At 25.8% G+C, this 144,179-nt stretch overlaps 2 protein-coding genes and 1 long non-coding RNA gene across 5 annotated transcripts; 2 read left to right on the top strand and 1 right to left on the bottom strand.

Moving 5' to 3' along the window:
• Nucleotides 1-27,400: 27,400 nt before the first annotated feature.
• On the top strand, nucleotides 27,401-63,631 carry LOC145836205 (uncharacterized). Its single transcript, XM_082944023.1, has 60 exons — nucleotides 27,401-27,668; nucleotides 29,196-29,327; nucleotides 29,652-29,800; nucleotides 30,366-30,524; nucleotides 31,069-31,243; nucleotides 31,575-31,772; nucleotides 34,637-34,770; nucleotides 35,457-35,537; nucleotides 35,912-36,077; nucleotides 36,318-36,471; nucleotides 36,723-36,833; nucleotides 37,066-37,205; nucleotides 37,520-37,659; nucleotides 37,983-38,136; nucleotides 38,562-38,702; nucleotides 39,036-39,125; nucleotides 40,338-40,394; nucleotides 40,716-40,849; nucleotides 41,121-41,201; nucleotides 41,813-41,978; nucleotides 43,323-43,476; nucleotides 44,094-44,314; nucleotides 44,592-44,678; nucleotides 44,894-45,007; nucleotides 45,362-45,559; nucleotides 45,907-45,993; nucleotides 46,141-46,395; nucleotides 46,534-46,617; nucleotides 47,040-47,294; nucleotides 47,742-47,828; nucleotides 48,553-48,807; nucleotides 49,390-49,476; nucleotides 49,964-50,218; nucleotides 50,740-50,826; nucleotides 51,166-51,420; nucleotides 51,954-52,040; nucleotides 52,313-52,472; nucleotides 53,120-53,236; nucleotides 53,509-53,625; nucleotides 53,927-54,043; nucleotides 54,280-54,396; nucleotides 54,610-54,726; nucleotides 54,991-55,107; nucleotides 55,286-55,402; nucleotides 55,538-55,761; nucleotides 56,076-56,177; nucleotides 56,541-56,692; nucleotides 56,878-56,984; nucleotides 57,412-57,575; nucleotides 57,928-58,097; nucleotides 58,335-58,554; nucleotides 58,862-59,054; nucleotides 59,436-59,613; nucleotides 59,736-59,958; nucleotides 60,131-60,308; nucleotides 60,562-60,658; nucleotides 61,150-61,274; nucleotides 61,527-61,666; nucleotides 62,290-62,408; nucleotides 63,481-63,631. The coding sequence occupies exons 1-60, from the start codon at nucleotides 27,452-27,454 to the stop codon at nucleotides 63,538-63,540; spliced, it is 8,778 nt and encodes a 2,925-aa protein (XP_082800149.1). The 5' UTR covers nucleotides 27,401-27,451; the 3' UTR covers nucleotides 63,541-63,631.
• Nucleotides 63,632-68,026: 4,395 nt separating this feature from the next.
• LOC145835939 (poly(A)-specific ribonuclease PARN-like) lies at nucleotides 68,027-78,832 on the top strand. 3 transcript variants are annotated; one of them, XM_082943710.1, is made up of 12 exons: nucleotides 68,027-68,232; nucleotides 69,605-69,710; nucleotides 70,605-70,792; nucleotides 71,823-71,946; nucleotides 72,413-72,598; nucleotides 73,250-73,442; nucleotides 73,622-73,784; nucleotides 74,083-74,222; nucleotides 75,839-76,042; nucleotides 76,382-76,555; nucleotides 77,371-77,664; nucleotides 78,480-78,832. In XM_082943710.1, exons 1-12 carry the CDS (start codon nucleotides 68,034-68,036, stop codon nucleotides 78,597-78,599), a joined length of 2,091 nt encoding a protein of 696 aa, XP_082799836.1. In that variant the 5' UTR covers nucleotides 68,027-68,033; the 3' UTR covers nucleotides 78,600-78,832. The 3 variants fall into 3 exon arrangements, with proteins under 3 accessions (XP_082799836.1, XP_082799837.1, XP_082799835.1); XM_082943711.1 differs by having other exon boundaries at nucleotides 72,398-72,598; nucleotides 77,491-77,664; XM_082943709.1 differs by having other exon boundaries at nucleotides 72,398-72,598.
• Nucleotides 78,833-102,997: 24,165 nt separating this feature from the next.
• On the bottom strand, nucleotides 102,998-105,784 carry LOC145837272 (uncharacterized). Its single transcript, XR_014369936.1, has 3 exons — nucleotides 105,714-105,784; nucleotides 105,411-105,567; nucleotides 102,998-103,030 (listed from the first exon to the last, which is right to left on the bottom strand). It is a non-coding gene; the product is annotated as an uncharacterized LOC145837272 (long non-coding RNA).
• Nucleotides 105,785-144,179: the final 38,395 nt, after the last annotated feature.

Genomic DNA, 144,179 nt, shown 5'->3' with positions numbered 1-144,179 from the left:
TAACCGCTGGCTTAGTTAAACTATAATCTAGGTTTTATATTTTCATTCATATCCATTAGTAGTAATCTCAATAATAATTAGCATAATTAAAGTAATTTTGTATGAAAAATTCTTTTAAAATTTATTTTTAAAATATATAGACAAACTCTTTTTTTAACTTTTCAATTTACCATTTTAGTCGTGTTATCTAATTAAACTAAGTTAACTTTTACTTAAAAAAAAGTACATACTTGAAGATTTTTTAAACTGTTTTAACCGTTAAATAACAAGTCACCACTTTTAAAGAATTTTCTTTTTCATTATATGACTGAATAGTAAGTTTAATATTAGACTGTTAATTTTTTTATGAATTGTTTAATGTTTGATACTACAATAAAAAAGTAATTTTTAATGAGGTCTTAAACTATAAAACGCAATCTTAAGCGTAAATATAAGATTAAATTACCTTTGTTAATTCGAAAATAAAAAATGTTAATTTTTGAGATCTTGAGATCTTAAATTGATAATTTTCAATGTACAAAGCTTAAATGTTTTACTGTTCGTAAACATTTAAAGTTTGTCTTTTATTTCATAACCGTAATGTTATACTGAACTAGGTTTTTATATCGTTTTCAATTTCAAAAATAAATTTTAACAAAACAAAAAGAAATTGTTATCTATTAGGTTATAAATTTTTTATATCTTTACTTTCAATGATAAATCTTTAAAATTTTATTACAATACAATGTTTCACTCGTTTAAAAAAAACGAGATCTTCAGTTGTTTAAAATCTGTAAAAATTTATGTGATAACAAGTAGTAAGACGTTAGGCTAAACTTGAAATAAAAGAAGTTAAAAAGAAAAAATGTATAACAAAAAACTAAGTAAAATCTAATTAAAACCTATAGTTTAAAGTTACTAGCGTATGATGATTTTAATGTTGCTAGGCTAAATTTAGGAAAATGCACGTTACTTAATAATTATACAATCTGAAAACTTAAACAAAATAAAATATACAATAAAAAATAATTTTACTGACATTTAGTGGCCTTGTGAAATCTTTAGATAACTAATAAAGAAAAACATCTCTTTAACTAAACCTTTAAGTTAAGTTTACTCGTTTAAAAAAAAGTTTGGCTATTGTATTATGACGTAATTATATATTGGTTTAAGTACTTGTACAAATTAAAATAGATATTTTTTTATCGAAACGCTCTTAAGTTTTGAAATAAAGCTTCTTAAAGTGTATACAAGAGCATATTAACTCGTTCCTTTTATTTAATGATGTTTCCCCGTCAGCGTTCGCTATTTCCATTTTTTCATAGGAGCAGGTCCTGCAGATTCTCTGCGGTATCCTTATGTGTCCGATGTGGTGTAAAATTTCCCATTTGATGTTGTAGTTAGTGTTGTTGCGTTTTAGCTTCGAAATATATTTTGATAGTTCGGTTCCGTTCTCCTTGTAAATTTTTATATCTCTACTATTTAATATCTTTACTTTAACTAGTTTATAGTAATTTTTTAACTACCGTTACCACAAAACTAATACAATAAAAAGAGCTAAACAACACGAAAATTTAGTTTGTGTTGCAGAAATAAAAATAACTTATAAAAATGCATGTGTTAGCGATTAATTATTTTAAATTTATTAGATATTATTCAAATTGAAGTTTAGGAACTATGCTGTACTAAAAAATTCATTTACTTAAGTTAATTAATGAACCACAAAAAACACGCAAAAAATAATAGGTCATATTAAATAGTGCATGACGAACTTTCGGTTATTTAGTTGCACACCACAGATATATTTTAACGTCTTGTCAAGGATATTGAAGTATTAGCTGTAATATACGTTATAAATTTATCTTATAGCCTTAGCATCTTTTACAAATTTGCTATTTTTTTTATTATAACAAATTACTCTTGTTATCATCACAAACAAATGTGAATCTCAGATCTAATTTTGTTTTGTAACAATAGTATACTGTGTTTTCAACAGTTTCAAAATAAAGGCACGGAATATTAACAAAATGTTATTTACTCATTCATTTTTGAACTTGTATTTTTATTTAATGTTTGTGTTAATATTGTTTATGTCGTTAAGATGAAAACAAAATCGATTGAAAAACAATATGTATAATTGAAATTTATCATTAATGATTTTAATCAATATGTTTTTTTTTCTACTTTGTTATAAAAAACAAAGAAGTAATTAGTTAGTTTTTTATTGATTTTAAACATAAAAAAACTTTTATACATTGTAACTTTTGTTAGGTTTATAATATATATTCAGTAACTAAACTTAGAAATAATGTTGAAAAACATTTGACATTAGAAGCGTATCAAACTTAACTTTAAATAGATTAAGTTTCAATGTACAAATCTTATAACTGTTGATGTAAAGATAATAATAATGAGTAGCATAACAAATAGTTTTAAATTAAGCTTAACGTAAAATGTTTTTATTCTTTTTATTTTATACAAAAACAGTTTGTTTTCTAGTCGTTTTTTATACTTTTTTACATTTAACAATATAAACTATTTGCAATCGGAATTGTTTACAAAGTTTCCAGCTATGGACAATACTATCATCGTATTTCTGTTGATATTTTCTAAATTTTTTTTCCCAAACTAAAAATAAAAGGAAACGTGCCAAAGTGTATTATCTTGTAAAACAGTAAGAACAGTCGTAGTAGTTAAAAATGCGATAACAAAAGTGATGCTTATATGCAATATATAGAAAAAGAAAATACTTAATCAATTTCTAACTAGAATTTACTCATAATTTAAATTTTTTTTTATTTAACTTTTTAAACAAACACATATTACTGTCAGCTCTGTAGTACTAAAATAAAATAAAAGAAAATATTGTAGGACAAAATTTAGTTTTAAAGGTTTGTTTTATAGTTGATATAACTCACTTTAAACTAGTAATTGTTAAGCACCATTTACGATTAATAGAAACTTTATTTTTTAACTAACACAGTTCAGCATTTTAAGTATTTATTCACTATTGTTAGTATATATAATGAGTTTTTAACAAATTTGAAATATACCACGACTTGACTATATAATTAAGTACTCATAATTTTTTATATAAATACAATAGTCTAAAATGATTAGAAATAACAAAAGCTTAACTTTCTTATTTTTTCTTAATAAATAATAAAACACTTTTATCAATACAAACTTGAAGTCAGTTTATTTTTATCCTATATAAACTAAGCTAACTTTTTTATTTCTTCTTAGTTGGTCGCTTTGTAGCGACTTAAAACTGAGTCATAATATCAGAATTAATATCTTACAGCTACCAGTAAATAAATATGTTTTTAATATATTAAGTGCAGTTTTAATTGCTTAGTGACGTCAGTAATGTAATTAAGTTATAATTCAACTTTTATTTTTGAGCTTTTTTTTCTAACTATTTTTCAATTTTGTTTTTTTATTAAGACATTTTTGTTATTAAAAAAATTATGACGGAAATGCATAATTTGAATATAATTAATTCTTGTTAACTAGTTAGTCATAGATTTAATTTTCTAAATTAACAATATTAATAAAATAAGAGGATTCATACCACAAAATACGACGGTCGCCTAATTAAAACAAAATTTTAATTTTAATCTTTAATTTAACATTTTAACTGTTTTGTTAAATTTGTTTGAATACGTTTTGTAAATTGTTTTCTTTCGACAATAAAGTTAAATAAACTTGAGTTAGAAAAAAAATATATCAGCGTTAAAGCTAATATTTAAGGTTCAAACTAAAAAAATACTAAATACCTTGAACTTAATTTTATCAACCTTCTATTCATTCTTAATGTTTCAAATAACTACTCACATAATTTTTTTTTAAACAAGCTATCTAAATAGTCTAAATAACTTTACTACAACTTAATTATCTTGGTTATAGTTTAACTACCTTAATTATAATACAACATATACTAATATTTTAGTTGCTACCAGAAAATGTAGTTTAGGGGAAATACATTAATCCGCTTAGTGGGGTACCGAATTTTTTAAATACAAAAATCGTGATTTTGAAATTTTTTGTTGTAAAATAATTTAATTACTATACATTATTCTAACGTATAATAAAAAAATTATATTAGTTGTTCGTTAATTATCTCAGATTTTTTACTTTCTGTAATGTTTAAGCTAAAATATAACATTTCTACCAAAACAGCTTGTGAAGTAAATTCAACAAAATGTTTGAGACAAATGAAAAACTTTGTTTTATAACAGTAAGTTTAGTAGTAAGAATAAGATTTATTTTATGATAATAAGTATACTGTGTTTACAAAATTTTAAAATCTAATTCTCAAAATAAAATTTGAACTACTCAAAAGGTTTGAGCTTGACGTTTATGTGAATTTTGATTAAGTTTCAAACAATTTTAAGTTTCCTAAAACAAACTCTTATTACTTTGGTAAGTCATATTTATTTTTTATGCTTAATTTTAAAGTTAAATATTCGTTTGAAATCAAATTTGTCATTGTATAAAACTAAAATTGAATAGCATTGTATGTTGTATAAAAAGTATAAATACTCTGTCAGTATTACCTGGTCCATTTGTGAATAAATTTTCTTTAGGAGTTTTACTTTGAAATAAACTATTGATAAAATCCTTATTGACTTAGGCTTACTTTAAAAACGAATACAAAACGTGGTGTAAAACTAAACATGTTAAAAATATAAGTTTAGTGTTTATTATTAAGTTCTAAATTTAAACAAGTAGTATCTATATATGATACTAAGTTACTGCAAAATCAATTTAATTAATTTAAGATTGTTTTTTTTTAATAAGTAACAACACATGTGTAAAATTAAAAAAATGTATAGATTAGATTAGATTGTTTTTATAAATGTCAGTTTAATAGTTTTATGATATTGATAGAACTTCAAGTTAATAAAAATTTAACGGAGAAGAACATTTTACAGCAATAGTTATAAACATCAACTATTTAAATAGCTTGCACTTTTAAACTTTACTTTATTTTTACTTCTGATTTTACAATGATATAGTGTGTTTAAAACTTAATGTTGTAATTAATGTTTAATTTGAATAGTTGAATATAAGTTTTTTTAATTGTTGGCCTCCATTTTATGTTTTATATCAAATTTAGTTTTTAAATTTTCTTCATTTTTTAATAGTTATAATTTCAACGAAATTTCTGAACAATGATATTTTACTTATAATGAATATATATATACCATATTACATGTAAATTTTTTTACTCTGGTCGACAAAATTTAAGTTTTTTTTTCCTGCTTTTCAGTGAAACCACAACTTTACTTTTTTACTTACAACTTGATGTTATAATTTGTTTAGATTCAAATAGATTTTGTCCTTAATACTAGTATTTTCAATATATAAAATACTAAATAATTTTAAAAGTTTATTGTAAAAAAGAGTCAACAGTTTCATATAAGATGATCAAAAAACTGCTAATCTAACGTCGTTTAATTTAATGTTTACTTTAGTCTTTACAGTTTACAATAATATAAGATCTATGTAAACTATAAAACTATTCTTTAAAAATATTAAAAAAATATAAATAAAATGCTTTTTTCAAATCATCCCAAAAAAAACCACAAATTAAATTAACTTAAAACAACTTTAAAATCTATTATTACTATTCTATCATACTATTTTACAAATCGACTACTTATTCATTATGAAACTCAAATTACAAACACTTTTATAACTTCAAAATCATAACTTGACTTAAACTTATAAACCTGCTTAGACTATAATAAATTAAAAGTATCGATTCAACTGTAGTTACTTTAATATATTTTACAACTTAACCTACGACTCATTAGTAAATATCACTACAAATATATTTGTTTTTACATTTCATTACTTTATAATCAATTATTTTAAGCTATTTATAGCCTATAATATTGCTTGTTCAGCTACTCAATTTATTATCTAAAAGCAATTATAAATTAAAACTAAATACTCACAACATTACAAACTAATTATAGATAAATGATAGTATACTATAAAAAAATTATAACTTTTTTCTGCAATTTATTAGCAATTTCTAAAATTAATTTGCTATTTTTAATCAGAGACTGTACAATAAAAAATATGTTATTATACAATTATCATATGATTTTTTATAAAAAGTAATTAGTTAGTTATTAAAAAATTTATTTATAAATACATAGGTTAATATTTTTATAAACTGCTGATTTATATTTAGCGATTCATTGTCCATTGATAACTTCCTACGTTTAATTTTTGTGCTTTTTCAATTGTTTTAAACAATGATATTACAATTTAAAGCTTCGTTCGAGCTTAAATTGTTTTTAAATCATTTTTCTATACTTAGTTTGTAACTGAAATAAAATAATTTAAACTATAATAAACTAACGACATTTCTTATCATAACATATTTTTTCTTCAAATTTGTCGCATAGTAAATATCTACATAATTAAGCACCTTATCAAAATTAAGCTAAAAAAACATTTGTAAGTTTGAACAGAAAAACATAGTGAATTGTTTAAATTTATTTCTACTAACTTTTTAACGACGTCATTGAATTTTTGTCATAAAACTATCTTTATTACAAAAGTATTAAAAAAATTTAGTCAAGATATATAAGCTTCGCACTAACTTGAAAATTTTAAGTCGCAACAAAGCGGCCAAATTAACATTTATATTTTCTTTTAGAATTAGTTTAAATGTTAAAAATGAGCTGTTAAATATTCTTTTTAAACAAATTTGTTAAAGCTTTCCAAAAAACAAAAACTTGATAACTAACAACCTTACTGTAAACAAAATAACTATTTCAGTAACAATTGATTTAAATTAAAACATAGTATGGTTTGAAATAAACTTAAAATATAAAAACTCAAAATAAGTACAAACTACTTAACTTAGTTACAATAGTTAAAAACATGACTTTTAATAGTTTGAATCTAACTTTTAAAGTTTTTTTATATTTGTTTCATTATTTGTGCTGATAAAGTAATTTATTATAATTATCTTGTTTATTACTAAGATATTTGATATGTACCAAAAGATTTACTTAAACTAGGAATAAACTAATTCAGATACACTTCCTCTGTTTCTTTCTGTAACATTCAAGTATTATTTATTAGAAAATGTGTACTGCGTTTCCTACAGTTTTAAATTCCCACAACCAGACTTCCTCACCTTGTTGTAGTCTATTATATTTTTATACTTATTTTTGAAGTCAATACCAGTGTGGAAGTCATTTGTGTCAATAATTAAAAAAATAGTTAAACAGAGTTACAAACTGTATTTTTTTTCAGTATTTCGTTACTACCACCTAGTCTATTATTAAAAGTAAAATAAGCTGCTAACATGTTTACAAGTTACATTCTTTTGTTTTTATATAATATAAACTATTCAATGATTCTATGTTTGTCTAGAAACTACAGTTTTGCAGTGGTATTACTACCAGTGGTCTTCAGTCAAAACGAGCATGCAAAATTTATACACGTTGCTATATTGAAGTTAAAAATTAAAACTAATTAGCTGTTTAACTATTTTCAAGTAAAGTTAATTAGTTTGCTTTTGCTTAACTGTGTAACAATAAAAATAAAAATAGTAGATTTCGTAAACAAAGTTTCAAATTATAAATAGTGTATGAAAACTTTAACGGAAAAGACATTATAAAATAAGAAAAGAAGATTTCGCCACAAATACATAAAAATAAGTACAACAGACGTTAAAACTTAAATAGAGCACTTTGCTTATGTCTTTTTCCAGTTTTTAAGCTCGTATTTTGCATTATGTGTACTTGTGTTTAGGAGTTCGGTTCTTTTGATATTACTTCTCCTCTGAAATTGTTAGGGGCTCTGTTCTACATAGTTTTAATGTGTCTTTTTCTTGTCTGTTCTTTGATTTGTTTGATTATTCCCCAAAGACTCTTATATATTTTTTTTTTTTAATTAATGGATTTCATTAGATACATCGGTTGAGTTTTTAGATTGTAAGGAAAATTAAACTAAATATATTTTTTGTTATTTTTATTTTTAAGTTTCTGACAACTTAAAATTCTCTTTAACGTAACATCTTACTCGTATATTAAGTTTTATAATTAAAAAGATCACAGGGTATCTAAATACAATGAAATTTTAGAACAAAAAAGATTTATTATTATTTCAAAAAAAACTTTTAATAAAAAGATTTCATACGTAAATTTGTTAACATATACATTATACTTAGAAACTTAATTGTGTTTTTTTCTACTCAAGTTAACTTAAATCATAATATTTGTACAGTGAGCTAATAGTTCATTTTTTTATAAGAAAATTAAAAAAAAAGTTTTAATTCTTAGCTTAAAAAAATAGCTTTTCAAATTACATAATAGTTAAATTTGGTTACACAACTTTCAGAAAATGTGATTAAACAAATAAATTTAGGTGAAAAGTTTTGTAAAGTTTCTCTAAAATGTTTACTTTTGAAAATATATATAACTAAAATATTTCAAATTAAAAGGTAATCTAACCTAAATATGCATTTCTCAATTGCCATGTTAATTTTTAACTTTACTCACAAACGGTTGCTTCAATGCTTTGTACTTAAGCCCGCTTGGTAAGATCTTAGCAGCAGAATTTTGCGACTATGACTGACTGATGAGTCCTAATAAGGACGAAACCGGTCTCAGTCTACCGAAACTTGTGGTCTGATGATCGAATTGGCATGATCAACCCTTTTGTTAAATTTGAGCTTGTCTCACGGCAAACGAAAGTCCGGACTTGTTCTGCAGACTTTCGCCGATTTTGTTGATTGTTAGAGAAGAAAGTTTTAAAATATTTTATGCTACAAATGTTAACATAATTGTTGTTTCGGTAAAACATAATCATAAAACGTAATCAAGTCTATCTATGTTTATCGAAACTTAATTTTCCTAAACAATCTCTGGTTTCCTTTTTTTGATATAATTTAATCTGTTGTTCATAAGAAATTAAATTTAGTTTTAAACTTTTATGGTAATAATTGTTGTTCTTAATGTTATAAAAAAAAACCTAAACGCATAGAGATTAACCTATAAACATTTAAATGACATTTATTTCTTATGATGTCACCAAGTGTTTAAGACAAATGTAATGTTTATAAAATTTAAAATTATCTAACATTTGAAATGGCTTAGAATCGCTCCTTTTTTTGTTTTTTTAAGCTGTACTAAAGTGGCCAATAAATTAAAGAAAAAAAAATTGTAATTTTTTTATATACTTTAATTTTAAAATGTTATCAATAGGTAAGGATTTAGGTCTTTGGAGCAGACAAAGTATTTTACTAAGAGCTGCAAAGATCTTGTGGTTGTTAAGAATCATATGTGATTAGTAAAGTTTTAAACAAAATTCAGAACGAACCATTATTTAGACCGAAACAACACACGCTACCATGGCTTTTTGAAGTACATGCCTGGTAAAACCAATTTAGCTGTAGATGCTGCATCACGTTATTCTGTCTTGTCAAGTGAAATTTACTTGCATGATGGTAAATTAACTATTGAACCATCTCCTATTGCTTCAATAAGTAATGAAGTACGCCGTTCAACCGCAATCACTTGGTAAAGAAATTATAGAACTAAATACAATAAACTAAACTGTAGTTAAATCAATAAAAAAACTACGTTTGCTTAGTACAGGGGTCGGCAAACTGCGGCCCGCGGGCCAATTGTGGCCCTAGAAGGGTCAATCTGCGGCCCGCGACTACGTTATTTTTTTGAACGGAATGCGGCCCGCGAAAGAAATTTTTGTGGCCCGCGAGCATGTTAATGTGGCCCGCTAAACAAAAATTTGTTTTAAGTTATATATTTTGGTAATTTGGTTTTATTTGATTTAGTTTTAAAGTCATGTATAACATCTTTAAATAATAATAAGACTTTACTGTTTTAGCTTAAAAATGTGAAAAAGACAGATTAACTTTCTAACAGGGTATTTTCTCATTTTCATAATAGCTTTCTTCTCACAACAATAAGTAATTATTTGACAAAAGAGTGTAAAGAGTGCTTAAATTTAGTAAGTCAGTTATATAATAGCTACTTAGTAAATAAACCAAATGCAAATGTTTTTCATTTTGCACAACAGTAATGCACAGTAATTAAATAACATAGCATTTCTTTACAGTTCAGGTATTTATTTTAAATGTTTTCTATACCTAAGTTTCTTTCATAGATGTATTATTACTAGATATTATATTTGAGTGTACACAAAACATTTAATTTAACATAATAATAAGAAATAAGGTTTATTTGATTTTGGTTTTAACATGTTTCAATTTTTAAGTAGAATTTTTGCATTTAAAATTAAATCCAATACACAAGTCTACAAAGATTCTCATTTTTTAAAACACTTTTTATTTACTGCTTAACTTACATAAAGTTTAGTTTATGCATAACTTTCTAACATTATTGTATCTATACGTAATTTATAAATGTGTTCAGAAACATTTAAAAAAAAATATAAATGACATAAATTAAAATATTTTTTGTTATGTACATAAATTTTTTCTTTGAAACAATGGTTTTTGGTAAATTAAGTTAGTTTTTATGCGTTGCATACTAATACAAACAATTGCTGCTTTTTGAAACTACCAGTTAAATACAAACTAGATTTAAGGATGGTATATTTATTAAGTTTGTACATTGTGAATCAAATTAGTTCAAATTCAATTAAATAAACAACTAAACATTGCTAAAAATTCAGACTATAACCATTTAAAGACTTTAAATCTCAGGTCACTTTAGTCTTTTTTGCAGTTATTGAGTTCAATGGCTTTTTGTACATGAAAATATCATGGTAGTTTTTTGTCACTAAAGCTGACTTTTATTCTTTAAAGAGTGGCAAATTAAATTTATAATGTATGTTTTGGTCAATACACAGTGTTGGTTTGAATCATAATATATGTTAAATTTTAAACCTTGCAGTTGATATAATTTGAAATACTATTTATACTACTGTAAATAAGTGTGAATAATCAGTGTTGCCAAAAAGCTTGAGTCCCGGTAAATCTTGGAATCTGACAATTTATACTGAAATAACCTGGGAAAAGTTTAAACTTGAGAATTTTTGAAAAAACCTGGAATTTCAAACAATTTTTAGATGTAAAGTATTGAAATTTTGATTTGAAACAAAAAATGTACCATATAAATATTTTTATTGAAAACACATTTAAAGTAGCTTAAGAGAAAATTTAAAAAAATGATATTATGTTTAAAAGAGTTTTATTACCTTTAGTTTAAATTTTTACTGAAAATAGAAGAAAAAATTTGAATTTTCACAAACTTTATATTGGTGCATTGAACATTTGCTTTTAATATCCATTTACCTATTACTGTGCTTTGCATCGGAACATAACCTAGAAATTCTTCTAAAATGTCAAAATTATTAAAACACCTCAAATAAAAATTCTTAGATAACAATATTTGTTGTATCAGTGCTCACATCTTAAGACACTGATGAAAATCCTAATTTGATTTATGTGGATTTATATCTCTAGGTATTTCTTAAACACGACTTTTTGTAAAGAAATAAACAAAAATCTTATACTACCGCCAACGTGAATTCTTTATAAATCTTATTTTTAGTAAATAATTTTGCTACGTTATAACTTGTCTTAACTTTTTCTTCGATCAGTCTGTAGGTACTGAAAATAATCATGTGCTTTGTTGGAACTGACTTAAGCAATTTGTTTTTTTTTCGTTTCTCAAAAAAATCCTAAATAATGTTATTCAATGCTTATAGCTCGTCTTATACTTCACATTTACTCTTTTCAAATGCAAGCGTTTATTGCATATAAAGAATTGCTATAATGCTTAATAAAAATTAGTGTTTCTTCTTCATCAAAGGTATAATAAGCTTTTATACTTTTGTTAAAAATGTTTAATAAACCTTAACTGTCCATTGAAACTGACTTATAACACTTTTCTTTGCTATATATTTAGTTCACTGTTAATAAAGGGTTGCCAAACAAATAGGCTAGTTTAAAAGTTGGAAGAATCCAGACTATATTATACCAGTTTAAGATTTTTTTAAGACTCAGGTGTGTGTGAAACTTCTATTTTTAACACTTAAAATAAATTTCCGAATTCTCAGAATAGTTTTTACGCTGTAATGTAGTTTATTGATTAAATTTTTCTTTCTTGTTTTCTTACATATTGTGTACTTTTTTATAATAATGATATTTCAATTAGATATTTAAGCTTGATTAAGACGAAGTTAACTTTTAATAAACTTGACTGGTTAGATATAACTTAGACATTTTGCTTTCAAAGTGGCAACCATGTAAATTACTAAATAATTACAATTGAGTTGTTTTATTAGGTATTCGAGAGTAAATATTGTTAAAAAATGGTTTCAATTTTCTACAATACAAATAGGTAATCGATTTATTTAGTTAATTAATTTCTGAATTTTTTAAAGAGAGTAAACTATTTAGACGCAAAAATTATTTTTAAAAGTAAATATCTTTAGAAACAAGAAAAAAGGGTTAACAGTACAAAAAATGCATATAAGTGACCCCTAAAACATTTTTAAGCTCGGTTTTTATAGAGAGTTAGGTTATAAGTAAAATGACAAAAATATTGAGTTTAACTCGTAAGTTTTTAGGGAAGGTCATATTTTATTAAGACTTATGTACATTAGTTAATGTAAATTTTATTCTAATAAGTATCTATGATTTTAATTCACATTCTATGTATATCTAAAAGTAACTTGAAATATAAAAGTGAATAAAAGTAAAACTTTCTATAGTAAAACTAATAGCAAAATATTAATCAAATGTCACTAAAACTAAAACTGCGGCCCGCGAAGACTTTGGAAACTTTAAATTTGGCCCGCGAGCACAAACTGCCTGCCGACCACTGGTATAAACATTACGTGTTTCACTTTATTTTATGAAGTCACGATCAAAAATTCCTGCGGCCTTTGTTTTTAAAATTAATCAATGTGATTGTTGCTGATTCTACAAAACCGGTTAGAAGACAGGAAACCGAAAATTTCCTAGAAAAACAAGATAGTTGTCCATACCAATGAAGATTGAAGTTTCACAACAAATCGTTCCCTCCTTTATTAACCATCGTGTCATTTTGTCGCTGTGCTAAAGTGACCCTCCGTGTCGTTTTGTCGCTGTGCCAAAGTGACCCTCCGTGGCAAAGTGATGCACCGTGTCATTTTGTCGCTGTGCCAAAATGACCCTCTGTGCCAAAGTGACGCACCGTGTCGTTTTGTCGCTGTGCCAAAGTGACCCTCCGTGCCAAAGTGACGCACCGTGTCGTTTTGTCGCTGTGCCAAAATGACCCTCTGTGCCAAAGTGACACACCGTGTCATTTTGTCGCCGTGCCAAAGTGACCCTCTGTGCCGAAGTGATGCACCGTGTCATTTTGTCGCCGTGCCAAAGTGACCCTCCGTGCCAAACTGACGCACCGTGCCAAGGTGACGCACCGTGTCATTTTGTCGCTGTGTCAAAGTGACGCACCGTGTCAATTTGTCGCCGTGTCAAAGTTACCCTCTGTGCCAAAGTGACGCACCGTGTCATTTTGTCGCCGTGCCAAAGTGACCCTCCGTGCCAAACTGACGCACCGTGCCAAGGTGACGCACCGTGTCATTTTGTCGCTGTGTCATTCTGACCCGCTCCCGTTTTTTAAGCTTAGCTCTACCAAAAAAGTTGATAGGTAACAGTATAAGTTTTGAAGTATTTTATAATTAAAACAACTTGTACAAAAAATTGTTTAATTTAATCCTCGTTAATTTAAAAACATGCTTTCAATATTTTTCATAAAGCTCATAATGTCACTAAAAGCTCCGTTTAGAGTTTACATTTATTTATCCATTTTACGTTTTTGTTAATAAACCTACTAAACTATGAAGGCTCGTAAAATTCCATTAAAGTTAATAAAAAGTATAATGTAATGTTTAAACACCTGCATGTTTCTTGTTAAAAGTAGCCAGTTCTGTTGTAAGCTTGTTTAAAAATAAAAAAAATAATTTAATTTTACTTTAAGCTTTTCTTAACTTTAATAAAAATATAAAACTGACTTTAAATGTTTTAATTATATGACACTTTATAAGTGAATTAAACAAATGATATCCAATGCTCAGTAGTTTTTCTAACTAAATAGCTATTTTTATCCTAAAATGTCATTGTGTTCATTTTATGAGCAAGTTTAATCTGGTAATGTATAAGATTGTTGTGGTTGTTTATTGAGTTCAAATCCCCGATAGAAATGTCACCAACTCAATAGTTTAATGTCACATCAAACATATAGGAAGTTGTTAGTTTATATTACCAATTAGTAATGTTTGAAGACTTTTTATCAAACATTAAATTTTACCTAAAAGTTTACAAACTTTTCTAAAGCTTAAACTAAACTGTGGTTTAAATTTTTTTTTTCATTATCGAAATTATGAACCACATCTAATTTCTCAAGCATAAATTTTTTTGCTAGTTTTTTTAAAGTAATAACATTCAAATTTAAATTCAGTGTAGTAAGTACTTGCTTACTAATATTTATGAGTTCAAATTTCTTATAGAAAAACAAAAAACTCAATATTAACATTGTTATATTAAGTTTAAAGGAAGTTATTTTTATGTTATTGTTAAGTATAACATTTAAGTTTTTTTTAGAAAACAGTTACTTATAAACTCAGTTTAACAACTTTTTAAAACACATGACTATTATGCTTTTGTATCTGATATAAATTTTTAATTTAGTGATTATAAGATAATTAAACCTTGTTTAGAAGAAATAAACTGTAAAAAATACTGTTTAAATTTAAAAACATCGCTTCTCTAAAACTTTTTCCTATTGCCGAAATAGGGATTTTTCAATTTTATATTGTCGATATTAAAAGGTGAAAACTAGGTTTAAGAGGTAGTCATGTTCAAATAACACTAAATGTTACGCAAATATAGCGGGAAATTTTGTAGAGTAGGGAAAATTATATTGACCCTTTTAATTACGTATAACACCTTTTAATTGATTGCCACAAGTAATGTAGATTATTTGAAAAAAAAACAGTATAAATTTAAACCATAGGATTTTAATAACAAAATTATTATATTGTCTATCTTAAACAGGACAGTAAAAGATATTTTATATTGTTTAACACATTTGACTTTTAAGTGATATTATTTCACCTTAAAATATTATAAAAGTTTTCTAATTATGTTGGAAATAAGTTTAAGTTTTAAACATATATTAAACATTTTTAATATTATAATAATGTATTAATAGTAAATTAAAACAACATTAATATTTTACTTTATTAATAAATAACACCATAACTTTAAAGAAATGCACAACGATAATATATAACATGAATAAAACTATTAAAACTTCCAATTGCAATACAAATGCACATTTTATTCGGTTTTTAAATTCTAAGTCAAAGTTAAAGACAAATTATAAACAGTTTCCCATCAAAGGTGGTACAACATTAAATAATTAAAGTAATGTTAGACATACTTAATGCTAATGAATATGAACAGCAGAAAAATATTTTTGAATAAAAATAAATTTTTTAAAACAATCGATAAATCATACTTATAGTTAATAAATAAGCATAGTTTTCTTATTTTTGTACATTTCTCATTTCAAAATTTAAAATAAAAATAATAAACTATTTTTAGTAACAATTTCGTAAACATTTTAATTATTAAACGTATTACAAACAGTTCAGTAAACTTTAAAAGCTGCCATCATAAAGAAAAGTAAATACAATTTTTCAAAACAAAAACAAATTTCAACATATAAAAGTCGACGTACATTTCTCTGTGTAAGATTAATGAAACAGCTCCTCAAAATTCATAAAAATAAGTGTTTCAAAGGGATAATAATAAAAAAGATTTAGTGTGTTATCTAAATACAAACCATAGTCGTAAGTAAACAAATAAAAAACTAGCAAAAGCCAAAATATATAATAACCAATAGATACATGATTAATAAGCTTATAAAACATTATATAACAACTAAACAGCTTTTGACTTTAACTTTTATATTTCATGCAACCGTTTACTAGTTTAGCACAAAACAACGTGCGTCAGTGTTTTAAAGCTAGTACGTTTGTTTTTGTAATATTCCATGAAATTTGCTACGTTCGGAGCTCTTTTAAGAGATAAAAAAAAATTAAACATTTGGAAGTAAAAAAATATGAATTTTGATCAGCACAAAATTGATAAAACTAATTTTATTTAAAACTAGGAAGTTTAGTTAAAAAAAATATTTTCATATCATTTGCAATTAACAGTTCTCACATTGTGTTTGTTTCGGTGTACGTTTGCTCGTTACTTGGTAAAAAGTTAAAGTTAGTAAAAAAATGATCTAGTGTATATTGGTTTCTATGAGAACCATTAGAAAGCGAATACAAGTCTTTTGATTGGTATTTGAACGCATCATCGTTTCTTTTCGTCGTCGTGTGACTTAAAAACGGACCATTGATTTGCTGGTTCGGTACGTAAGTTTGTAATGAAATTTCAGGTTTAAATTGATGACGTAAACTTGTTGGCATTTCCCCAAATTTTTCAAAGCTCTCAAACTTTACTTCTTTCTTGTTTTTATAGTGGATTTTCATGTGAGATTTTAAGTTGTCCTTTCTGACGGACTTGTATTCACAATGGGGACATTTGTGGTTCTTTTTGCCCAAATGGATGCGCATGTGACGGTGAAAATGGTATAATCTGATATAATTTTTGTTATTTAATTTTTGTTTGATTTGAAAATATGTATGTTTGTGCAAAAAAAAATTAAGTTTTGGCGTTTTTCGAATATTAAATACATCTAATTAAAACACATTTTCTAAATGTTTTATTATTAATAGAAATAATTAGAAAAAAATTTTCTATTGAAATGCATAATCCTAAAGAATGATAATATAGAATTAACTGAAAACTATTAGACATACCTTTTGGAAAGTTTTAATAAAATGTTTAAAACATAAGTCTATTACCTCTTTATCTTCTTGTTGCAGAGAGGACATTCTATATACAAATTATCAGGATCTTTTCCTCTAACTTGCTCCTTGATCTGACTTTTTATTATTTTTGCTTCTTCTTCTGTGATCTCCAAGTTGTGGCTTGTATAACCTCTATTCTTAGCGTTTACTTTATGTAGTTTACCGTAAGAAGAAGTAATTAGGCTTAAATTTTGGCATTCAGAAATTGAATCAAAATGTTTTTTGGGACCTGATAGATTTTTTATAAAACAGTTTATTCTTTATTTATGACACATAAAAATCATTTAAAACTAATATTTATTTTTTTATTTTCTAAAATGCATGTTAAGTTTGAAATACTCACTTAAAGATAATTCGGAGCTTTTTGTTGTACTTTCTTCATTTTTTAAGTTGACTTCTTTTTGCTTGTAGGCATCAAAAAACATGTATTGTTGTTGCAATCGTTTCTTATTTTCATAAGTACTTGAGAGTATTTTTTTCATGTTTTGTAAGAATCTTTGCTGGTAAAAGTTATTCAAACCAGTCCACATAACTTTGTTTATAAAGTTGAAGTGCAAAAAACAGCTAATCGGTGATAAGGGATCGACCAACGAAAATCTGCCGTTTGGCATGCTAGAACAGCTTTCTGCAGAATTATATTTTTGCTTTTCGTTAAACAAAAACATTTATTTATCTGAATTAAGTATTTTTTAGAGCTTAGACTTCAAATAACGATTTATTAGTTAAATTAAAACATCAGCTAATCTTTGAAAAACAAAATTTTTGTATTTAGACATATATAACCTAAAATTAAACTATAGTAAGTTTTACAAAGCAATCATTATGGACTTGAAGTCCAACAAAAAATAAATTGCTAAACTTTTAAGTATTTGTTCATCAACATAACAAAAAAACTAACCTTTTAAGTTAAACGGATTATATTTTTCATTTATTAGTGTTTTGAATTTTCTATCTATATCCTGATTTATTGAGCTTAACTGAAAATGTTTAATAGCAGTTTAAATTTTACGAAAAAATATATCTTCTAAGACTTACCAAAAACTTTTGAAAAGGTAGAATGATTTTAAACTTCTAAGTAATTATAATGATGAAGCTATATGCTTCAATAATTTCTAATTCAAAACTTAATTAAAGTAGTAGAACATAAATATACCATTATATCGTAAGTAGTAGAATATAATATATTTATAATCGTATGATCAAGCGACAAAAAATCTTATCAGTTTTAAAAAACTATCGCTATATTTTCCTTGCAAATACAGTTTCAACATACTTATAAGTTCTTAATAATGTATCTTATTAAACAAGCCTAATCTACAAAGTTTTTTTTAATAAAATCGAAAATGATATTTTTACTTTTAATATACATTCAATTGCGAAATGTAGTTTTGAAGTGTAAATTAGAATGTACCTTTGTTTCGTTCTTCTTTTTTCTGACAACGTTGTTATGTCTTGCATTTTTCTGATTTTTCAACAAACCCTCTGTTTTATTCTGCTTTTCTGACAAAGTTTCTGCAACAAACTTATACTTTAATTAGGTATTTGTTGTATCTAGTTTGAAAATATGAAGTTGTAGAATATTTATATTAAATTTAGCATACAATCAGTTTTATAGTTACATGGAGCATTTCGGTTAGATCTGACTTTAACTATGAGACTTTTGATTGAGTTTTACTTTTGAAAAAAAATAGCTTTACAACTTGTTAAGTAAAAGTAATACTTACCTTGTTTATAAACGTCATACGATTTACAAGTTTTATCATACATTTCTAGTGTATCCGATTGCTTAAAATGTCTTGGATTGTTTTGTTTGAGTCTAGGCATTTTTTAACACTAAAACTATCCAAAAGCTTAAAGTTATATAAAGCATTACATACAAATGAAACATGCAAAATGTTTTATAAAAAATGCAATTTATTACATAATATGTAAAGTTGTATAAATGAATTGTTTTAGACAGCAGCAGTTTGAGTAACTTAAAGTAAAATCTACTGATATAAACATTGTCTATCTTTTTTTTAAACTACAAGTGAAAATCTTACTAAATTTTATTGACACGCTAGTATTACTACCTGTCTTCTCTGATGACACAAATGTGCCGCTTAACAACTTGAAATTAATTCAACTCTATTACACTAATAAAGTGGCACAAGCAGTTAAAAGAGAATTTTTTTTAACTAAAGCAATTCTTCAAATACATACTACTTTAGTAGGGCCATAGAGTTCAAATTTTCTTGTATTTCTAAATTGTTAAGTTATAAACTATCTAATTTAAACTTTTTCTTAAAACTAGTCTATTAAAGTTTGTATCTACTTTACTTTATTTATTTTAGTTTACATTCTAACGTTTCTGATCATAATAAATCTGCCTACTATTTTTATTGTTAAAAACTATAAAAAGTTTTTATAGTTGTTCATTGTTAATTATTTTTCAACAATTAAAAACAAGTTTTTATTAATTTTAATCACACTAATCAACAAACTAATAAAAACAATCCTACTTTTTTTTTAATTTTTAAGTTAATATTGTTTAACTTTGTTTAGTAAACAAAAAAATTCTTAGTGAATTAGATGAAAAACAGTATTATAAACTTAAATATAATTTTAGTTACCATCAAAAATTAAATCGACAGTTTATTAACTATCTATAAAAAAAACTATAATTTTTTTTTACATTTTCTAAACCTTATTTTAACTTAATTTTCGTTTATTCAAAATTTCTGACCACTACTAATACTAAATGTTATCGAAATAAAATACTTTTGTACTTTATTGTTTTTAGAATGACTTACTAATGCAACTAAATGTTATTATATTAAACTTATTTTTAATTAAAAGTTTGCCTTGAACGCTATTTCCGTTTTCCCTATTTGGAACGTAAACAAAAATAGTTTAATTACGTGATAAATAAATTAACTGTTTAAGTTTTAAAGTTTAGTTTATATTTTATATTTCTACTAAAAGTTATAAAGTATTTTGATGTAATTTGAAAAAAAAAATACAAACATTTTTTCATACTGTTTAGTCTTGAATACACTTTAAAAATGATAAACTTTTAGAATATAAGTATTTTTAAAACATTTAAGTTTATATAAGTTTTTATGATTCAAGCATGGGAAAAAATTATAGTTTTGTTAAAATCGCATTATGCTAGAAATAAAACAAAATGGTTTTTATTATTATTTTATTTTATTTAGAAGTAAAAATCTTCTCGCCGTACAAATACATTGCTCAGTTAAAAGCTGATTTTTAACTAAGTCTATTTTATATTTTTTACAATTTTTCATTAGTATAAAATAGAAAACTTTAATTCCTAAATGAGGTAAGTTTAAAACAAACAATATTAAAAAGTTTCTTACTTACTATAAAATAAAGCTTTTTTTCATAAGCAACTAGATATGTTTTAAGGTTGTTTAACTCAAAAGAAACATAAAGTAAACCTATACTCAAATAAATTCTAAAAGTTAATATAAAAGTCATAAACAGCTTTCAGTTTGTTTTAAAACTATTTAAGGTTTTTGTATGTATTTAATAGTAAACTAAGGAATTCCTTATGATCTTTTTTTATCAACTTAATTCTCTATATAGAGTGGCATAAACTTCAATTAGACCATGTAATATCAAATAAAAAAATATATTTTATTTTTTTATAAAACCATTTCGATGTTTTGTTTTATATCCTTAATTTGTTTACATACTGTAAGGCTTTACACTTTAGTCATCTGATTTAAGTAGAAAAAGTCTGATTAAAGTTTGAAAACAGTTTAGATTTAGCTGTTCTAAAACTTTTCTTCGTTTTTTCGTTTAATTGTTTTTACTATTTATAAATAAAGCTTTTTGTTTGCATCTCAAAAAAGAAACGGTGAAAACTTGTCACTGTAATACTAATGTTTTAAATCATCATAGATTACGCAAATATTACGGGAAATTTACAAAAGTAGGGAAAATTTTGTTGACCTTTTTAATCATGGATATCACCTTGTTTAATAGCACATTTGCTGTAGATTATTATGCGATAAAGTAAGTTTCATCCAAGGTAAAAGTTGTTATTAAAAGAACAAACCTTTGATTTTGCAAAAAAATAAATTTCTTAAAATGACAAATATTAACGAGAAGTACAAACGCTTTACGGAAGTAAGCATTACAAACTGTTATTTTCAGTTGTCTAATTGTATACATATTGCTAAATAATTTTGGATCAAATAACCAAAAAAGCAGGCAAGTATAGAGAAACTATCATTTAACAACTTAATGGCTAAACACCTCTTCAAAACAACTTTAAATAACCTAGAAAATATAGAATGCTCATAACCACCAATGGTTTAAAAATAACTCAGTTAACTTAAGGCTTGACTCAATTATATAGTTTGTTTGAACTGAACAGAGTAAATTGTATTTTTGGTTGTACACAACCTCAAGTAGTTAATAGATCTTTTACGTGTTAACTATGGTGTTATCCACACTGGCTTCTTCAGCGCATTTTTCGCTTAGTTTGAACTTATTATTGGATAATAATTAACAATATTTTTTGGTTTACTTATTGTTTTTTTTTGCTTTTTTTTTTTTGCGATCACAGTAAATTGCATTAAGTTTATTAACTAAAAATATAAACAGTTGAGTTCTAACCTTTATTAAAAACGTTTATTGCGTTTCGTTTATTTCTATTTCTTTAAAAGGTGGCGAATATCGTTTTTGCATTAGGATTTTGGTTGATTACTTCAAAAATCAGATGTTTATAAAAAGTTTTAACTACTTTAAAGCAAAAAAAATTGATTGTTAACCAGATAACTTTAATATTTTTTTCAACTAAAATTATCAATTTTTTTATTTTGTTTTAAATTTATTAAGTCGGTAACAAATTGTGAGATGAACTTAAAACATGAATAAGAAAAACTATTTTGTTTTATACTTTTTGAAACAATTGTAAGTTTTGCATTAAAAATACTAAGTTTTGAATGAGTGAAGGTAATTGTTGTTAAGAAAATTTTGAATTAGTCATTCAATGTAAGTAGAACTGTATTTCTTAGGAAACTTAGAAATAAAACAAAAACTAAAGTTAAAAATACTTAAAGCTTGGAAATTTAAAATAACTTTTTGATATACTGAGGTATACTTTGTTGTCTAAAGTAGTTTAAATTATCCAACAAAACTACAGTCATATACATCTGTAAATATTAAAGTTCATTTAAAATTAACTAATATTTTGTCAGACCATTATGCTTTTTTGGTTTGTATCAGTATTTCTATCAAAAACTATCAACAAAATTTATAAAAAGTTTGCTTGTGCAAGTTATAACCTACTTATATCAATAAATTTTTCAATCTTTAATATATCTTTGTTTATAAAATTAATATTTTTAATTTATATAATAAAAAATTCAACAAAATTGTTTTGATTTCTTATAAAAAAATACAGTTCCTGTGGTGAAATTTTTTTCTTAAATATTTATTTAAAATATGATTTATTAATTTTTTTTACTGAAATTAGAATTAATAAATACTTAAAAGTATATACAATACGTTTTCAGACTCTTTATTAATTACTTTAAGTATTTTTTCATTGATTATGGATATTTGTGAAAAACTTTCGTTTAACTTTACTTGTTTTTAAAGAAAACAACCATTAATTTTATTAAATTACAAAGCAATAACATGTTTCACTCCAAAACAAAAAATGCTTAAGCAATCTGTTTTCACTTGTGCGAAAGTATTTTATCTAGCAACGTTATTTTAATATACTTATTTTATAGTACATAAGTATATTCATTTAAAAAATTTTCTTCGTAATACGTTTACTAAAAAGTTAAGCTAGTTGTAAAAATAATATAATTGAAAACTTATAATATTATTGGTTACTATACTATTGCTTATTTCATGTTAGATTTTTCACTCTTAATCTACTGAATGTTAAGGTAAAGTTTCAACTATTTAGTAAAAATGTTAAAAGGTTTCACATTGACACATTGAGGTCTTTTTTTACATTAAGCTAACGTTTTTTTTTTAATCGTGAATAACTTTTTTGTAAAATATAGGTAAAGGGATTTTACGCGACTTTGCTTAAAATTCGATTATACTTAAATTATAAACAAGAAAAGAAAATTAACTTAGATATCTACTAAAAGATTCATTAAAAAACTAAGCCTATTTGATTAGTATTACATACTATTTAGTACTTAACTATTAAATTTAAAAAAAAAAAATTTAGTTTATGCTGAGGTAAACGGCTTAATTTAGTTATAAAAGTATATTTAAATAAATTAATGAATAATATTTATCATATATTTACATTTTTTAATTGTGTGAATTATATTTTCAAAAGTTAGTAGTAATACTTTTTTAAAGAATGGAAAACAGAAATGTAAGATGTATATTAATATTTAAGACTTAGTGTCTTATTTCGTATTTTGATGTGGATTATACAAAACTTATTGATACAAGTGAAAATTAATTTAGCGAGTTCTACGTTAATTTAAAAAAATAAAATCAAAAATGTTGCTGTTTGCTACCAGTACTTTTAAAATTAGATAAAAAAAGTTGTTGCTAATGATAGAATTATTTAACATAAATTAAAAAACCGAACATGTTTTTTTATTCACATAAACTATTGCGATTTTAATATTAATCTGTCATGTGGTGTAATTTAAAAAATATTAGGAAAAGACAAAACTGGTTTTATACAACAATTTTAAAAAAATTGCATAAGCAGGTTTTTTTTGACACACTTTTAGCTTTCGAATGTGATTAAGAAAACTTTTGTTACAATCAGTTTTACTTAACAAAAAGTAATAATAAGAGAATGATTTATTTGCGGTTTCCATGACATGTAAAAACAATTACCACATAAACAAAATGTTATACTATACATAGGTTAAAAGTCCAACTTTTTTATGTTTATTCGATTGCGATTACGTAAAACCTCATGAAAGTTTAAACAAGTTTTAAAAGTGGAAATTTTGTTTTTGCAGATTTTCAAGCAACCTAACTGAGAATTTAGAGTATTATTAATAACTATTACAGTTTAGTGTCAAACATACATCTGAGTGTTATTTGTATATGTAATCTATGCTGTAGGCAAAAAACGTTACCTTAATACGTAGAAAACTTAAAAGGGAGAAATTTTTATTTTGTATATAAAAAAATCTGTAAAACCAAAATTCCTTACCTATTTCTCATTTTTGAAAAAATTAACAGTTTTTGATCTATAAGGAAAAAAAAGTCATTAAACGAGTAAAGGAACAAAAAAATACCAATCTTAAAAGTATCATACTTTTGAAATTTTTTACACAAACGTTCAAAAAAATTCACATGCATTTAAAACTTGAGTAACTAGTTTATGGAAGTTTTTAAAACAGACTTACTAGACTTATGAAAATATTATTAGTTGAACTTTTTTAAACTGTGTAAAACTATATTGTGAATAAACTTAATAAATGATCATTAATAATTTTAATACTAAGCCAAGGCTTTAAATTCGGATTACACATTTGTATAGACTTTAGAGCAATTTTAAACCAGTTAAAAGTTATACTAGAAATTTCAAAAAAGTTAAAATACATTTTAAGCTCCATGATAAAACTTAAACATTTTTTCTGTATATTATGAAATCACATTCTCATTCACTGTAATAATTTAACCATTAGCATTTACCTTTTTACATATTTTCTACATGATAGTAAATACATAGACGAATACTTGAATACTTCTTCCTGGCTTGTGAGTGAAAATTTGCAAAACTTTTGACGTTTTAGACGTGATAGAGTGAACTACAAAATCGTGAACCCAATTTTTCGTCTAGATACGAGTCTATTAGCTTGTTATTTTGAGTTTGTAGTAACTTAAGTTTTGAATTAATTTTAGTAGTCAGAATGTTCATTTGCAAGTTTTTTTGTTTTTAACCTTGTTAAGTATCATTAAAACTTTATAAATTGAATAAATTTCTCCAATTTGCTTTTTTTTAGGTTTTTGTTTTACTGTAGCCAAAACCAAAGTTAAAAGTTCGATTTTTGAATGGTTTTATAAAGTTTGTCTTAAAATCTAAACTTTATTTCTGTTTATTTTAAACTAGTTTTTTTATTCAATGTAAAGTATTTTACCTTAGTTAAAGTTTAAACTTATTCATTTTTTGTTATGATGTTTAAACAAAGTATTTTTTTTATTTTAATTATTTTGAACAAACTTTATATTAAACACCAAGTGTAGTTTTAAATTTTACTACAATATTGATTTGTTTTCTTAAATTGAACAACTAAACGTTCTCAACTTATACACAAATAAGGAGACAATTACAGAGAAACCAAAGTGAAACATTGTTTTGTTTTAACAATCTCTTAAACAAAGTTTTGATTGATCTTTAATTTCCAATATGTTTTGTAAACTTGTCAAAAAACTATACTTTCACGTCGCAAAATACCGTTTTCAAACAAACAAAATGACCTTTTCACTCACAACAAACTTGCTTGGTATGAAACATTGCTCACATGTAGCGCGAAAATGTTCAGTGACATCCCACACACAGAAATTAGTACGACCCGAGGGCAATTACGACGGGGAATTAGTATTTAGCTTCGTATTTAGCACTTGCTGTTGAGATGTGTTAAGAACGTTGTCAGGGCTGTGAACACAACGTTAGTGTGAATGTTTACTTTTGCAATCTTTGAAACTTTGTTTGAGACAGTTTTTTTACCAGATAAACAAGGTGTATATTTTAAAATATTTGTTGCTCCATATTTGTTTAATAATGTAAAGTAATAGTATTAAGCTGTTAGTTGACCACGTTAACGTGTTTTGTGCACTACAGGGCTGTAGACATCATTTAAATGTTTGTACTACACTATTTGTTAATATTGTCAGTTTCATTTATAAAGATTTGGTTTGCATATTTTTATATTTATTTTTATAAAGATATAAGACTACTATATTTTTTTACTAGTGTTTTTCTTTTTGTTTGTTACTAATGCTAAAAAAAATAGAAGACTGTTTTAAGAAAATATATTTAAAGTTTAGTTGTTTTTTTTAATGCTTGAGGTATTTTATACTTGAGGTATTTTATAATATTAAAGTGTTAAACTTAATGTGAAACTTTTAAACTTATAGTAAACATGCTGTATACTTAGAAAAATTAAAGTCTTTTTTTCTCGTACTATAACTCAAAGTATGTCTCAAAAATAAATAAATACCTTTTAGAAAGAATTTGACTTTTTTTTTGAAATAAGACTAGCATAAAATTTCCTTTTTAAGCTAAAAAAATATTCTTATTAGAATTAAAAATTAAGTGCGTTAAAATTTATTCATTTCAACTTTTGCAAAAACAGTACATAAATGTAAAACAGATGTTTTATTTTTTGTAATTAAGTGTATTTATAAATTAAGACAACGAAATTTTTATTTTAATATCAACACCTAGTTTTACTTTAATAACTATAAAAAGACAGGTATGCTGTAATTATAAACTACCTCAAGTGACTGTACTTCGAATAAACGTGAGAATTTTACTTTGATCAAGAACATTTTATAATACCGCTCATATTTAAGTGACAGTAAAAGTTATTAAATATTAAATTAGAACATAAAAGTTGATATGTTTAAAAAGTTCAAAATTTAATATTTACAAGAATAAAACTTGTTAAAACATAATTTGGTTAGTAGGTTGAAAGTAAAACCTACATTTGATCTTACAAAATACAAGTAAAAATAACCATAAGGACATATAAACACTTATTTATTAGACAAACCTTAAAAAACGGTAAAGAATATCATAAAATTTAAAATTTCATGCAATGCGGTCAAATACACTATAAACCGCAAATTCGTTGCTAAATCGAAATTTTTGTTTTCAAAACCTGTGTTTACAGAGACGTGTTATGCGCACGACTACTGAACTCGAATTGACAGTTTACACATCCCAGCACTTTGCTTGAATTTGCTGGTTAATTAGACGACCATCAGAAGCAAAAGCGATTTTGTGTTTGAAGCTTGCTAGAGGTTTTTTTACGCCCTTGAGGAAAATATTTACAAAAATTACTGGAAATTTCACGCGGTTTTACCTGTTAAAAGTGTTATTTTAGATCGTTGCTATTTTTGTTTAAAAGTTAAAACTATGAAACGAAAAAACATGGAGAGAAAAAAGTTTTTAAGTAAGAAGCAAAGTTTATAAAAACTTTCTAAGTTAAAATTTTTGTAAATTTTACCACTGTAAAATTTATACACTACAAATGATTAAATAAAAAAACTTGACAGTTAACAAACATTTCTAAACATATTTTTTTGTTGAAAAGCAACAATGAGAATTTTTGAAAAGTTTTTATCCAAACATCATAAGTTGCAATTTGTCTGGAGTGCTGTTTGTGCATTTTGAAGAAACATAGCAGTTACAAAAATATTTTGTCGATTTTCGGTATATTGTTTATAATTTTATAGTGACTTCTAGTGTGTGTGTATTTTTTAATGTGAGCTTTTACTAACGTGGTATTTAAAAACAGCAATTTAAAACAAAACAAACAAACAATTTTCGAAACAAGAAATAACTTCTGAAAGCATGAGATTTCTGCTACACCTGATAGGAGTTTTGCACGTTTTAAGTTCCATTACAAATTGTGAAGGAAAATATGATATTCAAAAACTAGTAGAAAAAGTGCCGACGCAAGGACCTCTAACGGAGCAAGAGTTAATAGATGCTGAACTAAAACCAAGAGTTATAACTGAAACTTTTACCACTGAAGATATCGAACAACCTTGGGTTCCTATAATAACCCGTAAGTTTTTGTTAAAAAATAGGATTAGTTGTACTGAATTTTTTTGGATTGATTTTCATTATGTATTAGCTTGATATATTTGTTTTGAAATTATGCTGGATGTGTTTATTTTTCTTATATTTTTAACGAACTGTTCAATTCGAAATGCAGTCATTTGATATACGCAGTTTTTTACGAAATTTATAGCAAAAAGTATCTATAGAATTATATTGTTATGTAATTTTATAAATATTATAGCAAGCGCTTTTAAAACGATATTTCTGTGAAATAACATAATTCAGTCTATTTCTTTAAAATGACGTAGTTAATATTTAAGTTTTGCAGTTTTAAGATATATTAAAACTGCTAAATGTTGATAATTTATGAGAAAAAGGTCAAAGTGGTAATTTTAGAAGTATATTTTTACAGTATAAATGGAAATATTTACGTCAAACTCAGATAAAATTTATCATTATATTTAGTCCTTGATATCTAAAAACAAATTAGTCACTTGCTTTATTACCACTTTTATATGCCTTATATTTTTGTCACAAAGATAATCTCAAATCAAGTTAATCTGGAACAAAATGTAATTTTTATTACTTTGTGGTTCATCAAAATTATATCACTTTCTCGTACTAGGTAGGACTAATTGCTGATGTGATTAAAGTAGTTTATCAACAAAAAAACTTTAAAGTATAAACTAACCTGCTTTGTCTAGAAATATTTGGTGTTTTTCTTTAATTGTTGGTTTTAACAATGTATAGTTTATAGTTTTATTTTATTTAAACTTTATACATATATTTAAACAAAATATTTTTAGACATTTATAACACTAGCCACTCAAGCTATAGTTTTTACACTTAATATATTTTAAGTTCATATGTTTTTTACAAAGATGAGTTCGAAGCTACTTTATTTACATTATAAAATAAATTTTAAGATATTTTTATGTGGTCCATCAAAATAGTATTTATTTTGTACATAGCAAAAGTAATTACTACTGAGATTAAAGTAATTAAGCATAAATAAAAACGCGTCAAAATATAAATAAATTCGCTTTGTCTGGAAATATTTGGTGTTTTTCCTTAATTAAAGGTTCTAACCAAATAAAGTGTTACATTTTTTAAGCTTTGTTGTATAACTAAATAAAATAAACTGAGCTACGAAAAATTGTTTTAATGACTTATATTTAATAACAAATTATTGTTTACCAACAAAATATACTTAGTAAGTAAATACATTTTTTTTATTCTAAAACCGGATTAAGTTTAAAAGTTTAAGAAGTAAAGACAAAAATTTGTTATTTAAACGAGTACATATAATTATTTAATTAGTTAAAACTAAAACATATTGTTTCTAATCAGATGCTACAACATTCGGTGGCTTAGTAAATTGTTTTTTATCGAAATTCCAAATATACACTGATCCACAGATTAAGTTAAAAATCAAAAAGGTAAAAGTTAAAACTAAATTAAAACAATGGGGATGTAAACATATGATATTACTTAAAATAACGACAATTGTAACATTCTTTTTTCACATCAGATGCCATAACGTCGGTGGACCTCATGTTCCTGATTGACGGTTCAGGATCAGTCAAATTCAAACACCCAATTAACTTCAGGAGGATCCAGCAATGGATCAAAAGAGTCACCTCAGCTTTCGACCTCACTTCTAGTTTGTTTGCAAAATTTTCTTAAGACTTTAACTGTTTTTCAAAATACTATACCAGATAATGGAATTTGATTTCAAGTATAAATTTAGAATCAACAGCTTATATTTTAAAAATAAATTAATTAACACTTTGTAAACAACTTCGATTTTTCAGCTCATCTAAAAAATATATTTGAAAAATTGATTTTGTGATTGAAAAATTTAACAAGAAAATTAATAAGCTAAAACTTTTAAAACCCAGAAAATGTACTCTATTCACTATGCTACGTCAGCTATGTTGTATTCAATGTATTTTTCACAAGTTTATAAAATTTTTTTTTCAAACAGCAATGATGAGAGCTGGTGTTATTCAGTATTCGCATTACTACAAGGACATATCAATGAAACTGCAGAGGTACATAAAAACCGAGCTTAAGTTGGGTGAACACAGAACCAAGAGGGATTTCGACCGAGCAATCGACAATATGGAGTACATGGTTGGATTCTAAATGATTTCAATCGTTTGCTTTCTTAATAAGAAAATAAAAACTTAGTAGAAAAAAATTGAAACCCTTTAAGAAACCAAATGTTATAAAAAAAAGATATCTTACTTAAAGTACGTAGACATTCAAAAATACCGCAATTGAGGTTATCTAAAATAGTTTAGCACATTAAATTAGTGTTGCTAGATTAGTAATTAGTAATTAGAACCATTTGTTGGGTCAAATGGGTTTGTTACACTAACAAAAACGGTTTAACAATATTCGGTCGTTTGACTACTATGCTTAGTTTTCCGGTTGTCTAAGCTCAATTAAATGCCAATAAAGTGTTAATTTGTCACTTAGTTCATGAATTACTGTCAATTACGTCATAAAGTGTTTACTTTAAAAAAAAACATATCAAATGTTTTTTCTTATTATAACTTACTGTTTATAACACTAAAGCTTATGTGTTTATTAGACAATAACTGTTTTTAAGTCTTAACTCCACCAACTATTTTATCAAACATTAACTTCTTATCGCGTCACGTTTATTACGTCACAACTGATTATTACGTCACAGGGATTCACCACTTACACGGGTAAGGCGATAGAGAAGGCGATCACGTACGACATGGCGAAGAGTGACAGTGAGGACAACACGTTGAAGATAATCGTGCTACTTACTGACGGAAAGTCCAATGATAACGTTGAGGAGATCTCACGAGAAGCAAGGCACAATGTTCGTTGTTTACAACAATATAAAAAATGACAATTAGTTTAGCTTAATGTGAACTTTACTTCGTTTAATTAATTATTCATCTAAATTTTACAAAGAAAAATGCCAACCCAGTATGAAGTATCTTTGTTAGTTATTATTTATTTTTTTCAACGTTAATGTTTTAACTATTTTTACATTAACCAACAAAAAGACAATTTTAACAAGCTAACTAATTTGAGTTCCAAAATTCAAAGTTTATGTTGGTAGGTTTTTGGTTTTTCTATTTAGGCTTAGTAGCTGGCACAAGATAATTTTTAAAAACTAACATAAGATAAACTATCCCTTTTTAATTTTTTATATGCTACGAAACAGTTATTAAAATAAATGAAACTATCATTTGCATTAGTATTAGTTTCTATTAATACGTTTATATGGGTGAACTTGGTGTAGTTAAAACGTTGTTGTGTTTATAGAAATATTATAAATCATACTATAGTTTTACTTTCTCACAACTATTTGTTAGTTTATTATAAATCAAAACTTTATTTTAATATATTATTTGCAGGGATTCAAGTTTGTGGTGATTGGGGTTGACGGATACGACCGAGACGAGTTACGGACCATAGCGAACGGAGACGTTGAAAATGGGGACAACGTATTAGAATTAGACAACTTCTCACGGCTGCCGTCTAGTGTTGACACCGTGCAACGAATGATTACAAGGATATTCTCCGATCCAAGTTAGCTTTTATGTAAGGGAAAACTAAAACTCTTCATACAACAAAAAATTAAAACACTTTTTTTATTGGCAGAAAAATATTGTAACACATTTTACCACAGTTTCATGAAACATTGGAGTTTTTTTTTTTCCTCTTTAGCATCAAAACAATTTAAGTTTATAGATTTTTGATAGCGTCTTAACATTCGGCAAAACTTGACTTAAAGTTTATAAAAACTAGCGTTACTTTTCTTTTTAAATTTGTTGCTTGCAGTTTAACATTACCTTGTAGTGTTACTACTTATATTATTATTTTAATAGAAATTCATTTACGATAACCAAACTCTGAACAGCCTGCACCCCACTAATTTCGCCTTTGATGGGCAACCTGTCGTGCACCGACGCCAACAAAATATCGTCCACTTGCACTTACGATTGCGGGAACTCCCCCGATGACGTCATGTACACGCTTGAGGGACCGAGGGAGGTCACGTGCATGAAAGACGACTTCATGGGGGCTTCGTGGAGCGACGTGCCTAGTATTTGCGGAGGTTTGTTTGTTCTAAGTTGTTGAGTTTTGAAAAGAATTAACAAATAGTTTATTTACTTTTATACTTTTCATATTAACAAACTAAAGTTTGTGTTGTTCATTTGTGTAACAGATCAATTTTGCTTTAACAAAAAAGTTTAGTTCGAAGTTAATTATGAAAATAGCTTTTATTAAGCTAAAGGTTATTATCATTATGATTTGAATTTTCTAAATGCTTACTGTTTTAACCACAGATTTTGATGTATTAAATTGAACATTTTTTTTTTACATTGTTTGTGCTTAAATAATTACAAAGAAAAGTCTTATGACTAGCATTTAATTGTACTTTGTAATCTTAATTTTTTGCTATTTACCAAGTATTTTTGTTTTTACAAAACATTATTTTTCTGAACTATTTACATAACCTATATCAAAATGTAAAAACAACTGGAAAAAAACAATTCATTACAATTAGCATTAGTTTTGATTTATAAACTATTCTTTATGCTAGCTCTACACTTCAAATACTTTTATTAAAAAATCTTGTAATCAATTTAGTTCTTAACAATGAAATATACTATGAATCAGGGGCGTAGCGTGGGGAGGGACACTGGCGCATGCGTGCCACCCAAAAAAAAAAAGAAATTAAAAAATACAATGTAATATCTTTATCTTTTATTGTTTATTTTTTATACTTAATATGCCTTTTTTTAACTATGTTTATCTAGTATTCGAAAAGTTAAACTAAATTTTAAATACCAATTATTGACAAGTTTGGGAAATTACTCAATATACAAATTCGGTGCGCAAGCGAAAAGGTGCACCGATATTGATGAAAAACTCTATAAGGAAAATATTTATAACTTTATGAATTTCATAAGAATTTAGACTTAAAAAGCACGCAATTAATGTAGTGCACCGCAAGAGTATAACTTTATGGCAGATTTTTCTACAAAAAGTTTACAAAAATACGTCACGCTTAAAGGAAAATTAAACATTTTTACAAGTTTTTTTAATGTTACAACAAATGTTAAGACTACTGCTAGTTTTCTGATCTTTATTTTTGTAAACTTACAATAAAAAGCGTGTCGGCAATAAGAAATAAACTTTGTTTGTGATTTTCATTTTAAACAATTATAATCAGATAAATTAAATATAAAAAGCATAATTTTAACTTAAAAACTTTAAAGTAACAAAGAGTTGCTTGGAACTTATTTCACTTAATGAATTTATTTCAATTATATTAATAATAAAAAGATCTTTTCATAGCTAATTACAAAAGTTTTAGTTTAGGGGATTTTTTGAGAAAAAAATTTGCACAGCCCCTGACCAAAATACCACGCTACGCCACTGCTATGAATCAATAAAAAATATTTAGTTTCAATTTTTTTAGTTAAATCATATTTATAATAAGAAAAGAATTTAAACAATCTATAATGTTTTATTTGATTTATCGTTTTATTTCCTAAAAATAAACTTCAAAACTTTTAGAATATATCAAAAAATTTTGTTTTATAATTCTGCTTCTAAAAACAAAAGTTTTTTTTTGATTGTATTAATAGTTTTTACCGTTATTTTTATGCTGTCAAAACTTTGATTTATTGTTGAAACACGTCGATTGTTTTTACACTTTCATAATACTTAATTTCTAAGGTGTTTCGTGTACAAACGCAATGTTGTGCCGTTAGGGGCTTAACTACTTACAACTTTTTACAAGTACATATTGCACGATTGTGGTTTAAACTAGACAAGTTTAACATCTAACCTACAGATCTGCTTTTTTTTAACTGAACTAAAGTGATACACTCTTTTTTTTTTTTGATTTTTTTTAAACTATAAACAATAATTTAAAAACTTATTTATTGTTTAAAATTAATAGAACAACTTTAGTATAACCTTTGTACATTATTTTAAATTTATTTTTATTAGTTTTAAATCGTGGAAAAGCATTTTCGTCGTTGACTTTTTTGCTTATTTTTTTTCGTACAAAAATTTTATTTTATTTTTAAAAAGGTGTTTTTGCAGTTTACTCTAAAGAAAAAGACTATATAACACCTAATACTGTATAGTACACAAAACTAGTTTAAAATATTAGCAGAGAAAAACTAGTTTTTGTGACATAAAGTTCCACAAAAACATTCCAAACAATTATTTTACGTTACAAAAGTGGCAAATCTAATTTAGGTGATATCGCTTAGTAACCCAGTATTTCAACTAATAACTTGATTTCACATTAAAAACGTTATCTACAAAATTGTTTCAAATTCCTTATTTAGTCACTTTATAGCATTCCAAGTTTTTTTATTAATATATAAAAAGTTCACTAACATTGTGGTTTAAAAGCTCGTTTGTTTTATCTAAACCTATACATAAAGAAGTTGTTTTTTATTTTTGTTACTAGTTTAAACTCAAGCAAAATGAAAACAATCCCAAGTCATTGTTTCAATAAACCTATGGCATGCAAAACTTTATTTATACCGCTAAAAAAATTTATTGATAATATATTTTTTTAGACAAGGTTTAATACGTTTCAAAATATAATAACATTGGGAATTTAATTTTTTATTTAATTACGTTAAACTAAGAAGATCGTTGAAATTTTAAAAACAGGATCAACTATAATAACACCGTTTGAAAAAAACGGATCGAGAATTTCAAAACAACAAGAAATAATAAATTTTCACCTTTTTATAGAGTTTTATAAGACTCCACTAGTTAGAGAAGTAGATTATAAGTTGAGTGATACCAATAAGCCTTCTTTAAATTACAGTATTTTTTTTTAAAGATACTTTAAGGTTTGTAAAACAAAACAGTTTGTAATATTTTCTTTAACCTTAACAAGTAATATACAATAAATAATGTTTATTAAAACAAATATTTTTACAGTATGCAGAGCCATGTTCGACATGAACATCATCTTGGACTCTTCGTCCTCGATCGGAGCCAAGGACTTTCTCATCATGAAGAACTTTCTCCTCAGGTTGATCGACACGTACAGGATCTCCCCCGGTGACGTGCAGGTATGACGTCACTTTTACGTACTGTTACGTAACTTTTATTCGGTTATTGAAGTAATTTGGTGAATCAATTTATACTGTTTAAGTGTGTTTTAGTTTATTGTATTTAATACAGATGCTTAAAAAATTATTCAATTTAATGAAACTGGTAAACAAGTTTAAAAAATAAGCAAATATAATTACACATACCTTGTGTTTCTTAAAATTTAAGGCAACAAAATTTTAGTTGGTTTAATTAGACTTATTTGTAGTATCTTGTTCGTTTCTCAAAATATAGAGTATACGTTTTAGAAAATTGCTGTATAAAAGTTATCCATAAAATACAGTTTAGTGTGGTAATTTTTGCGGTTTTTAAAAGAGATCATTAAAGTGTTACACAAAACAAATATGTATAAATGTATTAAACTGTCTCCTTGATGAGTGATTACAGTGTAATTATAGTGTTACAAGGCAACCATGTATTAAACTCAAAAATTCTTAAGCAAGCCTATTTTTATTGTCAAGTTGACCGAACAAAAAACCAAAAAATTTCTAGTTTTTTTGTTAAAACATTTTTAAGTGGTTTAAACAGCTAAATGGTTTTGTCTATCAGACACTTGCTTAATAACTTTATTTGTATATAAAACACACATCGCTAATGTTATCATGTGTGTTTTTTTTAGATTTTATGTAACTATGTTGAATAACAGATCTCGCTGATGAGGTACAACAAGCACGTTTACGATTTGTGGGATTATTCAACATTCAACAACAAAGAGGGACTCGTGCAGGTAAATTTAAAATAAATTTCAAAGTGTGAGCTTTATGAGTTGGAAAGTCTATAATACGTTTCAGCTTCTGATTACTTTAGTATACAAGTAGTTCTCTCAAATCTGTTTGAAAACAATTTGTATTTTATCAAAAGCAATTTCTGTAATTTATTTTAGCACAGTATCAATTTGAATTTTTACTTTCAACAAAAAAGTCTCTTTTAATTCACTTTCGTCCTATAATAACTTCATCGTTTTAACCAGACCTAAACTACTTAGTAACCGATTTTTTAAATCTTGAAACAGAAAGACGCCAACTAATAAAATGCAAATATACATAAGGACACAAATAAATTTTGAATTTAATTTTAGTTTAAAAATTTTCTTTAAAACAGGCGATCCTGGATATAGATTACAACGGGGGAGGAACCCACACAGCATCAGCCATTCAGTACGCGCTTGAGAACAAGTTCAAACCTGAAACTGGGTACAGGAACCGGGTTCCCCACATCACCATGGTGATCACTGACGGGGAGACGGCTGATTCGCACATGCTGCAAAGTATGACGTCATAATACTTTGTATTTTAAGTATTGGAATTTACTTTAAAATAATTTTACTTCGTATTTAAAAATTAATTTTTACCCACTAGTTATAACACAGCAAAAAAAACTGAAAATTTAGTTTGTGTTTATTTTCAGACTTAAACATATGAAAAAAAAAAAAAAAGTAGTTTAGCTACAACTCCAAATAAAAAAGGAATGGTTGACTCTCTGAATTTATATTAACTTTTACCACTAGGTGTTGTCGATGAGCTCCATCTTAAGAGTCACGTGATCGCAATCGGAATCATCGATGCCAACTTGGAAGAAATAAACCTGATCGCGTCTAAACCTGAAGAAGAACACGCTTTCAATGTTAAGAACTCATTCACTGAGCTCCTCGACATCACACAGTTTGTTTGATTACAAACTTTAAAGATATAAACAAGTATAAGATTAAAAATTAAGTATAACTAACTAAGACTGTATTTTATTAAAAACAGCTCCTAATATAATATATTATCATATGAAATCAAATACGTTGCTCGATGTCAAACAGTTTGCACAGTCTGTATCAAATTTTACAAACTCAAACAACCAAGCAAATGGTCAGTAGAGTAATATACAATCTATTAGTAGTGCTTAACACATTAAATTAAAAAAGAGCACTGGCAAAGACGATCTGCAAGGCGCAGGACTACGTTGAAGAGATCAGATGCGATGCAGCAAACATGATGAACCCTCAGAACTGCTACGAGATGCTCTGCGATAACAAGTTCGAAAACTCCTACATTTGATGTTATATATATATTAATACAAGTTTATATACATTAACATAATTGTGTTAGGTTCGAGAACCCCTACATAAACAACAATTTTCAGAATCTCTTAAATTACTTATATAAACATATCATTTATCTCAAAATTTAGCATTCAAAATAATTAGTACTATTATAATTGTTTCATAGAAGTTAAAAACATGTTTTACATTAATGCTTTTGTTTTAGGTTCGAGAACCCTTACATGAAGCACGGTATAGGAACATCATGCGTGGCCAGGTGCTGCCCTGGGTTCGTGTTAGTAGGAAATGATACAGTGACTTGTCAATACGATGGAAAGTGGTCGCAACCCGAGTACGAGTGCGTCGGTAAGTTGCACGTAGCTAGATGCAATGCTGCAAATCTGTAAAAATATAACTTTCAAAGTCAACTATTGTTTTGTACTTAACTTTCAATAAGGTTGAAATTATAGTTGCTTTAAATTTGAGATTTTTCTATATCTAAAACAGACTTGACACTTAAATAGATTTTTATGTGTTATTAACTGAATTAGAAACAAATAAATGAACTACTTGCTTAATTAAAAACTTGCTTAGCTGATAAAGAAAAAAGCAAAAATAAAACTTATGAAGCCATAAAAACACCCAATATACCTATAGTTATTAAAAATGTGATTTCACAGAGCAAGTGTGTCCGGAGATCCAGCAGCACAAGGGGTTGGTGTTGGACTGCACGGAGCACAACAAGCCCGGAAGCAAATGTCAGATGTCTTGCGAGAAGGGTTTCGAGATGAGGGTTCCTCAAGACACCTCCGCCTGCGCTGTTAGTCGTAATTATACATGTTTAAAATATGAGGGTTCCACAAGATACCTATGCCTACAATTTTAGTAGTAATTTTATATGTTTCAAATATGAGGGTACTACAAGATAAGCCTTACTAGTAGTAATTTGCTTAGTATGTTTGTATAGGAGTTTAGACAAAAAAAATTTTACAATCATACTCAGCAAACACTACGATTTTAAACAAACAAACTAAATAAACTGGACATTATTTGAACTTGTAAACAGTTTAAGCCATTACTAAAAAACTAGCTACTTATAAACATGTCACCACAATAAAATAATCCAAACAATTAAACCTGCAGTTCAACGTGGACGGAACGATAAGGTCTTGTTCTACGATGTGCAAGAGCAGCTATCTCCTTCCGGGCTGGACTCACCCGACCGTGCAGTGTTTGGGAGCGACCGCTTGCGAGAGCGAACCTTGCCTACAGGGCGCCAGGTGCACCAATTTGCCAGGTTTGAATGAGAATAAAGTGTAAATACAAAATTTTCTGACGTCCTTATTTTATACTTAACAAGGTGATTTAAAATAGAACATTTTTTGGCTTTAGTTTAATATACTGTAGCTTTTGCTAACATAAATAAACAAGTTTAATGACGGTTAAAAAACGAATCACCCTATATAAATGCATAGAACATACATGTGCTTATTAAATAAAAGCTTATGGTAGTGTAATGAATATACAAAAAAAAAACACAGCTTTGCTGCCTAGTCATGAAAACAGTCTAAACTTATTTCGAATTTTAAAAATGTACCAGTTTTAAGTACTAAAAACTTAAAGACTTCACGTGCCAAAAAACTTAAAACAGACAGCTAGCTTTTTTTACTTTGGCACCGCTTAAATTTCTTTTGTTATACAATTTTGCAATTCAACACACAGGAGATTTCATGTGCGATTGTCCTACCGGGTTCTACGGTAAACAGTGCGAGTTAGATGTGGATGATTGCTACAATAATGAGTGTGTGAATGGTGCAAGGTGTTTGGATGGTCCCAACGAGTATTTCTGTGATTGTCAACCTGGTAAGAGAATATTTTATAATGTTTTAACAACAACAAGATGTTTTTTAAATTATGTTGCTTTAAAATAAATACAAATAAGAAATAAATAACTTAAATTTGCTATAGTATTAGTCTTTCCCTCACCACGTATTTATACTAAACATTCAGTTTGTAAGAGTTTATAAACAATGTTGAAAAAAACTAATTACTTTATGAAACTAGTCTTAAAAGCATAGTAGTCAAAAAGGTCACACATAAAAAAATAAATACCAATTTGTTTTACAAATATTTTTTCTATATTTATCAAAAATAATTACAAAATTTAAATCTAAACAGTTTTAATAATCTAACCAGGTTACGAGGGAAGATTTTGTGAAACAATTATTGACAACTGCAAACCTAATCCTTGCAAATATGGTGCAGAATGCATTAACTCTGAAAATGGTTTGTTATTTAAAATCTTTATTAAATGTAAAACATTAATATTACTGTCAACATTATTGTAGAGAATTTTTTTGTTTTTCGGCTTTGTATTGGTATAAAAAGGTTTTGGTTTTAATTGTTATATAATAAATTTGAAAATTTATGTATGTTTTTCTTTACTTAATAAATACATTTACAACAAGTAATATTTTGAGTAATAATATTTAAGCACAAACTGCTTCATCTTTTCTAGAAAAAAGGTTTAGTAAACTTAAAACATTTACCAAATGCATACAAAAAACACCCATAAAATCAAACGTGTTAGCTTTTAAAAAGCTTAGATAAATTAGCAAGTTGAATAAATACAAGTATAAGACGCATAATACTTGAACAAATTAAATGTCTATCAACTTTAAGTTATGTAATACTCTGTTAACTAATTTCACGCATTATTTTGCTACATACGTAAAAAACAATTCACAAAAAACGTTTAAGTGCAATCCGAAACAAAAAATTGCAATTAACGTGACTATTATCGAGATTAAGATGCTATTTAGCAGGTATTTAAAATATAAAACAAATCTTATGTCGGAAATTGTGTTGGAAGTTTTCATGTTTCTTTATTTTGGGCGTATAGAGTGTTGTTTGTGTTGTAAACAACACACTAAGCACATGTCAATCACTTGACATGTAAAAGTCATTCTGCGGTTTATTTTGTTGTAATTTCATGGCAACTTTGACACAGGATTAGATGGGTTCTGTTTACTGTGTTTTTTACCAAAACAAAAATTTCCAATTTGTGCGTAAATCTTTGTAAATAAGTGTGAAATGTTTACTATAAATTTTTGGAATGTATTGAATTGGGTTTTAAAAATTCTTCTTTAAGTTTTAAGAAATAGAATGAAATTTTTTTTTTATTCTTGGAATGTATTACATAAAAACGCAAATTTTAAAAACAGTTTTACTTAAATAACATTTTAAAGTTTAAAATATTTTGTCAAAGTAAGCCTATGATATAATTTAAAAATCTAACCAAAGTTTTTTTTTTGTTAAAATAATATTAAAGTTTTACTCATAATAAACTAAAAGTAGTTTAAGTCGAAATTAACACAAATAACGCTTTCTAAATAACATTATTAAGCTCTATTAAGCATTATTAAAAGCAGTTTGTACTAATCGTTATGTAAATGCATCATGTTTTAAGTTAAAAAAATGTATGTTTTATCTTTCCAGACTATAGATGCGAATGTGTTGATGGTTTTGAAGGAAAAGATTGTGATTCTCCGCAAGGTAATAATTAAAAGTAGTATTAAAGTATACATTTCAAATCATATCAACTTAAACTTTTGGGCTTTGTCTTTGTTAGAATATAACATTATATGTTTTAATGTTCCAAAAAAGACATTTAAACTTTATCCAACTACTTGGCTTTCACAAAAACAAATAATTCTATAAGAAAATCGTATTTTAACTTTAAACATAATTAAACTTTCAAAATTCGAAATTATCATTTTTAACAAAGATCTCTCAACAGCCCATAACAGCTTTAGAAACTTGAAACAATTTCACATACTAAAAAACAAAATAAACTTCATAACAATTTTAAAACAGTATGCAAGGACCAATTCGACGTATTGTTTATAATGGACTCTTCGTCATCAATGGGCCATGACAAGTTCGGCCTGGTCCGTAACTTCGTAAAAGCCATGACCACTTCTCTCGAAATCGGGCCCAAAAAGATACAGGTATGAATAAATGAGACAGAAATTACACACAATAAGTTTTGAGTGAAATAAGTCTGTGTACAACTTATTTAAACAAAATTATGACTAGCTTAATAAACAAATGTATTTTGTATAATTAAATACGAAATTGTATCCAACTCACCTATTTGATCGTTTTTAATTTAAACCCGTTGACTTGTGTTTTGACTGCCTCATTAAAGTTTTAATTAACCTGTCAGATTAGGATTTGTTAAAAAATCAATGTTTATTGTATTCCTTTATCACAAAACAGGTAGCTCTGATGAAGTATTCGAGTGAGCCGGAAGCTGTTTGGAATTATAATACTTATGAAACGTCTAAAGACATGTTTGCTGTAAGTTTCAATAAAAACATATAAATAATGAATATAATAAAATTAGAATTCGACACTTACAAAGCATCTAAAGACATGTTTGCTGTTAGTTTTAGTTCAAATATACAATTGAAAATATAAAATTGAAATTATCAAGTTTACAAAACCTCTATAGACATGTTTGCTGGTATGTTTAATCTTTAATTTAATGTAGATAACTGTCAACTGAAAATTGTATATAAAATTATTATAACTAGAATTTAGTTTGCAGCTCTTTTTATTATAAGTACATTATCTAAAACGTTTTGTTAAACAAAATCAGTTAAAAAACTACTTTTATAAATTAGAATAACTAAAAAGAGTAAAAAAGTTGTTAATATTTGTTGTTAAAAACTAAAAATTAAAAACGAGTTTTTTACACTATAAAATAGTTAAACTATCAAAAAAGATTTTTTTTTGGTATAAAAATAATAATGTTAAATTTCAATTTTTTCTTTAAACAAAACTCATAACAGAAATTGTATCTAACATTTTTAACTTGAGGTAGGTTTTTTTTTATCTTTTTAGCTATTTAAAGCTTTTAAACAAAAATCTGAAAAACATGGCTGATAAAAAATTTTTCTCTCCACAAGGCGGCGACACGTGTGCAGTACGAGGGACTTGGTACACGAACTGGGGCTGCACTCGAGTACGGTTTGAACTGGTTCGTCACGGATGAAGGAGCAAGGGGGAGGAGAAAGGGACTTCCACACATAACAATATTGCTGACAGACGGCATTGCTCATGATAAAACTAGAGGTTTGAATATTCTTTGTTGAACATTACATAGATAAAAATATATTTGCAATAACTTTAAAACATTTATAACTTTCCGCTCGTGATAATACAAAGTTACCATGTGAATATCAAAATCAATCAAAACAATATGTATTTGTATTATAATATATAGCTGTGTTCAGAGATGTTAAAATGCTAAAAGTTAATATGGTAATTCAGCAATGAAGTGTTTTATTTTTGGTTTGTTTTAAGTTAGTAATTTCACGCTTGAGTAAACAAAGCAGAGCTTTTTAACATGTCTGGCTGTGTTGTCGACAGACGGTATTGCTCATTTTAAAACTAAAGGTTATTTACATTTGTTTAGATATTTTCTCGACTTGATTTATTTTACCTGTTATGAAAGCAGCGTCATATTTAATTTTTATTACTATTAAGTTTTTTTTATTTCAATTTAAATTTCATTATTAAACAAACATTGATTTAAAACTACTTGTAAGTAACTGTTCATCTAGGCCAAAACTAGTGTTATAGCATTTATTAAAAATGTTTTCTAAACAGTTTTAAACTTAATTAAGGGCTTCTATGTAACAAAATATATACTTTTGATCAGCTGAAAAAATTGTCTTTTAAAACTTCTGTTTTTAACGAACTCAAAATCTGATTTACCCACACTTTATTGCTATAAAATAATGAGTTTCAAGTATAAATTGTTAGTTTGTCTATGTTGTAGTAATTACTACGTTATGAACAAGTTTTAAATTTTTTGAAACTCGTTTTTAAAGCTATCGAATTTCTTTAAGTCCTTTTGAACCATACAAGCTGTTTCAAGTTGTAGTTGTAAAGTTATGTTTAAACGACCAAAACTATTGGATTAATGTAATTAACATAAAAGTTTTTTTGAGAAGCAATTAAACGTTTAACCGAAAATTGACCAATAACTGTCTAAACTTAATTTCTAAAAACATTAAATTTTGTCTGTTATTACACATTAAAGATATTGAAAGAAATCTGTTTAATAAGTGAATTTTTTAATCAACCACAATTTGTATTAAAAACTTTGTTTTAATTTTAAAGCAATGTGTTAAAAAATAACTTATTGTACCTTTCTATAACTGATATATTCAATAATTAAGGCTAAAAAAACCTAATAAAAAGTATGCTTGTTGAAAATCAGATTTATACTAAATTAATGATGTTAGTTACGTTCGAATAAATATATTAAAACATTCGTTGTAAAATTAAATAATAATATACAAACATGTTTCTTTCTAATAACAACAAACTTTCAGATAGTATTTCAAAGTAGTTATCATGGAGACGTTTCATTTTATTCTTAATTTTTACAACTCAATTATTCCCAATCAGAGGTAGCAGCAACGCTCCGAAAGCACTCAAAAGTGATGGTGTTGGCAGTTGGAGATGCAGATGAAGCGGAAGAGATTAAGAAGATCGCATCCAAACCAACTGAGTTGTACGGAAAGCATCTCGAGAGCTTCAGGGATCTGCAAGACCTTCAAATGTTTGTTTTACCTGTTTTATTTTTTATTACAAAAACTTTTTTTTAGTTAGTTATCAAAAATACTAAAATAAATCTAAGTATTTATATTTTAACCTAAGACTCGTTTATGTAACACTTATTAAGGTATCCAAGTTCTTAGGTAAGTATAAACATTGAAACAAAAAAAGTAAGATAATCAATCACCTAAAATCGCTTTAAAATTTTTAACATCAGAAAGTACTACAAAAATTTATGTTGTTTTCTGTACTAATAAACACAAATAACAATACAATTGTTGAGTAATTAAACAAGTATCTTTTTTTCTAATTGACTTCTTTTTCTGAAAAATCATTTTTAAATATTTAATTCTTCTTAAACCATACTTTCAACATATTTAGTTGAAGTTAGCTACTGGAAATTCTTTAACAACTTTTTTCTGGCTCACTTATATTTGTTTATAATTAGATTTAAAACGTTACAACTACAGTTGTTGTAAGTTCAACAAGTAAGAAAACTTACGTTACAACAAAAAGAATATCAATAAATAAAATTCAAAAAAATTTCAATAAAAGTTAATGTTGTCGTCTATACTAACAGATACAAATAATAATACAATTGTTAAGTAAGTATCTCCGCAGGTTGATGGGTAACAAGCTGTGTGATGCGAAATACGACGTGGACGCCACGGTGTGCCGACCGGTGCTTCCCCAGTTCTCGTGCGAGCAGGTCATGTGCACCGACGACAACAACCTGGGCGGCAACTGCACCAAGTTCTGCTGCAACGGCATGAAGGTGCCCGGGGACGAGATTGCCACGTGCTACTACGACGGGTCCTGGTCCGCGCAACTCGAGTGTGTCGGTTAGTTGTTAGGGGATTTTTTGATGAAGGTAGAATGTTAGTAGATTTTATTATTATTAGTAGTTGACATATTTTACTATAAAAAAACTGTTGCAGTAATTGATCATATTTTTGTACTAGATTCATAAAAACATTTTTAGTTATTATTTAGGTTTTAAAATAAGTTATGATTTTAATTTTTTATAGTAAATTGCAAGTAATACTCATATTAACAATATAATTGTTTGTTTTCAAATTACTTAAAAATTAACTTTTAGTAATGAAAAAAATTATTTAGACATTGACGAGTGTGAATCAAACCCTTGTCAAAACGGAGCCGAATGCATTAATGGAGATAACGAGTATTCCTGTGAATGTGTGAAAGGTTTGTTTTATTCTATTTTAGAACTAAAATTTCAAACTTTTTAAAGCTCAGTTAATGTTTCAAATTTTTTAGAATAACTTTTGTAAGTAAAGCTGGTTGAACGTAGGCACTTTTAACAAGTCTTCTTTTTCACGTGAACAGAATAACGTATGGTATAATATAGACTTTCTTAGTTTTTTCATTTAACGTTAAATAGCTTACTAAAAATTTAACAGGATTCGAGGGAGATCACTGCGAGATTAACATTGATGATTGCGCGGTAAATTATTGTTTTAATGGTGGGGAATGTTTGGATAGAGTTGATTCGTTTGTTTGTGAATGCTTGCCAGGTTATTATGTAATTGTTTCTAAAAAACTTATTTTCAAAATAATTATGTTTCATATCGTCCAAAGCATATATTTAACAGTTATCGTTAAAAACGGAAAAATATGATTAATATTTATCTTGAAATAAAAAAATAGTAAGTTATAACTACATAGATATTTACTTAACAAAATTTATTAAATTTTACCACAAAACTATAAGCTTTATTGTTCATGTATACAGGAAAATATATTTAAGTAAATGAAATTTAAATTTAAGTTTTTGTTCGATAAAAAATTATTGTAGTCACCTTGTGCGTAAAGCTTTAAACCAGATATCAAAATTATTAAAAAACAAATAAAACATTTTCTCCCTACAGGATTCGCGGGAACCCTGTGTGACGTCAACATCGACGACTGCTACCCGAACCCGTGCTTGAACGGGGGCAAGTGCACTGACGGCATCGGATCGTACACCTGCGACTGCCCGCCCGGTTACCAGGGGCAGCACTGTGACGTCATGATGTGCACCAGCGATTACTGCCAAAATGGGGGCAGGTGCGTCAACGAAGAAAATTGTGGGTTTTTGTTGTTTTAAAAAATAAGCAATTTATTTTTATTTGCTTTTTAAAAAAACTTAAGAAACAATTAAGAACCATCTATGTGAAACATGGTTAAATGTTGCTTTAAAAGTAATGGTTGTATTGATAGTTCTTAACTGTTATTTAGTTATTTAATAGTTTTTGTTTTCGCTATTTTAACGTTATTGAAATAAAAATTTAGTAATGCGTTTTTATTGATTCAAAAAAAAATTATAAAACGTACTTACAATAAAATAATGTTTTTTTATTAGTTGTATAAAAATAGTTATAATTATCGGTAAATACACTGATTATATTTTAAATTTCATTTATAATCTTTACAGCATTATCCTGTATATGTCCAGACGGTTATATTGGAGAAAAATGTGAACAATACATCGATTTCTGCCGGACTAATCCTTGTAAAAATGGTAAGAAAAATGAATACTTTTAGTTCAGTTTGCAAGTAAATAGCAACAAAACGCTAAATATTAGACTGAAATAGAAATAATTTTTGTATTTAACTAATTGAACTAATATGATTTAATAATATTTAAACTAATATTTAAATAATTCAGGAAAGTGCGTCAACAAGAAAAACGGAAATTTTGCTTTCACGTGCGAGTGTTACGCAGGTTACACTGGTTACACTTGCAATGACAACACCAACGATTGCAATGCTGATAGTTGCCATGGTAACGGAGATTGTATTGATGGTTTGAACACATTCACTTGTCAGTGTTACCATGGTTACACTGGTGATAATTGTGAACAAAGAGTTTGTACTGAAGATTACTGCCAAAATGGGGGAACTTGTTCAGTTATTGAGAACGGTTTGTTTTGCTTAAAATTTAAATGAAGCATTAAAGATTAGTTGTTTAGTTTAATTTTTCAAATTTAAACTTTCTTTTTAATATCCTAAGTTATTTTGTGTTACTACAGCCAAATTTTACCTCTTCTTTAAAAAACAGAGTTGTACTGCTTATGTCCACCGCAATACACTGGTAACAAGTGTGAAACAGTCGATCACTGCTTCAACGAGCCTTGTCTTAACGGTAAGAGTTACGAAACAACTAGATAGAGTAACTGATAAAAGCTTTTTCAAACTAAATCAAAAGGTTGCTGAATGATGGCCTGCTGTTGTAAAGTCACAACTGATTAGCATTTAAAAAATCTAAGCTTTTATTAAAAGTAAAAGGGTAATAAGTTCCTTTTGATTAAAATTTGAACAAAGATAAATTAATAAAAAAGTTAAGACGCTAAAAATAAATTTTAATTTTTTTTTAACTAGGTTAATCTTTAAAATATTTACAAAACGTATAGTAATAAACAACAATAAAATAAATAAAAATATAAATGAATAACGTATATTTATAACGTTTATAACGTTATAATTCTAGATACCAAAGGCGAATATTTAAGATATTTTTGTTTAAGTAAATCTTTTAATAGTCTGCATAAAGTGAATTTTTATCAGGAGAATGCATCAACAAGCCAAACGGTGAGTTCGGGTTCACCTGTGAGTGCTTCGAAGGTTACGAGGGGAACTTCTGCCTCGAAAACACCAATGACTGCACCCCTGACAGTTGCCATGGTAACGGGGATTGTGTTGACGGGGTCAACACGTTCACTTGTCAGTGTTACCATGGTTACACTGGTGATACTTGTCAAGAAAGAGTTTGTACTGATGATTATTGTCAGAATGGGGGCACTTGTACTAAACTAGGAAATGGTAAATTATTTTTTAATCACCTTTAATTTTATGTAATAAAAATCTTCTCAATTTAAATGGTACTTGGTTAAAAGTTGTTGTAGTAATTCGTCTTCTTAATATCTTACACAGTACTATATAACTTATTACTTTGAAATTTACAGTGTTTAAGTAATGTGTTCTTTTATTTAACATTTCGAAACTAGCTTAAACTTGACCTAATTGTTTGTTTTTATTAAATTGAGAATTGAAGTACGAACATAAATCAAACATTGTATAAGTACATAGCTATTAATTATGCAACTCTCCTAACCAGTTAATTTTTATACCATTAGGAAAGTTCAAATTTCGAATAGTTTGAGATTCATTTAGTTACTAATAAACTTAAACCAATTCTTTGTAATTCATTACTCATATGTGTTAAAATTTTACTATGTTATGCAATATTAAACTAATAATTTGTTATAGACCTCTTCTGCATGTGTCCTCCTCGTACTACCGGGATGAAATGTGAAAATCTTATTGACTACTGCGCTCCAAATCCCTGCGTAAATGGTAAATTTGGCTTTGATAAGAGAATATTTATGTATTTCTGATAACAATTTTACGAGGCTAAAGTTAAGCAACAAAATTAAAACAAAAGTTGTGTGTATTTAGTTAAAAGCTATTCATAAAGTTTTCAAATATTTTAACTTTTTTAAAACAAATGTAAGTATTAAGGAAGCATAATAAAAGAAATACTAAATCAAGAACATTTTAAACACTAATAAGGGTGTAAACTTCAGTAACATACAATTTAATACTTAGCATACATAACGGTGCAAATATTATAGTTTATCCTATGTTAGCTTATTTTATTTGAGTTTATAATCTAATTTATCAAAAATATTTGTACAGCTAGTAACAGTTTAATAGTTATATAATTTTTTAAATGTTAAAATGTACAAAATGTGTTTTAAAAAGTAAAATTTTAGTAGATATATATACAAAGCAGTATAAAATATTTGTTAATTAGCTGTACTTTAGTTAAATTCTGTTTTATTTCAAGATTATTTTAACAACATTGTGAAAAGTATATATTATGTAACAAGTTTTTAACTTAGATTTACATAGACAAATTATGTATTGTTATTGAGTTTTTAAATTTTTATTGATTTTTTTACATATTAGGTTTCTAAAACTATTCAAAAATAATTCAAAATCAAGTGTCTTCATTGACTTACAACGTCATTATACTCACAAACTTAATGACTTTTGCATCAAGACTATTTTTATACAGGAAAGTGCATCAACAAGCAAGGTCTTGTACTACCGTACACATGTGAATGTAATGAAGGTTACCAAGGTGATCTATGTGAAACTAACATTGACGACTGCACCCCTGACAGTTGCCATGGTAACGGGGATTGTATTGATAGGGTGAACACGTTCACTTGCCAGTGTTACCATGGTTACGCTGGTGATAGTTGTCAAGAAAGAGTTTGCACTGAAGGTCACTGTCAGAATGGGGGAACATGCGTCGAAATTGAAAACGGTTAGTAAAAAAATAAGTGAAAGTTCATAATTTTAATTTAAATGAATATATTTTTTTAAAGTATGTTTTGATATTATGTAATTATCCTTTTAATTTTTGGTATTTTCGTTAAAAGTTAATAAATATTTTTACCTATTCATAAGTAAAAAATTCATAAAATAAAATCAAATAGTCAGTTACTTGAAAGTATCTCAATCAACTTCTTACACATTAAACTTTTGTTGTGTTTCATATATAGTTTTTTTCATATTACGCTCTGTAAGTGTTAGTGCTTTTTTATATAATTTGTTATACCTAAATTATTTTATAACTAATAAAATTTAATCAACTTTAAACACATTTTATTTATTAAAATTTTAGTATTATTTTGTTTATTGAATGGCAAATAAAAACGCTCAAAACATTTGGTCTTAGAACATGGAGCACGAAAAACCTGTCGGTTATCGAATAGCGCACCAGTATTAAAGTAGTAGAGATAAATTATTAATAAAAAATAATAACATGTACTTATTTCGTACATTTTTATATCAGTTTAGCAAAACTTTAACCGTTTTTTTTTAACTTGTACAATTTCACCGACAGATCTTCTCTGCATATGTCCTCAAGAAACAACCGGATCGAGGTGTGAAGAGCTCATTGATTTCTGTGATTTCCTTCCTTGCAACAACGGTACAGTTTTGATATATTTGTAAAAATAATCTTAATCTTAAAAAATAAGTTAAGCTTGGATTAAGCAGCTTTACAGCAGTTTTTAGGAGCTGCTTAATAAAATTAAGTTTACCGGTAAAACAAAATTAAAACAGTTTGCTAAAATTGTTTTATTTATAAGAACTTTCTTTCAAAAGTTTAATACCATTGTAGTATTATTTTTTGATTAAAAGACAAAAACTAATATGCTTCAATGTTTTATCAATGTGAAAAATCAGTTTCAAAAATAAAGAGTAACAGAGTGTAAAAAAAAGCGAAAGTTAGCACATGTCAAAATAGTATACAAAATCAGGATAAATGCTTTACTTATAAAAACTTATTTTACTTAAACTTAACACTTTTAACTTTTTTACTGTACTTTAGGAAGATTTTTCTACTATCTCCAACTAAAAGCTCAACTAAAATAGATAACTTAACACTAACTTTACAAATCCAAAACCGTTTCCAGGAAAATGCATCAACAAACCGAGTGGTGTGAAGACATTCACTTGCGAGTGTAACGAGGGTTTTGAAGGCGAACTCTGTGAAATAAACATAAATGATTGCAAACCTGATAGTTGTTATAATAAGGGGGACTGTATTGACGGGGTCAACACATTCACATGTGAGTGTTACCATGGTTACACTGGTGATAATTGTGAAGAAAGGGTTTGCACTGAAGACTATTGCCAAAATGGTGGAACTTGTACTAAACTAGGAAATGGTAAGGATTTTCATTTGTTATTAACTTTTATTGTTATTATACTTTTCAACTTCTTTTTAAGTTTTTGATAAAAATTCTAGTTTAAACTAGAAATAATATAATGACTTTTAAATCAAAAAGTACAAAAGCTTAAATTTAATTTTCTCAGAACTAAAATGATATATATTTAATTGTTTTTAGTTAGTTACCTTTGCAAAACTGGCTTAGCTATAACTAACAGTTTTTATAATAAAATATAGAAACAGTACTACTAACATTATTCATATACTATTTGTATATAATTTTTATTTATATACAACTATTATTTATATGTTAATATTATTTACATCTCTGAAACTTTAAGCTAATTTTATGTGATGTCAACTGTACTTTTACTATAAAAAAAACTAAATTTTGCAAGTTTGTACTTGTTGTTAAACTAAACTTTGTAGCTTTACTATCAACTACTTACTTTTTCTACTTGAAACAATGATATAGTTCGTATCAATTACAAACTTGTTTTTAATAATTATATATTACAGATTTATTTTGCATGTGTCCTCCACGCACTACTGGGATGAAATGCGAAAATTTTATTGACTTCTGCGCTCCAAACCCCTGCATAAATGGTATGTTTGTTATCTAAATAGAATACAACAGTATAAAACTTAAAATATTTTATAGAATTTGATATCAATTAAACAATCAAGTAATATAGTTGTCCGTTTTAAGCTAAAGTTCTATTTTAATAAATTTGCTTTTACTTTTATTGTAAAGAAAATTTTAAGTATTTTGAAATCGAAACTTTTCAATTTGAATTTTATTTTATTCTTGTGAGCTCACAAAAATACTTGTTTCCACTGACTACATATTTTAGAATATTAAACTTTTACAATGAAAAAACTTTTATTGTCTGTTGCTTATGATATTCACAAAATCTCCAAGTTTATTTGCATCATTTTACACAGGAAAGTGCATCAACAAGCAAGGTCTTGTTCTACCGTACACATGTGAATGTAATGAAGGTTACCAAGGTGATCTATGTGAAATTAACATCAATGACTGCACCCCTGACAGCTGTAATGGTAACGGGGATTGTATTGATGGGGTGAACTCATTCACATGCCAGTGTTACCATGATTACACTGGTGACAGTTGTCAAGAAAGAGTTTGCACAGAAGATTACTGTCAAAATGGAGGAACATGTACTAAACTAGGAAATGGTGAGGATTTGGAACTTCTTTAGAAATAAAAAGAGTTTAATGAACAATAAAAAGAGTTAAATTAATAATTAAAATCGTTTTTTTTTTTTTTTAATTTCTTAAAGTAGTGTTATTTTATACTACTTGTAAAAACACAAAAACTAGATTTTATAAAATTAAAAGACAGTTTTTACAAAGAACAAATAGTAAATTTGAAAATGTTTATATTCTATAACTGTTTTCTTTCAGTTTAAGTTAGGGGTGGGTAACGTATCGCTTGCTCAGCAGAAATCTTAGGACTGTGATGTAGATTTTAGCGTGATAAGAACTTGTAAATATTGAGTTTTTGTTAAAGTTTTGCTTATACAGAAGCTGTAGTAAGTTTTGCATAGTACAGTTTTTAGTCAAAGTATGCAAAGACTGTTTTTTAATAAGCCCAGATTTGAAAGTTTTTCTAGTTAAACAGCTCTGCAGATAAGAAAAGCCATCCATCCCTTGTTTAAATTCTGTTGCTAAAAAGCAAACCACTTTTCAGTTTATATATATTTTAACAGACTTGTTTTGTACCTGCCCACTGCCTTATGAAGGAGCTAAATGTGAAGCGTTGGTTGATTTCTGCAAAGTACCCAGCTGCCAAAATGGTGAGGTTTTATAAGAATAAAATACCTTTTCAGAAAATTATTTATCAAACAGTTCAAGCAATAATACGTCATATAAGTGTAAAAGCTAAGAAATTCGCCTAATAGACACCACTTTGTACTTTAAAGTTTTTTTTTTTAGTTTTTTATCTACCATAAAACTAAAAAAGTTATTAGTTAAAAATCCAGTAAAATTTGTTTTAGGAAAAATTATATCATTAAATTTAACTGTTCTTCCTACTTGGAAAAGTTGAACATTCCATTTAACTGTTTAGGAGGAAAATGCGTGAATTCATACGAAACTATGCCTTACTTCAAATGCGAGTGCCTTGTTGGGTACGACGGCATGTTTTGCGAGAATGACGTCAATGAGTGTTCGTCACAACCTTGCAAGAACAATGCAGAGTGCATTCAAGCATCTCCCGGATATTACAAGTTTGTTGTATTATGTATATATATATATATATATATATATTTATATATAAGCGTTCAAACATCCCCTGGACCTTACAAGTTTGTTGTATTTTAGTATTATATATTTATGTTTGGTAATGTAGTATGAACAGTGGACACTGCAATTTTGCTGTACTTTTTAAATTTGATATGAAAGGATAGCTTGTTAATGCACTCTAGCTTTTACAATGTTGTCATAATTTAGTACTGTAAACAAGCTAAGTTTACTTAACATTGTTTGTCTAAAGTATTTAAATTTTTTACTAAGTAAGCCCTAATTAAACGAGAAAGAAATGTATAATTGATTTAAGAAAGGAAAGCTATAGGTTTTATAAATTGTAACAGTTTACCTTGATGATGCGTACAATTTGACTTATTTTAAATTAGGAAAAATTAACAGTTTATTACATCACTTTATAATTTATAGAGTACAGCAGTAGAAAAATTAACTATGGTTATAGTTTTTGTTTTTTATACTTAATTAAACATAAAAAGTACTCGTGCTATTTATTTAAAATGTAAATGTAAAGTCGGGTATTTAGTTTATGTCAACTACCATTGTATAACTTGTCCTGATAAAATTACTACTTAAATTTTAAAAGTTTATTTTATTGGTGAATATTTTTCAGGTGCAAATGCGCAATTGGTTTCGAAGGTGACCACTGTGAAATCATGACGGACATATGCATTGAAGAACCGTGCAGAAATGGGGGCATATGTACACAGAACGGTCCTGGAAAACTTGTGTTAGTTTGCTAGTAAAAAAGTGTACATTTACTTGGCATTTAAACTAACTTGTAACTAGATCTAGTCTTACTATTTTTGATCAAGTTTTAAAATATCAAATGTTTTTTTTACAATAAGTTTTTACTGAAACGTAAAAAAAAGTCAGTTGTTGATTTGTAAACACATTTTTTACTTCAATCCATTAAAGTAAAATTTTTATTTGTAACGGTCACATTTGGAATAGTTTGGTTACTTGAAAACGACTTGTTTAAATATTTTAAATACTTAACAGCTGTAGCTGCCTACCCGGTTATTCAGGATTGTTGTGCGAAAATGATGTAAATGAATGCGATCCCAACCCTTGTCAAAATGGAGCCGCTTGCATAGAAGGAATTCCGCCAATTTTTAGGTTGATAAATTTTTTATTTCATAGAACTTGTATGCAATTTAAACTATGTAGTCTTTAAAATATTGAAAAAGAACTCTAACATAGTAATACGTACATAGTTTTTTATATTCGATTCGTTTGTATTTCTTACAAAAATCTTACATTTAGTTTTATGTGTGATGAACTTTATAAAACAATTAGTTTTCCATACATTTTTACAAGAATTTGAGTTTCACTCGCGACAGCAAACGCTTTAAAACGCCACTCCTAAAACCAATTTGTTATACGCGGAATATATTTAATGAACTTTCTTTATTTACAGATGCAAGTGTCCTGTAGGGTTTAGAGGATTTTTTTGCGAAGAAGACATAAATGAATGCGATTCTAGCCCTTGTAAAAACGGAGCGGTCTGCACACAAGGTGATCCTGGAAAGTTCAGGTTCGTAATATAAAACTTTCATGTTGGAATGAAGTGTTGTGTTTATTAAGAAATTTTTTAAAATAAACAGTAAAGCAAAACCGTTCTTTAACTAAAATTGTGATAAATTTTCAATGAAAATCTATAATTTGTCATTTCTTAGTACAACAGAAACAGTTACTAATATTTAGTTATAATATAAACCATGTGTAAAAGTAAATACATTAATAAAACTTAACCTCAGTTTTAATCTACAGTTGCGAATGTCCACTCGGGTTCAAAGGTACTTTATGTGATGAAGATATTAACGAATGCGATTCGAATCCTTGTAGAAATGGAGCGATCTGCACACAAGGCATTCCTGGTACATACAGGTTTGACAACATATTACTTTCAATTTAGCTATGTACTAATGCATATTACGTTTTCTGAAATAAAAAACTATGTTTCTCTTTTATGTTTATGTATGTGTTGCTGATCTTGCGATAAAGTTCATTAGTTATTATCCTTTATGTCGATAACACAATTTTTTGTTTACCAAGTGATTTAAACAATTGGTCTTTTTTTAATAATTTCACTCTTTTCAGTTGCAATTGCTTACCTGGATTCAAAGGTAAAACATGCGATGAAGATGTAAACGAATGTGATCCGAACCCTTGTCTGAACGGAGCAATCTGTGTTCAAGGTGCTCCTGGAAAATACAGGTTTTTTTATTAAAACTTTGAATAGGTAAAGTTTAAAAACGTTCTTCTATCTAAATATTAATCATTACTATTTTTATCAAAAAAAAATTTTCGAAACTAGTCTAAGAAACTTAACTACTAATCCATTTCTTTTATAGATATTTTTTTTTTGTTTTTTCTTATCATATTTTAAAACTATCTGTATATAAAAAAAAAGCATTAAAACTTCATAAAACCAATATCCAGATTTTAAAATACTATTATGAAGTATTCATTTTTATTCAGTTGCCAATGCTTGCCCGGATACAATGGAGCGCTGTGTTCTAATGATATAAACGAGTGCGGTTCGAATCCTTGCAAGAACGGGGCGGCCTGCACTCAAGGCGAACCGGGAACATACAGGTTCATTAAAAAAATTAAACGTGTTTTAATTTAAATTTGTAAAATTATTTTCAATACGTAAAAAACAACGAAATAATTTTGAATTTTTTCATAAACTGAAGTACAATATTTTAAATTAACATGTGTTCTAAAGTTTGTTAACTGGTCTTTCGGATCTTAAAACATACTTTTCTTACAGTTGCAAGTGCCCATTAGGATTCAAAGGTGAAGTATGCGATGAAGATGTTAACGAATGCGATCCAAATCCTTGTTTTAACGGAGCAACATGTGTTCAAGGAGCTCCTGGAAAGTTTAGGTAGGTGAAAAAAGTTCACATTATTATGAACAATTTAAGTTTTTTTTTTAAATTGTATGTTTAATACTTTAAAAATTTTTATACATAAATGATTAAATTTATTTTACTAAACTCACTAAACATTTCTCAACACAGTTGCGAGTGCCCGCTAGGGTTCGAGGGAGACAGGTGCCAGACCGTGACAGACTGGTGCTCGTTGCTAGGCGACGACCCGTGCGGTGGCAACGGGGTGTGCTTCAACCTGCCCGACACCCACAAGTGCACGTGCAACAGGGGGTGGGGAGGCCAGGACTGCTCCCTGGACGTGGATGAGTGCGCAAGCAAGCTGGACGACTGCAACCAGAACCAGATATGCATCAGTTTGTTTTTGTTGAAAAATAGTTGTGACGTTTTGTTATGTGAAATTATTGAACACTTTTAACAAGTGTATTGGAAATGTTTAAAAATGTTTGTTTATGTTTTTACAAAATTTTAATATTTTTCGCACGTTTAATCATCCATTTTATCCACATTCTAGTGAAGCAAGTCCTTTTTTTATTTTAACTGTTATACTTATTATCAGCATTAAATTTTCTTTTTATCAACTTTTTTACTTTCAACCCGTTTATTTTTACAAAAACATTAGTTTGGATCTAACATGTAAACAGAAAGATATTTAATATTTACACTGCAGACACCCAAAGAAGTTTTGAATGCAAATGCAAAGACGGATACGAAGGTGAAGATTGTTCAGTTAATACTGATGACTGCGCTCCCAATCCCTGCCAAAACGGAGGTATTGTATTGTTGTTTATTACATGTGTACAGGTTTTAAATCAACACGTGATTATTGATAGTTTAAATGTTAATAAACGTTTTTAGTTTTAGTATTAGCAGGTAAACTTTAATGAAGTTAAATTTAGTTAAATTTTTTTGTACTATAATTTATTGTTTAATAATAACATGCAAATTAGTATAAGTAAAATTAATTTTTATTATGTATATAACATTTTTAAAATAATTGTAAAGATGTCTTAAGACCGAATATACTTTTATGATGTTAAAGATTCAAACAACTTTCATTACTGTTCATTACTGTACAATATTTTGCTATTTAAATTATTTTAAAGCTTCACGCAAATGTATTTTAATTTCTCAGCGTTGTGCGAGGACAAGTTGGCTAGTTTCAACTGCATATGTCCCCAAGGATTCAAAGGAGACTTGTGCGAGATCAACATTGACGAGTGTGCCACTATTGAATGTCAGAACGATGCAATATGTGTTGATAAAGTCAACGGATTCACCTGCATTGTTGGTTTTGTTGCTATTTTTCTTACTATAAATTAGTATCTGAAAGATGCATTTTTGTTTTCTAAAAACTTTTCGCCCTAAAACCATTTATGCTTGGCATAGTAGATACTGAATTTAAGTTTCAAAACTTTAAGTTTTATAAATATTATTTACTTTTGAATAAAACTGAACAAATGTTCTCACAGTGTCCTGCCGGTTTCGACGGAATATTGTGCGAAATGAACATAAACGAATGTGAATCGGATCCGTGCTTGAACCAGGGACAATGCATTGACGGTATCGACTCATTCAAGTTGGTATAATCACAATATTGAGGATTATTACGTTTACTGAAGGCTTTGTTCAATTTTACTTCTTTATATTACCTTTTGAATTATTCTATAATAGTAATGTTATATAATAATATTATGTGATAGTAGTATACCTTTGCATTACCTTTAAAAGTTTTATATGCTTATTCAAACGTGCTTATAACGTGAACTTAAAAACCTGCCTTTAACAATAATATATTTTATTTAATAATATGTAGACTTTTGTAGAACTATACAGAAAAAAACTCAAAAGCAATCACACTAATCTCAAAGTTCAGAGCTAGACTTTAAACTTCAAAAAAAAAAGTTAACATTACCATCACATAATAAAATAAATCAAGTTGAACATGCTTTAAGTTTTACAAAATTGTTACTATTTTTGAAAAAACAAAAATCAATTACAAACAGATGCATATGCGGTGAGTTTTACACGGGATCAATGTGCGAGACTTCGGTGTCGATATGCGAGAAGGAGAAGCCGTGCTTCAACAATGCCGACTGTATTGACTTGTCGTTTGGCGGGTTCAAGTGCCAGTGTTCCGAGGGCTTCACTGGCATGTTCTGCGAGAAAGGTATGTGGAGTTTTGTGATAAGTAGTGGCTTTGTTGAAAAGAAAAACTCTTAACTTTATTTCGTAATTAAACAACTTTTTTTTTGAGTAATGAAGTTTTTGAATAGATTTTATGTAAACTGTACTAAACTTGAAGATGGCAGTTTCGCCATACTAATAATTCATAATTTAAACTTGTTTAATCATCATTTTTGCCTTACAATTTTAACTAAAACTGTACAAAATTTTAAGACGTTTCTCTTTTTTTTTTTTGTTATTAGCAACATTATCTATAAACGTGTCTAAAATAAATAAATAGTTTACTAATAGCAACAACTGCATATTCGGTCAACCAAGTTTTATCTTCTCAACAGCCTCGTGCCCACGCGACAACTCCCCGTACTCGTTGTGCGACGGTGACGGAGTGTCGGAAGGAGTCACGTGTTCGCTCAACTGTCCCGAGGGCATGCTTCCCGCCATGCTGGTGCAAACGCTTCCCAAGTCGCTGTCGCTGCAGGATCTCGTAGCTGATGAGCACGCTAATGTGAGATTTTTATTGTTAATGTTGCTCGTCGATGCTTTCGATTGTTGTTAATAATACATTTGTTTTTTTGGTTATATGCAAACTTTGCAATGCATTAAAATTTTCAATGTTTGAACAGCTCGCTCGATATATTGTTAAAAATTGTAGTAATCTTAAATATAAACTTAGTCAAACTGCTACTAAATACTTTCATTTTTTCCAAGTCTAAATTATTAACAAGTTTTATTACTTTGACAGACTCGCATGGGCCAGGTACTTTCCCTGCAGCGAACCTGCCTCCCAACATCGAAGTGGTCCGGACCCACAGACGACCAGTTCACGTGCGTACGAGTGCCCCAAACACCCAAAAACTGTCCCCCAATCAGGCAGACCCCGTTGGAAGCAGTGGCCGACGTGGACGGTTTCGACCTTAACGTGATCAGAAGCGTGGACTTGGTGGATAGTTTCGCATTCGGGGGTTTTTTGAAATTTTGCTTGGTCGTTTTCAAAATTGACGTCATTATATACAAATAAAATTTTAACAATATTTCTATATAAACGTCTCTATTTTTTGTAGGAATTTTTTAAAATAAGATTTTGATTTTTATCTAATCATGTTTTTTTAACTTATTTTACTACAAACTTTCTTCAAGTCAACTAGTAAAAAAATATTTTATATTTAAAACAGGCATCTAAACATTTTTCTTAACCTTTGATATCATATAACTATACTTTTTCTTTTGTTTCTTTTAAAACTTTTTGTTAGATAGAATATTTTTTTAAAGGAGCTTTCGACCTGCTGGGCGCGCAGACGACGCTCGCCCCTACCACCACCACAACCACCACGACCCAGAAACCCTTCGAGTTGCCAAGCAGCACGGGACCCCAGAAGGTTCAGTGCACGAACGGGGACAACACCGGGTCGGTTTGCACCCACAGTTGCGAACAAGGCTACTCGCTGATGGGCACCGCATCAAGGTATGACGTCATAAATCGAACTTGACGATATTTTTTTTTAAAGCTGATGTAATATAAAATTTAAACTTGTAATTTTTTTTTTGTACAAATTTTCAATAAAACAGCATATTTTTTTTAGTTCATTTCTTTATACAACATCTACGTTAAAGCAGTTTGTTTTAAATGTTTTAAATTTAGTTTAAGTAATAGCTGTTTTGTTTCAAAATTTACCCGATAGTAATAGAAAACTTAAAAAAACGTAAAGCAATACAAGATACGATTTCACGATATCCCACATTTCAGTTGTTCATTCAAACTTCTTATAGACAAAATTTTCAACATACTTTCAAAGAAAATCTCACTCACTTTTTATTGAACCTCAACACCAACACCAACCAACAGAAAGTGCGAACCGAGTGGTAAATGGAGCGGAACGGATGCGAGGTGCATGAGGTCATCGTGCGGTGAGAGTTCTCCCCTGCAAACGAGTCAGGTCATATGCACGAACAACAACAACCCAGGTTCCTTCTGCTACATTTCCTGCCCGCCCGGGCTGACAATGTTCGGTTCTCCTTACAAGGTAGCTCACTCGAGTCTAAACTATTTATAATTATCCATAACAACTTAACATTGTTCTACTGCATTAACACATAAATACATGTAAGTTTTAGCAAAACTAATTTTATTTGATCAATCATACAGCAATGTGGGTTCGATTTCAAATGGTACCCTTCGACTGCTTGGGGCTGCGCGAAGACGCAATGCAGCGACGTTTCAAACATCAAGGTGGAAAACGGCCGTGTGTCGTGTAACAACGGCAACAACGCCAAGTCGGTGTGCCAAGTCAAGTGCAACGTGGGGTACGCGTTGCTTGGCAACAGCAGGTTTGAGTGCCAGTACAAGGGGCTCGATCTAAAATGGACAGGTTAGATTATGATTATTATTGTTTGTTTTATTTAAATATAACGTTACTTTTTGTTTAACCTTAAGTTAATACTTATTAAACTCGAAAACTATCAATAACAAACATGAAAATTGTATAAAGTTGTTAAACTTGTAAAATGTTTCAATCAAAAACTCAATTCTTTTCACAACAGGCAGCCTCGACTTCAAGTGCCTGAAAGTTCCTTGCGAGAAGACGTTAGACCTGAGAACAGGCAGGATGATGGGATTCACGTCTTCGCAATTTCCCGCCTTCTTGCAAAGATCCTACTTCCAACAAGTCTTCCCTCAATCGCATATGGACTACGCCACAGTGGCACTCTACCCTTACAGGTATTAAGTCTATGACATTTACAATACCGTAATATTATATTGTACCCGTACAGGTGTTATTTAAAAGTTTAGAAAACTGAAGACTTTTTTTGAAATTAAGCTTTTTTGATAAACTTAAAGATAGAAACAAGTTGGTACTGGATAATAAAAAACTAAATTTTTACTGTGCTATTACTCCTAAACGAATATTTTTTAATATTTCGAGTTTTAACTTATTAACATAGACTTTATACTTAATACTCCACATGTACAGAAACAGACAAGACGGTATGTGGGACCCGTGGATGCAGGCAGCAAGCTGTAACATGAAATCGGTTCTCGCTATCAAGAAAGCAGCTCCGGGTAAGAAGGTAAGCTAATTAATTTAAGTTTTTGAACAAAAATTATTGATTTTATCTATGACAATTCAATAAACAGTACTAGAATATGAAACATGTATTCTGGATAAAGTTATATCAAGTGAAGATGTATTTTTATATTTTTCCTTGTAAGCTGGTATTAGTTTATTCAATGCATACAAGCTACTTACTTTATACTTAAATTTGTAATTTAGAAATAAAAACTGTTACGTACTACTTAAACTAATATAATAGTGAAGTGTATGTTGATTTACTTTTTATCTTTAATTTTGAAAGGTTTATTCTGAGCATGCTATTAACAAAGTAAACGGATTAAAACTTAAATAAAAGTTAATTATGACAGTCTCTAAGCACGAACTAAAATACAATCTAACAATTTTATTTGTTAAACTGTATTATTTTAAGAGCCCATCAAAAGCTGGGTTGCTGTTTTGATGACCTTAACAAGTAAATTAAAAAAAAATAAATAATATACTTTAAAGGTGAAAATAGACATATGGAACGACAACTTTCCCTCATTGTATCACTTTGACGTGGCAGCGCACGCCTCCCAATCCTTCTCCTTCTCTCCTGATCGGATACTGGGGGTCTCTGATCAACTTCTCACGTTAGTTACATATTATATTAGTTGTATTGTACTGACATCTAAAAATCATTACTACTTCAATGAATTACTTAGTTACAAACAACTTAAGATTTGAAGTTTACGTTAACTGACAAAGTTAATAAACATTTTAATTCAAATAACTGTTTATGTACATTAATTTTTCGTAAATGTTTCTAAACATCAATAAAATCTATAATCGAAACTGAAGTGAATTTTGCTTGTGTAATAAATTAAAAAGAAAACGTTACACAGAAACGTGAAGATGCAAAAGTCAACGAACCCGTTCACGGCGCTGAACATCAGATCTTACCACTCGATAATCCAGGTTGACTCCTCAGCCAATCAGCTGTCAGGATTCTTTCAACCTGCTGGCCACTCCACCTTCATATTTGGTTGGTTTTAACTTTTATCAATATAATTTACAACAGAATAGTAATATATAAACTTAAGCTGATATAACCTAAGTATGACATTATTATTTACAGAATATTTACAAATAGATAACTTATTTTTGGGTTAGGTCTATGTTAAAACTAGTATTTAAACTTTTTAAAAGTATTTTGAAACATTTTTTTAGACAAAGAAAGTTTTTGTCAAGTGCATTAAAGGTGTTAAAATTTTTAACAGAAATATTTATAAATTATAAAACAAATTAGTATACAAAATTTCCTTATAATCTCATAAGCTTACATATTCGGTTTTGTTAAAAAAGCTAACTAATAGAAAACTCTTACTTTTCTCACAAAGTGTCTTTGCTTAATTGGAAGCATAATAAGGGATAGTGCAGTACAATCTTTAAGTGTTACTTCAACTTTCTAGGTAACAAATAAATACTCTATTAACTTTAAAAAACTCTGAAGTCTATCATCGACTTACTACAATGACAAAACATTATTTTTTTAAATCATGTCAAGTAGGTCATTCGATCACTTTAAAAGTCTAAGTAAATGATGGTGTGATAAAATTAAACTTTAGTCTTACTCGGATAATTGGATAACACATAATATTCAATTAGGTGATAACGAGGTATCTTATTCGGATAACCGAGGAACTCACGACGGAATCATAGGTCCATCAGAGTTATTAGGAAATGTTAAAGACGATACCGTGGTGTACATTGGACTCAACAGAATGGTTTTTTGAATTTTATTTTTACATGACGTAGTATAAATATTGTACGCAGTAATACACAGCGACACCTATGTGAGTAAATAAGACTTGTTCGAAGTTTTTTGGATACTAAAGTTAGCATATTTACTTTCATGTAAATATAGAAAAATAGCTGATGTATGCCTTATTAGAGAACGTGCTTATTTTCGTAAGATTAGCTACATTTGTTGACTTAGAAAGTTATTGTTTATTAATTATTTTCATTTCCTATAGTTAAATGTTAATTTTTAACTTCTTTAAACGACCGAATTGCATTAATTAAGTTATGTAACATATGAATAAATAGGTTATCGACAAAAGCTTGGAAAAATAAACTTGAAAATTAAAAACAGCTAGTTTTATTTTTATTAGTTTATTAAAAATCCTTAAAAACTTACAGATAAGCTTAGTTTTACTTGTTATTTTATATATCTAATATTATTAATAAAATTAAACTAATACATAGCTTGCTAAAGTAAATATTTACAAAAATTTTTAAAAATTTTAAAAATATATATTAAGTTATTAATGTAAAAAAACCAATATTTGTAAATGTAATTTATTAGCTCTATTTTTTTATTATATTTGTTTTCAAGTTTTATACAACTGTTTTAAAATTACAAATTAAACTTTTATGTTACAAAACGTTGTATATTGTTTATTTATACAGTTGATATGACTTTAGTCTACTTAAGTCTTTATCACGTAAATATACTTCGTAAAAATATGTATTCTATATAAAGAGCTAAAAGTTTAATTAACTTTTATTACATGTAACTAGTAAGAGGATAAAATTTTTTTTGAGAAAGTTTAAAACTTTAAGTTAATAAATCAAAACTAGATTTCAGTATAACAAAACTAATGCAACATAAAGTTTTTTTTGTTTTTTATGTTTTCTATATAGAAAGTGAAGTACTTTTAAGCAACTGCAAACAACAAACGTTAAAAACTTGATAACAAATACAGTGTTTGTTAACTTCCAACATTAAGCTTATTTTTTCTTATGTTCATAATAAAAATAATAATAAATAATAATTTAATATATGTTTATCAACAGGTAAACGCCTTTTACAAAGTGGGGACCGGAGCCTGCCTGGTCTGCATCAACCAAATATAAACTGCCCTTTTTATTTTCATTCCTTATTTGCTGTGCTCTTTCTTTATACTGCTGTTTTCTCTACTTTAGATAAATAAACTAATTAGACTTATTTTAATTGTTTTTTATGTGCTTGTATTTATTTGCTTATGTTTAAGTTGCACAGCTAAAAGATTAGGCTAATTTTAATTTTCTTAAAATCACTACTTACCATACGATAAACTGATCATAAAAAATAGTTGTTATGTAAAAAAATGTATTTTTAAATAAATTTAGTAACTTTTAAGATATCAACTTTTTAATTTTTTTTTTACGCACCTTAAGAGCTACTATTTTTTTAGTACATAGGTTTCAATAAGTCATTTATTATAATACGATAATAGTTACTAGTAAATTGCTACACAGCTAATCAAAAATGATATTTTAAGTTTAAAATCAAACCAACGTTTATTCAATATTTAGAACTTTTATTTTCTGCCAAATCTGCCATAAATAGTTTAATTTTTTGAGATCCTTTAATAAGAACATTATGAATAAGTTTGTTTCTATCCATCATGAATAAAATATTAGTTTTTACGATCAAGGCCGAATAATTTATTTATATAAGTTATTTTTAGTTGTAAAACTTTTAATCTTTATATCTATTAAATAGAAAAATAGTTGTTTCTTAAACAGATAACTACAATCTATACATAAAAAATAATTTTAAAGATTTAGGTTACTTAAAATTGTTTAATGAAAAATCAAACTTTAAGAGGACTTTAAATATTTTTGTAATAATTAACTGTAAAAAGTTAATGGCAGTAAACAATGTGTATTTGTTTGATATAATTTTATTTTATCGACAATGATTTTTTGTTTAAAAAAAATATTATTCACTTAAATTTTGAAACGATAAAGTACACTTTTTAGAAGCTTGTTTAAATAGGCTAACTATAAGAATTAAATATACAAAAATTATTTTGTTTGATATAGACTCTTTATATAAACATATGTTAAAGTTTTTAATAATTTAACTTTTTATTAACCTTTTTTTTAAACTGTGCATACAGACTTATCATAAACTAATCGATGTAGTTTAATTTTAACTACTAACATTTATCTTTATAAATTTTTTAAAAAATACTAAAATTCTAAATTTAAAACTTTATTTAAAGGTTCCAAATTATTTTTCATTTTACCAGATCCTTTTATTTTTATAAGTAAGAGTTTCAGACTTCAAAAATCATTAATTTACTCAGTTTGTGTTAATAATAAACTTTTTTATTTCTTAAAAATAAAGTGAGTTGCTATCTATTGATATTTTTCTGTTAAATTGAATAATTTGTAATTTTTTTTTGTTTTACCAAGGTACTTTATTTTCTTTGACTTAGTTGTCAGTAATAGCTATGAGCTTTAAGCCTATTTTGAATGTTGATTATTTTAAATTAAAAGATCATTCAAGCGATTAGAAACTAATTTCATTTGAAGAAACTTTCAACAACTCAAGGCACTCAAAATAAATTTGTGAAATAAATGAAATGTCATAAATACATGACAATCATCATGTCAATGTAAGAAATCTTCTATTATGATTCAAATGGAAAATTATGGAGGGTTTTTATAGTATTTATATGTTAATGGTGACCAAAAGTTAAGTGATTAACTAAAGTCATTGAATAAAAATACGTAAATAGTAAAATTTTAACTTTTTTATGAATTAAGTAACATAAAAGAATATTCTCAGTGTATTAAAAACTAATACTTCTAGACCTTTAATTTAACATAGAAATAAATAAGTATTATGTTTTCAAATAAGTATTCTGTATATAGGTAACTAAGTAAGTTAAAAATTATTTCTTTTTGAAGGACACATCTTATTTGTCTGATTAACAAGCTTATGTTTATTAAGGTACAATGCATATCAGTTTAAGATGTTATACAGTTCTTAATGAACCTAAAAACTTAAAAAATAATTACTAGTTCACTCAGATTTAATCTCCTTAAGCATTTATTTTACAAGTTTGACAGTTACACACAACTGAGTTTGCTGTTGAACAGTTTTATATGTTCTTGATGTAGGAATATTAAAACCTAAAGCAACAGTACTTATAAAAAATTCGAAAATAACTTATCATAATTTTGTTTATATTCAAATAAGGCATTTTAGATCATTGCTGAAATTGCATTCATTAAGTTTATCAGGGATGCCAAAAAGCATGGTAAAAGCGTATACAGAGTTTGAAAATTTAGTTAAAAAAACTATAATTTGAAAAATTTTGAGTAAAAACGTGAAAAACCTGGAATTAAAAAAATCATTAATAAACTTTGATGCTGTTAAAAATTTTCCATTTAATTAAATACAAAAAATCTCTATCATATGAAAATTTTAAATATCATTTAGAATTATTAAAAAACACATTAAAGCAGCTTTACAGTATTTTTTCAATGTTGACAGTTTATACTGTTTATGACAGTTTTTTACCTTGGGTACAATTTTATACTAAAAAAGACCAAATTTACAATGAAAATGGAACAAAAAACTTGTTCTTTGGAAAAGCAGGAAGAATTTTTAAAAATCCTGAAGCAACCCATTTTAATCAGATAACAATTATATATTCTTAATTCATATATTAATAAAATTAATTTCAATGCTTTGCAAAAAAAGCTTGAAGTTTCCTGTGAAATTTATAGTATTAAGGTTTTTCTTTTATACATTTGTTTTCATTTAGTGTTATGTTGGTTTATTTAGTCATTAAACTTGAAAATTTAAATATTTTTACAATACTTAACTTAAAATAGTAAAATTTAGGTTAAACAAGAATAAAGTTTTCAAAAAGTTACATATTATTCAGTATTTTTTTTTTTACAAGACACATTTAAAGTGGCATTGCAGCATTTTTAAGTAGTTTTATACTATTTAAATGTTTTTTACCACAAATTTTATTTTCTTCTTAAGAGGGACTATAAAACTTCCTTTTTATTCTAACTTAAAGTATTTTAAAAATTCATTAGGGGTCTTGATTTTAGCTATTTAGATTAGAAAAATTTTAAAAGGTATTTAATGTAGAAAGCATTTTTTCAATGTTAACCTAAAATTAAATTTAAACATTTTGTTGTTTACAATAAATTTTATTTTATTTGGATAGCTTTTTTGTTCAAGAAAAAAGTGTTAAGTTTTATGAAATAAATTTTAAATTAATATCAGGCTTACCAAAAAATCTGGAAAAATTTGGAATTTGACAATTTTGGCTAAAAAACCTGGAATTTGAGAAATTTTGAAAAAAAAGAAGGAATTTTGTACAAAAACCAGTAAAAAACTTCAATTCTCAGCCAAAATCAGTAAAAAACCTAGAAAAACCCAGAATTTTAAATTTTACATTTCAAGTAATAAAATCTGAATTTGACACAAAAAATCTACCATATAGATAAATAAATTTTGTTAGCATCAACATTTTTTTTAAGAAACACATTTAAAGTAGCTTTACAGTATCTTTTCAATGTTTTTATACTACTTTGCACAGTTTTTAACATTAAACTTGGGTTTCAACTAAAAATAGACTTAAAAACGTGTACTCATGAAATTTTGGAAAAAGTTCAAAAAATCTTGAGTTAATTTTTGAAAAAAAAAGGCAACCTTGTAATATTTATTATTGTTAAACACACCTAATGATATACCAATTTATAGTTTGCTACTATATTAAAATTAAGATACTGATTTTGATTTAAACAAAACTTATTATAAATATATATAGAAACAAGTTTTAGTTTTAGAGCATTCAAAATAAAAACAAATATTAATAATATTGGTCAGTATTTAGTAGTTTTTAGCATAATAATAGAATACTTTAAAACTATATAAAATTTACTTTAAAATGTTTTTTTTGTATTATATTCTGTTGTATTGTATAAAATACCATTTTAGTTGTATGTATCAAGTATAGTACTGTAATTACTAATTCTTATTGTTTTGTATATTTAGTATGTGTAATTATTTGTATATACACTTTTTTTTTTTTAAATAATATGTATTCTTATTTTTAACTAGCTAATGAAGTGCTTTTTTTTACTTACAAGTTTTGATAAGTTGTAGATGATTTTTTATCTTAAATTAATTAAAAATAATTAACTGTGTTAAAACTTAATACATTACTATTTAGTTGTGTGGTAAGATTTATAATAAGAGTTGAAAGATCTAAAAAACCATTATATCTTAGAATTTACTAGTGCTCTAAAGACAATTTTAAAATCCTGAAATGTAGATAATCTGTACTTGTAGGGTTGCCACTAAACTGAAAAACTCTGAAAAAGTAAAAGCTTTTGATCAACTTTTAATTGTTTCTTCAAAAAGAAATCCGCCAAGTGTGTCCATTATTTCCGTTAAAACCTATTAAATAAAATACTTTTGCTATAAATAATAGAAGTAAATGTTATATATTATTGTTTTATATTAAAAATATTTATTTGGTGTAACTTTATTAAAAGCAGAATCTAGATCAGAATAAATATTTTACAGATTTTAATTTTCTAAAACTATGGAAATCACCAAAGATAACTTCAAGGAAAAACTGCCAGTAGTGAAGAAGGCAATTGAAGAATGTCACTTCATGAGCATAGACGCAGAATTCACTGGTCTGAACAACAGAAGCACCAGGACAGTTTACTTTGACTCAGCTGAAGAAAGGTACAATAAACTCATGAGAAACGGAAAAGACTTTATAATACTTCAATTTGGTTTTTAATTTTATTACTTAAATAACTAAAGCTATAACTGTTTGGTTCTGCAACTCAATCAACTTAAAAAACTCTTAACTTTTTGTATTTGATTAATAAAATGAATATTTTAAAGTTTTTTACACTATTACGAAATTGATTAACTTTTAACTATGTTTACCTAAGTGTTTGTTTAGCTATAAAGACTGAGATATAATTTAAAGACAATATACTTTAAACTGTTTAGGTACCTTTAAGTATAAAAACAACAATATCTTTAGTTTAGAAGTAATAGTTTTTACTTTTTATTTCAAACTAGTTACACTCATTATAAATGTTTATATCAGTTATTTAATATTTAAGGCCATAGGGGGGGTCCAACATTTTTTTTTACAAAAATTAACTTTGGCCTCTATATAAAAGCTTTAAATACAAACTACAAGCTAGTTCTTATAGAATTCAAAAATATCATTTAACTTTTAAGATATTTAATTTTTTGTAAAAATTTTCCCATATAAACGTTTGGACCGCAAATTTTTTGGGGTCAATTTTCTTGGAAATTATAAAATTCACTAAAAAATCTATCTCCTCCTTAATTTTTCAAGCAATCTTCTACAAATTTTCAGGAAACGTTCCTTATAACAAAAGGAAAAAAGATACTTTAGAATTTTATAAATTTAAGAAAATAAAATTTTTATCACAAAAATTAAAAAAAAAAGTGTTTGATTTGCAAAAAAATATATTTAAAAAAAAATTTAATTCCAAAGTAATATTTTTTTGTTATTGTATAAAGATTAGACTGTAAAAGTTTGAAAAAGATTTCTTGAAAAATGTAGGAGGAGATAGATTTTAAATGAAATAGTCTTTTTTCGCTGTTTTAGTTTACCCTTCTCATAGGGAACCTATTATGTGGCCCAACTTTGACTGGTTATATCTCAAAAAATAACTTGAATTTTTTTAAAACAATAAAAAGTATCTTGAAGCTTGAAAAAACTCTATAAAATAAGATCAACTTGTAAAAAACAAGGTTTACCCCCTCCCCCCTATGGCCTTAAAAGCATAATTATATACCATTTTTTTATTTTAACTTTAAGCTAAAATATACATGTTTGTATTAATATCAACCCCAATATAAATTTTAATAATAGTCTATTTTTAACAGTTGTGGGCTTGTAAAATATTTTTTTAAATTAGTATAATTTTGAATAAAAAATCAGGTAGTAAACTTATAGATCTTAGTTTTTTTAAGTAACAAGAATAAAATATACTATTTTTGAATGAATATAAAGTTAGAATGAAAAAACGCTATAAAAATAAAATAAAAACCTTAGCTAAAAAGTTATTATAGATTTTTTCTACACACTAATGCAAACTTTTTATCTTTTTATTTCAGGTCTCTGTACATTTCATTACAACACAGAAGATAAGCAGTATACGACAAAAGCCTTTAACTTTTACATATTTCCATTTGTTTCACAAGATGTAAGAGTCCCAGACAGGTATTTTCTTTTGTTTCTAATCCAGTCAAAATTCTTTAAGTAATACAGGGTTGCCAAAAAACCTTGAAACCTGGAAAAACCTAGAATTTGAGAAATTTTGAAAAGAAACCTAAAAAACCTAGAACTTTTAACAATTTTAACATATTATTAAGTAGTAAAATTTTGATTTTACTCAGAAAATCTATGATATAGAAAAAAATTGTCATCATCAACATATTTTTATTAAAAATCATATTTAAAGTAACTTTAGAGCAGCAGTTCTTAATCTTTTTTTAGTTTTTTACCATTTTTTGGAAATTATTACCAAATTTACCCCCAATATACAAAATAGTATTTGATTTGAGGAAAAATAATATATTTTTTGAACTTTAAGCTTACCAAATCTAAAAATACTAAAATTTTAAGACTTTATTTAACTTTAAAAAAATTACATTTAAATAATAACATATAAATAAAAATAACAATTAGAAAAATTGATTTAAATAACTTGTAATAAAGAAAATTTACCCCCTAAAACAAGGTAATTTACCCCAGTTTAAGAATTGCTGCATTAGAGTATCTTTTCAATGTTTTTGTACTACTTAACACAGTTTCTTACTTTAAACTTAACTGTAAACTAGATACTTTAAAAACCTGGAGAAAATTTTCCAAAAACTTTTGGCAACCTTGGTAATAAAACCATGTCATATAAATAAAAGAAAAAAAATGATCATAGATAAAATCTTTAACAATTTTAATAAAAAACTTCAGTTGTTTTAAACTAATAGATTTTCTTGTATTTTCTGTTTAAGTCTCTTTTTTAAATCTGTTCAAGTTAATTTTGTCAATATTCACAATCAAAAAGCAAAAATTTAATCTTTATGTAAAAACAACACACTCAATATTTTGTTGCAGAATATTCCAAATGCAGAGCAGCAGCATTGATTTCCTCTGCTCGCAGGGGTTTGACTTCAACAAAGCGTTTAGCAAGGGAATCCCCTTTTTAAAGAGGAGAGAGGCGGAGAGACTGTGCAAGACGCTGACAGACAAGAAAACAAGAATGGATGAGGAAGCCAAAAATAGTGGGAAATCACCTGACAAAAGTTAGCATATTTATATGATTTTTTTTTATATTCAGAACTCTTTAAGTTACCTAACAGTAGTATGTTTCTTAAAATATTTGAAAGTTGAAGTATTTAGTCTTACTTGCGACTTGTATTCAGAATTTTTGAAAGATTTAAACTGAAGTTTCCAAAGTGGGCAAGGGAGTGAAGTTGAGGCAACAAAAAAGTATATGGTAATGCAATAACAATAAAGTGGGGTATTTTTTATAAGTTTCCGCCAAGAGGGGGGGTGAAAATGAGTTTAGTGGTTACATGACAGTTCAGATTAAGACATATAAAATTCTCTTATATTTAAAAGAGGATATTTAAAAACGTATTATGTATTTGAAAAAAAGTGAAAAATGCATTTGTAAATGTTAATAATTTTGACAAGTAATTTTTTATTCTTGCAAAATTCTAAGTATTTTTTGAGATATGGCTAAAATAAATTTAAAAAAATACTTTCAAGTATCTCAAAAAAATTTAAATTAGTAAAAAACAAAAAGTGGTTTGTAGATTTTATTGATATCTTCATATGTATATTTTATCTTTTTCAGATATACATTACTTTTAGAGTTGTAGCTTTTTAAACAGTTTTTTAAGAGTTTGAATTGTCCAAATTTGAACAGCTGTACACCCTAGTTTGGTGAACCCTGCTTGGTTTTGTTTATTTAAAACTAGAAAAAAAAATACAGCAAAAAATGTATTCAAAAATGTGTTCTTAAAACTTAGCAATGATTAAATCACTTCATATCATCAACTTAAATAACATTTTAAAATTAATTATAAATACACCACATAAAGGAAAAGAAGGCTAACAATTAGGTTTTATTTCTCAGGTTTTTAATTAAGCTACTCAGTTGTTTACTTACTATAGCTATTAACAACTAAAAATAATTTATAGATTTTGCCAACTTCTGGTTACTTTTTAGCTAAGATTTTGTAGTATTTTGTTTTAATTTCACATATAGCTTGTTTTTGTCAAGATTTATACAAGAAAATATTTATCTGATTTAATTAAATATTACAGTAAAGATTGACCTGAAAGGCAAATTGAAGAACTACATTGAAAACCAAATCGCCCAGGTGAAGAAGTTTATCAGCAAAGAAGATCAAACTGAATACGTGTTCAAAGGAGCCAGCAGTTTTTGGAGGTGAGCAATTTAAAACTTTAATTATAATATTTGATCATGATTAAGTAGTTGTCCTTGCTTGGTATATTAATGAAAAGTTCTATTTTCCTTAAATTTGTTTGAATTTTTAGATCATTTCTGATTTTGAATTATGGTGGTCTTACTACCAAACCTCTTGTTAAAGTTTAAGTAGACATTCTCAAAATTTATAATAATTGAAATGTAGTTTACGAGTTATTATAAAAGCATTTGTAAAATAAAGTTTTTATAAGCTACTACTTATAAATTTTGTTTTATCAATAAGGTCTACAGAAAACTAAATACAAGTAATATGTCAATACACCTTACATAGTTTTTATGAAAAAATTGTACAGTGAAAAAAAGCTAGATATCGAAAACTAAACTTCTTGTGGTTTCGACTCTTTTATTTAACAGTAAAAGCTAGTAATCAAAGCTCGTTTTATATTATAAGGATGTTTACGCACAGAAAAGCGCTTCACGAGCAAATCCCGTCGAATTTCGAGGGCCAAGTGTATCTTGAATCGAGGAAAGTCAACGGCAGAGTTTGTTTGGTTTGCTTGAAGGGAAATAAGAAGGACAACTTGAAGGAGAGAAATGAGGAAACTCACAAGAAGGACATGGAAGCGTTTGACACCGCCACTGGCTTCTCAAAGTGAGAATTTGTTTAGTTAAAATTATTTTGGCTTGATTTACTGTACAAAATTGTAATAAGTTATCTTCTATCACTCAACCTGAAAAATGAAGTGATAGTTGTTTATTTTTATTGAGTGCATTATTATACGCATTTTCCAATCAATATCATTCTTGTTTATATGACTTAATCAAATATATTCTTAGTGTGCATCAAAGTTTCTTTATTCTTAAGTTTGTTAAAAGTTGTGTACATGTTATTTAGTGATAATTTATCATTTGACTCTTTAATTTTGTATCTGGATCTGTCTTGTATAGATTGATATAATACATAATCTAAAAAAATTAAATATAGTAACATATAAATTAAATAGAACTAAATATAAAGATAATGTTTTACAAAGTAATTAGCATGGTTGGTTTTCAAAACAAGGTAGTGATTGTAAAATGAGTGGCTTATGTTTAAATTTTTCAATTAAAATAGTGATAATATAATAGTTTAAAGTGTATATTACTAACAGAGTAATGCCAATGATGAAAGTCGTTGTAACGTAATAAGATAATGTAATAGAATAATAAAATAAAATATCAACAGAGTGATGAAATCACCACAAGCTAAAGCAGTTTAAGTTAGTGAAAAAAATAGTTTTAAAATATTATTTATCAACAACAGAGTGATACAGATGATCACCGATCAAGGCAAGTTAGTTGTAGGCCACAACATGATGCTTGATGTTTTGTACACAACAAGGCAGTTTGTGCAAGATCTTCCTGAACAACTGATCGAGTTTAAAGAACTTTTCAAGCAAGTGTTTACAGGTGGCTGCATTGATACCAAGCTCATGTCATCTCTATTTCCGTTCAAAGTTGGTTTTATCCGTAAATTTAATTTATTATTAGCCTTTTAAAAATAAAAAGACAATTTAAATTAGATAAAAAAAAAATTAAAACATCATAGTCACATTAACACATCAACTATATCTCGGACCCATAGAATAAAATTTATGTTATTAAGTTCTATTAATATAGTAATTTAAATCCACAGGATATGATAGACTACAACGCTCTGTCTGATATGTACGCCACACTGAAGAAACCTGGTAAATTCACACAAATAAGTTTAGTGGAACCTGTGGAATACAAACAAATAGATAACGTTCAGCATGAGCAAAACCTTCATCAGGCAGCATACGATGCTTACATTACAGGTTTGTTGTATTCAATATGTTATGTTATAGATTATTTAGACTAAAATTAATATTAATCAAAAATATGTTTTCTGAATGACTCAGGTTAAATATGATACTTACATTACTTTATTTTGTTGCAATATGTTGTTTTAACTTTAGGATATGGTAGTGTTTGTTAGATTTTATTTTTGTGAGCGACCCATATGTTACTCACCGCCGAAAGTTTTCAAAATTTTCTGTTTGTAATAAATTTAAATTATATTTTTTATAATGTGGATACAATTATAGCACAACAATCAGTACTACATTCAAACAGGATACTCCTTCTTGATAATGTACCGCCATTTAAACGGACTGGCGCATTCAAATAACGAGGTGAACCCGGAAGGCGTCATTCCTAATGAGAGCAACATTGTCAGCAACGAAGTGCCCATTCTCAAGCCCTATGTCAACCTTGTAAGTGTTTGTTGCATTAATGCTGTTGAAGTAAAGTTATTTAATTGCACACATTATCATGTAAGTTTGCTTATAAGGTTTTGTTGTTGACAAAACTACTAAAAATTGCTCTAAAATGTATTATTTTAAAGCTAGGTTAGTATCAGTGTTAAGGCCATAGGGAAGTTGCTTGGAGTAAAAGAGTTATTTTGGTTTTATACTTTATATAAAAAACTAAACTATAAGCTGAATTTTAACTTTTTAAAAAGCTTAAAGTAACTTTTGAAATATAAGCAATTAATGTTTTGAAGTTTCATATTCTCTTATGAAAGTTGCAAACTAAAAAGGTTAAAATCACCAATAATAATTTTTTTCTTAATTTTTTGGTAACCTCTTTTAAAAGCTTTCTCAGTATAATCTTTATATAACTTAAAAAATTCTGTCAGAATAAATTTTTAAACTTTTAAAACTTTTTTTTTTAAGAAAATAAATCATAACTTTTTTTTAATTTTTGAATACAAAAGTTTTCAATTTTGGAGAAATTATTTCTATCTAAAACTTACTAAATATTCCAAGTAACATTTGATGATAATATATGCTGCGCAAAAAGTAAAAAAAGAAGATAGGTATTCAAGCGATTGTTAAACTTAAAAAAGTGACAATTTAAGTATTTAAGTGATGGTTGTATCACAAACTTTTTACAGACATGACTGTATCTTTAAAATTATTAAAAATATATATGTTTATTAAAAACTGACATAAAGTTCATACCTTGGAGTTTAAATTAGGAACTTAAGTTAATTTTATAATAAAAATGTTGGACCCTCCCTATGGCCTTAAAGATTAGCTCAATCCAACTAAATTTATAAATAAAGAAAAGTAGTGTACACTAAACTTGTTTTTTGTACTTTCTTTATATCAGATTGCTGCTAGAGATTTTGCCGAAGGGATAGACCTAGGACAAACAGAAACTGATGTAAGAATTACTTGTTATATTTTCGAAATTAAGAAACCAGGTGTTAGAAAAAGGGTGGGCAACTGTTTCAGACGGCGGCCCCAGTTTCCAGGAAAAGTCTTTTGCGAGCCGCCTAATTTAAAAAAGACATACAATTTTAGAATAGTAGTAAAAGCAAAAATATAATGTAATAGTCATTTTATAAGCACAAGTAATTGCTGATCTTCACATTGTCAGCCCGTATCCAAATTTCTTTCACGAAAAAGCTCAACCCTGTTCACAATAAATACGTCGTCAGATATTTATGCTCGGCTCGCTACCGATCCGTAGGTTGCCCACATTTCGGGTTTTAACATTCTGATAAAATTCTTTTACTCAATTGTGTCAAATATGCCCGCTTTCCTTCAACTTGAATCTAAGCAAGAACAACTGAGCATCCTTTTTGCAGAGGAAATTTTTTTATGATTCTGGGCATTTTAAAACTATACTGACATATCATTTGCGCACAAAAACATGCCACAATCGTTTTATAGCTCACTGTTCAATATCCATTATTATTTAATTGATAGTATATAATGATAATAATAAATCAGTAACATCAAATGTATATTGAAATATGAATAGTTAAGTTTAAAACTTTAACATATCATTTATATCATTATTTAGTATCAATTATTCCCAGATCAACTTGTCCCACTGTTACGAGATACCATATTTGGACATGCACAAACCCGAAACGGAAGTGAGCTATGATGACGTCATAGTTGCCAGGTTTCCGTCCGAGTGGAACACCAAGCAGGTTTCGCAGCAGTTTTCTCCTTACCTGGTGCACGTCAACTGGATAGACGACTCCAGCGCCTACGTCAGGTTCCAAGATAAAGAAAAAGTCGGTTTTTTGTAATTGTTGAGGTTAAATAAAAATATAAAGGTATTTTATATATGTATTAGTAAATGTTTTAAAACATACTCCAGGATAGATATCTTAAATCAACTCTTACTTTATTCTAATGTTTGGAGTATGTTATTTTGATAAGACACATTTAAATCGCATGTTTTGAGAGTTTAAGGTTCTATAGTAGTGCTTCTAACAATAACATTAAATAATGTTTACAAATATTTCAGCAGCTATTTCTTAGGACATACACATTTTGCCTAATAAAGTCTTCATAGTTTTGTCCTATTATATATATATATTTCATTTAGTAATGTATCTATTTCAAAACAGGCGAAAAAAGCCAGGGAAGTGAGCTTCGCAAAGAACAGTGACGTCACCAACAAATGCAAAGTGATGTCGGTTGAAAGCCACCGGTGCGCGCAAAAATACGGAGGTAATGACGTCACAACACAGGGAAGGAAGAGATCCGCTGACGGCGACGCTGCTGGCGGGGAAGCTAAAAAGGTTTAGAAAAATTACAGATTAACAAAATATTTTGATAAAAGTTTCAATGTTTGTTTTAATAAGGTATAAGATGATTTAACAGAAAAAAAGCTTAAAGCTAGTGATCTACTGAACCCGAAAATTGGCGATCTGTTCAGTTCCGGATTTTTTAAATCTTCTTTACTATCCACCTAATGTATATGTATTTGTATACATTCAGTAAAAATAAAATACAGTGTGTGAAAATCCTAGTGTTTTGGTATTATTGTGTGTTTAAAAGAACTTTTTCATTAAAATTAAATGTGGTTGATTTATTTTTTAATGTAGACGTTCTGTTTCTTTACAAGATAAATAACTGTCTTAATTATTTTGATTCCAATCTTTCTTTAAATTATAATCTGGTCAGATCCGGATCTTTTTAAAAGTAACTCCTGAATTCAGTAGATTACTACTAATAACTGATCAATATAAAATTTTTAATAAATAAATGTTTATACTAAGTTTTTGATTACTTGCCTGCCATGTACTATTTTTTTTTGTTGACATATATGTTTGAACATATATACTCAAATATGTTTGCTAAGATACTTGATCTTAAAACACAAAACAAAATTGTGCAGTTTTTTTATGCTCTAAAATTTTTGAAGGAATAAAAATAAAACCTTCAGTTTTGTTTTTGTCCTTGTAAAATATAAATAAAAATACAGTTAAAAGTTAAAATCTTTTTTATTTTACACAACTCTTGTTTTTACCACTTTTCGTTTTTAACTTGAAAAAGTAATGTTTTCTTGTAAAAATCAATAAGAAACTATTTCAAAATAAAAACAAATATTTAGGTAAAAACTGAACCGGAAACAAAACTAGAAAATGGGGATGCAAAACCGACTGAAAAAACTTCAGAAGAAAAAAAGTCTGAAGATAAAAATGAATTTAGTAATGTATCTATTTCAAAACAGGCGAAAAAAGCCAGGGAAGTGAGCTTCGCAAAGAACAGTGACGTCACCAACAAATGCAAAGTGATGTCGGTTGAAAGCCACCGGTGCGCGCAAAAATACGGAGGTAATGACGTCACAACACAGGGAAGGAAGAGATCCGCTGACGGCGACGCTGCTGGCGGGGAAGCTAAAAAGGTTTAGAAAAATTACAGATTAACAAAATATTTTGATAAAAGTTTCAATGTTTGTTTTAATAAGGTATAAGATGATTTAACAGAAAAAAAGCTTAAAGCTAGTGATCTACTGAACCCGAAAATTGGCGATCTGTTCAGTTCCGGATTTTTTAAATCTTCTTTACTATCCACCTAATGTATATGTATTTGTATACATTCAGTAAAAATAAAATACAGTGTGTGAAAATCCTAGTGTTTTGGTATTATTGTGTGTTTAAAAGAACTTTTTCATTAAAATTAAATGTGGTTGATTTATTTTTTAATGTAGACGTTCTGTTTCTTTACAAGATAAATAACTGTCTTAATTATTTTGATTCCAATCTTTCTTTAAATTATAATCTGGTCAGATCCGGATCTTTTTAAAAGTAACTCCTGAATTCAGTAGATTACTACTAATAACTGATCAATATAAAATTTTTAATAAATAAATGTTTATACTAAGTTTTTGATTACTTGCCTGCCATGTACTATTTTTTTTTGTTGACATATATGTTTGAACATATATACTCAAATATGTTTGCTAAGATACTTGATCTTAAAACACAAAACAAAATTGTGCAGTTTTTTTATGCTCTAAAATTTTTGAAGGAATAAAAATAAAACCTTCAGTTTTGTTTTTGTCCTTGTAAAATATAAATAAAAATACAGTTAAAAGTTAAAATCTTTTTTATTTTACACAACTCTTGTTTTTACCACTTTTCGTTTTTAACTTGAAAAAGTAATGTTTTCTTGTAAAAATCAATAAGAAACTATTTCAAAATAAAAACAAATATTTAGGTAAAAACTGAACCGGAAACAAAACTAGAAAATGGGGATGCAAAACCGACTGAAAAAACTTCAGAAGAAAAAAAGTCTGAAGATAAAAATGAATTTGAAGTATCAAGTAGCTGGGAATAAATATATATTTCAAGCTTTAAGAGAAAAATATTTACGCACAAATTAGTAAAACAATTAGGACTATTGCTTATTGAAACCAAATTTTTCAACTTAAATTATAAAAATTATTACTTTTGGTATAAAATGTTATTTTAGATAAAGTCGTTTGTCGATTCATAAATTTTAAAGCAAGTTAAAGCATGTGTTTTTTTAAGTTTTATTGGGTTTTTCTTTGCTTTTTCAAAATACATTAGCAAAATACTTTTAGAATAATTACTATTTGAACTATTTCAAAGTGTTTTTATGCCTTGTTATTTTAGCTTTATAGTTGTCAAATTTTTAATAAAATATGATTAATGTATTCGTTTTTATATATTTTAAATTTAATAATTAAGATGTTATTGTTTGCAATACAATTTAAACGAGTTTTTTGTATTTGTATTTATTTACAAGTAAACTGTTTGTGGTACTTTTTAATTAAGCTATAATTTTAATTTAGTTTTTACATAAACGTATATCCATTAATTTTTCAGAAAAGTATATTTTAAATAAGGCATCAAGTGTAAAATAAAACTTGTATGGAACCCTTTTGTTGCTGTTTTTAATATATTCTTTTTCCAAAAATCCATTTTTTAGCAATATCCTTAAGAATTCCTAATTATAACCCTGGTTTAAAATTCTGATTCCTGTTTTTTATAAATAAAAACTTGTTTGGATAAGTTAAAAGGTTTTGAAAGGGTAAGTGGTGGGATTTTTAAAGGGGCGACTAATTACGGTGGGTAACAACTAATAAACATGCGATAATTAAGTTTTTGGTAAACTTTGAATTTTTTTTTCCAGGTTTAAATTTTAGCGTTTTTTACCATTAGACAAGATTTAAACCAAGGTTTTACAAATAAAACGATATAAGGGGGCAAAAAGTAATCAAGTGATTAACTAGTATGTAGGGCGATTTCTTTTTGAACTTTTGCCAACAGGGTGAGTATGAAAAAGCGTTTGGGAAATTATGGTCTTAAATTTTCTGCTTTCTAAATTAAAGCACTGTAATTTTTTCCTAATAAATTATTTTGTACTTCACGCTACGAGTAACTGTTGTGAGAAATAACAATGTTATCATAAATTTAACAACAACGAAAAACAATCTGTATACCTCCTGTAGTCTGCCACCTGAATTGGCAACTAAAGTACGGTTTAAAAGTGTGAACGCCACAAAGTTCTGATTTATATAACATATTAAACTAGAATATGTACAATCAGTTTTAGTTCGTTGGAAGACTTTATTTTGTAAGTTTTGCTTTTTGACTCTCATTAACTCTAATTAGAAAAGATATTAATAGTTAAATACAGAAAATCTATAACATATAATTAAATTTATAAAACTAAAGACTGTTATCTCTGTCTAGCTTTAATGTAACCTGGATGAAAAGACAACGCTTTTTAGTTTTTCGAATCTAAATTTCTACTAGTACTAAAAAAAGGCAGCCGGTCAAAAAGACAACTACTCTATAACGTTTTCTAGCATGCAGTACTAGAAAACTAAAATTTAAATTTTGGTTGCGTAAGTTTATAAAAAAGTTAAAGTAAACTTAACAACGCATAAAAATGTGTTTAGATGTTTTAAAAACCTAAAATAAATATCAAAACAATGACTACTTCGTTATTTGATTATATTTATCAAATGTTTTTTTTAAGTCATTAAATTATCAACGTACTTATGTTCAATAAACGATTCTAAAAAATATTTTAAGGTATAATTTTGTGGTAATTAATTTTGGATGACTTTAGACTTTTTTAAGTTGTACTTAGGTTTACACGGTTGAAAGAGAAGTATTTATAGTTTGATTTTATTAAAATGTTTAAAAAATTCAACTTACAAAAGATATGTATTTTTGGAATCAGATGTTTATGATATCGGATCTTTACCACCTGGTATTGTTAGTGGTTTTGACTATTGGATTCGCTGCGAAATAATTTGAACAGATCAACTGTTTTAACTTTTCTCTTTAAATTTCAGAACTTTTGATTATTAAGGGGAGTTATAAAATCACTATATAAATATCAGGTACTAATATTTTTCTATATTAATATTAATAAAAAATTATTTCAATGATACTTAACAGTCATGTTGTACATAAACTTGTCTATTTTAGTTGGCTATTTTAAAAAAGAAAAATACTTTGTAATAAAGCAAAATCTATTTTAATAATTTTTTCGTAGTAAGCGTTACTTGTATTAATTATTTTTAGCATTTTGTATTGTATTATATCTAAAGTATAACCATGAAGTTTAAACCTTATGAAATATTGGTAATTATGCTCCTTTTTAAATCAAAGAACGTTTTAAGTTTTAAACAACAGTTTTAGTTTAACTTTTAAACAAAAATAAATTTTATAACTTAATTTCAGCGTATACTACAATACTTCAAAAAGTTATTCGGTTATAAAACACATCACTTCCTATAAATCTGATGTGATATTATGTCATTGAAGTTTATGACATTTCTATAAAAGATTTGAAGTCATTAATAAACCACAAAAGTCTGATAAGTTGCCTACTTTAAATTACTATTTAGTCAAATAGAACATCGCTTAAAAACTGTTGATAAACTTTAGTTTATGTTGTTTATTAAATTTGTCATGGGGCACTAGAATTGTTGCTTAAAAAATATTTATCGGTGATATTCGCATAACAATACTTTGTTTGTTTGATTTCTATTTTAATTCCCATATCTTTATGGCAGAACTATTAAAGAAGCTTCTTATTTTATTTTATCCTTTATTGTATTTGATGGTGAAATAGTAAGTGGGTTTCTTACAAAAATTTATATACAATAAAACTTCATAAATTTTTTTTTTATCATTTTATTCAAAAAGCTGTTGAAACCAGCTAATTGTTAAGTTATAAATTATTTCAAATGACTATATACGTAATGTTTTTTTTTAACAAATTAGATGCAATTACAATTACTACGTGAGAGAAAAGACTGTCTGAACAAATTAAGTTTGTTAGGCTATTAGAGTATAACAAATAAAAAGTATTCAAATTCTTTTAAAGTTTAACTAATCTAGATGAAAAAAATTTAAAAAAATAATAAAACTAAATAAAAGCTTTTGATGAAAACTTAAATCATTCAAACTTTTTGGATTTCAGTATAATAAAAAAGATAATTTAAATTTAAGCAATATAAATAAGACAGAATTTTTTCAGAACAAAATATATTCCATGCTTCTTTCGTCAGTTGTATACTAAGCAATAAAAAATTAATTTTAAATCTAGCTTTTATAGTGAAAATGCAATGAACGTAAATCAAAGAGTTATTAACAATACATAAGTACTTCTAGTTACAATGCAACTAAATATTAATAAAACAGAGCAACAACTTATAAAACAATTTAAGAAAACAACGAAATAGTATAATCAAAAATCTTTATGTTTACACAACTCAGGTTTTCTGTTCAGCAATAGCAGATCTTTTTGAAGAATTTATTACTCTAATAGATTTAGTTTTCTTATTACTCATACAAAGGTTATCGATACTTTATACATTTATATGTACTTAGTATACAGCTGACGAAAGAAGCATGAAATATATTTTGTTCTGAAAGAATTGAGTCTTATTTATATTGTTTGAAAGAGTTTATTATAGTGTCAAAAATGATTAATTTAAATTTAGATTATCTAAAACCAAAGAATATCATTGTAATTAGCAGCTTTAACAAAAAATATTGTTTACTTACCACTTGTTTGTATTCTGAATCTAAAAAACACTTTTTATAAAGAAAAGTAATTAATAACTAGTTAGATACTAAAATTTATTTAACGTTTTTGTACACGTAGTTTAAACAATAAGTGACATTACAAAAGTGTTACCATACCAGTATATAATAAAGATCAATAAATTATTTCTTTATTACCAAAATTCCCTCAACTTATTAGGAAAATTAGATGTATTTGAAACAGGACACACAAAACTATAAAAGTTTTAATTTTTTTTTCTGCAAATAAAACCTATAAAAAATGAGTGTTTTTTTTTTAAGTTAGGGATGTAGAAAGTTATTGCTTGAAAAATAAAATTAAGTTTTTATAATTTTCTTGCTCTTTAAAATGATTTAATTAGTCTTTGTAATCAGTGTTACTAACAAACTCATAGCTTAAAATACCTAAGTGTAAACATTAACTAGTAATAGATAAACATTTAAGTAAATGTTACACTGTAAATAGATAATCGTATAAGTAAATGTTACACTGTAATACTCATACTCAAAAGTTATTTCGCTTGGTAATAAATGCAACAACTTCCTAAATACTTATGTGACATCAACTGTTGAAGTTTATGACATTTCCATTTGGAATTTGAACTTATTAATTAACCGCAGCAACCTAATAAATAGCCAGTTGTGAATTACTGTAAAATACTTAATGTTCTCAGATTGTTTAGGGTAGGCTTCAACTTCTTACACCTAAAATATTTTTTCAACTACAGAAATCTAAAACAATCCAGTTACTGTTTTATATAGCAGTGCTTCCGAACCTTTTTCTAGTGGCGGAACCCTTTTCAAAAGTTCAACTTTTCCGCGGAACCCCTAATTCTAATTTTACATAAAATGATTAATAAAAAAAAAAAGTTCTTTTTGTAATTTCAAAAGGCTTCGCGGAACCCCTGAGAGGCGTCGCGGAAGCCCATTTTAGAAGCACTGTTATATAGCATTAATCAAACAACAGTCTATTAGTTAATTATAAATATTTTTCCATTTGATCCCTTTGCTGCTTATGGCCTCCTAAACTTCTGTAGTTCCCCTAAAGGAGGACACTTGGCCCATTTTATGAAACCCTGGTTTAGAAGAAATTAATTTAAGCAAAATTACCTTACCAATTAATTAATCTCAAAACTATACTGTTTTAGTATATCGAATGTAGTACTTTGTAGGATTTATAAACTTAGCAAAGTTGATACCATACAGACGGCCAACTTAAATGATAGTGAAATATTGGTTTGATTCATTTAATTTTTTTTAACATAATTTATTTTCTAAGTTAAAAAAAACACTTTTACTTTATTTTTTTGTTAAACTTACTTTTATTCTCTTTAATATATTTTTTGTGGAATAGTTTCTTCTTGTAATAGAAGGAAATTTTTAAAACATATAAATACTCAGTATGTACAAAAAGCTTAAACCTTTGTTCAAAATTAATTATATAATTGCTTTATTTTAAAAATTTTGAAGCAAAACGTTTTAAAACTGACCAATGTATAAAAATTCTAAGACTAAATTAAGTGTTTTCTCACAGATGAAATGTATATTAACATAGTTAACATTATTTATGTTATGAGTATCAATGAATAACCAAAAATAAAATTTTCAAAAATTTATGTCAATACGTTATACTTAGCAATGCTTAAAGTTTAAATTGTGAGGTGAAAATTTAAACCGAGCAAAAAAATTATTATTTAAAAGTTCAGCAAACTAAGTTGACCGTGTCAGGTCGATTTAAGATTATTTATAATCTTGTTAAAGAAAATTTGTTGAATTTTTTAGCCTTTATAATAACATTTGAAGACACGCACGCATATTCACTATATAATAAGGGTTAAGTTTAAAAAATGCTTACTACACTTTCATTGTAATTACAACGTTTATATATTAAGTCTATTGTATATTTTTTCTAGATTAACTTTTTATATATACAACAAAAGCATATTTCCAAACAAATTTTTGCGCACTAGTTAAATCATAATTCAAATTAAATTCATAAAACTTAGTGGTCTTTAAAAACCGAAAACCCATAAATCAAAGCCAATAAGAAAAAAAAATCATGAGAATACTTTATTTAATTAACGAAGTTTAATTCACTTTTATGTACTAAAAGATGTACGATACTATTTATAAAGAAGTCAAAAGCTAAGGTTTTCTTTGACTACTTTTGAATAAAATCTGCATCAATTTTAACAAAGGACAATGGTTTTGGCTAATATAATTTTTTAAATTAGTTTAGCCCTTGTACATTGATAAAATTATTGCAGATTTTATTAAAAAGTAGTCAATTAAAAAATAGTAATAATTTTAAACTATTAAACCTTAAAATACAACTGCAAAAAAAAATGTTGAATCAAATAAAGGAAGGAGAAACTAAATATCATTTTTTAAACATTATAAATTACATTATTAATAAATTCTTAAGAGACTATTAAACACAATACGCATTGAAAACTTAAAACTTTGTGAAAATAATAAAAAAAATATTATTTTTTCAAACCTATATAAGACTTTTATGTTCGTTACGTCATTTAACTACATTAAAAACAAAATTTGTTACTGCATTAATATTTTACGTAGCACACTGATGCAATAGAAGGTTCGTGACAATAAAATACTTCTTTCTTGTCAGCTTTCCAAATTGTTTTCCAATGCCTCAGTTTATCATCTTTGTAATTAATTACGGTTATATCACTCCAAGTGTCCGAATAATAATCTTCCCCGTCAAAATTGCTCTGTGATTCATGATAATCACAAACTTTATACACTAAATTTTTATTCATTGCAATTTCGAAACTTGTAGCACATGTGACTTTGCTAGAAAATAATTTATCTGTATTCTTTTTCAAACGGAACTTATGGTTTTTCATGTCAAAATATAAATTAAATATCAAACCAACTGAAATTATTAACTTTTGTTCTTTCTCTACATACAACTTTATATAGAAACTTTCCTCGCTAAAGTCTTGATTTAGTTCTTTATCATTAAAAGTTGAGCAATTAATAAAGTCTTTGGTTTTTAATATTTCGTTTTTAAGAACTCTTAGGTTTCTTACACTCAGAGTCAAAACATAAACATCATTTAAGTTGTATTTTTTATCCCAAGAAAAAATGTATTTGCCTTTGTATTTTTCTTCAGAGTAAAATATATAGATCTTATCTTTATTACAATGAGCAAAAAACAGATGTATGCTGTTGAAAGATGGTGACTTCGAATTGAAAGGTTGTTCAATTCTTTTATTTTCACATAGTTTAACTTTTTTATTTACTTTTTCATAAGCTGAAATTAGTAAGTGAAAGTTTTTACAACTTTTTTCAAAAAGGCTAATATTAAACAATTTGTTTTTTCCACAACAACTTACATTTCTTTTTGCAAGGTTTAGGAGCTAATTTTTCAGTTTTTCCTGATAAGATATCGTAACATAAGAAAAAAGATTCACCATTTTCATTATTTCTTATTGGATTAGAGATAACTAAAGTATTTCTAAAATATTCAAGTTTGTATTTATGAAAATTTTGAGGTATTTCTACTTTTAAATCATAAACTGAGATTGTTTTTTCAGAGAAAAACTTTAAACTCGTTTTATAATCTCCATCATAATCTAGATGTACTTCTAAGAAATACAACCCTGTATAAGATGGCTTTCCACTTTCTTTGAATTTCAGCGCCCTTTGCATAAAATCATTACCTAATAGTTGGTATTTCTGCAACAAATTCATCTGACTTTCCAAGTTATTTATGTTCAAATCAAAAGTAAAATAATCAAGACACATTTGTTCTAAATCATTCATCTGTAAGTAGACTGCAAGACTAAATACTTTATAAAGATTCCTTTTGTTTAGGTAGATTTCACCACTACTTATATACTGCATAACTTGCTTAAAAATATTTCTGCTTGTTACAAAATTTACCTCCACAAATTCTGACTTGCTGTCTGTATAGCACTCTTTTAAAATAGCAGTAAGGTATAATGATTTTTTAACTAACTTTTCCGTGTTGACTTTAATGACATAGGTTTTGTTGAAAAGTATTTAAATGTAGGTTTTCGTTTCAACTTGGTGAAGTTTAACTATTTCCTTTTCATTCTCTCTGTCAACAGTCAAACTGACGTCTTTCATTTTAGTTTTTTATATTAAAAAAGTTAAATTTTACCGCAGCTGTGATTTAAATCTGAAAAAAAAAACAAACGAATAAATAACCTATTATGATTTTTTTGAGTTGATGGGTCACATGTAATGATTAACTTCAACAATAAAATTAAGTTATTAAGTTATTCTTTTTTCTAATTAGTAATTTAAACGATTTTCCTTCACCAACCATTAAAAGTAATTAGTAACAATAAAAAAAAATTAGGTTTTATAAAAAAGCTAAACAGTAATTAAATTACTTTTTTTTTAAGTTTTAGTGCTCTAAATCAATGGTTGACAAAATTTTATTTGTGTTTAATAAAGCTTGAATTTTTTTCTTTAAGTCAGCATTTAATACACAAATGGAAAACAAAAAATATTTTTTTTCAAAAAAAAACTTAGACTATAGTCAACTCTTGTTCAAAAACTAAAAATCAGGCAAATTATTTTCTTAAAAAAAGTATAACTAACTAGAAAAAAATGTTGCTACGTTTTTTAGTAGTAAAAAGTTACCTTGTAATTTACAAATTAAGTAACTTTTATTTGCCTAATTTTTTCAAGAACTCAGTTAATGAAACAATGTATTACTTTACCAAGAACTTTCATAAATTTGTTTTCAAAAGTTGATAGTCAAAGCACATTATGTACTGTTTTTTTTTATAAAATAGTAAAACAAACTATAAAAAAAATGTTACTATGTTTTTAGTAACACAAATGAAAACTTGTATTTCCAATTTAAGTAGTTTTTATTTGTTTTATTTTTTAAAATCAATTTAAGCAAAAAATTATATAAAAAAAAACAGTTTTAATATTTCATCAACTTTTAAAAAATTCAAACTAATATTCAAACAAGCGCAGTTTTGCTGAACAACAACCAAAATATGAACAAATAATTTTAAGAACAAGTTTTTGAAAAATAGGTAATATTGAGCATAAAATGAATGCCCTACTCCATAATTGCATTGAGTGGTTAGAATGATAGAAGTTAACACTTAATTTGTTAGAAATCGATACGTACAGGGTTGCCACTAGATTTTGAAATATTTTTTCTGGATAATTTAATTTTTTCCAGTTTTTTGACAATATATGGTTTATGTATATTTTTAGTTTCAAGTTAAGTTTAAGTTTAAAGTTGTGTTAAATAGTAGAAAAATATTTAAACTACTGTTAAGCTTTTTACTGTGTTTTTAGTAAAAAAAATTAATGATGATAAAAAGTATTTATCTATATAAAAGATTTTTCTTGTCAAATCTATATTTTACCGCTAATCATGAAAAAAACTGTTTAAAATTCCTGGTTTTCTAGTGATTTTTGTTCTGATTTTTGATTTTTTTTTTTCAAAATTTTTCAAATTACAGGATTTTCAGGTTTTTTTAGCCCAATTGTCAAATTCCAGTTTAAGTGGCCACACTGTTAGTATTTATAAACAAATTTAAAGAGATATCTTAACAACTAAAAATATTTTGTTAAAAATGACTAAAAGAAAATTAAGTTTTGTAGAAAGAAAGAAAGAAAGAAAGAAAAATGTGAACGCTCACAACTAAGGTCGATGGATTGGTGTGCAGAAAGACCTCTCGGTCATCGAGCTGCACACCATTTACTTGTATCTATTCTTTGAGCTAACTTTAAAACAATAATTAAAGAATTAAAACAAAAACTTAATAAGTAACTGTATATACAAAAAATTTTATTTTCTTTTAAAGTTTAAAAATGGTAAGCACCCTTTTTTAACCCATTAATGCCAATATTGACCATGGAAACCATAGTCTACCATGGGCTCCACACCGTCTCCTCCCCTAAATTTCTATTTTTATGAAATATTCTTATGATTATAGTTCTTCTATATCTTTGAAAATAAGAATTTAAGTTTAAAATAGTCAAAATAAAATAAATCATGTTTTAAAATTAAAATATCATGCTGAAATAAACGCAAGAACCTGCTTAATGTAACTTTGGTATTTTAAAACTTAAGATAACTGTAAATGAGTTCACTATCAGACTTAAAAAATACTGTAAAAAATACTTTGCTTTTACATTATTTTTTCATTTAAATAAAGTAAGTGATAACCTTTATAAACTGTTATTAAACTCTAAACTTGAATAATCAGCCAAGTTAAAACTGCTTACTTTTTAAACATTAATCTAATTTATTTTTTTAATTCTTTCTTTCAAACTTCTTGTAATGAAAGTCAAAATTTCTTTGATGTTATTATCTTTTCCAAAGTACTACCAAAAGTGTAAATCAATATAAAAAAACTGAAATAAATTTATTGTTTTATAAATAATATTACTTAATACCAGATCACGTTTCAAAAACAAACTCATCTGAGACATGTGATAACTTTGCATTATAGTAAGAAAAAATCTTTTTAAATTCAAGTTTTCATTATTTTAGTCAAGCCAATGTTAAATAAGAGTTTTCAGTTCCACATCTTAAGTTTTTAAGTAGAACGATAAGAAAAGTTCAACATTCAAAATTAATGCAACAAAAAATTAAAAATAAGTGGTTTTTTTGTTGCTTTTATTTTAAGTATATTCTTTGTTTAAGTGCTTAGAAAGTAATTATAATACCATTTAATTAATATTTTCTTATTGTGATGTACGTCTTATAAAAATACATAATACTTATAGTTGTTAAACGCTGTTTATACAACGATCGTATGATAGAAAGGACAAACAAGTTATAGTGTTATTATTAAGTTTTAGTAATATTCAACTAATTGTATATTATTTCATATTTTTTATTTGAAAATAAACAAATAAAAAAATAAGAAATTACTATTTTACATGATGTCTTTATTACAACATTAATTTATACTCACATGTAGTATAGAAAACAGTTTCACAGTTTTTTTTTTATTATATTAATTAAGAGTTTGTTTTAAAAAGCATTTAAATAAATCTGAGTTTTTTTTTTTTAATATTTAGTTATAGGATTCCAATTCCGAAAAATGTAGCACAAAAGTTTTGTTAACTAACTTTATCTTGTTTTTTTCTATAAACTGACCATACCATACCAACTATTAAATTTTGTTTTATCACAAAGTTATGAAAGATATAATTTTTTGTTCACATCTTTATCTTAGAAGTAGCATTATTTGAACAAAGTTTTAAAATCGGTATCGCTTAATATATTATCATTGAATTTTTACATACTGCCATCTAAAGAAAACTATAAAAATTAGAACAACTTAAAGGCAAACATAGAAAATTTTGGCCAGGGCTACAATGAAAACTATTAAGTAAAAACTTACACCTTTTTAAGTTAATTTTTAAGTTCAAGTTAAGTTTAAGGTAAAGGTTAAAACTGTATTAAGAAGTAAAACAACATTAAAAAGATACTGTTAAGCTAATTGAAATGTATCTTTTAATAAAAAAAAATTTGGTGACAACAAAATTTTTTTATCTGTATAATAGATTTTTCATGCCAAATCAAAGTTTTACCACTACACATGTAAAACTTTTTTTTTAAATTTAAGGTCTTTCAAAATTTCTTAAACTCCAGGTTTTTCCACTTTTTTATTTTAATTTCTCAAGTTCTAGGTTTTTCCAGATCACAGGTTTTGTAGCAACCCTGTAAAACAATGACCAATTTATACATTTTTCCACATATAGAAAATTTTGACATTTTCATTACGTTTTATTCATTCTTTTTCAATTTTCTTATTTCAAATATCTTTGAATAATAACACAATATAAACCTTGATAACTTTTATGTTTAAACTAACAACTCAATAGTTTACAAAATAAAAAAGTTTTTTTTACTTGTATCATTTAAATGAAAACAAAACTTCTATAAAACTAAAGTTGTTTCTCAAAAAAGTTTGAGAATAAGTAAAAACCACTTCAAATAGAAATGTTATAACACGTTCAACATTCAAAACTAGTCTACAAGTTGAGTTAATCAAAAAAAACAACAAAAAATAAAATACTTCTTTCGACTCTTTTAATATAGTTTAAAAGATGCGCTTTATTATGATCAAACAATTAGATGGTTTTTGTTTAAAACATATCAGTATTTTACTAATGTTTTTATAATACCAAACAAATGTGTACAGTTTCCATATATGTATATAAGTATTTAAAAAATCAATATACTGAATGTTAGTTAAACTTTTGCACTAAAGTAGATAGCAGGGTTGTCAGTGTTCGATTGAACAATATTAAATTTTCCATATCATCCATTTAACTTCAAAAGTCATGCTCTAGTATTTTTTGCTATAAGCTCATCGCCACAATAGTAACAGTTGTTAGCTAGTGAGCATATGTATAAGTTTTAAATTTTGATATGAAAGTAGCTACAAATTCAAGTAAATGTTCAAATATAATTTGAAAATTCATTAAAAATATTGTAAAAGGTAATTTTTTAAATCGTAGATTAGTCACTTTGAATCCATAAAAATACTTGAGCATTGAATTAAGTTTACAACAACCAGTTAATTATTTTTATCTTTTATTGCAATTATCAACATTTTGTACCAGTGGCGTAGCGTGGTGTTTTGGTAAGGGGTGCGCAAATTAATTTCTCAAAAAATCCTCTAAATTAAAACTTTTGTAATTAGCTATAAAAAAACTTTTTATAAGTAATATAATTGAAACAAATTTATTAAGTAAAATAAGTTAACTGTTTTGAAAAATATTTATATATTACAAAATTAAACAATTAAATAAAAGTATAAATTTCATTAAAATTACTTATACTTGCAAAAATGTAAACTTACTAAATAAAAATTGTTTTTATTACTTATAGTAAACTTTATATCTTTAAAAATTGATATGTTCAATAAAACGAAAGTATCTGTTTTATTTACGAAAAAAATATCAATCTCTTTAATATACAAAACAACAGTGATAACAACACCTCATTGCACATAATTTTAATAAAGTTACAGAGAAGTTAAAATAGACCAACTTTATAACTGTTATTACAATTTATTACAACTTTGTAAAATAGTTAAAAGTATACTTTTTAAATTTAATTCATTTGATTGTATTTGTTTAAAATAAAAATCTCAAACAAAATTTATTTCTCATAGGCCGACACGCTTATCTTGTATGTTTACAAAATTTAAGTTCAGAAAACTAGCAATAGTCTTAACAATGAAGCATAAAAAAAAATTTGTAAAATTGTTTAATTTTTCTTTAAGCGTGACGTATTTTTGTAAACTTTTTGTAGAAAAATAATCAGCCATAAGGTTATACTACAGCGGTGCGCTATATTAATTGCGTGCTTTTTGAGTTTAAATTCTTATGAAGTTAATAAACTTATAAAGTTTTTCCTTATGGAGTTTTTTATCAACATCGGTGCGCATTTGGAATTACGCACCGAATCAGTATATTGAGTAATAACATGTAGTTTCCTAACTTGTCACTAATTTGTATTCAAAATTTCGTTTAACTTTTTGAATACTAGATAAACATAGTTGAAAAAAGGCAAATTAAGCAGAAAAAATAAACTATAAAGGATAAAGATATTATATTTTTTTTTTTGGGTGGCACGCATGTGCCAGTGTCCCTCCCCACGCTACGCCCCTGTTTTGTACCATTATTAGAGCTTTCGTAGAACTCTTTTATGTTAAAAATAGTTTTTTGCTAAATAGTTGGTTGTTTTGTATATCTAACACAAAAACTTTAAAAAAGCTCATCTACGTTTCAAGTCAAGTTTTTTAGCTAGGTAATAGCTAGATATAGCATGCATGTTTAGTATGTCCTTTTAACAATTAACAGTATTGAAGGTTATTTGCTCTTAGCTCCTAAAACAGGTACTGAATCACTCGCAAAATAATTGAGTGAGATAACTCGGGTATGAAAGTTGCCTTATAATAGGTTGTTGTTAAACAAAAATTGGTTTTAGATGTTCTATTAAAAACGCTTAATATTCTTTTTTAGCTTTTATTAATGTGTTGCTACAGTTAGTTGTACCTAAAACAATGATTAAGAACTTTTAAAGTTACTTTTTTATAAATATTAAAATGTAAAAACTTCTAGACATATAAAAAACAATGTACAAATTTAAATAAAAACTATTTTAAATGTTTTAGTATATAAGCCGCACCAAATATAGTAATATTTTATCCATCACAATTTAGCTAAAAATATTAAACTTAGTTTTTTTTTCCGATTTTAAACTACAAACGGTTTTGAAAAATTGAGAGTAACGCTTACTCAGTAACAAAACTGAAGTTTTGGTCTGAAAATTATTAAAAAAATCGCTTTTACTATCTAATTAAAATCACATATACTGATTAGTACAACTACTAAGGGTTTTTAGTTAATTTCATGATATAATTTAGAATAATAAGTTAATTTTAAAAGTAAGTTTTTTATCTAACCCTATATTTTATACCAAACAGTTTTGTTTGCATATATTATATTGTTTTTAACTGTTACCTGACAATTTTGGAGCATTAGAAAATAAGTAACTCTTACTCGAAGTTTATTACTTGTTCAAAGCGTTTTCATCTCTTCATTTATTCATCTTTTTTATATGAATTTTGGTCATCATCGTATATAAATAAGGAAAGCACGAAGCAAAAACAAAGTTATATTTTTGGTAGTTCCCCCAAACTGAACAACTTAGTTTATCCTTCCCGATTCACGATTCAGGATCTTTATTAGTTGTTTTGCATAAATCTTCTTGGTAGTAAAAGTAAACTTCGAACATTTAAAAGTTGATTTTGGTATCATTAAATTAATGTTCATCTAATATTTCACCATTTAAAAAGCTAAATCTTTTAATTACTTTATTAATAATATTTTGATGCTATAAAAAATTAGAAATATTATCTCATGTTAGTTTTGTATACTGATAAGAAAAACTCAAAATACATGTTGTTGGTTGAGTTTGTGGCTTGTGTGGTTTTTTGTTTAAAACTTTTATTCAAACAGTTGTTGGTCGAGTATGTTTGATTGTAAGTTTAACATTTTTATAACCTGTACTGACTAAATTAATTTTCTTTGTTGAACATAAAGTAACTTTTATGTGTACATTTTTTTTATGTTTCAAATTTAAGTCTGAACAAGTTAGCATATTTCAATTAGTGGTTAATACATTATCATTCTAGAGAAAAAATAAATTACAATATTAAATAAATTTATACTGAAATAGTTCACTAGTATATAAATAAGTTTTGTTATAAAAAATTGAATATAAATTTAAATTAGTTTTTGTAGAGGTTTATTAAAGTCTATAAGAATATAGTGTATGAAGCATTAACTGATGTAAAATAAAATAATATTTTTTTCTCATACTTAAAGTTTCCTGATTAACTCAAAAAATTATGCAGAACAGCATAAAAATGCATGCTTTTACACATACAGTTTATAAAACGTTCACAGAACTAAAACATGTCTAGAAAAAAAACATAAAAAGTGTTTTATTTTGTAATTTAATTCCAAAACTAATTGCCATAATTTTTATAAATCTTTGTTTTAAAAAGTTTACCAGCCCTAGGTCAAAATAAAGTAACGTAAATTGTTCAACTTAAATATAGTTTAAATAAATTAAAGAAATAAATAAATTCAACTTAAATATAGTAAAGTTAATAAATAACAGCCAATCGTTTATCAAAACTTTTATCGTTATAGAATGAATAGTAAGACTCATTATACTGTGAAAAAATTGTTAAGTAAAAGTTTATTATAGCTAAACTATCATTTAAGCTTTTTTTCTCTAAACGATTTTAGCACATAATGTTCTAATAATTTTCATTTATAAAAGTTAAGCTCAGTTCTTATAGAGTTTACTTATTTAAAATTAATAAAAAATTATACAATTTTTCGTTTATCTACTCAAATGTAAATTTATTTTTACTGATCAAGTAAACTTACCAATAAAAAAAAATTACACTTTAAGCACAAAATACTGACAAAGTTTTACGTAGAAATATTTCAGCGTATTACATTTTTACCTTTATTAAAAGGTTGTAACTTATCATTCAATTATCACATGTTTGCTATAATTTTTGCTTATCTCCTTATAAAAGTCAATTTAAAGTTATAAACTTTTTTAAGGTCTTATGTTATTAGACAAGTTGTTAAGTACTTTTTTAAGCATAAAATTTAGTTAACTTTTGTTTAGTTTTCTTTTCTTGAATTCTGTTTAATTTATTGTTTATAATTAAAGATTTAAACATTCAGTTAGATGATAAGAGTTATATGTAACTGTTCGTAAGGAATTATATAACCATGAGGTGTACGAATCGATAACCGAACGGTTCCTTTGTGCACCAGGTCCTTAAACCAAGCTATTTCAGCGCTATTCTAAAGTCAACCTATAACGGTTTTAATAAATGTTTAAGCTTTTTTCTGAGCCAATTTTTTATTAATTTCAAAGTGTCTAAAGAAGTCTAAGAGAACTGATTTTAACTTCTATAAATGAAATGTATTAGAAGAATATGTGCTAACATCGTTTATAGAAAAAAAATTAAATGATAATTAAGCTAAAAATTCTTTAATTATTAATATTTATTTTATAGTAGAATGAGTCCAGCTATTAATATTATAATGATAAAAGTTTTTATAAACGACTGACTGTTATTTTTCATTCTTACTATACTTAAGTTGAACAATTTACTCTTCTTATCTTGACCTAGGGCTGGTAAACTTTTTAAAACTAAGATTTATAAAAGTTTTGACAATTAGTTTTGGAGTTAATTAACAACAAAAAACATTAAATATTTTTTTGTTTACTGGGCATGTTGAAACTGTATGTGCATAAACATGCATTTTTTTGTTGTTATGCACAATTTATTGAATTCATCAGAAAATTTTAGGTATAAAGAAAAAAATTATTTTACTTTTACATCAGTTCATGTTTTATACATAAAATTCTAATAGACTTTAATAAACCTTTACAAAAAAAAGTGCAGTTTTTAATATTAAAATTTATTGAAATACGAGTGAATTTTTCATTTTACTTTGCTGAGCAAAGAATTATTTAAGACATTTTAAGCAAAAATGTTTACTGAAAACAAATTTTTTTGAAGTTTAAATGAATATTCAAATTTTCTTTAAACTATTAATGATATCTAAAATAATCATAAAGAATTTCTACAAATAAATCTAGCTTTCAGAAATAAAAAATCTAAAGTTGTATGAAAATGTTCAATCACAACAAAAAAATTCGCCTTCAAAACATTTAACCGCATTAACCATATCTTCCAAAGAGTACCACAAAAACACTTCAGCTGCTTGAAGCTGGTCGTTCATCAACAAAAATCCCCGAATGCAGACTGGGGTGTAAACTGTCGCCCCTCTGTGATCCTGAAAACGGTTTCCGGGGTCGACCCAGGAAACGGATATTGATATCCCGTCGTAGAGCATCTGCAAGGTTCCCCTACTGTACACCATGTTCCTTCCGAAGTAGACCCTGACGACGTCCTTCTGGAATTTGATTCGAAGGTGCGTAAAAGTCAAGTTGATTCGAGGATGGACTTTATTCTCGAAATATCTGCAGCAATTTTGTTGGGCTATGATGATGTGGTCCATTTCAATTTATTTTATCAGAATCTAAAGAGTATGGAAATGTGTTAGGTTTCAGAAAGCATATAAAGTTTATCTTTATAAGTAATTAGACTTTTAATAATAAATAATATTGATAACTTAAATAGTATTTTAACTGAGTTATAAATTTTAAGATGCACTTATTTTCATTCATTTACTTATAATGTACATTGAAATATTGTTCTCAAAAAATTAAATGAAAAAAGTTCATCTTAGAATATATAACTCAGTTAAAATACAATTTGAACTATTGAAATTATTGATGTTATTGTTATAGTACAAGTCTTTGATATGTAGTATTTTTGTATTATACTTTTTAATTCTATTGTAAAATTAAAATTCATAGTGCGCATAAGTTTCATATACCAATAGTTATTTAGTTAGATATTGTAAATTTTTCCTTTTAGATATCTTTTTAAAGTTTATTAAAGGTTTTTATTGTATCTTGCAATGTTCACAAATTCCCTAGGTTTTTAAAAAAAGTTATAAACTATGAAGCTTATTTAGCTAATCTAAAACAAGATTGAAAATAAATTTTAAAAGTTTCAAAAATATAACACTAATATGTAGATGAGGCAAAATCACACTTTGTTAGCTTTTATAATCTAGACTACATAAAATAAAACTTGTAAAACTAATAAGTGATCAATTAATTTGTATATAAATCATTAATTATATAAAAATTATTTCTTTATGTTTTTCCCTAAGTACTAAGGGAATCACTCATGCATTACATTTCGAGCTATCCAGCATTCAGAATTTATTTTATGGAAATCCGGAAATTTTACTTATATATTCAGTAGCATTCAACTAAAACAAGTAACAGTATATTTTAAAACATATTTATTTTTAAATTCGTTATATTTTTTTTTTCCTCACTCTTTTAAAGAAAGTAACTGCAAAATAAAACTTTTATTTAAGTTTTAGATACTTTATTATTTATGTTTAGTGTTTTTATATTAAGTTTATTTTTAATTGAAAAATGACCTTTAACGCTATTTCCTAATTTAAATAACAAAAACTTAAGAAAAAACAAAGTTTGTTTATTTATTCAAATGTAAAGTTCTTTTTGTTGTTCAAGTAAAATTACTAACTTAAAAATAATTACTTTTTAGCACAAAAAACATTACTATGTTTTACTAAAAAATTTTAGCGTACTACTTTTTACCTTTTTTAAAAAAGTTGTAACCTATCATTCAATTATTCGCATGTTTGCTATCATTTTTACTTAACTCCTTATTAGTTAATTTAAAGCTATGTATATTTCTTAGGTCTTATGTTATTAGACAAGTTATTAAGTCCTTTTTTTACATAAAACTCAGTTAATTTTTGCTTAGTTTTCTATTCTTAAATTTCGTTCAATTAATTGTTTTATTACTAAAAATTTAAATATTCAGATGAAACAAAAAATATATATAGTTGTTCGTTAGAAATTTTATAAGCATGTTGTGTACGAATCGATAACCGAAAGATTCCTTGTTGATTTTTTTAGAATTTTTTTTAAACAACAGTAAAAATGAATCGTTTGACTAGTTAGTTAAATAACTTTAATATTAAATTCCTCTGTTTTCAATTCATTATCATTTTACTATTAAGTAGATATATTTTGTAAGAACTAGACTGCACCGTACGACCATTAAAAACAATGTGACAACCTGAGACCTGGTTCCATTTGAACTCATCAGGAAAACATAAACAAGATGGACCGTTGTATCAGTAATAAATAATTGTACGTAATAAATGTACTTAAGAATTTTTACTTACTGACGAGTCCTACTATATAGTTTATTGAAAACGCTCCAAAAGGCTTGGTATGAGGTCCTGGTATACGAGAACATTACGCTTATTTGATGTCATTACTGATGTAACGAAAATATGAAAAAAAATTAAATGCCTAAACAAACTAAGCAAAGAAAGACTTTTAAAATAAACGTGTTAAAAAATATTTTAACTCTAACAACTTAAACTTTGTTTTAATTCTGTAACTGATTCGATATTTTTTGTAACTTTTGTAAGTTCAGCTTCTATTTTCTGCAAACAAGTTAATTGGTTTTTAGTTGTAGTAAAAAAGAATTTTAATTACTTGTGCGTCTAACGAAGCTATGTTAAAACTCATGTAATAATGTTTATTGTAATGTTTTGGTAAGCCTTTTATAAGATAAAATACTTTTAGCTTTATAACAACAGGTGAAAATTAGTATGAGAGTATTTAAAAACTAGCTTAATTTTGAAACATATTTTGTTTATAAAAAACAACTTCAAGAACTTGTAGTTTTTAAATTAACAATTTAGTTAGTTTTTTTATGAATTGATTTACCAGAACGTTCATCTAAAGTTAATAAGTTTTAAACAAAAATACCATAGCATCTAAAACATCTTGAACCATACGTTGGTCATTTGTCCAATGTAATATTTCGTAAGTAAAACAGTTTTCTAAGTTCTAAAACACTAAAACTTTATCTTATATTTTTCAACAAACTTAATATAATGTTTTAATTCATATACATTCTCTTCGTCATATATTTTTACATGGATAGAAAGTTTAGGTGATATTTAACCTTGCGATATTTGGATATACAAAGAAATGTTATATAACTTCACGGAATTGAAAAGGTAATTTCTAGTTTATTTGGAATCCTAAAAATTTACAGGTTCCTCTTCAGGATATTCTTCTTCAGGATATATTTGATTTTAAAATTATATTAAAGTTTTTTTTATTTAAATATAATTTAAATCTTCATACTTGAACGCAGTATTAACGCTAGCTAGCTTGTAAAAACTGTCTTATAAAGCTTTTACGGAGTTGAAAAAGGTAACTTCTAGTCCATTTGTAATGCTGAAACTTCACATGATTCCTCTTTAGAGGTTTTAAAAGCGTGATCTATTTTTATTTAAGAAATTTGTTTAAATTTTTTTTATTTAAATATAATTTAAATCTACATACTTGAACGTAATATAACTGCTAGCTAACCTAGTTAAAATTGTGTTATAAAGCTTTACGGAACTTAACAGGTAACTTCTAGTTCATTTAGAATCCTGAAACTTTACAGGATTATTCTTCAGAGGTTTTAGAAGCGTGATCTTTTTTTTTCATTTTTTTATTTTTATATTTAAATATAATTTAAATCTAAACACTTGAACGCTATATTAACGCCAGCTAGCCTAGTAAAAACTGTGTTATAAAGCTTTTACGGAATTGAACAGGTAACTTCTAGTCCATTTGTAATCCTGAAACTTTACAGGATTCCTCTTCAGAGGTTTTAGAAGCGTGATCTATTTTTACTATAAACTTATATTATTAAATAATACAAGAAAACTATGTTTTAAAACTTGGTTACTTATTAAATTTGATCGAAAGTTTTGAACTAAAATCATTTTTCATTCAAGCGTTTAAGAGAAAGCTCTCAAAGTCATGTGATTTACTGCTGCAGTTATTTTTGTTGAATAGTCATTTAATTGTTTTCTTGTGTTATTTAAAGTATATTTTTAACAGTGTTTTTTTAATATTGGTTATTATTTAAAAACTTAGTATTTGAATCTTATTTGTTCTATACTTTATTAAAGTATTTCTCCTTCAGATAGATTCTTGTGTAAAGTTTTGAATAAATTAAAAGTAGTTTGTAAAGTATGATGTTCTTTATGCATTTTTTAGTGTTTGCACTTTAATACAACATGTTCATTCATTGTCAAGCTTAGTTTTATATAGAGGCTTAAGTATTATTGAATATAAACAATTAGTATAAGTTAAGTTTATTAAGTAACCTACGTCTATAGGTTGCAGTTGATACCATACAAATGCTGGTGAAATTAAGGATACCAGGCACCAAATGAATTTTTATAACTATTACGATAATAGGCTTTGCAGAGTTCCTTATGGAAACAATGTAATTACCCGAAAAATAGTAATAATAACAACTTTATGTAACCTAATTCAAAAAGACATAGTGAAATAATTATTGTATTGTAGTTTAAAAGTTCTTCTACTGTTGTTTCAAAAAAATTCAATTAAAATTATTAGTTATAGTTAAATTTACAGCGTGATAAGTAAAAAAATGAGAGTTTTAAAAGTTAAAGAAATTATAAAAGAAAAAAACAAGCTATTTCAGGCAGCTCATCAGTGTAATTTTTTTTTTAATCTTAGAAAAAGACACAACTAAAGCTTTTGATATTTTGTTTGACAAGCTTTGTTTGTCTACATTTTATAAAAACAAAACACAAAATAGAAATGCCCAGTTGAAAATTCGAAGGTTTTTTGAAAAAAATACCGAGGTAAGTTTTAATTCTTAATCTATATGTTCAAAAAAATTCTTAATATCATTTTTTATTTATTTATCTTTCATTAAGCAGCTGATGAGCCACCTGCTAAAAAAAATGTATGCTTTAAACAGCACTCTGAAGAGGACGGACAATCAAGTAATCAAATTGAGGATTAGAACTTATCAAGTAGAAAGGTTGTACTTTGCTAGTTTTTTTATAAAACTTTCATATTTTGAAAATACTAAGTTTTAAATACATTATGTAACTTATAACTAATTTCACGGCTAAGCACAACTTATCTTGGAAGTTGTTATTAATGTTAAAGAAAAGTATTTCATTGAAAAATCAAAAACTGTTGAAAATATTTTCAGTGATCAGGTATAATTACTTTTCTTAACAAACAATTTTTCAATATTTTTATGTTTATTCTTAATTTAAAAAAAATCAAATTAATTATTAAGCCTGAGAACAACTTGTCCAAAAATTGAATGTTGATAGTAAAGAAAATGATTTCATGAAAAGTCGAAAACTGTTGAAAATACTTTCAGTGATCAGGTAGTATTACTTTTCTTAAAAAGCAATTTTGAATTTTTGATGTTGTTTCATAATTTCTTTTTAACTCAATTTAATTTTTAAGCAAAGAATAACTTGTCCAAAATAAATGATGTCGATGATGAAAATGGTGATTATATTGATAAGGCAAAAACTGTGACAATATATTTGGTAAAGAGGTAAAATATATTGATTAAAAAATATTATAGTTTAGTGTAAAAATTTTCATAACTAATTATATACAAGGAAACCCTTGTTGACTATATTACAAAGAAAGAAAATTCTGATGAAGATAAAGATGCAGAAGAAAAGAAGACAGAAATTGTTTGTTTATTGTTTTATATAATACTTCCTTTTCAGCATAGGAAGTTGTGATATAGTAAACTTTAGTCTATTATTTTACAGGAATCGGAGTATCTGAACTTACTAATTTTAGATAAGAAACTAGAATATGTAGTAGATAAAAAACATTTAACAAATATAAATGATGTTCAAAGGAAAACATTAGTGTACGGTTTTCAGAACCACCTTGAAATTTTATTCTGAAGAAAAACAAACAATGCTGCTTAGTGATAACGTACAGCCACTCTAAGAAAAAATTTCCAAAAAGAAAAACTCGCTTTTTTTAGAGTTAACGCCAAATTCAAACAGCCAGGTAATTAGATAAGATTAAGAAGGTTGTCAACAAACAGTTTAATTTTTACTCTGATAACTATGTTTTATTTTAGGTTGTGAAGCAACCTATCTTATTTACTTAGAGTATGTAGAAGAAAACTATTATAAAATTTATTAAATTTACAATTTAAATTTAGAAACAATTTAGTTACAATTTAGTTACACAAATAAAAAAGTAGTATTAATACTATTCCTGCATTTCATTAAAAATAATCAAAATTTTATTTTACATAAAAGAATTCAAATGGTACTTTCGTAAAAAGCTTTTAAAGATACAGCTTAAACTGTATTAAATTAAATCTATATGCATAATTTAAGTTAAAAAACAAAATATAAAAACAGTTATTCTTATAAAAAGTATAAACCGTTGTTAAATATTACCTTAACGTTAATAAAATTAGAAACAGTTAAACAATATATACAAACAAATTTATAAAAAAAGTTTAAAATAAGTTAGGTTTAAAACTTTGTTTTTAAGCAACAACAATATATACTAATCTATCATTCAACTGAGTTTTGAATAAACCCTTTTTTATAATACTTTTTAAAACTTTGATTGTTAAAAAAGTTTAATAGCATAATAAGTATACATAAAATGAAATTGAACAACAAACAATAGTTTAACTTACTATTTTAAAACAAGGTAGCATAAAAAATATATTTACATTTAAATTTTTCCTTATAGCATTAAACACAAAAAATCAAAACTATTTTGAAATACAAAATCACAATTAATTTATAAAATTTTAAAACCAATAACTATAAATACAATGTTTTAATAAATCAACATACAATAGTGTTTATTAAACACAAATAACATAAAAAGGATAGTTTTAAAGTTATAATTTAAATTATTTTAATTTAAAAGATAAACATTATGTAACTCTTTAAAACCTATTAATTTTTTTTCTTAAACTTTACTCACTACAGGATGAATCACTTGAACATTTTTGAATAATTCAAATCTCAAAAAGTTCAAAAGTACATGAAATCATTTTCATAAAAAAATTTTAAGTTTGAAGAAAAATATTGTTAAAACTCAGTTGAACAATTGCATCCGGTCTTTCTTCTCTCGTGCTGCCTCAATCCCTTCAAAGTGTGAAATTTCTTATCGCAGTTCTTGCAGGGATAAGTCGGCTCGAAGTGGATCCTCATGTGCTCCGTCAGATCCCCACTGTTGTAACACTTCTTCCCGCATTTCACGCAAGCCAACTCAGGCTCGTAGTGGTACTTTACGTGCTTGTTCAGCTCGCCTTTCGTTCTGAAGTACCTCTCGTCCGGGCATACCTCGCACTTGAACTTTTTCTCTCTTCTCTCGCCGCCTGAGTGAGACAGCTGGTGGTGTTGCAGGTAGTCTTTTCGGGCGCACTTCTTCCCGCAAGTAGAGCACGCGTAGGGTTTCTCCCCGGTGTGAGTTCGCATGTGTAGGGTGAGAACGTACTTGGTCCCGAAACACTTCGCACTGATGAGACTTGTCGTGTATGTTCGTGTGGATGCGCAAACCCTCCGGAGTGGCAAACTTCTTCGCGCACTTGGGACACTCGAAGAGTTTTTCTTTGCTTTTTTGAGCAGGTCTAGTGTCTGGAAATGTACGTATAATTTTAGCACTTTAAGTAGAAAGATACTTTTTAAAACTTACAGATTTAATTAATATTTGTGTTTAGGTGTGAAATGTGCAAGAGGACACTTTTGTACAAAGACACTTTTACACAGAGTCATTTTTGTACGAGATTTTTTTTGCATGGATTGTTTCTTTTCTATTTTGAAGTTTTTTTATTGATTGATATATATATTTTTTTCTACTACTGATACCCATGACCCTAACCCTTACTCAGTAACTTATTTTTAAAGTTTTTTTTTTTGATTATTTTCAAAATGACTCTTTGTGCAAAAGTGTCTTCGTGTAAAATTTCCCTTCGTGCATGTTTGACGCGTCCCCATTTTTTGTAATAAAATGTTGATGTATAATAGTTCTTTATTATATTTTTTAATAGAACTGTGGCAAAGTTAACTTTAAAAATTTTATCAAATTAAAATTAAGTTATAATATTTTACACCTTACATTACTTGATTCTATTACAAAATGTGTAACTTTAAATTTAACTCATTTTTGATATAGTTGGAATTGATCAATAAAATAAAAATATATAAACAATTTAAACTTTAAACATATATTTTTTAGTCTTAATTAATGTTAAAAACTTTATATTAAAGTTAAAGAGAAACACTTTGTTGTGTAACAATTAAGCAAAAGGCTTAAAATATCATCAAAAAGATTTAAAAAAAATTATGACAGTGAATTTTTCAAATTATAAAACTGTAGCATTGACAAAACCTTTCTGTTGAAGGCCTATACTGCTGGGTTTCCCAAACTGGGCCATGAGCATTACATAAATTTAAGGGGCCAAAGGAGGCTACAATGCCTTAACTTGAAACGCAAACTAGCTTTTATGGACTTGATGGTGAAGAGTCAAAAAGGTATTAGGCAATTTTTAATGGTAGTCTTAGACTTATATTAGGTGTTATGAAACAAATTAGGAAAATTAGGGACTCATAAGCTGTAAAAGAGAAAGCCACCAAGGCCATAATTTTAAACTTTCACTATATATTTTGACATTGATAGCTAAGAGCAAAATAGGTCTTAGTCAGTTTTATTAGTGATTTTTGGAAATTTGTTGGAGGGGCCATAGCTTTTTTTAATTTCTATAAAAGGGGCATTTTGAAAACATGTTTGGGAAACTTTGAACTAAATGAATATTGTTTGTTAAGTTTGTATGCTGGTTGAGCTTCAGAATAATACTTTAACTAATAAATTTTACCATACATTTAATAAATTACGGTTTTTAAATAACATAGAAAAATGTTCAGTATAGAATAAAGTTATAATGGACTTGGCTTAAACACAGCAATTTAGTTAGTATGCATTGATTATAACTTATGAAAAATATTTTACTTAGACTAATTTACTTTCTATGATATAGTCATTAAAACATTTTTTTTTAACACAAAATAAAATTACTAATAACATTACATAAATTTAAGGGGCCAAATGAGGCTACAATGCCTTAACTTGAAACTATTAGGCAATTTTTAATGGAAGTCTCAAAAATTATATCAGATGTTATGAAACAAATTAGGAAAATTAGGGGCTCGTAAGCTGTAAAAGAGGAAGCCACAAGGCCATAATTTGAAACTTACACTATATATTTTGAAGTTGATAGCAAAGAGCAAGAAAGGTCTTAGTCAGATTTATTGGTAGTTTTTTGGGAAATTTGTTGGAGGGGCCATAGCTTTTTTTAATTTCTATAAAAGGGGCCTTTTGAAAAAATGTTTGGGAAACTTTGAACTAAATGAATATTGTTTGTTAAGTTTGTATGCTGGTTGAAGCTTCAGAATAATACTTTAACTAATAAATTTTACCATACATTTAATAAATTACTGTTTTTAAATAACATAGAAAAATGTTCAGTATAGAATAAAGTTATAATGGACTTGGGCTTAAACACAGTAATTTAGTTAGCATGCATTGATTTAAACTTATGAAAAATATTTTACTTAGACAAATTTACTTTCAATGATATAGTCATTAAAACATTTTTTATTAACACAAAATAAAATTACTAAATTGTAGCTTAGAAACAAATTAATCAATATTAAATTGTGTTATAAGTATATAAACAACCACTTTTTAACATCTACTAAAAAATTAATAAAAAAAAGTTAGCCACGAGGTTTTCTTCTAATGCCTTAATTTTTACTTTTAACTTAAGTTGTTCTTCAGCCATTTGTATATTTTCCATTTCAAAACTGTGATAGTTTTATATTATTAAACTTAATCAATATAAAGTATTGAGATTTTTTTTAAATATAAAATATAATCTTAATTAAACTTTATCACTGTTTAATCACTTTAATAAGTTATTACTAATACTGATATAAAATAAAGTAAAAAAAAACTTACTTCTTAATATGTTTCATCAATTCAGTGTTTTTATCACATAGGAGTTTGTTTTCCTTATGCAAACTGCAATTATTTTCTTGTAAAATTTTATTTTCTGAGTTATGCTTTTCAATAAGCTGTTTCAAGCTAGACATCAAGAACTCAGCTTGGTTTAAATCTAAAAGTAATAAAAATATTTAAAAGTTTTCATTTAATGAAATACTAAATAAGTAATAAAAAATAATTATTTTTTTTTTATCAAAAGGATGAAAACATTATAAGTTTTAATTAAATTTTTTAATGTTTTGTACAAGTAATACGAACTTTTATTTGACACATTGCTGTTCCCAAGGTTGTCCATTTTTTATTCATAAACTCAATTAACTTCTGTCATTTTTTATTATAAAAGTGCATTTGTGTAATGTTTAACATATGCTTAATATACGCTACTCTCACTGAATTAAATATTTTGTGTTTTTTTCTCAAACCTTAAAAACGTCAGTAAATAGAATAGTTTACATGCTAAAGAGTACTTTATTTTAAAGGTCAAATGTTTTGATAACAATATCAACTTGAAGTTAAAAAAAATATACTATAATAGAGTTTTACTTAAACAAATAATTTAGAGAAATTTTAGCAGCATATCACAAAATAAAAGTTTTTATTTAATATGTAAAAGCATTGCAATTCATTACTACTGAGCTTTAATTTACTGCTGTATAATGACAACAAAACTACTAAAACTGTTTCCACAGAAATAAAATTTGTGTAATTTTCTTTTAAAAAGCTTTTAAACCTGTCATTAGGCCACATGTAGGTCATTTAATAAAATTGATCACATAAACATCATCATTGAAATTATAAAAAGCAATCTATAAAACCAAATACATGTTTAAGATACTGTATGGTTCAAATCTCTAAGCAATTATTCATAAAAAAACTACAAAATAAAATTATAAAACTATAAAAAATTATAAAAAAAGTCGTATAAGTTATATCTTAAAATATATTTATTATGAACTTAAAAACTTGAATTAATTAGTATAGCATCACATAAAAATTAATATGTTTCAAAAAAAGCTTTAGTTACTGTATTATACATTAAGACTATTAAACAAACTTAAACAGCTAAAGTTTTTGGGCATAAATTAATAAACTATTTTTAGTTAGAATTTTAACTTCAAAGTTTTTCTATCATACTTTTTGTATTAGTAGTTAAATTAAACTTTTACTTAAACATATCACTAGCACTATCTAGACGTCTAAAGATATTTTAATAAGAGAATAGTAGAACTTATATTTTAAAAATTTAATGTTTTGAAACAAATTGTGCTTTATAGGGAAATACCCAAAGTTGAATAAAATATACAAATTGTAATTTATCAGTTGCAATAATTTTTGAAGTAAGTTTAAGGTTTTACAACTAATGCATATTATTTATCAAACAATATCCTGTAGAAGGAAATATAATTGCTAAGTTAAGATAAGTTTTAATATTTTTTTTTAAATAATTTTTACTTTAAAGAGACAATGCAGCGTTAAGTGTAATGTTCGCCAAGTAGTCAATTTTTTTAAACGACAGCTATACTTATTTTTATTATGGTACTTTTACTGTATATATTAAAGCTTCGCCTAAAGCCTGAAAACTTGACTCCTCGAGTCACAAACAATAAACATTCATTTAAGATTTTTTTCTAATTGTGCAAATTCAAGTAGCTAGTTCGGAGTAAAACTAATACTTCACGGCTCACGCCATAAAAAGTTTTAGCTACAAAATTTAGAGCAAACAGTAGTAACAACAAAATGACTTCTACATTTTACGTGAAAACTAACTTAAGTTGAACATGTTTAAAATACTTATTTTTTAACTTAGATAAGTTTAAACTGTAGTTAATAAACATTTTTTTATTTATAAAGTTTGAAATAATATTGAAGACAAAATAATTAAAGTTATTATTGTTTTTCTGAATAAAATAAAAATATTGGTGAAAAGTAGCTGAACAAAAATTTCTTTAAGTGCACATTGATTACTTTAACTTTTGTTTTTCCTTAAAGTTAGTGTTTGGTGCAAAGGCAAAACTAAAAATAAAAAAAAGCAACATTTACATTATATTACAATAATTAAGTTCTACCTTAACAATTTAATTACTTATTAAAGTACACCAGTTTTAAATTTATTTAATTGTTTTTATTCTTCGTTTATAATGTTTAACATATTATTTATACAGAGTCGCACTATAAGAAAAAAAAACAGCATATAAAAATACTGAAGCGATTATAAGTAATGTGCTTAACATCTTAATAAAAAAGATAGCAATGTATTTTTTTACACTATTAATTTTCTAAGAAGCTTTTAGATTTGTATGAAATATTTTTTTTAGTTTTATAGCATCTTTAAACATCGTACTTATAACATTTAATATTTGTATAATATTTAATTTATTTTAGAAAACATTTCAACGTCACACTTAAAACATGTTTAGTATTTATTTTGTAGCGTTATAAGTTTCTAAAGTTTGATTAAAAGATATGAAAGAAAAATAATAAAAAATACTTTAAGTACTAAATTTGCATATAAAAACATCAATTTCATATCATTATTAGACTATATATTTGCTGTAAGAAAATATTTATCTAATTTTTACTAAGTTAATCTAAAATATATAAATGTTTGGTAATATTTTTGTTACATATACTCTTGTTCCTATTCTTAACTAAATATTTTTTTTTCAAAATACACATCGAATTATTTGCATGCATTAATTTTATTAAGTGTATTTAGTTATATTTTCAAGTATATATAATCAAAGTAACTATATATGAATGTATAGCCACTTTGAGTGGCTTTAAATAATCATAATACTTTTTCGATTGGTTTGAAAGCTTAGAAGAAATAAAAGTGAAACAAACGTGTTTGTTATTCGCAGATGTAATACAAGTGGTATGAAAAAAAATAGAAAAATAAAGAACAACTATAGTGAACAAATAAATGTTAAGAAAGAGTTTTAGGTCGTTGAGCTTAACAATATTTGCTTGTGATCATTAATTTTGAGCTTATTTTAAAGTAGAAATAACTAAAATACTAATTATACATAAACTTTGTAAATAAATTTAATAACTAAAAAATTGTTAACATAGTAGCATTCTTTTTTAAAACCTTTACTGTTACCATTGAAAACCTATGATAATATCAAAAAACTTATTAAGTTTTTAATGAATTATTAGCCTAAAATCAAAACTATAACTAACACTTTAATCATTGAAATAATAAGTTTGTGTCTAAGTTAAAGCTAAAACAAAAAACTCCATTTAACATGTAGTAAAACTAATTACAGTCTAAAGTTAAATTTAAAAATTGATTTGTAAGTATATTGAAACTGCTGATTATTATACTATCAATATGATTACCATTAAAATTGATATAAAAACCAAATTTGTAAACATTTAATAGTTTTATTTGAATTTAACCACATATTGAAACTAAAAAAAATTGTAAAGTTACATTCTTATTAAATGCTATAACTAAGATATTAAAGTTTATAAATGTTCATTTTTTTCTTTAGAACAACAAGTAAATGTTCTTTAAAATTAAACTAATTCTTGTAACATAAATACTTTTCGTTTCAGTAAAAACAATTTTAACCAACTTGAATACTTTATTTCTGCAAAGTTTGAGATTATGAAATTTAATTTGAAAAACCTTAGTTGTACTTTGATAATAATTTAAAATTTCATTAACAATTTTCATTTAAAACGCAACAAAAATGAAAGTTTAAACTTTTGTTCAATTTTTATTAAAATATTAAGTCAAATTTCAAAGGAAATTTAAACAAAAATTTAAACTAAAACAACTTAAAGCAAAACTTTTTAGAATTGTAAAAAAGTTCTTATATTTAAACTAAAAAAAATTTCTAAACATAAATTAGGCAAACTTTTTTTTTAATTCACTACAGTTTTATTGAAGAAAGAAAATCGATAAGACATACATAAAAACAGTATCACATGTTATAAACTTATATTTTTAAGTTTATTTTATTCTTTTTTAGTTTACCTTTCCTTTAAGTACATATAACTTAAAATTTGGTAACTTAAGTTACAGTCTAAGACAATTAGTTGTTGGATAGAAAAAAGTTGTTTATACTAAAAATGAGTTTTAACGTAAAAACTCATTGTTAAGCAAATTTTAAACCTTAACATTACTCAGAGTGATAAGTTATTTTACTGTACATTTAAATGTCATAAGTTATAAAATACCGTTTTTACAACGATTTAAAAAAATAATTGTTTTTCACAGCATTTTTTACAGTATATGTATGTATTTTATAGTAGATGTATGTAGTATAAGAAACGATTTTATTTATATATATGAGTCAAAAAGCAATGTTCGTGAGTAAGTCAATAACGTCAATAATCCAATAAATGCTACTACACATACTACTTGCACAGAGTATTTTACAATGTTTCACGTGACAGCATAAAGTTTTAATTTAGTAATCCTTTTTTTCAATTGTAAAAGTAAACGAAAACAATTTATCAAAACTAATTGAAACTTGTACTTTATTTAAGTTTTGAAAAATAGTATGAAGAAAATGTTTTGTATGTAAATATAAATTTATTAACTTTATATCTCTTTAGTTTATATAAATTTAAAAGTTATTTATAGAAAGTTAAATTTAAAGAAATAACATCAATTAAAGTTTATTAATAAGTATATAAAAAATATTTGTCTAATTAAATTTATAATCGATTTATTTATTCTTCTTTTGTTTTCTACTGCAACTAAAACTTTTACTTCATTGAATTCCTCCCTAAATACTTAGATTATAATAAGCCAAAGTTATCAAGTTAAATTGAAAGTTCTATTTTATATAAACTCAATATTAGATTTAAAATCGATCATTTCAAATTTTTTTGTATGTCTGAAGAGACGAATGTAAGTTTCTATTAAGTTTTATTTATAATTAATTTGAGCATGAAAAGAAAACAGTAGGTTAAATAGTTACTTATCGTTTATTTGACTAAAGTTTTTATTTACCAGTTTATTATAAAATTTTTAGGTTATATTTCAAAATAATCATATTAAAAAAATACTGTGTAGACTTTACTTAATTTTTTAGCTTTTCAATATACAACTATTAAAAAATGTATTTTTAATACTTTATTAAGCTGAAATTTAAAAAAAATGTTTTACGGTAATTAAGTTCAAAGTTCTCAACACTAATTTTAATTGATTTTAAACAATGTTATAAGTAGAAATCTAGTGTAGTTTGATTATTGTTTTTTTTTATAAAACATTAAACACATTTTAGTTAACCAATAACGATGGACAACTTTTTGTAATTATAAAAATTCTAACTTAAATATAGTTATTGTCTAGTTTTAATGTAAAAAAGAGTAAATTTTTAGTTAATGTAAAGCTAGAGTTACCTTTCATTACTTAAAGCAGCTAACAGTTTAACAGTAAATTAAACAATAACAATAGAACTAAAAAAATAAGAATAAATCAACTAAAGTGTTAGGGCGTCAGGTTAGGTTCGATCGGGTTGAAAATATAAATTCACAAAGTAGTATATATGTTGATATAACCAATTATTTCAAAGTGCACAAACTAAAACTTATAATAAAAATAAACGATAAAAAAATTAGTTAAATCTGTATATATAACTTTTAAAGTATCTAAAATATTTATAATGAAGTACGTGAAGGTTTTTATCTTACATAAAATTAAGATTAAGAATTACTAAGCTTAAGAACAATTATAAAATAGTTTTAGTAATTAGTATAATTGGTTGTAATATAGTATAAGTTTGAGTTAAAAGATTAATTACAACTTAAATTATCACCTTAAAACGCTTATTTTTAAAACGATGGTTTTGAAACCTTAAGAAGTTTTTATTAAAAAACCTCAAAAAAAATCTTGTGACATTTGAACGATAAAAGTGAAGATGACAAATTTTTTTCGAGATTTCATGATTAAGATGTTTATATTACACATTTATGAAGTTATAAATTAAAGATTTTACCAATAATTTTGATTCGAGATTATGGGTGGATACGCTTTTTAATTAGCGGCCGAGATTTGTTAGAAAAAGTCGTTTGCGAGCCTGATTTGTTAAAAAAAGTAAAGGTCACATAATATTTAAATTATTTTACAAATTAAAAATGTCATTTATAGGAGAAATAAAAATTAATAGTAAAAAAATTAGCAACATAATAAATAAAAATAAAATGATACTTTAAAATATTTAAAAATATAAAACACGTTTTTTCTTGTTTTACAGAAGTTAAAAAGGCAAAAAGATATCCGTTAACCCTTATTGTAACTTATTGATAAAAGTTATTGCAAAAAAGTTAATCGTTTTATTTAAGTTTATTATGAAGTGGGATTAAAGGTTTTTACTTTATAAATTTACTTGCCAAATTAAATGATTTTTTTTGCGAGGATTACAAATGAAAATGTTTACTTATTTTTTAAATACAATTTATTTAAGTTTACATTGTAATGTTTAGTTTTGAAATATTGATTGGCTTAGAATAAATAAAACTTAATGTTAAATATAACAGTAAATGTATTTTAGTAATAAAATATTCTAAAAATACATATAGACTAGTTTGAAATGAAGTTAAACATTCTAAAATATATTAAACTCTAAACTTATTAACTTTGAATGAGTAAAGTTGCATAAAGTTAAACACAAAATTCAAAATATACTTACGATATAACTTCTAAACAACTGAAAATTTGTAATGAAATAAATAAGGTAATATTTTTCACTAGCTTCTATAGTCCATCAAACAAATTTGAAATAAAAATTAAACTTTATTTAGTTATGAGTAGCACCTTAATTTTTAGAAAATTTTGCAAAGTTTTCTAAGTGTACTTTTGTATCACAAATACACAAAAACGTATAAGTTTTATAAACAACTATATATATATAAACATATAGATCACTTTAATTTAAGTTTAAATAAACGGTGAAAAAACTATTAAAATGAAACATTTATTAGAAATAGTTTTAACATAACATTTTTAATATAACTCCAAACCATGTCTAATAAATTGTGATGATCAAACTCTAAATATTGAAATCTCTATATAAAAAGACATTTTAAATACTTTTAAAACACAAATACCTAAAATCTTATTTTTTTATTTTTCATTCTAATTAACAATAAGATTGTAAACATGCTAAAGCTAAAACTTATGAAATCACTCTTAGAATACAAAACTGAATATTATTTTCAGAACTCTACAACAAAATAATTATTATAACTTATTTATTTTTTGTTATAATATTTTTAACCAACACTAAATAACTATTTATTTTTAATTTTAAAGTCTAAACAATTACAACTAACTTAAATAATTTAAAAAACAAACAAAAAACGTTTTTAGATCTAAAAGTATTAACGCTAAGGTATAAATTTTTACTTACTAATTGGTATTTGCTTAATTTATCATTTGTTAGTACATATACTTAAAATAAACAAAACTTATTATAAATTTTGTAATGAAGCAAGCGTTTTCTTAAAAATAGCCTAACCATTATAAACAAAAGTAGTGTATCCACAATTAAAGTAAAAATAAATATCTAATTTTAAAAGAACAAAAAATACCAACATCCTATTTTAATTTATTTCGTTCATGGACGTTTTAAATTATATTTATTTGATTAAACTTCTTTTTTTATAAAGTAACTACTTTTATTTTTAAGTATAACCAAAAACTAAAGCATCGTAAGTTTTTTTTTTACAGATATCATAAGAATTTCTGTTTTAAAACAATTAAAAAAAATAGTAAATAGGTTTCAGTTGTTTAAATTTCGTTAATTAATTAAAATTTATGCAGTTATTAAACTTCACTTTTTCTTGAAAATTTATAAAAAAAATTCTGGTTTATAAAAACGTTAAATATTTCGTAAAGTTAAGCCAGTTAGAATTTTACTTGAATTTTGGTTTAACAGTAACAATAATTTTAAGTTTAGATAAAGCTTCAAATACTTTAAAAATTAACAGACCATATCAGTTTATGTTGTAAACTTCTAAATGTATTATATGTCAACAAGACAAATTTATTGTTTACATAAAGCAAATACGTTTGTATTTACAAATGGAATAAAGATAGATTCACAAAAGTTAAGCTGTATACTAAACTAAAATGAAATATTTTAACACAATATAAAATCTACTGTTGTACCTTATTGTAATCATAGTAAACTGTTAATTAAACTAGTTTTGAATCTTTTTATGAATTTGACTTGAAACGAATTAATTTTGGATATAATATTTAAAACAAATATAAACATTAGCTTATTGCTTTTAAATATTATTTAAAGTTTTATGTTAGTGGACAAATTTTAGTATATATTACTGATAACTTGATATGTTTTTATACGGAATCAAAAAAGTAAACATGGGTAAAAAAAAAATTAAATAAAAGTTTATTGAACCGCAAAAAAGAAACCGCTCATATATTTTGATCCTACGACCTGGTGCACAAAGAACCTTTTGTTTATCGAGTCGCACACCACGCATACCTTTTAAGGTCTTGTCCAAAACTAATATGGAAGTTAAAAACATTAAGAAGTAAGAAAAATATTTTTGTTAATAAGCTATGAAACTTAAAGTTAACTTAAGCCGAAAGTTCTTTTCTCTAATTAAGTAAATTTCTTCAAAAAAATGATATCAAAAAGTAAAATTTAAAATGTTGTAGTGGTTTTCGTTACTTTAATAAACACTTTTTGGTAAATCGTAATGCTGTTGTCATAAATTTACAAAATGGATTATTAGCTAATTTTGTGCGAAGTAGATTAGTATCAATTTAGAAAAGTTATTTAACATACAGATTTTTAGCAATATGTAATGCAAAGTTTTAATAAGCTAAACTTTCATACAGAAGTAGAAGTAGTTTTAATTAAAGTTGGCAAATAATAAATGGGTTATAGCTAAGAATTTGTACTAAATAGACTTTTATTAAGTTTATTCTGAACAAACTTAACATTCTTAAACTAATTAAAACTTTCAATTAAACTGATATTATGGAAATTGTATAAAATAAGATCATATTGAATAATATAGTTTTTGTTTACTGTATTAAACAAAATTATTAACACAATTTGTGTTTGTTATTAAAAAAAATCTAAATATAAAAATATTGAATATATTCTGTTTATAACATGAACAAAAACATTGTAAATGATTCTAAGTTTAAAGTGGGTTTAACTTTAAATCAACAACAAACTTAGCATTAGTTGGTATAAAAAGCCAAAACATATACATAAAGTACTAAACAATATTTTAACACATCATCAAAGTAAAATTAATCTTTTAGTTTTGTCTTATAGTTGTTATATTGTTTACAAAATGAAGTTCTTGTTATTTCTTGTTACATTCTACTTACTGATGATGAATGTTGTTGGACAAGTCAATAATCCTCAAAGCAACACAACTTCTGCTACAAGTCCTCAAAGCAACACAACTTTTGCTACAAGTCCTGAAAGGAACATAACTTCTGTTACAGGTCCTGAAAGCAACATAACTTCTGTTAAGAGTCCTGAAAGCAAAAAAACTTCTGCTACAAGTCCTGAAAGCAACATAACTTCTGTTAAGAGTCCTGAAAGCAACAAAACTTCTGCTACAAGTCCTGAAAGCAACATAACTTCTGTTAAGAGTCCTGAAAGCAATACAACTTCTGCTACAAGTCCTAAGAAATGTTGTACTTCTGCTACAAATCCTGAAAGTTCAGTTACAACTCCTGCAACGTATACTGATTCAGTTACAGATGTTACTTCTGTCAATGATCAGGTTGCTAGCACCACTGATTCTACACAAAAAGGTACTTTAAATGCTTTGATTTTATGGTTTTAAATTTTAAATTGTATTTGTTTCTTAATTGAAAAATATTTAGTCAAATAAAATTTGTAAACTCTTAGATAGTTCTAATTCAGTAACACACTTGCATAGGTATGATGAGATTATAGTTTAATTAAAAAAAAATTTTGTACAAAATAATTACTAAAATTATTTTTAGTCTTAATTTTACTGAGCCTATGTATATACTATATATTGAAACAAAATAAAAAATATTTTTCCAGGTTCACCCCACTCAGTCAATAGAAAAATAATTGAAGTTATCGGATGCTATTACATATGTTTGTTTGGTCTTGCTGTTTATTGGCTGTATTATGCATAAGAAGACATACTTTTGTTGATCGCTAATTTAAAGGTTTTGGCAATCGTAGTCTTACCACTACACACTGACTATCATAAGTTATATATGCAATTGTATTAAGTTTTTCAAACGTTGCATTTATGTTCTTTTTCTTATATATATTTACGTTTTATTCTTACTGTGTTGTTTGTTTTTCTTTGTTTAATAAAAATTATAAACACTCTGTTGTGAGTATTTACCAATTAATTAATACTAGATATATGTTATTAAAATGGAAAAATCAAATTGAATGGCAGACATAGAATTAATATTTTGTTTTATGATACTATTTGGTACGCATCTGTAAACGTTTATATATAAATATCTATTAAGGCTGTTGTGACACTGAATTTAACAACTTGCTGTAATTAAATCTGGTATGACAAAAAAGTTTACAAAATAACAATTACAAAAGTTAAATCCAAATATTTCACTTTATATTAGCTCAGCTATCATTTCGTTAAATAAAAACTTTCATTTTAAAAATAACTGATTACTTGAAAAACAATCAAAGCTAAAGTAAGAGTTCCAAAAATTATTACGTCAAACAAGTTTATGAAGTTACATGACACATATTCTTATTATATTTTAAAAACAAAAAACCAGCTAACGTAATGTGAATTAGAAATTAGTTTTGTTTTTTATAACTATCTACTTAGTTTTTATAATACATTGTACAGAATCTTTATAATGTACATGATTTTATATTTGGTAAAGATATATTTAAACATTATCAACTTTCAAAACTTAATTTCACTTAAAAAACATACTGAATTTTTTTCTAAATAACTTATACTGTTTTGGTTTGTATCATAGCAAGGTGAAATTTAAGAGGCTGAAAAATGCAAAGGGGCCAAAGAGATTTTATAAATAGTAAAGGGGCCATCGGGCCATAATTTGAAACTTACACTATATCTTAAGGTGATGATAAAATGCAAAAAAAAAATTGCTTTAAACTAACACAAGGTATTATAGGAAGGGTAGCTGGCAAACTTGCACGAGCGTACAAAATTACTAGAGGGGACAAAACTGCAGGAAAGCACAAAACTGCACGAAGGGTCACTTTTTCACAAAGAATATTTTGCACGGGTTAATTTAATTTTTTTTATAGATTATTTTATAAATTTGACTTATATCTTTTATCAAATTTAGTTTTTTTTTTTTTACTATTACTGTTACCTCTTACCTTTACCCTCAAATTATAAATATTAGCTAGAAACTATGCTACACCACATTAACAAGAAACTTTTAAAAACTAATCACCCAGTATTCACAAACTTCTTTTTACTCGAAATACGTATTACAAAGTACCTTAATTATGAAATTTTCTAATTTGATCATAACATTAGTTAGGAATAACAACTAACTAACTTAACGATATTGTTATTTTTTGTTTAATTTCTTCAGATAACAACACCTACTATGGCAGAAAAAAATTTACGTACCAGTTGTGTTTAAAAAAAAAACTTTTATATAACTACCAACTAATATATACTTACATTAAGTTATAGTTAAATTAGGGCAATATAACGTAAGTAAAATAAACATGTACCTCAACTGACAATAAAAATTTTGTCAGTCTCGTTAAAAGTTTATTGATCGTAACAAAATTGTACTTTCACATATATTAATTAACATCAATAGTTTATATAGAAATTTTAATCATAGCAAATTGAAGAGAGGTTTTATTATGAATACAAAAATAACAACAAGATATAAGCTACTAAGTTATTTATTTTTAAAGTTAATTTTGAATAACATTAAACTTATTATTGCTGGTAATATAAACTTACATAGTCTTTTTAAATTATTACTTATTTTGAAACTAGTCAATTTATCTAAATAATAACAGAATACAACATAATTTTTACATTACTTTAATTAAAAGTAAACTAGATTCAATGTATAATAATAAATTATCAATAATTTAATTGTGTAATTACGTCTTTAACCCTTTGACTTTAAAACCGATATAGATATTTTATTAAAAAAAAATTGTTCAAAATATTTTATCTACTTACTATACAAGAAACTATATTTTAAAAATGTCTCATACACTTTTACTTATGGTATGCTTAGTACACGTGGTGTAGATTATAACAATGTAATTTATAATAATGTATAATTTAATAATATAAGTTTAAAATAAAAGTAGATAACGCTTCTAAAACCTCTGAAGAGGAATCCTGTAAAGTTTCAGGATTCGTAATTGACTAGAAGTTACCTTTTTAATTCCGTAAAGCTTTATAAGAGAGTTTTTACTAGGCTAGCTAGCGTTAATATTACGTTCAATTATGTACATTTAAATTAAAATTAAACAGGGGCGTGTTTTGACTGGTTTCCTGTGAACCCCATGAAAAAAAAAATCTTAGAATATCATTAAAACAATGTTTATTGACTTTGTTTTGGTTATTTGATAAACTTTAAATAATGAATGTTGAATTTATAACACTGAAAGATAAAAAAGTTTCCTTAACAAAAAATGCCCTTTATCGCCCAGCTGAAATAGATTTTAAATAAAATTTCAATTGTGACGTCATAATAGGTAAAAGTTTTAAAGTAGCATTTTCTTTCTAATAAACTTTTTACTATAATGCTCTTAGTTCCCACTAAAAATTGTTAATTAGTGTAAATAATTTTTAATATAGTATTATTTTTGAACTAGTAAGTACAACTTTACTTATAAAATGTCCAATATAATCATTTTTTTTAATAAATAAATAAGAAATTTTATTTTACTTATTTGCTTGTATATAGTAATGTTGTGTGAAGCTTTTGTACTTTAAACTTATATTTTTTGTTTATGTGTCAACCAACTGGGTTTAAACCTTAAAAAGTTCAATTTATAGAGTTTTCAAAATTATCTTTAGACCTGCCAGTTTATTTTTTATCATTTATTGCTATTTTGATATTTTTTTATTTAAGTTGTTCTATAGTTGTATATGTATTAGCCACAAATTTTGTTCTTGACGTTTTGAAGTTTTTAACTCAGAGAGATTTCAAAATCATTATTAGAATTCCTACAACATCAGGCAAACATTTAATTATAATTTAAAGATTTTTTAATTTAGTTGTATAAGTCTAAAAATTTTTTGGTAATTACCTAGGATGATGTCGCACTAATATCAAGCTGAAATTATATTGTGTTTAATATATTTTGAACAATGATTTTAGAACAATAAGTTTTATTTATGTATTTAAAAAATATAAACTTTAAGCCTATAACTATGGTAAAAAACAACATTGAATTTAATATGAATTCAGCTTGATATTGGTGCGACATCATTCTAGGTAATTAATCAGTTTTTTTAGTAAAATCTTAATAAATCTAGTTTAAATTTCTTAAAAAGTTTTTTTTTATTATAAATATATTTTTTCCGGCTCTTTTCGTTTTAATTTATCTAAATTTAGTACAGTATAATGAATAAAAATATATAATATTTTCCCATATCTACTTATATGTTTTTTCTTATTTCTAAGCAGAAAAAATCATTTTAAACAAACACTTTCTCGGCTAAATATTGCGTACTTAACTGGCAGTGCATACCTAAAAAATGCGTACTTAAGCGGGAAATTAAGAAGTAAAAAAAATTGTGAACCCCTTTTGAAAAAAGTCTAAACACGCTCCTGAAATTAAATAAAAAAAAAATTAATAAATTTTAAAATAAAAATATATCACGCTTCTAAAACCTCTGAAGAGGAATCCTGTAAAGTTTCAGGATTCCAAATGAACTAGTAGTTACCTTTTCAATTTCGTAAAGCTTTATAAGAAAGTTTATACTAGGCTAGCTAGCGTTAATATTACGTTGAAGTATCTACATTTAAATTATAATTAAATAAATAAATATTAAATAAAATTTTAAAATAAAAATAGATCACGCTTTTAAAACCTTTGAAGAGGAATCCTGTAAAGTTTCAAGATTAAAAATGGACTAGAAATTAATTTTTCAATTCCGTAAAGTTATTTAACAATTCTTTGTATATCCAAATATCGCATTGTTAAATTTCACCTAAATTTCCTATCAATTATTTATACTACTGAGTAAATATTTACAAAAACCTTAATATATTGTTTGAAAATAATAGTGTACTTGCTTTGTTTTTAAAACTTGAAAGCGAAACGTTTTTCAACTGATTTACGTATAAAAAAACTAAGACTCGATTAAGCATTTTTTCAGGTACAATATATATCAACATCGACGACCTAATCTGTTTGTTAAGCACATTAATAATTATAAATTTTTTTAATAACATAATGACAATAAGTTATGTGTAGCAGTAACTTTAGCTTGAATTATAAGGTAATAATTCAAAACTAGCTTAAAAACTGACAACCAGTAAACCAAGATAACTGTGTCAGGTCTGATTGTTATTATTTATAAGAAAAATGTACTCAAATATTTAACAAGACACTATAACAAATATTTTAACACGTAGTTTATAATATACAAAAACATATACTCAGAAATTTTGTTAAAAACTTGGTTTATAAACACATTTATGTCATCAGGTCATACACCAATTAATAGGCTTCAAAAGTTGTATTTCAAAGTGAGTAAAACAAGTTCAAAAACGAATATTTAAATGTTCCTAATATATACAAGTCTAAAAAAAATTCGTAACAATAAAATTTTTTTTTTAATGTTAATTTTAATACTTAAAATATTTTTTACTACCAATAAATTGTGTAGCACCCTGTAATTTTTTGTACAGTCTTAACAAGTAGTTTACACACAGCACACAGATTGAATGGTATATGACTGGCGGCAAAACACAATTCTTCTTTTAGCACTTTCCCAAGCTGTTTCCCAACTATGTGTTTGTTTCTCACAATCTGGCCAACACACTAGCTTGTCTTCTTTGTATCGAAGTTTGGACACCGCAGTCCATACATCCGAGTAGTATTCGTCACTGTCAAAACCGATCATTTCGTCGCATAAATCAGAAACTTTGTACAACAAATTTCTGTTCATGACAAAGTTATACCTTTCAACATAATCATAGTTTGCAAAAGACAAAAAACTTTGATTATTATTCCAATAAAACACATGACTTTTTACATCAAAAACCAAATTTGTGTTCCAGGCAACATAAATGACTAACTTTTGTTCTTTCTCTAAGTAAAATATCTTATCAAAATCATGCTTTGTAAACTTGAGACTTTCCGTTGTTAAGTTTTTTAAACTTTCTTCAGGTAGTAATTTTTCATTCTTTATGATATTTAATGTCCCTACACTGAAAGTCGTCATGTAAATGGCATCTAAATCATAGTCTTTATCCCACGTGTAAGATTTGTGTAATTAATTATCGTAAAAGTGTTCTACTCTTTTTTCACAGTATAACACATAAAGCATATTTTTAACACATTGTGAAAAAAAAATATGTATTTTGTTAAAACTCGGTGAATTCGTCAAAAAGGATGATTAACTTTTTTTCTGGTGTACAATTGAATTTTACCATCACTTTTTTCATAAATTGAAATTAAAATGAAGCTAGGTTTCGAACCTTTTTCAAAAACGCTCACAGTAAACAATTTGTTACTACCACAACAAGTTACCATCTGTCCACAAATATCAGTAGCTATTTTCTCAGTTTTCCCTGATATAACATGGTCAAAAAATAAAAAAGGCTTGTTGTCATAATCGCTATTTGAAGATTTTGTAGAAACCACTAAAGTATTGCTAAACTGATCAATAACATACTTTTCGTGATAGTGTTTTTCAGGTATGATTATATCTATATCACTTACATAATTGGTTTCTTCAGAAAAATACTTCAAGTTCGGATTCTCGTGTTCATCAACTTCCAAAAAGTACAACCCTCTTAAAGAAGATTTTCACTTTCCTTGAACTTAAAACATCTTTCCATAAACTCATTACCTAGGAACTGGTATCCCCGAAGAAATTCAAGATGAAGTTCTAAGTTCCGAGTTGTCAAATTCAAAGTGAAAAAATCAAGACAGTGTTTTTCTAAGTCAGTTATTTGTAAGTGGACTGCTAGGTGATATACTTCAAAAAGGTTTTTTCTGTTTAAAGAAATACTGCCAATTCTTATAAACTGCATGACTTTTTTGAAAATTGGTTTGCTTGTCCCATAATTTACTTCTAGCACTAAGATGTTATCTATGAAACAATTTTTGAGCAAAGCTTGAAAGTACAATGACTTTATAACTAAATTTTCTCTTTTGACTTTTGTAGAATACCCTTTATTGAAAACAATTTTTACAAAAGTTTTATTGACATAATTATTCTGAGACCTAACCTGTCTTCTATCTGGTTTTGTAACTGTATTTTATTCTTTATAGCTGACATTACTTAGTCCAATTCAGTTCGAATATATAGTATATTTTACTTAGATTTCAATCTGAAAGTTAATGAAACTTAAGTAATTAAAATAAAATTTTAGCCTCATTTAAAATTGTTTCACATTATTTTAATTTTAGTTTTAATAATAGTTAACAGGCCGTATGATTTTTTAAATCTTTTCTTTTAGAACAAACAAGTAATTCATATTATGACTTGATAATTAAGTTATTTTAAGTCATATTCACTTAAAATTTAAATATTAGTTTTAGAATTGTTTAAATTAGAAACTAAAATGAAACTTTTTTTAAATAATTAAAATATTTTAAAGTTTCTTATAAGATCTTAAGTTGTAGAATTTAATTATGATTAAAATGGCATGTCAATTATGGTACTTGACTTTTTTTTTGATTACTTAAAATTTTTGTTCTTGTTTTTTTAAATGACCATGCCATTTAACCTTTAAGGTTTTTTAATACAACCTTATGAAAGTATTTTAATTTTTTTTTTCTAATTTTTATTCAGCATTAGTTCATCAAACTTATTGAAATACAAAAATTCTCTATATCAATATTTTATGTCATACTGTCACCCCGAGCAAGGTATAAAATTTTAAAGTTATCAAAAAGTTTAATAATCATGAAGTGGGTTGTATTAGAGTATCTTTAAAATCTGATGTAAACTATTTAATTATTACTTACAAACATTTAAATTATTTTTTAAGCAGGGTTGCCACAGATCAAGCTTAAGTATATTTTCTGACTTTTCTTGACTTTTCCAAATTTTTAATAAAATATTCTTGCCTTTTCTAAATCAAACTTTTAGTTTACAATTATTCTAAAATATAAATCAAACACTTTAAACTATATAAATATTTTAATATTATTTTATACGGTTTAAAACAACAGTTTTTCTCGCTGAATTTAATCATCTGCGCACATATAATGTATTTATTATGTTTTTATGAAACATTTTGTCAGTATGTTACGCCTGACTAACCCTTGTTTTTTATTAGCTCATTTGGGTGCTTTAAGAGTAAACTTCCATATATGGTCATTGTTGTTTTGCTCTACCCATTCATAGTTCAAAACAAACAAAACAAAAAGTAAAATGCAGTAGATTCATTACAAGTTAATTGTCTGCTTTTTCTTATTTTTAAATTAAAAAACTTTTAGAAAATTACAAAGAGGTAAAGTATACAAATAATACTGTTACATGAAATTTTAACTTTAGTGTCTAATAATAAAAATCTTAATCATTTACTTTACCAATAACACTTTGAATCTGAAATTCTGAAAGATAAACTTTTGTGTATATATCACAGTTTCACTATTGAAATGTCCTTGCGAAAGATCATTATTAATTAAAAGCATACAAAAACTAATTGTTCAGTTAGGCTACTTATGCAATGACTTAAAAAACAATAAAAAAATTATGTATTCAATATGTTAAAAAAAAACTTTATAAGTTTAATACTAAATAAAACCAATGGAAATTTAGTAATTTTGTAAATTTATAGAAAAAATTTTTAATTTTTTTCTGACTGTTATTAGATTTTTATCATTTAAAGCCTTTGAAAAATAAGGAATTTTGTAAATATGAACTGACAAAATCTGACGTTTTTTTAAGTTTTGTCAAATATCTTGACTTTTCCTGAATTTTTTTCATGGACTCCATTTTTCTTGACTTTTCCTGACTTTTGTCATTTTTTTAGTTTTTTTTGAATTTTTCTGAGTTTCCTGACATTTCTAACCTTGTTGCAACCCTGTTTAACAATATTACAAGAAATAAAGCTAAAAAATAAGAAAAAAATTATCCAGTTTATAATTAACATAAAAGTAATTAAATAAAAAGTAGTCAAAATAATTAAAAGAATTACTAACTTGAAATATTATTCTAGAAATACTAGGGAAATATGTTTTAATAAAACAATAAATGTTTACCATATTTGGAAACATATTAGATGGAAAATTCTATTAAATCTATCTATAATATTATCTTTTAGTTTAATATCTATTTTCTAATTTATAAAGTATGATCACATAAACTAAACAAAATGAATTTATACAACTAGTCAACTTAAAGCAGTTTTTCAAAGTTTAAAAATATTTTGCTATATAATTTTAAAAAAAGGCTTTGTAACAAATATCTTCCACAAAATATATTTATACCAGTTTAAAATAGTTCTATTTTTATATCAAAAGATAGTAAATAAACTTTGAATACATCAAAATTTTACATAGTAGTACAAAATTTATAAAAACGAACTATTTAGTATATTTTGAATAAAAAAAAAGTTGTTTTTCAAAGTTTTAAGTAATTTTTATTTCAGATTAATATAGGTTTAAATAACATCACAGTACTTAATTTAGAGAAAAAAAGTTTAAGATTTAAAACCATTCAAAATAAGAAACTAAAGCATGTATCAAAATGTTTTAAAAAATATGTATTATAAGCTAAAATTTACTTTAAAACTAATTTGGACTTTCGTTTAAACTGAAAATAGGTTTTAGTAGGATGTTTAGAAGACAACTGTTGGATATAAATCAGCACTTTTACATGAATCTAATTAAATAAAAAATGTGTTTGGTTTCTTTAATATTTAAATAGATTCAAGTCAAACTTAACTTAGTAGTATTTATAAAATTTTGATTTTAAAACTTAGTAGCCCAGTTAACAGACTTTATAATATAAACATTTATTTTTCAACTTAAATTAGCATGTTCTGACTATTTTTAGCTTCTCACTAATCGCCAAAATAACAGCTATGGCAGAATAGATGTCTGATTTCTATGAAGTATCGCAACCAATTACTTTTTACTATGTTACTCTGGTCTGATAGACAATTGATGTAACTAAATTTTCAACCCAAGGTTGTTAAGTGGTTATTTTTATATGCTTTCACAAATAGAAATTAATTGATTAAGTTCAAGTAGTACCCAAACATATTTTAATAAAACGTAAAGCTTGACTATATAAAAAAGTAATATGTGAGTACTAATCATAAACATTTATATTTCACTGACTACATATGTGAATATATATATATATATATATATTTAAATATATGTTTGTTTACTTTGCTTAATTTTTAATTATTTTTGTATAAAAAGCATAAATTTAAATGAAAATAGTTTATTTTGCACATTTTTCATACATTAGGGACATTGATGAGATAATCAGTTTAGGAGCTATGCACTCACGTAAAGTACACACTAGTTCTCTAAAACTAGTCGGATTAAATATTTACAAAAACGATTATACAGTATATCTTTTTAAACGAAAGCAAATAATTAAACATGACCTTAATATGTCAACTTAAACCTTTTTTCCTTTTAAAATAATCATTCTAAAACAAGCTTTTGAGACTCTTTTTTTGCAACTATAAGATATCATTTGGTGATTGAAATGCAATTTACTTCTTTAACTGTAAAGTGCCCATTTAACATAAAGTACGAAATTTTTTTTTTGTTCAAGATTAGCGCTATATCTTTATGGATATGTTCTATGGGTATTATATTTATGGGTAGCTTAATGGTTTAATTGGTACATCTAATCGTTTGTTACTAAAAATATGGAGAATAAAAGGAAAAACAAATAACTTTCACACAAAATAAATTTATTGCTTTTTCTTAATACTGCTTTTTAATTATCAATAACTTTCTCATGTAGTCCCGCCATCGTTCTACATAAAGACAGAAAGCACGAAAATCAAAGCAGCAAAAACGAGGTTGCTTTTTTGGTACTTTCCCGAAATTGAACAACTTAGTTTTCTTCTACCCGATTCAGGGTCTTTGTCGCGCGTATTGCATAAGTCTTCCTGACAACAAAAGTGAATTTCGAACCTTTGAAAGTTATTTTGATGTTATTAAACTAATGTTTAAGAACTTCAGACTGATAAATAATCATATTGTGTAACAAAATGTACAAGTTGTTTTACATTATATTAATTGGTCTATTAAATCTTGGAAAACTTAAGTTTTAAAAAGTATAAAAGTAATGTTAATTTATTTTTTTATCGTGCATAAAAAAAGCTGAAGTTAGAATGATCTCATTTGAAAATAAACTTTTAAAGTTATGAATATTTTAATTAATTTTTTAAACCTAGAGAAATCCAAGTCATCCAAAGCTTCTTCCTTATTGCACTTATGGCTGTCGTATCCTGTTTGGCCTGAAATAAATATTATATTAACAATATACTCTAGTATAGTTTATTTTTATACGTTGTTTTATTATCTAAACAAACTAGATAGTTTTAGTTTTTGTTGTTAACAATTGTTGTTAGAAATTTAAAAGTTCGAAATATCAAAAGGTATGTAAGAAAAATAAAAACTACAATAGAATTAACCCTTAGTTAGTTTCATAACATCTGTTGTGTTACTACGTAAATAAACTTAATATTTTTTTTTATTTTTCAATAAAACCATTGTTATTAAAAGTTTAAAAGTTTTAAAACTTAAAGTGAATATATCTCATTAATGTAGCGGTTTGTGTAATAATGAATAAAATAAGTCATTTATAATATGTAAATAATGACATTGGACAATTCTTTTTTTTTTTTTAGAAATAACCTAACCAACAAATTTTGTAAATAATAATTAGAGGTCTCTATTTTGTAGGAGGAGAGCTGTTATTTCAAAAGTAATTCGGCAAACTAAGTTTCACTCAAACATCTCGTCAGTTCTTTAGAAAAATTCTAAAGAACTATGTTTAAGAGTCACGGAAAATAAATTGCTAATGTGAAAACTAACTTTATTAATAGCAACTTGAAAAAAGTAGGAATTTTTCTCTTTCCCTTTAGAAATAACGAAAACCAAAAAGTTATTAAAATCCAAAAAAAGCATTCAGTATTTTGTTAATAGGATCTTTAAAAATAAAACAAATACATAAGATAACTTTTTTAATTTACTACCTAAACATTGAATCAATTAAAAATTTTTTTTTTTTAAGATAAATAATTTTTTACCTTGTGAAATGCCACAACCACCGAACTTTGCACCAGTCGGAGTTTCAATGTAATAACAAGAATCGTAAGTACCCCTACCGGTATAAAAACTCTCGCATTGATATTTAGTTTTTACCTGTGTTAAAAATTTAAATAGTGTTGATTAGAAACATAATACTTTTTTTTGTCTTATTTTTTTTTTGTTTTTCAAGTGTCTTTAAGTTCAAGTAGCCAAATTTCTGATGCTTGGATCCAGTGTAGGACAAGAAACTTGTAATAAGAATAATAAACTAAAATCTTTATTCTAAAAATTCAATGTCACCCTAAAGTCAAAAAAAAAAATTTCACAGTAAACCCGATCGGGGCTAAACTTGAAACATAAGAGTTTTAATGCATTAGAAGTTAATAAAAGTTAGGAAATAATTAACCTTTATTTAGTGGTACATCAGGTAGCCTTGAAAAATTATTAGAATCACTGTTTTTAAAAATTGAAATTAATTCTCATTATTTAAATGTTATAAGATTAGAGGTAGTACCTTTTAAAGGTTTTTTCTTAAATGCTTGTTATAGCATTAATATATGTACATATATATATATTTAATTAAACACAAAGTATTACAGATGTTTTAATTTACTTCTGCTTCTTTAACAGCTTGTAAAAGAGATAAAGAAGCTTAAAGTATTTACAACTAAAAATCCGAAGCTTCTTTCTTTTATATGGAACATGATTTCGTTTATTTATATATACAAAGTTTTTAATTCTAGGAAGTTATTAAAAAACATCAATATAACTATTGAAATATCAGCACTTGTAATAAAATATTCACCACTTGAAACTATTCTATTTATTTACAACTGTTACCGAATAAAAAAGTCTTTAGCAACATAAATTCTCTATTCCCCCTCTTTTCAGAATATTTAGAAAATTAGGTTTAAAGTTTTTAAAAGTTCTAAAAGTACAAACCAATTAGCTTGTTCCTGTAGCTTCTTGAAAAAAAAAAACACGGGATTAATTTTAAAACTAAATTTATAGAAGGTAAGTTTGGAATACTATTATTTTTTAGAAAAGTCAACTAGACTTACAAGTTCTTAGTGGAAGCTTGTATGGTTGAAAAACCATTCAATACTTATGAATATTGAAATCTTGCTGCGTTTTAGTAAAAATTAAACTCTTGTCTTTGGAAGTTAAAACGGCATAGACATAGAACTATTTTTTAACGAATAAAATCAATGGTGGAGGAATTATATTTCGTTCAGAAATAAACAAAAGTAATAATAATTACGACACTTAAAAATAAATTGATTTTGTATCTTTATAGTTTTTATACGCTTTAACTTTTGTAATTTTAAAGAAATGTTTCAAAGCAAAAGCTACTGATATTAATCATTATACCATAAAATTAGTAAACAAAACTTTATTTATGTTTTTTGTATCTATTTTACTTCGTTGTTTTAAATATATTTATTTTAAAAAAAGTTTATAAGAAGCAACTGTATTTGATTAAAATCTAGATGTTAAAAACAAAATTGCAAAGGCAACTAAAAGTAAACAAACAAAACAATTTTAAACAAACCCCATTTTCATCGTATTTGAAACATTCAGGCCTTCCTGAGCTGTCTTTGCCTGTTACTAGTGCGATTAGCAGAAAAAATAAAAAAGTTTTCATTTTACAATGGAATCTTGCACACAGAAATATTTTGGTTGATAAAAAGTCGGAATAATTCAAAAATTTGTTTTTTAAAAAGAAGTTGTTTTAGTTGCTTAGCAACAATTAATAAAAGATAACTTCGTCAAATGATAAACTTTTTTTTTAAATATTATACTTTAATTTATTTGCTTTAACATGTTGCCGACGGACTAAGTTATTTTCTTATAATTTTACTGTTTTGACTCAACAGTCATTTATAAGTAAAAGGCCAATTTTCAACAAAAAGTTTATAGTAGCCGCATTGTATAGAAAAAAATATCGGAGGTTGAAATTATTAAAAAAAGTTGTAGTAAACAATAATAAGTTTCGAAAATGCGATGAAATGAGCAGAAATAAAATAATATATTGAATTAAGAGCCTAATTGTAAATTTTATAACAAGCTGTTTGTTTTACTGCATATAACGGAAAATACATCTCAGACCACAGGATATCTCTCCATATAATTTCTCAATATAATTTAACCAGTTTACTTTCTCGGTCGTAAAAAAAAATACAAATAAACACAAACAAAATTAATAAATTAATCATTTAATAATCAAGTAGTCTGCATTGATGTAAACTGTAATTTTCAAATGCATAAGTTTAGATGATTTGTTCTTATTTTGAGAAAGTTGTTAAACCTTTCTTTTTTGCTATAAAAACTGGTTGACTGCTTTATTTTTAACAATTAGATGTGTATGTTCAAGATTGAAACTAAACGGTATTAACTACAGTAAATTTAGCATTTTTGTTTTTCTAATTAGCTGTTTTTTTTAAAAACATTTAATAAGTTTTTCTATAAATATTAGCAATTTTAAGCATATCATTCAAGTGATTGTTAAGACTTATATTTTTAATACAAAACAAAAAGGTAAAACACAAGATTATTTAACAAAACACAAATACTTATAGAAAACATTTAGACTACACATAGAAAGTTTTAATGTGGATTAGTTACAGTTAACAAACTTTAGCATTGTCACAGTTTGCCAACCGAAAAGACTAAGATTTACCAAATGTTACAGTATAAATAGTATAACAAAAGTAAATAATCTAAGCTTTAGTATTTGTTTTTAGATAAGTGCAGTTTTTAAAGTTTGTCAAAATTAATACTTTACAGATTAAATCAGTTTTTATACCTTATACAAAAACTATTTATGTTGAACTGCTATCTAACTTATAAACAGACATAAAAAAACATAAAGTTAAGTTTCAGTAGTATATTAAAGACAAAGTTTTAATTAAATATAGAATAGAAATCTGAAATCGCGATAAAAAAGTTACTTTTAACTATATGTTTTAAAAACGAATTTAGATAAACGAAAAAAAAAGTTTTTAAAAAAGTCTATAGAAGTAAAATTGTAGGAAGTTAAATAAAAGTTTAAAAAGGATATCTTTTAGTTGTAAAAATGTCTTGTCTCTTATTAAAACATTTTTAAGCCCTGATGTAGTAAAAAATGAGTCGAACACTTGAAAGTTTCTCTGTCAATGGTTTAAGAGTTTAAATAAAAACTCTGACACCTCAATAAACCATTACCAATAATTAAATTTACTTACCTAATTTGTTTTAAGAAGTTTGTTTAAATTATACTGGCTTGTTATAAAAAATATTTATTTGCTTAGCTTCCTCATATTTTTATTTTTGTTAAACTTTTGTTTACTTTAATTTATGGCAAATTGAAAATAAGTCAACTTTTAATTATTTTATTCACGTTATGTTATGTATATATCATCTATTTTAAATACTTTGATCATCTTAGTACTCATTTCAATTGCTGGAAGTTTCATTATTGAGAATAAACTTATTTTTCTTAAAGTTTTTAATATTTGAAGTGGATAAAAATGATTGAAGTCATTAAATTGTGTTAAGTGTCTATTGCCTATTTTAAAAATAGACTTTGCTTTTAGTTTCTACTTACATAAGTTGCTTTGATTTTTAGAAGTTTATTACAAATAACAGCAAATTTATCGCAAAAAATGTTCTTTTGAAGTTTCAAGATCAAAACTTTATTTGTTTAAGCGGCTAGTTTTTTATTCATTTTCAAGAGTTACAGTGTTTATACAGCAGTTAGTTAATAAAAATCTGACTTTTATTTTTTACATGGAGTAGAGCTTAAGTTTGTTTTTCTGTGCTAACTCAATTTAAAATATATAATGGAAAAAATACAGATGATAAAAAATTAAATTATGTACTTCTTGATATCAAAATATTTAAAAATGTCAGTTTATTTAAGAAACTCTTCACTGGTTTGTCTCAATATTTTATTATTAAATGCTTTTATAAATAAAAAAAATATATATAAGTATAAAACAGGGAACGGGTCTAAATTGCACGAGAACAAAATTTCACGGGTGTACAAAATTGCACGAAGATACTTTTGCATGAAGACTAGTTTGCACGCGGGCACAAAATTGCACGAGGGGAAAAAATTGATCGAAAAGTTATTTTGCACGAGTTACAATTAATTTTTTTGCACGGAAGGTCTTGAAGTTTTTGTTGTAGTTAACGATTCTTTACTTGAATTAATAATACCAGCTGATAATTTAGGAGAAAATTTTTGTTCTTAAACGTGTATACATCAAAAATATAGAGTTTAAATTACAATTATTATCTACTTTTAACGCAACAACTATAAGAGTTAAATAACTAAGTTTTCAAACATGAATTTAATAAATATACAAAAAAAAACCTAGTAGATTTAGCGTATTGTATATACAATTTATAAATGTCTTAAACTTTTTAAGTATTCTGACTTATTAACCTTACCTTCAATGTTAAAATAGCAGTTTGAAATTTAGTAAAAAACATTTAGTTTTTAAAATAAGTTTTAAAGAATTTATAAAACAGTTAAAAAGACAGAATGATTTTAAACGTCTTCTTAATTCTAGAAATGAACCTACTTCAATATATTTTAGTACTTTACATAAAAATTTTATTAAAAACACTATAATAACAAAGAAGGAATACTATATACTCGTAAGCTCAAACGATATACAAATCTACCCTATTTTACAAAACTATCGCTATAGCTAATTAGCAACATATTTACAAGTCTTTATTAAAGTTTCTATCTTAAATAATTTTAAATTACATAAATGATTTTCTATAAAAATAACTGATGTTTTAAGTTTTTTAGTCAGATTCAGTCGTAAGACTTTATAAACTAACTTTTGAAATATAAGTTTAAAATATTCAAACCTTTGTTCTGTTTTTCTTCTTTTTGACAAGGTTGTTATCTGATTTTTAACAGCTCTTCTGCTAAAAACTTATATAGTAACTGGGTTGTTTCTAGTTTTGTCAAAACTGTATACTTTTTAAGTTTATACCAGAAAACGAACAGTTTTTTGATACATTAATTTTTTTGATTAAAAATAATTTTAAATTAGAGACTGTGGTTTTGTTTACTTTCAAAAAACATAAAACTTTACAACATTTTTAAATTAAGATATAACTTACCTGATTTATAAACGTTGTGCGATATAAAGTTTTCATCATACATTTCTAAGGCATCCGATTGTTTATAATGTTTTGGATTTTTTTGATTGATTCTGGGCATTACAAACAAACTTTCTCAAAGCTAAAAGTAATACGAAAATAAAACTATATAAAAATTAATTAACAAGCCATCAGTTACAATTAACTCTTTTACTTTTCAAACCGTGAGTGAAAATCTGGCTCCATCAATCTTTAACTGTATTTAATCAATAACTGCCTTAAACGTAATTTTCATTTTCCCTATTTAAAACGTAAAAAAAACGTTTAAGAAATTTATTAATGACTTAATACAATTTTCATGTTAATATTTTTACTATGCTGCTCTTAAAAAATAAAAAGTTGTAAAGTTTTAGCTGTTATAAAAGTTATAAAGTGTAGGATACTTATACAGTGTTATAAATTTTTGTTACTTACGAAAGTAATTTTAGCTAACAAGATAACATTTTCTTTACTTTATTTAAGTTCAACAAAAAGTGTTTCATTGATAAAAATTCAGTCTTTTAACAAAACTTCAAATTTAATATTTTATTCTATTCTGCAAGCGCAAGTTTTAAAAAGTTACATACTTAAATTTTGTGTTATTTTGTTTATATTGTTCTAACTATAAGAAAAATTTTCAAAATTTTGAATAATAAATTACTTAATGCATAAAATAACAAAATAAGAACAGTAATGATAATATAAATATGATAAATATAAAATAATGCTGTAGTGCAAAAAATAAAGAGTTTATATTGTTTATGAATTATATTTAAAGTTTTATTATAAACGTCTCTTAAAAACTTACCAAATGATCTATACACTAAAGCTATTAAATTAATAAAGTTATAACTATGAAATAATTTTCTAAATAAAAAAAAAACAATTTTGTTTTAATTAAGGAGGTCGTTCTTAATATATGGAAATCTTTAAAATTGTTTTTACCGCTCATTAAACTTTATGTAGCACGATAACATGTTACTTAGTTCAAAAAAATAGCCTTAATTTTAATCGAAAAAAGAAACTTAAGTAGTTGTTGAAAACGCATCAATTTGAACTAAGAAAGTTTGATAACGTTATGTGTACAATGCACTACACATATTTATGAAACTAGGGTTTTTAAACCTTACCAGGTGGCAGAAAAAACCTTGGGTTATTTTACAGAAACTTTAGGACCATGATCAGAAAAAAGGCCAAAGGGCCGGTCATGAGCAGTAAAGGGGCCACAAGGGGACCATGAGGTCATAATTTGAAACTTACATCAAACATTATGTGATTTATAATAAGGAGCAAAAAAGGTTTTACGTGTTTTAAAAGTAAGTTTTGAAACTTTTGAAAAAGGTCTAAGGCGTTATAAATAGTAGTTTTGAAACTTGTTCTTGATAATATGGGAAACATTTAGCCAATTTAAAATGGTCACAAGATGCAAAAGGTGAGCCGAAAGGTCATAATTCGAAACTTTAACTAAATGTTCTTGGGCAAAAATAAAGAAGTTCTTGGGCAGTTTTAATGGCTGATTTTTGAAAAATTTTACTAGAGTAACTTATTTAAATTTCTGAAAACATGGGTCTTTTGAAACAATTATGGGAAACCCTGGTTTAGATGAAACTTTTCAAATAGTAAATCTAAGTTAAAGTAATCATTACATTTTTTATCATTGACTGTGATTAGGTAAACACTAAGTGCATACTTTAATTAATGTACTGGAACGCAAGTATAAATCAGTGAAAAAAACGTTTTTTTTTTTAAATGCACGCTTTTTTGATTAATCTTCGATTTGGCCTTTTTAACTGATATAAGTTTGTGTTATTAACTTACATACTAATTACAGTATACTATTTACTTAAACATTTTGTAATAAAAAAATATGTAAGTATTATTAATTTATTTATATCTGTTTTAACAAAGAAATTATTACAAGCGTTTAAATTATCTATTGAATAGATGTACATTATTTGAATTTGTTTGAAATGAAAGTGTTTTGTACACTTTATTAATTTAAATTATAATAAAATTTCTTGCCCCGAGTTTCTATAGTTGTATTACAAAAACTCTTAACAAAACACTTTTGTAACATTAATTTTTTGTAAACTGTATAAGCATTTTTTTATGATATTCCGCACAATACTTTAAAATCATTAGAACATTTCGAAATGAAATTTATAGTTTTTTATTTTTCATCTGTTTATATTGGTTATTGATAAATAAAAAAGTGCTTAAAAAGTTTGGTCAGAAGACTTTGTGTATAAAAAAACCTTTCGGGTTTCGACTCGTACACAAAATGATTTAACAATTTTCTTACAAACTAAAAAAATATTTTTTTTTAACTGAATTTTTAAACTTTAAGAAATAAAAAAATGAATAAAATAAGAGTAAACAAAAGGAAATTAAACAAAAATTAACTAAGTATACTTGAGAAAGTTTAATTCATACTATACTAAAAAACTTGACTAAAAAGATAAAAAAGAAAATACATTCTAAGCATAAAACTAGAAAATAAAAATAGAAGTAGAGTGCATTTTAAGACTTAAAAAATTAACTTTAACTTAATTTATAAAACGAGATAAACGAAACTAATTGCAGACATGAAACTACTTGAAAAATAGAAAGAAGTTAATACTTGAGAACTTATAAAAAAGGTAAAATTGTTAAAAATTTAAACACTTTTACGTTGAATTTATCAGTGTATTAAGCTAAAAGTTTAAATTTTATTTATTTTTTTGATAGTTGATTGAAATACTTAAAAAAATTATACCTGAATATATATATTAAAAATATTACTTTTTAAAGAAGTGAATTTAACCAAAAACTCAACTAAATTTTTATAAATGATAATATTAAAATAAGTACTGTAACATTTATGTACTATGTATTGGTTTGTCATGGTAAATATTTTAAGAGTGTAATATACAGTTTTTTGTAATGATAATATAAAAATCTTTGATTATTAAAATAAGCAATTTTTTCAGTTCATACTTTCAACGAACCAAAACGTTGTAGACATAAAAACTTTTTTAAATTTTAGAGATAAAATAAATTTAGTTGGTACAGTTTATAAAAGTATTAAAGGTTACCAAATTTGTTCTTAAAACATTAGTTTGTAAAGATTAATGAAGTACAAGTTAATGCTTGTTTCAAAAAATGTGAATATTTTTGTTGGAAGCGTATTAGCGTTAAGTTAATATACAACCAGATAAATTTTGAACAAAAAATCTCACAAAGAATAAAATAGCATCATTGCTTGATATTTTTATTTATTTTTAAACTTTAAAGTAAATTCAGAGGTGAGTTATGTCTATTTTAAAAAATCTAGATGACGTCTTATTTGATATTTTAATTTCACACCGAAATATGTGATAACTTTTTAACTTAAATAAATATTCTCTATCAACTAAATTTTGACGTCATAACTTTTATGGAGAAAACGTTCTAATAATAATAACTTAGTGACCAGCTATAACACAACATATAGTTTTAAAACAAGTGTTTTTATCATTTCTAAAAATAAGAGTTTCTAAAGTTTTTAAGCTAATACTTAGATCTTATTATTTAATAAAATACGAAATAAAATGAAATGAAGTTTAGAAACGTTATTAATAATTTAATTGATTTAAAAAATACTAAATTCTGTATTTAACTCAAACTTTATGATTTACTTTCTAAACTAAAACAGTTTAAGTTTTTCTTTAACTTTTGTCTAGTATTTATTAAAAAATAATATTAGGCTCTTTTAATTTTATAAGTAACAACTAGGTTTTAACCAAACGGTTATAAGCATCTTTATAATTTCTAAATAATAATTTAAACAAGTGTGCACAGCAATACTTTTTTGTTCTCTTTATTTAAAATAAAGTACTGCTAAATATTAGTTTAAAATGAATAATTGAACAAATTAGTTCTTCGCCTTGTAGACAGATGTAAATTGTAGTTCAAGGCTGTAAATCAATATCATAAATTAGCATAAATAATTACAGTAAAAAAGTTGTTTTTTAATATTTATTAGTACTTAAAATAAGTCATTTTATTTTTGTAACCATAAGTATATGCACAAACATTTTTGTTATCCCAATGTTAATTTTTAACCTAATCGAAACTGTTTATTTTTATCAACTAGTTAGTCATTGTCCTTTAAAATCCGAAATTGCTTCTTTTGAGAAACTTTGTATTTTCTTAGGGTCAAGTATTTAAAAACAGGCCAAAGAGGGCAAAATAACATGCTAAAGAGTAAAAAGACTGCCTAATGTATTCAAATCGTTCTCTTTCGCCTCTTTACTAGTTATAGCCCACCGACTTAACAAAATTTAAAAAATTTGGGCAACATCACTTTCTTTTTGAAACCTTGGTTTAGAACAGGGGTCGGCAGGTCAAAAAGGAACGTTTTTTTTATGTGCTCAAAATACATATTTAAAGACAATTTTTTTGAACAAAAAAAAAAATTAGTCGATAGAATATCCTTTAAATGTAACCAAAAATTTTGTTTTTGTTTTTTCGAAAATGTTATGATATTAAACTAGTTGAATAAAAATTTTAATGTGGCCCGCGGGATGCAGTTTGCCGACCCCTGGTTTAGAACATAGTTAAGTCTGACTAGTAAAAGTTTTTATAAACATTTTGTTTTATTTAGAAGGATAGTCAAACTTCTTTACCTGTACAACTAAATTGACAATCTCATACAGTTGATAAGAGCAAAATAAAATTACAGTTTTTACAAATTAATTGTTGTTTTAATTTTGTTTAGCTGAACAATTAAATGAAACAGTTTTTGTACAAACAAAAGTTCTAATTTTACGTAAAACTAAAAAAAAAACATCTGAAATAACGGCCTGTCAGAAAATAAAAACAATTAGTTCTTACAAAAAGTAAGTTATTCGAACAATTAAGTTTGTCTAAGTACGAAAAATGCTATTGATTCTCAAAGTGGGTTTAGTTATTACTTAAAATTAATTAGTTTCGGTCAAATAAAATATGTTTCATTTTCTATTCACTTCCCCTTTTTTTATGGTGGATATTGTTAAGCATATTCTTATATTTGCACTTAATTTATTTGCTTTAATTTATATAACAGTTTTGTAGATTATGTTTCAGCTGTTTTCGTGTTGGTCGTCACAATACATTTTAAACTTAATTTAATTTAACGCTCAAAATTTTTTTCTTAAACAGATAACATATCTTAGTTTTTAGGCGCTTAAGCGAATTGCTAACTAAAATTTAGCTAATACGGACTTAGTTTGCAGCAAATTTAGTGGCACTTAATTGATTGGTATTTGAGGACTTGTAGAATTATAAAATATACTCACTTTTATAACTCCATAAAACCAGTATCCTGGACGTTAGGTTTTGAATTATATATACATAAGTTAAAATAAATACTAATCATAAATTCCTGACATTCATATAAAGACGCAAACACATTTAAAATTTAAATTTTATTGAATACAAATAAGAATGTACGACAATAAAGTAAAAATGTGGTATAACTTTGTGTATAAAAGGATCTTTCGATAGTGAAGTCATACAACACCTAACAGACTTGAAAAATTTCTTTAAATTTTATTTTGAAATTCAATAAAATATGTTCAACCACAAACTTTAAAAATACTATTCATCGATTCGAATATTAAAAATTAAAAAAAAAAAAAATTTCTTATAACACATTTTTCAAATTTTTAAAAGTAGATGGTACTTACTAAATTTAGTAAAGATCTTTTATATGCAAAAACTCATCTATGCAAGTCTTAAAACCAGCAAACATTAAAGTATTAACATATTTCTTAACTTATTGATAATTATTATTAGTCACTAAGTTTTATAAAAATATCTTTTTTGCACAAGTAATATGTTTTTACATTTTAGCTGTTTAAGAATATTACAAAACTTTTTACACATAGCACACTGATTTAATAGATGGTTCGAAAGGATATTCAATTGTTCTTTCAGTGCTCTTCCAAACTGTGTCCCAACAAACCGTTTTGTCTTCTTTGAAACGAGATGCGGATATCTCACTGAACACGTCTGAATAGTAAGTATTTTTGCTATCCCAATCTGTCATTTGATCGCAGAAATATGAAACTTTATACAACAATTTTTTATTCATAGCAAACTTGTTGTGTGATTTTTCCTTGGAATTGTAATATTTAAAACCAGTTTCTTTCAAGTAAAGCTTATGTTTTTTTATGTCAAAAATTAAGGTTTCTTCGCATCTATCATGAATGACTAGCTTTTGTTCTTTCTCTATATAGAAACACTTTCTAAAGCGATGTTTAGAAAGTCCGTGCCATGTTTTTGAACAAGTTTCATAGTTTTCAGGTACTACAACTTCATTTTGTATGACACTTAATGTTACTACACTAAATATCATCACGTGGACATCACCTAAGCTGTAATAACCAGAAGGTTCCATTGTTTCTTCAGAGTAAAATATGTAAAGTCTGTTTTTAATGCAATGTGTAAAATAAATCCATATTTTATTTAAACTCGGTGATTTCTTTAAAAAAGGTTGCTTAATTTTTTTTCTCTTGTACAATTCAACTTTACCACCAAGTTTTTCATAAACTGAAATTAATAAAAAACTTGGCTTCGAATATTTTTCAAAAGCGCTCACAGTAAACAGCTTGTTGTCGCCGCAACAAGCTACCACCTCTTCACAAACTTCTGTAGGAATCTTTTCAGTCTTACCAGATATGACATCATATGATATCAAGTATGACGTCATATCATCTATATCCCTGTTTTTTACATTTGAAATAACTAGTGTACTGCCAAGTTTGTCGAGTTTACAACAATCTAATGAGCTATTTTCGGGTATGTCTAATTTAACATCACTTACAGAGTTAGTTTCCTTAGAAAAAAGTTTTAAATGTGTATTACAGTGTTCGTCAATTTCTAATAAATACAACCCTGATAAAGACGGTTTACCACTTTCTTTAAATTTCAGTGCTCTTTCCATGAAATCACTACATAAATGTTGATGTTTCCGAAGAACCTCAAGGTGGCTTTTTAGGTTTTCAGTCGTCAAACTCAAAGTGAAAAAATCGAGACAGTGTTTTTGTAAGTCAGTTATTTGTAAGTGGGATGCAAGATAGTAAACTTGAAAAATATTTTTTCTGTTTAAAGAAAGACTGCCGGTTCTTATAAAATGCATGACTTTATTAAAAAGTTTTTTGCTTGTTTCATAGTTAATCTCTAGAACTTTGTCCTCTAGTAAGCCTTTTTTGAGCATACCTTGAAAGTACAATGACTTTCTTACTAGTTTTTCTCTTTTGATTTTTGTAGAATACCCTTTATTAAATACAATTTTTACAAAAGTTTGATTATCAACTTGACAATTATTCTGGGGCACATCCTGTTTATTGTCTGCTTTTGCAACTGTATTTTCTTCTTTAGAGTTAGCATTACTGTTATCCATTTGTTTGATATATTTATTAGGTTTTATTATTGAGTTTAACCTGAAATTAAATGGAACTGAAGTAATTAAATTATAGTTTAAGGTTCATTAAAACTTGTTTTTAATTATTTTTCATTATTTAGTTTTCAATTTTAATAACTGTCAACAAGCTGCATATTACTTTTATATTTATAATATTAAAATTAAAGTATTTCATACTTTTACTTAATATTTATAATAATACCAATTCTTATTTACTTAAAATATCGATAACATTTTTTAAATTATTTGATTAAAAAACTTAAGAACTTTCTTTGAATAATTAAGATACTTTAAAATTTCTAAACTAATATCAAGTTGTAGGATTTCAATTATGAACAATATAGAATGTCAACTATAACACTTAATTTTTTTAAATACTTAAAATTTTTATTTTTGTATTAATCAACTGAACATGCAATTTCAACTTTTAAAGTTTTTGTTCTTTTAATACAACATTATCAAATACTTTTTAAATTTTATTTCAGTTTAAAATTAGTATTATTTCATTGATTTATACAAATACTAAAATTTGCAATATCAATATTTTAAGTCATACTGTCATCCCAAGTAATTAATAAAATAAAGAAATTATTGCAAAATTTAATAGTTACGGTCTGGGTTGTATTAGAGTATTGTTAAAACGGATGTAAACTTTAAATTATTACTTACAAACTTTAAAACTATTTTTATGCAGGGTTGCCACTCATCGAGCTGAGAAAAATTACCTGACTTTTCACTAAAATTTTCCTGCCTTTTCTAAATCAAACTCTTAGTTTAGACTTTTATAAATAAAACACTGGAAACTATATAAAGCTTTTAATAGTATTTTAAACAAGTTAAACAACAATTTTTTGTTGCTGAATTCTATCATCTGCACACATAAAATGTATTTCTTATATTTTTTATGAAACATCTAGTCAGTATTTTACGCCTGACGAACTCTCGTTTCTCATTAGCTCATTTGGGTGAAGTAAGATTAAACTTCCATATATGGTCATTGTTATCTTGCTCTACATATTTAGAGTTGAAAAGTTATAACAAAAAGTAAAATGCTGTAGATTCATTTCAACTCTGCTTTTTATGTTTTTCAAATTTTACAACTTTTTAAAAATTATAAAGAGGTTAAGTAAACAATTAGAACTGTTACATAAAATTCTAACCTTAGTTTCTAGTAATAAAAATCTTAATTATTTACTTTAACAAAAACACTTTGATTCTAAAATTCTGCAAAATAAAATTTTATTTATATATCACAGTTTTACTATTGAAGTATCCTTGCCACAGATCATCAATAATAAAAAGCATACAAAAACTGCTTGTTCAAGTAGGGTAGTTGTTCAATATATTAAAAAATATTTTTTTTTAATTTATAAACGATATTTTATTAGTTGAAATATTGCAAATTAAGTAAAAATGTAAATTACTAGGAAAATTTTGCAATTTTTATCTGACTTTTAAGGACTTTAAATCAATACTTTACCTTTTGAAGGCTTTGAAATATATAGAATTTTGTAAATTTGAACTGACAAAATTTGACTTTTTTCCTGACTTTCCTAATTTTTGTCAGTTTTTTAGTTTTTCCAGACTTTTTTTGATTTCCTGACTTTCCTAACCTTTTGGCAGCCCTGTTTAAGTAAACTACAAGTAATAAAGCTAATAATTAAGAAAACATGATCCAGTTTATAGTTAACATGAAATTACTTGAATAAAATATAGTCAAAATAATTAAAAACAACACTAACTTGAATTATTATTCTAGAACAAGTAAAGAAATATATTTTAATAAAACAATAAAAATTTACTATATTTGGTTACATTTAATATGGAGTTCTGTTAAATCTATTTATAATAATATCTTATACTGTAAAATCTATCTTTTCATTTATAAAGTATGACCACTTAAACTAAAGCATTATAAACTTATACAACTAGTCAAGTTAAAGCAGTTTTATAAAAATAAATCAAAATTTTACATAGCAGTATAATAATTTATGCAAACAAACTGTTTAGTATATAATGAATTTTAAAAAAAAAAATTTTATGTTTTAAGTAATTTTTATTTCACTTAAATATAGGTTTAAATAACATCTCAGCAATTCATTATGATAAATAATTCAAAATTCAAAACCATTCAAAATAACAAACTAAAGCATGTATTAGAGTGTTTAAAAAAACTTACATAATAAGCTTAAATTTACTTTAAAACTAATCTAGAATTTCGTTTTAAGTGAGAATAAGTTTTAGTAGGATGTTTAGAGGACAAGTGTTGAATATAAATCAGCATTTTTACTAAGTTTGATTAACCAAAAGGTTTGCTTGGTTTTTTCAATATTTAAATATATTCAAGTCAAACTTAATTTAGTAGTATTTATAAAATTTTTATTTTAAAACTTAGTAGCCCAGTCAACAGAGTTTATAATATAAACATTTATTTTTTTATCTTAAATTAACATGTTCTAACTATTTTAAGCTTCTCACTAATCGCCAAAATGATAGTTATGGAAGATTAGATGTCTGATTTCTATGAAATATCGCCACCAATTTCTTTTCACTATGTTACTCTGGTCTGATAGACAATTAATGTAATTAAATTTTCACCCCAAGGTTGTTAAATGATTATTGCTATATGCTAACACATTTTCATAAGTTTATTAAGTTCAAGTAGTACCCAAACATATTTTGATAAAAAGTAAAGCTTGACTTAATAAAACAGTATTATGTGAGTATTAATTATTAACAGTTATATTTCACTGACTACTGTATGTGTCTATATGTTTGTTTTCATTGCTTAATTTTAAATCATTTTTGTATAGAAGGCATAAATTTTCATAAAAATAGTATATTTCAAACATTTTTTATACATTGATGAGATAATCACTTAAAGAGGTTCGCACTCACATAAAATACACACTAGTTCTCTAAAACTAGTCGGGTTTAAGATTTGCAAAAACAATTATACAGTACATCTTTTTAAACGAATGAAATTAATTAAACACGATCTAAATATGTTAACTTAAACCTGTTATTCTCATTAAAAAATCATTTTAAAACAAGCTTAAAGAGACTCTTTTTTTTGCAACTATAAGCTATCAATTGTTGTTAGAAATGTTATTTTATAGTTTTATAGTTATTTTTTAACTGTAAAGTGCGCATTTTACGTAAGGTACAATTTTTCTTTTGGTTCGTGATGAAGTTCTTTATCTATATATGTATCTTATAAGGGTATTCTTCATGGGTATCTTCTATAAGCATTTTCAAGGGTATTATACTTATGGGTACTTTACCGGTTTAATTGATACATCTAAGCGTTTGAACTAATATTATGGAGCATGAAAAGTAAAACAAAAAACTTAATAACAAAATTTATTGCTTTTTATTAATACTGCTTATTAATTATTCATAGTTTTCTCATGAAGTCTCGTCATCGTCTTACATAAAGATAGCAAGCACGAAAATCAATGCAGCAAAAACAAGGTTGATTTTTTGGTACTTTCCCGAAATTGAACAGCTTAGTTTTCTTCTACCCGACTCAGGGTCTTTGTCGCGCGTATTGCATAAATCTTCCTGGCAGCAAAAGTGAATTTCGAACCTTTCAAAGTTTATTTTGGTGTTATGGAACTTATATAAAGAACTTTACACTTATTTTTAATCCTATTATGTCAAAATGTGTAAAAGTTGTTTTACATTGCATTAACTTGTCTTTTGAACCTCGGAAACTTTAGTTTTAAAAAGTATAAAAGTAATGTTAAGTTTTATTTTATCATGCTTATTACTAAAAGAAGCTCAAGTTTGAATAAACTCATTTGACGAGAAGTTTTAAAAATAATAAACATTTAGAATATTTTTTAAAACCTAGAGAATTCTAAGTCATCCAAAGCCTCTTCCTTATTACAGTAATGTCCGTCGTGACCTGATTTGCCTAAAATAAATATTACACTAGTTATTAAACGATTTGTATAATTTTTTAAAGAAACTTAGATAGCTTTAAATTTTTTTGACAAATTTATATCATTACAAATTTAAAAGTTTTAAATCTAAACAACTTCGACTTTTGTGTGGTGTAATAAAGTTTTTTATTGCATAGTCATTTATAACATACAAACAACAAATAGAATAACTATTTTCGAATATATTTTTAGAAATAACCTAGACATCGTAGGTCGTTGAAAAGTTTTCAACGACCTTAAATAAAACCTCACAATACCCCGTTAACACTCTTATATAAAATTAAAAAAAATAAAAAACAACTGTTTTACATTTAAGTTTGATTTTAGAACTATTATTAAGAAGTCTGTTATTTTTAGAAGAAGTACTTTTTTTTTTCAAATGTTTATTTGGCAAACAGCGATTTGCTCAAAATAGTCGTTAATGCTTATTTTAAATATTCACACAGAATGACGATAAAAATTCATGTTATTTTATTGTTAACATTATGGTTGAATTAGTTTATTTATAAACACTTTTAAAAGGTTCAATTATTGTTTTGTACTTTTATAAAACCCCTAAACATTTGAAAATACATAGATTAAATTATTTAAAGTTTTTCAACAGTATCTTTTAAGTAAAAAAAAGAAATATTTAAGAAAACTTGTTTTGTTTTACCTTATTAGCAACTAATCAAACTACAAGTAACTTGTTGAAATGTTTTTAATGATAATTTTTTACCTTCTGAAACGCCACAACCTCCAAACTTTGCTCCAGTTGGAGTCTCAATGTAATAACAAGAATCATAAGTACCAAATC

This window comes from Thalia democratica, chromosome 5 (genome assembly GCF_965202585.1).
Source record: "Thalia democratica chromosome 5, ktThaDemo2.hap1.1, whole genome shotgun sequence".
NCBI lineage: Eukaryota > Metazoa > Chordata > Thaliacea > Salpida > Salpidae > Thalia > Thalia democratica.
This window is presented reverse-complemented; position numbering and strand designations above follow the sequence as displayed.

Coding starts and splice junctions, on each gene's coding strand:
- LOC145835939 (XM_082943709.1), top strand. CDS start 68,034: ATGGAAATCACCAAAGATAACTTCAAGGAAAAACTGCCAGTAGTGAAG. Junction 73,443..73,621: donor CATCTCTATTTCCGTTCAAA/GTTGGTTTTATC, acceptor TTAAATCCACAG/GATATGATAGACTACAACGC. Junction 74,223..75,838: donor TCAAGCCCTATGTCAACCTT/GTAAGTGTTTGT, acceptor AATTATTCCCAG/ATCAACTTGTCCCACTGTTA.
- LOC145836205 (XM_082944023.1), top strand. CDS start 27,452: ATGAGATTTCTGCTACACCTGATAGGAGTTTTGCACGTTTTAAGTTCC. Junction 41,202..41,812: donor CGTCTAAAGACATGTTTGCT/GTAAGTTTCAAT, acceptor TCTCTCCACAAG/GCGGCGACACGTGTGCAGTA. Junction 56,693..56,877: donor TCAACGGATTCACCTGCATT/GTTGGTTTTGTT, acceptor ATGTTCTCACAG/TGTCCTGCCGGTTTCGACGG.